The sequence below is a fragment of the Leishmania major genome, chromosome 3, assembly GCF_000002725.2.
Source record: "Leishmania major strain Friedlin complete genome, chromosome 3".
Classification (NCBI taxonomy): Eukaryota; Euglenozoa; class Kinetoplastea; order Trypanosomatida; family Trypanosomatidae; genus Leishmania; species Leishmania major.
This window is the reverse complement of record NC_004916.2, coordinates 1-132,359: the sequence shown is the minus strand read 5'-3', so window position 1 is coordinate 132,359 and position 132,359 is coordinate 1. Positions and strand designations below refer to the sequence as shown.

At 61.6% G+C, this 132,359-nt stretch overlaps 38 protein-coding genes and 1 pseudogene across 38 annotated transcripts in view, besides 1 other annotated feature; 1 reads left to right on the top strand and 38 right to left on the bottom strand.

Annotated features, from left to right (window-relative positions):
• Window positions 1–591, bottom strand: part of LMJF_03_0410 (putative MFS transporter) — a gene marked incomplete at both ends in the record, with an annotated part of 2,052 nt that extends 1,461 nt beyond the window's left edge. Inside the window, one exon of the mRNA XM_003721669.1 lies at window positions 1–591. This exon is cut by the window's left edge and continues 1,461 nt beyond it. Within this exon, the coding sequence (XP_003721717.1) occupies window positions 1–591 (591 nt within the window).
• A 3,707-nt stretch (window positions 592–4,298) lies between these two features.
• Window positions 4,299–5,210, bottom strand: LMJF_03_0400 (conserved hypothetical protein; the record flags this gene model as incomplete). Its single annotated transcript, XM_003721668.1, has 1 exon — window positions 4,299–5,210. The coding sequence occupies one exon, from the start codon at window positions 5,208–5,210 to the stop codon at window positions 4,299–4,301; it is 912 nt and encodes a 303-aa protein (XP_003721716.1).
• Window positions 5,211–5,581: 371 nt separating this feature from the next.
• LMJF_03_0390 (conserved hypothetical protein) lies at window positions 5,582–7,018 on the bottom strand (the record flags this gene model as incomplete). Its single annotated transcript, XM_003721667.1, has 1 exon — window positions 5,582–7,018. One exon carries the CDS (start codon window positions 7,016–7,018, stop codon window positions 5,582–5,584), a length of 1,437 nt encoding a protein of 478 aa, XP_003721715.1.
• A 3,602-nt stretch (window positions 7,019–10,620) lies between these two features.
• On the bottom strand, window positions 10,621–11,733 carry LMJF_03_0380 (conserved hypothetical protein; the record flags this gene model as incomplete). Its single annotated transcript, XM_003721666.1, has 1 exon — window positions 10,621–11,733. The coding sequence occupies one exon, from the start codon at window positions 11,731–11,733 to the stop codon at window positions 10,621–10,623; it is 1,113 nt and encodes a 370-aa protein (XP_003721714.1).
• Window positions 11,734–14,779: 3,046 nt separating this feature from the next.
• LMJF_03_0370 (conserved hypothetical protein) lies at window positions 14,780–15,712 on the bottom strand (the record flags this gene model as incomplete). The annotated part of the gene is made up of 1 exon (XM_003721665.1): window positions 14,780–15,712. One exon carries the CDS (start codon window positions 15,710–15,712, stop codon window positions 14,780–14,782), a length of 933 nt encoding a protein of 310 aa, XP_003721713.1.
• A 3,608-nt stretch (window positions 15,713–19,320) lies between these two features.
• LMJF_03_0360 (hypothetical protein) lies at window positions 19,321–24,303 on the bottom strand (the record flags this gene model as incomplete). Its single annotated transcript, XM_003721664.1, has 1 exon — window positions 19,321–24,303. One exon carries the CDS (start codon window positions 24,301–24,303, stop codon window positions 19,321–19,323), a length of 4,983 nt encoding a protein of 1,660 aa, XP_003721712.1.
• A 3,891-nt stretch (window positions 24,304–28,194) lies between these two features.
• Window positions 28,195–32,778, bottom strand: LMJF_03_0350 (putative protein kinase; the record flags this gene model as incomplete). The annotated part of the gene is made up of 1 exon (XM_003721663.1): window positions 28,195–32,778. The coding sequence occupies one exon, from the start codon at window positions 32,776–32,778 to the stop codon at window positions 28,195–28,197; it is 4,584 nt and encodes a 1,527-aa protein (XP_003721711.1).
• A 1,216-nt stretch (window positions 32,779–33,994) lies between these two features.
• On the bottom strand, window positions 33,995–35,128 carry LMJF_03_0340 (conserved hypothetical protein; the record flags this gene model as incomplete). Its single annotated transcript, XM_003721662.1, has 1 exon — window positions 33,995–35,128. One exon carries the CDS (start codon window positions 35,126–35,128, stop codon window positions 33,995–33,997), a length of 1,134 nt encoding a protein of 377 aa, XP_003721710.1.
• Window positions 35,129–35,907: 779 nt separating this feature from the next.
• On the bottom strand, window positions 35,908–37,800 carry LMJF_03_0330 (conserved hypothetical protein; the record flags this gene model as incomplete). The annotated part of the gene is made up of 1 exon (XM_003721661.1): window positions 35,908–37,800. One exon carries the CDS (start codon window positions 37,798–37,800, stop codon window positions 35,908–35,910), a length of 1,893 nt encoding a protein of 630 aa, XP_003721709.1.
• Window positions 37,801–39,064: 1,264 nt separating this feature from the next.
• Window positions 39,065–42,163, bottom strand: LMJF_03_0320 (conserved hypothetical protein; the record flags this gene model as incomplete). Its single annotated transcript, XM_003721660.1, has 1 exon — window positions 39,065–42,163. One exon carries the CDS (start codon window positions 42,161–42,163, stop codon window positions 39,065–39,067), a length of 3,099 nt encoding a protein of 1,032 aa, XP_003721708.1.
• A 976-nt stretch (window positions 42,164–43,139) lies between these two features.
• LMJF_03_0310 (hypothetical protein) lies at window positions 43,140–49,403 on the bottom strand (the record flags this gene model as incomplete). Its single annotated transcript, XM_003721659.1, has 1 exon — window positions 43,140–49,403. One exon carries the CDS (start codon window positions 49,401–49,403, stop codon window positions 43,140–43,142), a length of 6,264 nt encoding a protein of 2,087 aa, XP_003721707.1.
• A 3,811-nt stretch (window positions 49,404–53,214) lies between these two features.
• Window positions 53,215–54,547, bottom strand: LMJF_03_0290 (annotated as a pseudogene).
• Window positions 53,215–54,547: a sequence feature.
• Window positions 54,548–55,403: 856 nt separating this feature from the next.
• LMJF_03_0280 (hypothetical protein) lies at window positions 55,404–58,331 on the bottom strand (the record flags this gene model as incomplete). The annotated part of the gene is made up of 1 exon (XM_003721658.1): window positions 55,404–58,331. The coding sequence occupies one exon, from the start codon at window positions 58,329–58,331 to the stop codon at window positions 55,404–55,406; it is 2,928 nt and encodes a 975-aa protein (XP_003721706.1).
• A 905-nt stretch (window positions 58,332–59,236) lies between these two features.
• LMJF_03_0270 (hypothetical protein) lies at window positions 59,237–66,301 on the bottom strand (the record flags this gene model as incomplete). Its single annotated transcript, XM_003721657.1, has 1 exon — window positions 59,237–66,301. The coding sequence occupies one exon, from the start codon at window positions 66,299–66,301 to the stop codon at window positions 59,237–59,239; it is 7,065 nt and encodes a 2,354-aa protein (XP_003721705.1).
• Window positions 66,302–67,793: 1,492 nt separating this feature from the next.
• LMJF_03_0260 (conserved hypothetical protein) lies at window positions 67,794–68,702 on the bottom strand (the record flags this gene model as incomplete). The annotated part of the gene is made up of 1 exon (XM_003721656.1): window positions 67,794–68,702. The coding sequence occupies one exon, from the start codon at window positions 68,700–68,702 to the stop codon at window positions 67,794–67,796; it is 909 nt and encodes a 302-aa protein (XP_003721704.1).
• A 1,296-nt stretch (window positions 68,703–69,998) lies between these two features.
• Window positions 69,999–70,250, bottom strand: LMJF_03_0250 (putative ribosomal protein L38; the record flags this gene model as incomplete). Its single annotated transcript, XM_003721655.1, has 1 exon — window positions 69,999–70,250. One exon carries the CDS (start codon window positions 70,248–70,250, stop codon window positions 69,999–70,001), a length of 252 nt encoding a protein of 83 aa, XP_003721703.1.
• Window positions 70,251–70,892: 642 nt separating this feature from the next.
• LMJF_03_0240 (conserved hypothetical protein) lies at window positions 70,893–71,357 on the bottom strand (the record flags this gene model as incomplete). The annotated part of the gene is made up of 1 exon (XM_003721654.1): window positions 70,893–71,357. The coding sequence occupies one exon, from the start codon at window positions 71,355–71,357 to the stop codon at window positions 70,893–70,895; it is 465 nt and encodes a 154-aa protein (XP_003721702.1).
• A 2,873-nt stretch (window positions 71,358–74,230) lies between these two features.
• On the bottom strand, window positions 74,231–76,345 carry LMJF_03_0230 (putative long chain fatty Acyl CoA synthetase; the record flags this gene model as incomplete). Its single annotated transcript, XM_003721653.1, has 1 exon — window positions 74,231–76,345. The coding sequence occupies one exon, from the start codon at window positions 76,343–76,345 to the stop codon at window positions 74,231–74,233; it is 2,115 nt and encodes a 704-aa protein (XP_003721701.1).
• A 930-nt stretch (window positions 76,346–77,275) lies between these two features.
• Window positions 77,276–78,217, bottom strand: LMJF_03_0220 (conserved hypothetical protein; the record flags this gene model as incomplete). Its single annotated transcript, XM_003721652.1, has 1 exon — window positions 77,276–78,217. The coding sequence occupies one exon, from the start codon at window positions 78,215–78,217 to the stop codon at window positions 77,276–77,278; it is 942 nt and encodes a 313-aa protein (XP_003721700.1).
• A 1,017-nt stretch (window positions 78,218–79,234) lies between these two features.
• LMJF_03_0210 (putative protein kinase) lies at window positions 79,235–80,374 on the bottom strand (the record flags this gene model as incomplete). The annotated part of the gene is made up of 1 exon (XM_003721651.1): window positions 79,235–80,374. The coding sequence occupies one exon, from the start codon at window positions 80,372–80,374 to the stop codon at window positions 79,235–79,237; it is 1,140 nt and encodes a 379-aa protein (XP_003721699.1).
• Window positions 80,375–82,271: 1,897 nt separating this feature from the next.
• Window positions 82,272–83,954, bottom strand: LMJF_03_0200 (putative delta-1-pyrroline-5-carboxylate dehydrogenase; the record flags this gene model as incomplete). The annotated part of the gene is made up of 1 exon (XM_003721650.1): window positions 82,272–83,954. One exon carries the CDS (start codon window positions 83,952–83,954, stop codon window positions 82,272–82,274), a length of 1,683 nt encoding a protein of 560 aa, XP_003721698.1.
• A 1,569-nt stretch (window positions 83,955–85,523) lies between these two features.
• LMJF_03_0190 (putative U2 splicing auxiliary factor) lies at window positions 85,524–86,156 on the bottom strand (the record flags this gene model as incomplete). The annotated part of the gene is made up of 1 exon (XM_003721649.1): window positions 85,524–86,156. One exon carries the CDS (start codon window positions 86,154–86,156, stop codon window positions 85,524–85,526), a length of 633 nt encoding a protein of 210 aa, XP_003721697.1.
• Window positions 86,157–87,068: 912 nt separating this feature from the next.
• Window positions 87,069–88,760, bottom strand: LMJF_03_0180 (conserved hypothetical protein; the record flags this gene model as incomplete). Its single annotated transcript, XM_003721648.1, has 1 exon — window positions 87,069–88,760. One exon carries the CDS (start codon window positions 88,758–88,760, stop codon window positions 87,069–87,071), a length of 1,692 nt encoding a protein of 563 aa, XP_003721696.1.
• Window positions 88,761–89,550: 790 nt separating this feature from the next.
• Window positions 89,551–90,129, bottom strand: LMJF_03_0170 (hypothetical protein; the record flags this gene model as incomplete). The annotated part of the gene is made up of 1 exon (XM_003721647.1): window positions 89,551–90,129. One exon carries the CDS (start codon window positions 90,127–90,129, stop codon window positions 89,551–89,553), a length of 579 nt encoding a protein of 192 aa, XP_003721695.1.
• A 974-nt stretch (window positions 90,130–91,103) lies between these two features.
• Window positions 91,104–93,278, bottom strand: ABCF1 (putative ATP-binding cassette protein subfamily F member 1; the record flags this gene model as incomplete). Its single annotated transcript, XM_003721646.1, has 1 exon — window positions 91,104–93,278. One exon carries the CDS (start codon window positions 93,276–93,278, stop codon window positions 91,104–91,106), a length of 2,175 nt encoding a protein of 724 aa, XP_003721694.1.
• A 922-nt stretch (window positions 93,279–94,200) lies between these two features.
• On the bottom strand, window positions 94,201–95,136 carry LMJF_03_0150 (conserved hypothetical protein; the record flags this gene model as incomplete). Its single annotated transcript, XM_003721645.1, has 1 exon — window positions 94,201–95,136. One exon carries the CDS (start codon window positions 95,134–95,136, stop codon window positions 94,201–94,203), a length of 936 nt encoding a protein of 311 aa, XP_003721693.1.
• Window positions 95,137–96,393: 1,257 nt separating this feature from the next.
• Window positions 96,394–96,813, bottom strand: LMJF_03_0140 (conserved hypothetical protein; the record flags this gene model as incomplete). Its single annotated transcript, XM_003721644.1, has 1 exon — window positions 96,394–96,813. One exon carries the CDS (start codon window positions 96,811–96,813, stop codon window positions 96,394–96,396), a length of 420 nt encoding a protein of 139 aa, XP_003721692.1.
• An 883-nt stretch (window positions 96,814–97,696) lies between these two features.
• On the bottom strand, window positions 97,697–98,245 carry LMJF_03_0130 (putative acetyltransferase; the record flags this gene model as incomplete). Its single annotated transcript, XM_003721643.1, has 1 exon — window positions 97,697–98,245. The coding sequence occupies one exon, from the start codon at window positions 98,243–98,245 to the stop codon at window positions 97,697–97,699; it is 549 nt and encodes a 182-aa protein (XP_003721691.1).
• A 1,016-nt stretch (window positions 98,246–99,261) lies between these two features.
• On the bottom strand, window positions 99,262–102,039 carry LMJF_03_0120 (conserved hypothetical protein; the record flags this gene model as incomplete). The annotated part of the gene is made up of 1 exon (XM_003721642.1): window positions 99,262–102,039. The coding sequence occupies one exon, from the start codon at window positions 102,037–102,039 to the stop codon at window positions 99,262–99,264; it is 2,778 nt and encodes a 925-aa protein (XP_003721690.1).
• Window positions 102,040–102,800: 761 nt separating this feature from the next.
• On the bottom strand, window positions 102,801–105,668 carry LMJF_03_0110 (conserved hypothetical protein; the record flags this gene model as incomplete). The annotated part of the gene is made up of 1 exon (XM_003721641.1): window positions 102,801–105,668. The coding sequence occupies one exon, from the start codon at window positions 105,666–105,668 to the stop codon at window positions 102,801–102,803; it is 2,868 nt and encodes a 955-aa protein (XP_003721689.1).
• A 1,057-nt stretch (window positions 105,669–106,725) lies between these two features.
• LMJF_03_0100 (putative cytochrome c oxidase assembly protein) lies at window positions 106,726–107,220 on the bottom strand (the record flags this gene model as incomplete). The annotated part of the gene is made up of 1 exon (XM_003721640.1): window positions 106,726–107,220. The coding sequence occupies one exon, from the start codon at window positions 107,218–107,220 to the stop codon at window positions 106,726–106,728; it is 495 nt and encodes a 164-aa protein (XP_003721688.1).
• Window positions 107,221–108,683: 1,463 nt separating this feature from the next.
• On the bottom strand, window positions 108,684–110,387 carry LMJF_03_0090 (putative DNA primase large subunit; the record flags this gene model as incomplete). The annotated part of the gene is made up of 1 exon (XM_003721639.1): window positions 108,684–110,387. The coding sequence occupies one exon, from the start codon at window positions 110,385–110,387 to the stop codon at window positions 108,684–108,686; it is 1,704 nt and encodes a 567-aa protein (XP_003721687.1).
• Window positions 110,388–111,648: 1,261 nt separating this feature from the next.
• Window positions 111,649–113,535, bottom strand: GAT (glycerol-3-phosphate acyl transferase; the record flags this gene model as incomplete). Its single annotated transcript, XM_003721638.1, has 1 exon — window positions 111,649–113,535. One exon carries the CDS (start codon window positions 113,533–113,535, stop codon window positions 111,649–111,651), a length of 1,887 nt encoding a protein of 628 aa, XP_003721686.1.
• Window positions 113,536–114,308: 773 nt separating this feature from the next.
• On the bottom strand, window positions 114,309–116,810 carry LMJF_03_0070 (conserved hypothetical protein; the record flags this gene model as incomplete). The annotated part of the gene is made up of 1 exon (XM_003721637.1): window positions 114,309–116,810. One exon carries the CDS (start codon window positions 116,808–116,810, stop codon window positions 114,309–114,311), a length of 2,502 nt encoding a protein of 833 aa, XP_003721685.1.
• An 863-nt stretch (window positions 116,811–117,673) lies between these two features.
• Window positions 117,674–118,846, bottom strand: LMJF_03_0060 (conserved hypothetical protein; the record flags this gene model as incomplete). The annotated part of the gene is made up of 1 exon (XM_003721636.1): window positions 117,674–118,846. One exon carries the CDS (start codon window positions 118,844–118,846, stop codon window positions 117,674–117,676), a length of 1,173 nt encoding a protein of 390 aa, XP_003721684.1.
• Window positions 118,847–122,052: 3,206 nt separating this feature from the next.
• On the bottom strand, window positions 122,053–123,360 carry LMJF_03_0040 (2-aminoethylphosphonate:pyruvateaminotransferas e-like protein; the record flags this gene model as incomplete). Its single annotated transcript, XM_003721635.1, has 1 exon — window positions 122,053–123,360. One exon carries the CDS (start codon window positions 123,358–123,360, stop codon window positions 122,053–122,055), a length of 1,308 nt encoding a protein of 435 aa, XP_003721683.1.
• A 764-nt stretch (window positions 123,361–124,124) lies between these two features.
• On the bottom strand, window positions 124,125–125,660 carry LMJF_03_0030 (D-3-phosphoglycerate dehydrogenase-like protein; the record flags this gene model as incomplete). Its single annotated transcript, XM_003721634.1, has 1 exon — window positions 124,125–125,660. The coding sequence occupies one exon, from the start codon at window positions 125,658–125,660 to the stop codon at window positions 124,125–124,127; it is 1,536 nt and encodes a 511-aa protein (XP_003721682.1).
• A 421-nt stretch (window positions 125,661–126,081) lies between these two features.
• On the bottom strand, window positions 126,082–126,888 carry LMJF_03_0020 (conserved hypothetical protein; the record flags this gene model as incomplete). The annotated part of the gene is made up of 1 exon (XM_003721633.1): window positions 126,082–126,888. One exon carries the CDS (start codon window positions 126,886–126,888, stop codon window positions 126,082–126,084), a length of 807 nt encoding a protein of 268 aa, XP_003721681.1.
• A 1,295-nt stretch (window positions 126,889–128,183) lies between these two features.
• LMJF_03_0010 (hypothetical protein) lies at window positions 128,184–131,195 on the top strand (the record flags this gene model as incomplete). The annotated part of the gene is made up of 1 exon (XM_003721632.1): window positions 128,184–131,195. The coding sequence occupies one exon, from the start codon at window positions 128,184–128,186 to the stop codon at window positions 131,193–131,195; it is 3,012 nt and encodes a 1,003-aa protein (XP_003721680.1).
• Window positions 131,196–132,359: the final 1,164 nt, after the last annotated feature.

The window sequence follows — 132,359 nt, the reverse complement described above, 5'->3', positions numbered from 1 at the left end:
CACCTCCGTGAAGCTGTTGGAGACCTGCGCGAGGTACAGCAGGGCCGCGTTGGGCCACGCGTAGAGGGCGATGATCTTCAGCAGCGCACCGAGCGCGTTCGCCGCGGCGGCAATCAAGACGCCAATTTTGATGCCGGTCACCTCGTACAGCTTGCAGCTGAGAAAGACGATGACGACGTAGGCGATCACGTAGGTGGTGGCCAGGAAGTTCACTTGGGTTGCGTTCATGTGGAAGTACGTGCGCACCTCATCCACAATCGGCGAGAAGGCGATCCACTGCATGGCGTTGGAGATGGAGAGCAGGCAGAAGATGGGCGCCACCGCGAAGCGCCACGGATCACCGCGCAAGCGGTTCTCCTCGCGCTGCTCGATGTGGAGGAGCGCGCGGGTCTGGGCCGGGTGCAGCAGCGGGTCGGCGTTTTCGTCATCCATCGCGGCGACGAGCGCAGCATCGTCGATGTGGTTCTCCTCCTCCCGCAACGCGAACGCCAGCACTGTGTTTGATGGCGTCTTGGGTTTCACAGACGCCGACGGCTGCTGCGCAGCATCCACGGCTGCGCGGCGGTGCGGCTCTTTACTGTCGAGTGGCATTCGCCAGAGAGGGAGTACAGGCGGGCGCGGCGGAGATGGCTATGCGAGCGCCGTGCGAGCGCGTGGCCGTGTTATTCGTTCCTGAAGCGAGGGAGAGAGAGAGAGAGAGTTAGCGACGCGGCAGCGTGACGGCGGGAGCTCGGCGACAACGGGTGTGGGTGTCACAGGCGTCGATGATCCACCAATGTCAGGCCCGTTTTCCTCAAACAGCGAAGTGCGTTGCGTCCTTGTGTTGTTTGTGGGCGCTCTTCGTGAGGGAAGGGGGGGAGGAGGATGATGATGATGAGGAGGAGGACTCGGTGACTTGACGACGTGTTCGACAGCGAGGGGGGATGGGGGAGGGAGCGGGGGTGAAATACACAAGCTTGTGGGCACGTGTGTGCGCGTATCACTTATGTCAAGCCAGCAGGAGAGGGAGGCGTATGGGTGTGGAGAAGGGGCGGGGGTTGGTGAGGAAGGAGGTTTGAGGCGCTCGTGAGAAGGATGGGCAGGCCGAGAACACAACCACACGTATAGGCATCTATACATGTAAAGACATTCTCGTCTATGTTCGCTGCGTGCATGCCGAGCACCCCATTACACATGCACGCGCACGCACCATAAGGTCCACGCACCGAGACGCGAGGTGAACTGCAACGCAGCGTGGCGGCTGCGCGCGAGCAAGAAGGAACGAAATGGAGAACCCCTCCTCCCCCCTTCCTTGCTCGCTGCTGTGCAGAGATGTAGGCGTGTCTGCCTGTCGGTGGGGCCGGGTAGGGTGGAATGTGCCTCGCGTCGGCTGCTCGATGCCATGACCGGTTTCGTCTTGACGGCAAACACACACAGAGGAGGAAAGGAGAAGAAACGAGTTTCGCGCGCTTCATTTTTTGTTTTGGTCATGTATGATGTGCACACACACACACACACATCATACACACGCAACGAGGAATGGTGTCGTCATTGTCGTTGTCACGGGCTGCTTGCTCATGTGTCTGGGTGTGGCAGAGGTGCAGCCCCACTCACATGCGCTACTTGCCCTTGTTCGAGGCTCATAAGTAAAAGGAGAGGGCAAGGCAGAACGAGGCTTGCAGCGTGAACCCGCACGCAGAACAACATACGCACACGAGACGCTCGACTGCACGTCCGCGTGCGCAGATAGGTGCGCCTGCAGATGCGCACCATTCCGTGGCGCCCCTTGCTGCACGCGCTCTCCATTTTCGCGGTGTCTGCTCCCTCCTTCCCCTTGATTTACCCATACACCCCCATCCGTTTTATGGGGCGGGTGGGGCCGGATGAGGCGGCATCGGTGATGCACGGAGAGGGCGGAGGCTGACTGACGGATAGAGAGGCACAGATAAGGGCAGGGAGCTGCCGCACACCACGGCACATACGCACCACACAGCACCGTGCGTCTCCCTCTCACTCTCGCGCTCCTCGACCAGCAGGACGCTCGTTATAAGCGACAAGCAACAACACGACACACAGGCACACACGCAGGCACACAGACACACGTGCGCGCACGAAAAAAAAAGTAAACGTAAAGCGAACAGGGGAAGCAGGCTGAAGCATTGGGAAGCAAACACATGCCTACACACATGTGTACACTATATATATATATATATATATATACGTTTACAAGACACGCACCGACGACAACGACGGCGACGAGGCAAGGGCTAAGGGGAAGAGAGGGGAGACACGTCACGATAAGCATACACACACACACACATGCACACGTACGTGTGCGTGTGATAGGTCTTACACACCGTCCTCCTCTGCACACATGCCGTGAGGATGTACGTTTTATTCATTTTCGCTTGGGAAGGGAGGGAAGAGAAGGGAAGGGGTAGAGGAGGGGCTGGTGGGGTTTATGGCCAAGGGAAGAGCCCGCCCCCGCCACCCCCCTGCACACAACACACACACATATATATATATATATACATTATACCTATACCTTATACGCATTCGCAAGGGCAACAACGTCGAAGGAGGAGGGGGTGTTGTGTGTGTGTGGGGGGGGGAGGAGGGGGTGAAGAAAGGAAGAGAAAGACGCTTGCGAGGGATCCAGACAGAACCACAACAAAAAGATTATATACATATATATATATATATATATATAGACGCGCAAGTACGTGCACACGAACGAAAACTAGGAAACATACTGGTGATGAGGCAACGAGGAAGTGCGAAAGCATGAGGGTGTTGCTCGTAGCTCGGCGTCGACGTGCGTGCGCGTACGGGGGGGGGAGAGTAGAGAACGAGAGGCAGCGCTGTGTCGTACCTGTCGCCTTGTTTGCTCCCCAACCGCCACTACCATCTCCACTGCCTATGTTTTCTGTTTTTTTATCTCGATATTCTCCCTGTGCACGGCACCGCTCGCTCCGTCTCTCCCCTCTCGCAGGAGCCCGAGAGCGCGCGTGAGCACACGCAAGAAAACAGAACAGCCATCGGCAATGACAACCCACAAGAAAGCAGAGACCTCAACAACAACAAAAAAGATGGAGCGGGGCAGAGGGACGGCACGCTGTACGGCGCGCGGCGATCCCCCATCTCCCCACCACCTCCTCCTCTTCTTCGGCTCAGGGGTCTCTCGGGCATGCGCGTGCTATATCGCCCGCACCCACCGCTACACCTCGGTGCCTCACTTGCCCACCACGTGGGCGAGACGACCGGCCACTTCTTCGCTCCGCTCTCAGAGCGCTGCCACGCCGCCCTCTTATGGAGGCAAGTGAAAGAAAAGACGCGCACGATGTCTCGTGGATGCGCGGAGGTGGGTCCGTGGCGGTGGTGCAGGGCAGGCGGAGGTGGATGGTTCTCACGACAGCAGCAGATGGCACGCATGCAGAACCCCTTCCCCCTAAAAACAAACCAGAGGAAACGGGCGTAGCACCGCAACATGAGAGAACGACAAGCCGCGAAGGAACACCAATGCCGGTATTACACGCAAGGAGCAAGAGAGAGGGAGGGAGGGAGGGAGGGAGGGAGGGAGGCGTGGTCTCAAGAGAAGAAGGCGGATCTTTACCGTGCCCCGCGTCAGCGCCCGAATTCAGTACCAGGTGAGCCTGTGCCTGTGCGTGGGCGTGCGTGCCACTGACGGTTACGTGAACGAGCCATGCCACGCAGCACCACCAGACGCACCAGGACGCCTCCAGCCACACGCGCGAGGACAACAATGAGCACAAGAGCGTAAGGAAAACGGCAGCAGCCATAAAAGTAAAACCAAACGAAGAAAACGTGAGTGCACGTCCACGCACGCACACATGCACAGGCCCCAATAGATAGATGCGCACATCTACTGTTACATCTCAACGGGTGACAGGGTAGATCTGTGTGCGTGCGAGAGAGAGAGAGAGAGAGCGACAGAGGAAGGTGCACGAGCTCACACAGAGAACGTGGCGTGGCGTGAAGAGATGGTTCGGTTAACCAGTGCCCTGTAGCACGGACACGCCTCACGATGTCGAAGAGCCAGCAAGTGGGCTTCGTTGGCACGGACGACAGAGATGGCGGAAGGGAGGCGGGCTGAGCGAGAAGGGTCCGAAACCGAAGAGGAGGGGTACAGCAGAAAGCAAGCGAGCTGAAGACGGGAGGAGGGCTAGATGTGTACATGCGTGAGTGCACCTGCGTATCTGTGCCTGGGTCTGGGGCAACATCCAGAAAAACTCTCTCTCCCTTCCCTCCTCCGCATCTGGGGCCTTAATCTTCCTAAAGCGCACACTGTCTTCACCGCTTCAGTTGACCTTGGGGGGCTGATCGTGGTACGCCAGCTCGGCACTGTCGCTTGCCTTCTCAGGGCTGGCGCCGAACCAGCCGAGCGCCTGCGTCATCGGGATCACCGGCAGGACTGTGCGGTCCCACATCTCGTTCAGAATCTCGGCAAAGGCGAGGTAGAGGGCGAGGGAGCCGCAGATGATGCCCTCGTAGCCAGCCGCACGCAGCCCTATCGCGCTGTTCGCCATGCTGCTGCAGCCGAGCATCAGGAAGAGCAGCGTCACGGTAAGGAACACGAGAAAGATGGCGAGGTTCATGCGGATAGTGCACAAAAGCATGACGAAGGAGAAGATGCCCCACAAGAAGAGGTACACGCCTACAAAGTACTCGCTCGCTGGAGCCACGAGGTTGGAGGTGCCGGCGGCTGTGTTTGGCAGCATCCAGACGCACACGAGGGACAGCCAGAAGGTACCGTACGAGGTGAAGGCGACGTACGCGAAGGTGTTACCGCGCACCCACTCGAGCATACCCGCGATAAACTGCGCACCTCCGCCGAGGCAGATGCCCATGGCGACGATCACCGTCGACAGCGGAAAGTTCCCGGTGTTGTGCAGGTTCAGCAGGATCGTCGAGAGGCCAAAGCCGAGCAGGCCGACCGGGCCCGGGTTCGCGCAGCGCCGCGGTGCGGTTGCGGCCTGGTATTCCCACTCTTGGAGCTCACACAGCCGCTTCCGCTTCAGCCTCAGCGAGTTTTTACGGAGCGATTTGCCGTTCGTGTTGAGAGCCAGGGGATCCTGGCGGCCGAGCGCTGTCTGGGACACGTTGCCGCACGAATACTTCTCATGGAACGCGCCCAGGTCGGTGTTGATTTGGGCGGCGGAGGTGACGGGCTCATGGGCGGGTTTGCCATTAAGCCCGCTGATAGTGGACATCTCTGGAGATGCGTGAATAAAGGGGAGGGGAGGGGGGGGGGTAGTAGGGATGGGCGGCGGTGGCGGCGGCGCGTCACCGTGTCGGGCTCTGGCGGGTGTGGTGTAGTGGTGGTGGGAAAAGGGCAGAGGGAGGCAGGCGTTGAATCACGTGGATGTGCTCTGAAGCCAAGCGTGTTGCGCACTGCTCATGCACGCACGCAGAAACAATCGAGCTGCAGAAGGGCGACGGGAAGAAACCAAAACAGAAGACAACGTCCGCAAGCTGGTGCAGCACGGCAGGTCGTGTGAGAGAGGATCACTGGAGGAAGAGGGAGGAGGGAAGAGAGAGGGAAAGAAAGAGAGAGAGAGGGAGACGACAGAAAACCAAAGCTTCAGAGGAGAGGCAGGGACGCAGAGAGCTCCGGATGCGCGGCAGCTGAAATGATGCCGACGGAGGGAGGGCAGGCGAGAGGAAACAGGCCAACAACGAAAATGCACGCCGGTATGCCCAAATCAGGGGGTAGAGGTTCAATGTCGTCCAGTCGTGAGCAACGGACACGGGTTTTGGGGCGGTAGAGGGAGGGGGATGGGGGCGGGGCACCAGACACAGACAAGCGAGGGGAGAGAGAGAGAAAGATGAGGGAGGAGGAGGAGGAGGCAAGCAGACCACAGCACACATACGTACCTAAATGCCCGCGCGCGCACACACACACACACATGCCTGCGTTTGGGCGTGTGTAGCCGTATGTGTTGGACATCTCCGCATGGGGTGGGGGATAGCGGCGGCAGAGAAGAGCGAGCGACATCAGTCGGCGGGCTAACGCCAGACTTACCGCCTCTCCTTCCACAGACACACGCCCACCATCAATGACGCGCACACAATGGCCTTGCCGCGCACCACACCAGCGGGCCACCTCTGCGCGTTGCATTGCTCTTTTTTTCACATGTGGGAGGGGGTGGGGTGGGTGAGTGGGGCTGGAAGCGGGTTTTGCACACAACGAAAAACCAAGAAGCGACGTGGTGACGTCGACGACGTTGATGCACGCTTCGTTTGTACTTCGCCACGCTTGACCCTCACCGCGCGGCGAGGACACGCACACGCGCATGCGGACATGCACAGCGGCGTGCAGGCATGAATGCCTGCGTTGCTTTCGGCACGAACACGTGCGCGTGTCTGCGGGGCGCGAAGCAGGGTCGACACGCAGAGAGAGAATGGGCGAAGAGAGACCACTTATTTCGGGTGCGGGTGCGATCTGAGTCGACTCCAGAGTGCAGGAGAGGAGCAGGTGCATCAGTGGGAGTGTGTGTGTGTGTGTGTGTGTGTCTACAGAGAACAACGATAAAGCGGAAGAGAGGAGGGAAGGAAACCTACAGCAGTGGAGGGCTTGCGCACCTCCGCCGAGGCAGATGCCCATGGCGACGATCACCGTCGACAGCGGAAAGTTCCCGGTGTTGTGCAGGTTCAGCAGGATCGTCGAGAGGCCAAAGCCGAGCAGGCCGACCGGGCCCGGGTTCGCGCACTTGCGCGAGCTCGCAGCCGATTTCTTCGCTTCCAGCAGTCGGATCTGGTGATCGAGGAGGCACTCGCCACTATCGCTGTCGGAGTCGAAGCAGTGCGGGTCGTCGTGATGGTCGCCAAGGTTTTGGGCGACATTCGAGATGCGGTTCTGGTCCCCGTCAAGATATTCCAAGCTCCTGCCCCCCGTCGGCTTCCGGTTGGAGTGGTAGACGAAGTTGTTGCTGGTGTTGCCCAGACTCCGGCCGTCGCTGGCTCCGACGAGGTAGTCGTAGCTGGCGCGGCTGCGTCGAGTGCAAAGGTTGCTACGCATGCAGTCGGTGTTGCTCTCGTGCTTGACTACGAGGGTGGTAGTGCCTTCACAGAGCAGGCCGTCTCGCCTCTGCGCCTCGCTGCAGATGCTTGACTTGCGACATGGTTGTGACCCGTGTGCGCGAGAGAAAGACGGTCGCGTGAGTTGGGGAACAGTGTTTGGGGTGTGGGGCGGTGTGTGTGTGGGGGAGGGGAGGGGAGGGGGTGCTCGCAGAGGGCCGGGAGGAAGCGAAAGTGTGAGAGGGAAAGGGCGAGGGCGTGCCACCGTGCACGCGTGTGTAGTGTTGGAAGGAAAGTGCAGCGGCCTTCCACGTGATGGATGTGGCGCGGGTGATGAGGTGTGTGAGGGAGGGAGGGAGGGAGGGAGGGAGGGGGGGCGCCGCCGGCGGAGGCGAAACGAAAAAAGAAGGGGAGAGAAAGGATCCGGGGCAAGTACGTGAGGGAGCGAGAGCATGGGAGACCCGCGCATGCTGAACGGCGCGCGCCGCTTGCTGCGTGCGCGGGTCTTTGGCGGGGCGGTGCAGCGTCCGCGTTCACGCAAGGAAAAAAGGGGGCCCACACGCTTGCCCCGCCGCACCGCTCTCGGGTAGGGTGTGGGAGAGGAGCGTTCAAGGGGGTGCAGCTCGCCGCCGCCTCAAACACAAGGGCATGCGAGAAGAGGTGGAAGGGGGGGGGAGGGGCACCGTTGAGCTCCAGCACGCGTTGCGGCTGTTGCTGTTGCGGGCATCATTGCCGGCTGTACGTCGACGATTGATATGGGTGCCATTGCGGATGCACGAGGACGTAAGAAAGCCGAGCAAAAAATGAAAACGGAGAGAGAGCGAGGGAGTGGGAGTGGGTTGGTGGGTGGGGTGGGGAGGGGAGGGGAGGGGAAGATAATAGACACACAAGCATGGTGAGCAAGGAAAGATCAACCTGTGCTCAAGGGAGCAAGTCCACACGTGCAGTCGCCATGAAGAACAAGAAAAAAAAGGGGGGGGGGGCGGAGGCAGACGCCGCCGCCACCACCACCGTCATTGATAGCAGGCCAACCAAAAGAAGAGAGATGCACCCCCCCCCCAAATCGAAAATTTCGTTTTCCGTTCTTGTCAATCCCTTCGCCTGTGTGACGCGCGTCTCTCTCTCTCTCTCACATGCACATGCACACGCACACACACATGCACACACACATGCACACACACACACATGCACACACACATGCACACACACATGCACATGCACACATGCACACACACATGCACATGCACACATGCACACACACATGCACATGCACACACACACACATGCACACACACATGCACATGCACACACACATGCACATGCACACACACACACATGCACACACACATGCACATGCACACACACACACATGCACACACACACACATGCACACGCATAGAAGAAGGCGCTGATACGAGATGTGGATGAGCCCACACAGCGTGTACGGGGGCTTGGAAGGATGGGGAGGAGGAGGAGGAGGGGGAGGAGGAGGGGGAGGGGGAGGGGGAGGGGGAGGGGGAGGGGGAGGAGCTGGCTAGTTCGGTGTGTGCATGTATGTGTGTATGTATGAATGTGGATGTGTTGGGTTCGCTCTTCCCGATGACGCTGAGACAAGCAGAGTGAGGGGAGTGAGGAAGGCGGAGAAAAGAAAACAACAACGACATCCAACATGCACAGACAAAACGCAGAGGCGAGTCAGAGAACGAGGCGAAGCGAAGAGGGGGGAGGGGGCAGGGGGCGCGGGCGCATCCACACACACATCGGTAGACCCTCCTCCCTCCCCCCCTCTCTCCCCGTCATGCCTCCTCTCCGGGTACAAGCGGCAAAAGAAGTGTCCCCCAGAGGGCGTGTGTGTGTGTGTGTGTGTGTGCGGGTTCTCTATCGCCGTCGTGCGTCGCACATGGGCACATCATGCCTTGCCGGTGCTTGACAGAGAGGAGCAGAGGAAGGGAGAGGAGAGCCGCCGCAGCACCGACAAGACAGAGGCAGACAAGGGGGAAGGGAGGGGGCCAGATATAGATAGACGTGTGTGCGCGTTTATTAGGAAGACAGAGTGCCACAAGGCACACCGTTTTGAATGCAAACAAGCCGTGGCAGGGAGAGAACAACAAAACGCGTACACACCTGTGCGTGTGTGTGGGGGGGGGGAGGAGGAGGAGATACTACATTGAGGAAACGCAGCCACGACGACCTCACACACGAGCATGTGCATGAGCCCACGTCACAGACGCACATGCACACACGGACGGAGAAGGGCGACACTTCCCGAGTACGCGCAACCGTGGTGAAGAAGAAGGGGGGGGGATCAGGGAGAGAGAGAGGGCGTGCGGATAGACGCGTGTTCGAGCGACTTGCGTGTGAGGCACTTTCTCTGCACGCACACGAGCACCACCACATTGGGGACAGAGACAGGCAGAGGAGGAGGAGGAGGGGGGGGGATGTGAGGGCCTCGCAGGAGGGAAAACTGAAAAAAGGAAAAGTAAAGAAGAAGAGCGAACGCACGCACTCACACGAGGGAAGCAACACAAACTAACGACGAAACCGCGCTGCCGCTGCTGCGTTCGTGTGCGTGCGTGTGTGTGTGTGTGTGTGTGTGATCGCTTGCAGAGAGAGAAAAAGAAAAAAATCAAAATACACATACACACACACACGCTCACGTCTGCGTGGAAAGAGAGGGGAGGGGAGATGAGCCAGGACAACAGAAGATGGAGAAGGGTGGCAAGGGTGCCGGTGGTGGGGTGAGTGTGGTGACGGCACAAATCGAGCAACAACGCCGACGATAGCAATGCAGGCAGCGGAAGAAAGGGAATAACCCCAAAGGAACGGCAGTATCGTGCCACGTGGAGCTACAAGACATAAAATGGAGGACCGCCGCAGCAGCACATCAACCCCATCCACCCCCAGCTATCCAGGCCTTCTCCACGTTTGCCGCTAATGTTCTTCTCACAGCGCGTCCCCTCTATCACAGGGTGCATCACTCTTCACGTGTGCAACGGAGGACTACACCAGAGCGAGAGAGAGAGAGAGAGAGCGAGCGACTCCACAGAAAATGGCGACCACTACAAAACCGGAAGCCCGAGAGGAGGAAGAGCAGGCAACACCAAGAGCCTGTCGATAGAGGTGAGAAGGGGGGGGGAAGTGGGTGGCGTATGATGCGTGTGCGTGTGTGTGGTGAGTGGTGATGGTGATGGTGACGATGATGATCGGGAAGGACCCACGTGCGCGAGGGCGAAACACAGCCGAAGAACGGAAAGAAAGGAAGCCGACAGTCGAAAGAGGCCCGTCTGCATCCTCAGTCGCATTAAGCACCACCACAGCACCGCACCACGAACACACACCTGACACTAGGGCGGCGCCGCTGGAGGGGCGGGGCTGACGCCGATATAACGATAACATCACCCCCTCGCCCCGCGCGCGCATGCCCCGAACCCCAACCCAAACCGAGCCCCCTCCGACTCCAGACCGTGCCGCACGCACGAAGACCGGAGAACGGGGGGGTTGGGGGAGGGGGGACGCGGGAGAGAGCGAGAGGGGAAGCGGCAGAGGCACAACACTTCTGCCCGAGCTCACCCCTTCTTCTCCCGTGTGTGCACATGTCCGTTATTACCTCCTCACTCCCCTTTCCGACTGCTGAGAGGCGTTGCGCGTTGACCTATTCCTCTTATCCAGCTGCGTTGCCTTGTAGCCCTTTAAGGTGCCGAACCAGCCGAGCGCCTGCGTCATCGGGATCACCGGCAGGACTGTGCGGTCCCACATCTCGTTCAGAATCTCGGCAAAGGCGAGGTAGAGGGCGAGGGAGCCGCAGATGATGCCCTCGTAGCCAGCCGCACGCAGCCCTATCGCGCTGTTCGCCATGCTGCTGCAGCCGAGCATCAGGAAGAGCAGCGTCACGGTAAGGAACACGAGAAAGATGGCGAGGTTCATGCGGATAGTGCACAAAAGCATGACGAAGGAGAAGATGCCCCACAAGAAGAGGTACACGCCTACAAAGTACTCGCTCGCTGGAGCCACGAGGTTGGAGGTGCCGGCGGCTGTGTTTGGCAGCATCCAGACGCACACGAGGGACAGCCAGAAGGTACCGTACGAGGTGAAGGCGACGTACGCGAAGGTGTTACCGCGCACCCACTCGAGCATACCCGCGATAAACTGCGCACCTCCGCCGAGGCAGATGCCCATGGCGACGATCACCGTCGACAGCGGAAAGTTCCCGGTGTTGTGCAGGTTCAGCAGGATCGTCGAGAGGCCAAAGCCGAGCAGGCCGACCGGGCCCGGGTTCGCGCACTTGCGCGAGCTCGCAGCCGATTTCTTCGCTTCCAGCAGTCGGATCTGGTGATCGAGGAGGCACTCGCCACTATCGCTGTCGGAGTCGAAGCAGTGCGGGTCGTCGTGATGGTCGCCAAGGTTTTGGGCGACATTCGAGATGCGGTTCTGGTCCCCGTCAAGATATTCCAAGCTCCTGCCCCCCGTCGGCTTCCGGTTGGAGTGGTAGACGAAGTTGTTGCTGGTGTTGCCCAGACTCCGGCCGTCGCTGGCTCCGACGAGGTAGTCGTAGCTGGCGCGGCTGCGTCGAGCGCGAAGGTCATCATTCACGTTGGATGCGATGCCATCAGTGCTCTTGAATACGCCATGGGGACGTTCATCGTTGCTCGGAGGCCGCGGGCCCTTCATCAGCGGCTGCAGAGGGCTCCCAGAAGCTTCTACGTGCCCGGTGGACATAACGTGGCTGTGTGGACGTGCTTGGTGACCCTGAAAAAAAAACTGGAAAGGGAGGCGGATGTACGCGTGTGCTTGCAGGCGAGGGAGGGGCGCGAGAGCTGAGAGCGTTGCGGTTGATAAACGGAACTAAACAGAGAGAGAGAGAGCGAGGGAGCGTGAGCGCTGCCGTGGTCGTGGACGTGTGCGTCATACGTTGGTGTGCGTGTGCGGTGGGTGAAACATCACGAGTATAGCGTGACCCACACCCACACACATACAGGAAAATGAAAATTTCGAGGAGATGGGAGAGGGCGGTTGCAAGATGCCCATGGAGAGGAGACAGGGCGCATGCAGCGAGCAGCGCGGGCGCGCGCCCTCTTCTGAGGAAGGAAGGGGGCTAGGTGGTAGCGGCCAACACCGTCTGTGCGCCAGACATGTTTGTGGGTTGTATATCCGCGTAGTACCTCGGCGTAACACAGCGGGGGTTGCTTGAAGTTGGCACAAGAGCACCGAGAGGGAGCGTTGGCAAGATATACATGCATACATATATGTGTTTGTGTATGTATGCTCTTCACGTTGTCGCTGCTCCTCCCGAAAAGATGCAGACGGCAAGAGGGAGAGAGCGAGGGGAAACTCGGCATCACTGCTGAGTACGTCATCGCCATGCACACACATGGCAGCGACGCCAGAGTGTCTGCGCTAAAAACTGAGCACGTGCTCAAAGGAGGAAGAGGAGGTGGTGGTGGTGGTGTGTGAGTGGGGGCTGATGCCTGCATGTGGAGTGCACCACGCGAACTTCATCACCGCGACAGCCATCGAGGGAGGATGCTGCGGAGGTATCAGAGAGAGAGAGAGACCAGAGTGCTGCAGGGCTTGCTGGCTACCGAACAATAACCAAGAAGATGAAGAACACGCGGGATGAGGGCGGATGGAGGGATGCGTCGGCGACGCGGCGAGTCGATCCTTCTCCCCCTCCGCCCCTCCAAAAGGATTGTGCGAACCCACCCAATCTGCTCTCGTTTTCTGTGCTTGTGCGAGTGAGAGAAGGTCAGCGATGGCGTGGGTGTGGGCAGGGAACGAAGCCAAGCTCTTCTTCGTATTGTCGCTACCACAAGGACAGCGCACGGCACACGCGGGGACACTCAGGCGACATGCCGTGCCAACGCAGCCGTGCATAAGATAGGCTCCTGCGTGCCATAGTGCCGCTGCGCGCGCATTCCATGGACCGCGAGAAGGCTTGCCCGCACGCACACACACACACATACACACACACATGCACACACACACACATGCACACACACACACACACACACACATGCACACACACATGCACACACACATGCACAAAGACGAAAAAAAAAATCACAGGGAAAGAGACGGTGATGAGGATGCGTGAGAGAGGGGGTAGAGAGAGCGCTTGCGCGTGAGGCACAAATTCGACGTCGAGAACGAAACCCAAGCGCCCACCACATTCCCACCACATCCACGTACCCACCGCAACAAAACAAGGAGAGCACCATACGACAACACCGAACACGCTGTGCCCGCAGACACACACATCGAGCAAGAGAGAAAGCAAGGGTGTGGATGAGAGGCTGGTGCACGACACCCTGAACACTAACGTGCAACGCCTCCCCTGTTGCCCCTCGCTCTGCCAAAACAAAAACATGCCCATGCGCGCCGAGCGAATGGTTGGGAGAGCGACAGGAGCGGCGGAGACGTCGTCCTTGATGAGGTCGTAGCGCATGGACACCCCCATCCCCACCGCAGACGATCCCCATTGGCAGCCGTCAGCCTCACCACTTAACACAGCCAAGAATCGAGAGAGAGAGAGAGAGAGAGAGAGATGCGCTCGCGGGGCATACACCGAAACCAAGCGGATGGGAGAATCAACAAGGGGGAGGGGAGACACAAACACACACACACATAGGCGTGCATGCGTTAGGCAACACGCTCGCCGAGCCACGGCAGCGTGGACGAGGCTATGTCGAACACACACGCGAAAACAAAAGACAGGGAAGCGAGCCGCACCGCCGTCACAGCGTCACCGGGAGCACACATGAACATCGCCTCTTTTCAGGCTACATATATACATATATATGTATGGCTCGCGTCGTGCCGTGTGCGTGTGTAGAGGGGAAGGGGGAGTCGTAGGTGTGGCGCACACGTCTCCCCCTCCCCCGCCTCATAGGGGAGGCGTCGGAAGAAAAGGCCGGTGTGGGTGGATCAGGGGGAAGCAAGACAGTGGAGCACGGTTACGGTTACGTCGAATCACAGCATCGTGCTCCCTCACGGAAAGAAAGAAAGCAAACATGCCTGTGCTGCCTACGAGAGAGGGCACAGGAGATGGTCGAGGGGGGGGGGCGGGAGGGGCCGCCCATGAGGACATCCACAACAACCGCGAAGATGGAAGCAGGTATATACACACACACACATACACATACACATCTATATCTATCTAGATAGATGTGTATGTGTGTGCGCGTGTTCTCCTTCGCTGCTTTTATTCGTTGGTACTTAATGGGGGGGGGAGGAGAGGGGGGGGGGAAGAGAAGGGGGGGGGGCTCCGCTTTCGTTGTCGTCGTCGCTGCAATGCCGATGCGACGCGCGTCGCTGCCAAAACACTCATCACCGTGAGAACAGCAGCGTCAGCGGGCGCGATCACACGCAAGGGGAGGATCCTCGGAAAGGTGGTCCAATCGCAGGAAGACGAGCGAGTGAAAAACAGAAAGAGAACAACAACAAGCAGGAACACGTGGATAAGATAGACACAGACACAGACAGGGAGAGGGGTGCGGGGAGGAGGCGCAGCAGTCATCCTCCTCTTCCTCCTCACGAATGGCGCAGGCACGCAGTTGCTCACGCGTACAGAGAGGGTGGAGGTAAGAGTGTGTGGTGTCGTCTCGGGGCCATCGCGCGATGGCGTTCACGGCGTCCATCGCTTCGCCTTCGTTCCTCCTCGATGCACCACCATCGCATGTGTGTATGTGTGTGTGGTGTGTGTGTGTCTCTCTCTCTCTCACTCGAACGGCCTCCTTTTTCGTTGCCGAGTGGCCCGGGCCAACGACTACCACTCGACGTAGCGCATCCTTTTCTGAAACAGAATAGGCAGCATCGAGCGGCCGTACACATCACGGAGGGTGAAGGCCATGCCAAGGTACGTCGCCAACGCCCCGATGATGATGCCCAAGTACCCGGCGACGTGCGCGACGGTGTTGCTATTCAAGAAGAAGCCGATGCTCTGCAGCAGGAAGTTCAGCGGCACGAGGAATAGGAGCGCCATGCATGTGAAGGGGGAGCGGAAGGACGAGGCGAACAGCGAGCTGGCGAAGACGAACCACAGGAGAAAGAAGCCGCCCATGTAGTTGTTATCGCCCCTTTCCACGTAGCTGCTCTCCGGCCACAGAAAGAGAACCGCCGTTGCCCCCCAGAACGCACCGTACGTCGTAGAAATGGTGCAGCCGAGCGTGTTCCTGTTGATGAGCTCGAAGAAGCCACACACGAACTGGGTCAGGCCGCCAAAGATCAGGATGAGGCCCATCGTGGCCATGTTCAGCCGGCAGATATTCGCGTTGTGCACGTTGTAGAGAAGCGTTGTCATACCGAAGGCAAAGAAGCCGAGCGGCGTCGGTGAGCCGATGCGCGGGTTCTCGGGGGAAATTCGCTTCTGCGCCGGCGCGCGCCGGTGGCCGCAGTGCGAGCAGCAGCACTCGTGCTCCGGCGAGTTCTGGGGTCCGCAGCGGCGGAGCGACGTTAACTCCTCACCTTGAGAGGTGATGGAGTCGTTCTCGACCGCATCCGCGACCCCTTCATCATTCTCAGCATCAGAGTCAAAGTAGTATACGACCACCTTGCGCGGCCGGCCGCAGCGGCGCCGCACCATCTTGGTGCCCTTGTCCGCGGTTTTTGTGCTGGCAGCCGCGGTGGTGCTCGCGTGCGTTGCCGGCTCGTTCGGGTTAGCCACATCGGCCTCCACGAAGATGCCGACCTTGTCCGGCATGGGCGGCTGTCTTATTCGGCGAGTGCGATGTGTTTCAGGCCAGTGCGCCCTTGTGCGGGTGTGAGCCGCGCCAGATTTCGAAGAGCCGTCCGTCTTCTATGGGTTGATGCGTTACAGCGTTACAGCGCACACACACCGAGAGAGAGAGAGAGAGCGAGAGGGAGAGGGAGAGGCAGGCAGGTACGCGGGTACGCAGAAGCCAACAGAGAACGAGGGAGAACGTGCGGGTCTGCTGGAGAACGGCGGGCGCACGAAGTCAAGAGAGGCGCGGGTATAGTGTTTGCGCTTGTGGTTGTGTTGCTGCTGCTGCTGTTCTTGGCTGAGCCGTGCCCCCAGAGAGCGGGTGGGCCCGCTCAGGCAAAGAGAGAGAGAGAGAGAGAGAGCGAGAGAGAGGGAGAGAGGGAAATGGTAGCGACGTGAGGGCGTGGACGGTGAAGGGAGAGGGGGCCGGAGAGCGGGAGGCGCATCGAAGGCTGCGCTTGTGTGTGTGTGTGTGTGTCTGTGTGTGTACGTAGATGTGTCTGCATGCGTTTCTATATGTGCGCAAACATGGAAAGAGAGGCGCTCTCCGGGCGGGTCTGCGTACACGTTGAGCTGCCCCCTCCCCCTCCCCCTCCCCTTTGGAGCGCTCGCACGAAGGGGCGCGGCGGGTGGGGCGGGGAGTCGTTGAAGCAGAAGCGACGAAGAAGATACCGACGGAAACCCTTGAGGACGAAAACAAAATAATAAAGGAAGAGCGTGAGCACCAGCATCAACGACGGAGGACAGCCGGAGACGCGGACCGGTGGTAGAGGCTGCAGGGTGTTGGCGGTAGTGGTGGTCGGGTGAAGCGCCGACTCCCAACGTGGTTCCCCCAGCAAGAAAGAGAATAATCAGCGCCACCATCACGCACCACTGCCGCCAAGACAACGGCACACGTTCTCCACGCAAAACAACAGGTTAGACAGTTGGGGAGAGAGGAGAAAGCATCTCGTGAAGAGTCCGCCCCTCCACCCCTCCGTTTTCTGAAGAAAAGGGGGCCGGCATCCTGCTGCGGTGTTTGGGTAGGGAGAGAGGGAGGGAGGGAGGGAGGGAGGGAGGGGGGGGGGCGGTTGAGCTGAGTGCTGTGCTGCCTCATGCGCGTGCGGCTCTGCAGTACCGGGTGGTCGCTTCGATTTTATTCCATGCACGAAAAGATGGAGGAGAGAGAGAGAGATGCGTGCGTGTGAGCTTGCCCACGCTGACAGATAGTCAGAACCTCAGCGCAACAGGTGTGTGCCCTCGAAAGAAAAGAGTACACACACACACACACACACAACACCATCTAACGAAAGGAGGCAGTAGGGGCGCACAGCACAAGGCACAAGACGGTGCGCACGACGCCTCAGAGGTGGAAGACGAAGGGAAGACAGAAGGAATACCGATCTCTCGCTCTTTCTCTACATATATATGCAAGAAGGATGCTACTAGCATGCAACGCAAAATCGGAAAGACACGAGACAGGCGCGTGTAAATGGCCGGATCATCCGGGGCGCGAGTGATCGAGGTTTGTGAGGCGGAGGGGGAAGGGGGGTGGGTGGGTCTCCTCGAGGGACGAGGACGGGACGGAGACAGTGCATCCGGGCGGCAACAGCCAGAACACGTAAAACGGTCTTCGGGCTGAAGAGGGAGCACCATACAACGCACAGGCGAGGTGGACGGAGTTGGCGAGGACACGTGCGAAAAAACCCGCCGCACACGTTTCCTCGCCAACGACGCTCACAACCGCGTATGGGCACACGCATATCAACACAGCGAGCAACGTAAGAGCGAAAACGAGAAGGCAGCACCGGCGCTGACGGCCTGCGTCATAGTGGCACGCGAGTGCCAGGCGACAGAGGAGGAGGGGGGGGAAGTGGAGGGGAGGGAACCTCAGGACAGATGAGGGGGTGGAGACGATAAACCAACACACAGCCGTACACAACAACAACACACGCACACACGCACGCACGTGACGGAGTACCAAACGTGAAGGCGGAAAGAAAGGAATTTAGGACAGGGAGAGACATGGCTGGGGGAGCGATAAAGACGCGTGATGATGATGGAAGAAGGGTGGTGAGGCATGATGATGATAATGGGAGGGGTTGGGAGGTGATAAAAGAACAAAGAGTGAAAAACCGAAGGACGAAGCCCAGATAAGAGCGTTGACAGCACACACCCAACCACCCACCCACCCATACACACACCCGCACACACACACACACACACACACACACACACACACACACACACGAAGCCATCGCAAGAGAAACCGGCGCGCACGTGTGTGTGTGGTGTGCGTGTGTGCTGCCGCTGCAGTGATGAGAGTGCAGCGGAAGACAGAACAAGCCAGGAGAGAAAACACCAGCAACAAAAACGAAAACGAAAGGGAAGGTGCGGAGCGTGTAAGAGGCTGGGGAGAAGGAGGCTCAGCACACATGGCTTTGTGGAAGGAGGGAAGAAGATGGGGAGGCCCACACGCGATGGAAGGACTAAGCAGGTCCCCACACCGCCCACACCGCACGCAGAGTGGCCATAAACGGAAAGGCAAGGGAGGAGACGGAAGAAGCAATCCAAACAACAACAACGACAACAACAACAACGACAACAACAACAACAACAACGACAACAACAACGACAACAACAACAACGACAACATACACACGTCATGTCGTAGGATGCTTTTAGAAAATGCTAATCGTAAGAGGGGAGGGAGGGAGGGAGGGAGGGGAGTTGGGTGGGAAGTGTTTGGACAGAGTGCAAGATGAGGGAGAAGGCGAAAGACATGAGTGGGTGGTGGGTGGGGGTAGGGTAAACGCGGTGTTTTCGCTGTTGGAAGAGAGACACACAATACATAAACATACATCGATGCCTATATATCTATCTATCTATCTATATATACATATACATATATGCTATTTATCTGCATAGTGGATGTAATACACATACACGTGCACCTGCATGGATTCCACGAGCAAACCCAAGAGGGCCGGCTGTGAACGCGACGGCGCCGACTTTGACCCGCTGCGGAAGAAAGGGCCACGTCGCACCCGCCCCCTCCCCCTCCCCCACCCACACGCACACAAACTGCACTCTCCATTGACACGGGCAGGTGCAGGCAAGACACAGAGAATACGTAACGAGCAAAACCGTCTTCATGACGCGCACGTGCATACATGCGCGCACCAGCGATCACCAGCGCGGGAAAGAAGAAGCTTCCTCGGCGAGGATACGCAGAGGAGATGTGGGGAAAAAAGGGGGGGGGGATGCATGGCCCTCATTTACAGCAGAGGCATACATGGACACACACACACACACACACACACACACGCGCACACACAAAACTTGCCCAAAGGCCTCCAATTGTGGGGTGAAACGCCTTCTTGACTCCGCTGCGTACGTGGGCGTGGTGGGGCGTACGCGTGAGGGCGAGAGCGGAAGGGGGGGGGAAGGGAGTGTGTGTGTGTGTGCTGATGTGTGGATTGCAGACGCCACGACGGTACGGGTAGAGGAGATCCTTACAGCCCCCCTCCCCCCACTAAGCACGCACGCACACGGTCACATGCACACGCAAGAGAAGCTCGTGCTTCGCCTGATCGGACGCGCCTTCCTCATTTTTCGTTTCTGCTGCTCAGCCAACTCACGCCAGTCACCGCCGTCCCAATCAGTGACGTCGCTAACGGGATGGGCGGGGGCGAGGAGTCCACGCGGTTGTAGCGGCGCCGGCTTGCCGGGGTTGTGGCGGATACCGCCGCCTTGGCCGATGGCGACTGCGGTGCTGCTAAAACGGCCGTGGATGCGGCAGTAAGAGCGACGCCGAAGTTCGGGCTGCTGCTAGGATACTTGAAGCACCCACCTGGCCGCGCTTGTTGTTCCTCGGGAGACGGCGGTTGCTCTCGCTCAGCTCGCTGCTGCCGGAGAACTTCAGGCGTGCCGTCAGCCGCAGCATCATCGACCACCGACACCTCTGTCGACACCACCGATGTGCGCAGTTGCGTGACAGCAGCGGCGCCCGCTTCTGTTGCCTCACCCTCTTGAATGCATTGCGAAGGCTTCGCGCTGGGTTCGCCCGGGTCGGCGACCGTTGCCGGATCCACGGCGGCCGTCCATGACGGACGCGTGGAGCTCACAAGCAGACTGGGTATGCACGGGAACGGGTTGTGGAGAGGCACGCCGCCGCCAGCGGAGTCTTCAGAGAGCCACGGACGGCGCAGCGCCACGGCCACTGCGCGGGCGACGGACGATGGCGTGCGGTGAAGCGAACGACTTGATTCATTGCTCCTACGCTGCGGCAACGGATCGGAGAGCTCTTCCGTCTCCGTGGTGGCGGCCGCCACTGCTGCCTTGATGACGTCGCGTTCCCGCCTCTGCTGTTGCAGGCTGGCTTCCGCTCGCGCTGACGCGTCACGCTCGGCCTCCACAGCGCCTGCATGCAACTGCGTAGCAGCACTCGCTTTCGGTGACGATGCTGGCGCCGTCGAGAGCGGCGGTATGGGGTTAGGACGCTTTCGGTGTAGGCGCTGCACGGCAGCGGCGGCCGCTGCTGCCATGTCCGGGGTGGGCATGTCTCCGTTACAACTAGCGTTCAATCGGTAGTGCGCACCGCTGTCGGTGCCACGTGACAGCGGCGACAGCAGAAGCTCGGCCAGTGGCGAGACCGCCGCGGGAGACGTTGGCGTTGCTTGTACGTGTGCCGAACGCGTACTGACCGAGGCCGCTCTCCGTCGTGCTGCACCCGCCGCTGTGGAGCCCGGTCTCGGTGAGGTGGTGCCGCGTACTGAAATCGGCACGGACTCATCCTCGGCTACCCCGATGATTGTAACGGAGCTCGCGCGCTGACTCCGGGCGCCTCTTCGCATCGGTGCTTCACGACAGCGACCGCCGAGACTGCTGTTGCTTCGACTATTCACCGCCCTCCCGGACGTCTTGCGGTAGCTGGGTGACATTGGAGACGCAAACGACGCGGAGGACACGGAGAGACGGTCGGTGAGCCGGGCAGCGGCACCACTGCCACGCGCCCATCTACAGCCAGGGGCCACGGAAAAGGGAGAGCGGGTCGGCGTGTACGCTGTTGGCGGTGCCCGGCAAGACGGTGCCGCAGCAGCCGCAGCACTTTGCTTTCCGTGACTGAAGGATGCGAGGGAGGAAACCCAAAAGTGGCGCTCGTGGGTGACCGTCGTGGCTGTCGCGCTGCTGCTCGATGCTCGACCGGGGGTACGCGGAGGGGTGGGGGCGAGGATGCTGGAGGTGCTGAAGCCGCGCTCCACAGCCAGCGCCTCCTCTGGCGCCTCTTCGATGTGTTCGAGTGGGTGGGAGCTGTCGCCGCTTCGGCTGTGCAGCGATATGGCTCGCGGCGGGCGAGCTGGTGGTGCTGCGGGTGTTGTGTCGCGTACAGCGACGCTGTTTTTGCCTCGGCGACACCTGTACATCGGCAATGACGCCTCGCGCTCATCCTCGGAGGCAACCACCTCTTCTTCCAGGTTGTCGCCGTCGCCATTGCTGGCATCATTGGTCTCGTTGTCCCAGAGATGCTTAGTCGCCTCGCTGTCGTCGCCTTCGCGACTCATTTCAGGTGACCTCAACGCCTCCGCAACGCCACGTGGCACCTCGCATTCGTGTGGCTGCCGCGCCGTTGCCGAGTTTGCGGGGGACGCGATGCTCAGGCGTTGCTGCCCGTCCCCACTGCACCACTCGGCGGCGCGATCTCTGCTGTTGTCAACGCTGCAGCTGCTGTCGCCAGAGACTTCAAGCACACGCCATGCCTGCGGACACACTACTGGTTGGGCCGCCACCCTTCTCCCTGAAAGGTGGTTCACAGCGTGCAGGCGGTGGTGGGAGTGATGCTGCTGCTGCTGTTGCTGTTGCTGATCTCGCGACTGAGGGCCGTCACGCAACGCTATCGCGCCGCTACCTGCCGCGTTGGCACTCCAGGCATCCCCCCGATCCGCTTCCTTGTGCGCCACCACGGCTGAGGTCGTCGGCGCTGACGTCAGACTCGATGCGGCTTGGCCTGGCGCCAGGCAAGGCGTACTAGGGAAGCCAGGGGTGCTGGACAAGAGCACCAGTGAAGACTGACGCGTCCGCCCCGCCCCGCCGGGCGAAGATGTGCTGCTCCACGGAACAGTGCCGAAGGATGGGGATGTAAAGGATGGCATTGCCGCGGACGGCGGCAGCAGAAGTGGGGAGTGCACGCGAGGGGCGCGGCGCGCAGCTGCCAGCGGCTCACTGGCAGTGTGGTGTGCAGATGCTGGCGACATGGCCGTTGCCACAGCCACGCCGCCGCCTTGCATGAACGTCAACGACGAGGCCGGGAGAGAGCTGCTCCCTGGCGCGGGGCCGGGGTCGCCCAAGGCGAGCAGGGGCGGTAAAGACCCGGAGTAGAGGGACGATGAAGAAGCAATGGACATCATCGACGTGCGCGGCGTGGAGGGGTCGAGAGGCCTCTGCTTCTGCTGTTGCTGATGGAAGCTGGGGGGAGGACTGAATCCATGCTGCAGTGCTGGAGACTGCGGTGGCGGCAGCTGCAGTGGTGTTGTAGGCCGCACAGATGCATGACGGTGGAAGAGGCAGGGGTGAGGGGACACCGCAGTCGAATGGTGGTTGTGGTGGGTCTGCTGGTGGTGCGCTTGCGGCGTGAGCACGGAGGTGAAGGGATAGCGGAACGCCAAGGGTGACCGAAAGCCACCAGCGCCTCCCGCACCAGTGCCGCCGCCGCCGCCGCCGGCTACACCGCCGCTATTGATGTGGCCGCTGCCGCTGAGGAAGCTGCCGGACACGGCAGACGGCGGGAGGAGCAGCGATAAGGGTGAGGAGGAGCTCGCCGCGGCACCGGTGCTGAGAATCGGCGGCAGTGGGACCAGCGGTCGCCCTATCGGCTGTGTCGACGGGGTGCCAGCAGTGAGGAAAGACGATTCGAGCAGCTGCGACCTTGACTGAGGACCTGGGCTGGGCTGCAAGATGGGGGTGTTTGGCCGAGCGGTCAGTCCCGCCGCTTCCAGACTGACGATGGGGCTGAGGCTGCCGTTACCGCCGCAGCATCCGCTAAGCAAGGAGACGCACAACGCCGTGGAGAAGCCGGCGTTGCCCTTCTCGGGGCCGCCGAGTGGTGTATGGAGGTCGCCGTTCGAGGACAGCAAGTCCTTGCCCAGATCCTCACACATCTCCTCACCTTCCGAAACGTGCACCAACGAGGTCATCCTGACAGGCGAAGGCATCTGCTGCTGCTGCTGCTGCTGCTGCTGCTGTGGAGGTGTTGGCGGTGACGGTGACGGTGGGGGTGGCGGTGCTTGCGGACATCGAGGGTGCGTCGGGGACGCAAAGGCGAGCGTGGGCGCCGACGAGGACGGTGATGGCACTGCTGGTGGAGGCGAGGGTGACGGCCTGGATGCGCTTGACAGAGGCAGCGCGCCAAGCGAGCGGGGCGGCTCAGCAGACGTGACTGCGATCGCGGTGCTGGCCAAAGGTAGCGTGGCGGCGAGCAAGGGCACCATCGTCACCGGCGAAGCGGGGCGAGGTTCCTCTCTAAAACGAGCCGAGTCGGAGACTGGAGTGCTGGCGCTGCTGACGGAGGAGGACCAGCCATGCAGGGGTGATCCGCAAGCATTGGGTCGAGGTGCTTGCTCACTCACGCGCAACGGTGTCCATGCCGCCAACGTGAAGTTTTGCTTGGCGGTGGCGGCTTCCGAGGTAGGCATGGCTGCCGAACCGACCGCGGTGGGCGTGGCGACATCGGGGCCGAGGGCTAGCTCGTCGAGGCTGCACGAGTGCATCCCACACGACAGCGACGCCGTGGCATCCACGGGAATGGAGTGTGGTTCTGTACCTTGCGGCGTTGCTGCCGCGGCAGGCGTGTGCTGCGACCCAGAAGCCGGCACCGAATCCGAGGACGCCGTCAGCTGCTGAGCGTCGTACGAGGCCTGCTTACAAAGAAGTTCTGGTCGCCGAGAATTCGACGCGGCGCTGATGGTGCCGCTGTCGATGCTGCCGAGTCTCTCGCCTGCCTCGGCGGTGAATGTGTTCAACGGCGGTGACGAGGTGCGCTCCCTGAAGCTGACTGGCATAGACCCTGCCGCAAAGAGAGATGGCGGAGTGACACCGAAGCTGTGCGCGGCAGCCGGTGAAGCTGCTGCGCCGGTCGGCGACCTTGCACGGACGGCGCACGGAGTGGTGACGCAGCCCTCCCCGAGGGTGTGGTTGGAGGGAACGCCGCTCGTCGTGTCGGCCCGCGGCCGCACTCGCACCACCGATGGCGACAGTGTCGTGGGTGTCGTTGGTGAGGGAGAGCCTTCTCGCTTGTTGCTCTGCACCGCTCCCACTCTGCTCTCTGCCGCTTCAGTACTGCTGCCAGTCCGCTCATTGCAGCACTCGGGGCGGTTGCTGTCTTCATGGCGATTCTCATCCTCGATTATTGTGGGTGGTGACGGCAATGCAGGGAGGTGGTACGGCACACTGGCATCCTCCAAGGCGTCACCACCACCGCTGATGGCCATGCCGCTGTTTCTGCAGCCGCTGCCGCCGACACTGCCGTCGGTGCCGACAGCTGCGCCACAGCTCTCTTGCGTGCTGTTCCGCACGACCGATACGTGAACCAACATGGTGGCAGCAAGGGAGCGACACACACGCACACACACACACACACACACGACACAGCGAAGAAACAATGGGAGGAACGCAGTTCAGCGCGTCACTCACAGACTGCTGCTGCTGCTGCTGTTGCGGTAGTGGTGGTGGTGTGCGCTGCTTCGTCTGGCCACGCCTCTCTCTCTGGTGCTCTTCCCTCCGCGCTTCGCTCCGTACTGCTCCTCGTTGCTCGTCTCGCTGACGTGCAGCCGCTTGTACGCGGGGAGCGAGACGCCGAGGCAGGCCAGGGAGGGCCGGCGCGGGGGTTGCGTAAGTGTGCGAGGGAGTACGATACAACGTCTTCTATGCTGTCCTGTGCGTGCGAGCAACGCAAGAAAGAGAAGCAGGGGAGGGAGGGAGGAGAATGGCAAAGGAGGCCAGACCACCGTGTATGTATACGTGTATGTGTGTGCAACACTGCGGACCAAGCAACAACGCCCAATCCCGATATCACCCAACACGCACGCCGGCAGACGTACACGCTCCAACAAGGATTCCGAAAACAACAACAACAATAATGGAGTGATGAGAGCAGCGAGGAACAAAAGAGAGGCGGAGCGAGCTGATGTCAGTGGCACGCTACTGCTTCGGAGGGGTGGGGGTGCCGTGTTGGTGGAGTGTGGCAGACACGTGTGGGTGGCGGTATTCGCCACAAGCGGCGAGAAACCTGACAAGGCGACGGAAGAGGCGAGGGAGGGAGAGGGGAGGAGGAGGGGGGAGGGGGGGAGGGTACGACGAAAGAACGAAGGCCGGGCGCGCGTTGTCTATGCGTACGCCCTGCACGCATGCCTCTCTCGCTATGTACCAAGGGACGCCGACGCCTCACGGACGCTTCTTCCGCTGCACGCGCAGCGAGGTGTGTGGAGGTGCGGGGGGGGTGTGTGGAGGTGCGGGGGGGGGTGTGTGGAGGTGCGGGGGGGGTGGGGAGAGATGGAAGGGCGAGACGAAGAAGCGAAGAGAAGAGGGAGAGGGAGACAAGGCAAGAAGAGGAGGAGGAAGGGGTACGTATGGGATGAGGGGGGAGGGGTACGTGGTTAAGCGAGAGGGGAAAACAACCCCAGATATATGCACACGTGCACGCGTGCGCCAACCGAAACGAAGACGCGCACAGCAGCGCGAGAGAGCGACACGCACCGGAGAGGACGCCTGCCGTTCGCCTGCTTTTATATAAGAGAAAACACCAGCAACAGAGCAATCAGTACACGCACACACGCACGCGGGCAAGCAGAAAACAAGGGGGGGGGGGAAGAATGTTTAGCACAAGACAGAAGAGAAAATGGAAAGTGGTAGCATCAACGGAAGAAGTGGGCAGCGGGGGGGGAGGGGGGGGGGAGGAGGACAGACGCTGTAGCATAAAGCCCCGTTAACGATATAGACACAACTTCTCTGCCACAGAGGTGTGTGTGTGGGGGGGGGAGAGAGAGAAAGGGGAGGGGAGGGGGGGGAGAAGAGGAGAGATGGTTAGCGGCGTCGCCGCTGTGGTCGTTGGTGTTGGTGCGGGATGCTGTATCGGGAGCGAGACAAGGCGTCACCAATGCAGGAAAGAGGACGAGGCCAACGTGGACAGTTGCCGCACACACGCACGCAGGCACACGAGCCCTCAGGCGTTGAGCTGCGAAGGAGAGGAGGGGCGGATGTCGGCTGTGTAGGTTGTGCTGCACCTCTCGGCCCTCCTTTCTGTTCGTCGTTCTCGTTGCTTGCTTGCTGTCTTCAACGTACTCGTGCTTCTCTCGCCCGTTTGGGCAAGCGCCGTGCTCGTGATGTGTGCGCGCGCTTGCTTGCCTACGCACGTATGTATATGTGCGCGCACGGGTGCTGATGAGATTGTCTCCCGTGGCGCTGCGCTCTCTGCTTTTGCCTCCCGCTTCTCTCTGGGCGCGTCTGCTCAAGAGTGATACGATGGACAGGCAGGGGGGATGCAGAGGAGTGGCTGGCACGGCCGAGTGGAGAGCGTGAAGCGGGTGCAGCGGCTCTGCTGTGTCGTGCCCCCTTCTGCGTGCGTCTGTGATGACTTTGTCTGCGGAGGCACACACACACACACACACACACGATGCCTCGGAGCTCGTGATCGACGTGTTCGTGCTCGCTTCGTTCTTCTGCGTGCTGGTGAAGGTGAAGAAGGCTGTCGAGGTGCTGCTCCTTGTCATGGTCGTTGTCCGCGTGTCCACCCACCTCGCGGCCTGTCGTGCGTGCCTGCGTGGGTCGTCTTCGTATCCGTGCTCAAGCTGTCCCGCTTCTCTTGTGCGTGCGCATGTGTTGCGTCTCGAAGCACTGCTCGTCGAGTGGCTCGGGGCACACAGAGGGAGATAGCCGGCAAATACGCTAAACTGCGATGACCACCGGCAGGCACGGCAATGAGCCCCCGAGATGCGTCACACAACTCTGAGTGCCACCGCTGCTGCTGCTGCTGCTGCTGTGTGTGTGTGTATAGAGAGAGAGAGAGGTGCAGGTGCTATTGGCGTGTAGGCGGCCCCACGTGTGTGAGTCAGAGAGAGAGAGAGAGAGAGATGGGATGTGGTGTGGTGCGTTAAAGACGACGGACTAGGCACGAGAGAGGGAGAGGGGGAGAGAAGGGGACAGGGAAAGATACACCAGCAGCAACGCTCACGGAAGCGAGTACGTCACCAGGGCGGGTCTGCGCTTCTGCCGTGTGCGTGTGTGTGGGTGGGAGACAGTTGTGTGGGAGGGTTGAAACGGCTCATCGACATCGCTCCTCATGCATGTATAGCGCCCGGCCACCCACGCGCGCGTCTCGCTGCCTACACTGCATAGCTGCGTCTGCGTGCAGAAGAATAATGAGCGAGTACGGGAAACAGCGCGCACAGACGGAGACACGCACCCGCACGTATCTAACGACGGCGTCGTTCGCGTGTCGTGCGAGGCCCTGCACTGCCTCGTATCGCTGACAGGGCCATCAACGCGTGCTCTCGCTCTCTCGTTTCATGGATGCGTATGGGCACGCACTCTTCGCTCTTGCGGCCGCCTTCATGCGGCACTTCTTCAGATCCCTTTTACACGTTTCTCGCATCCGTTGCGTGGTCACGTTCGAGTGTGTGTGTGTGTGTGTGTGTACAAGAGGTAGTCTCTTCGATGTACGGCACAGGGGGGGGGTAGCAGTTGTGGGGTGGGCTGTCGGACCAGAGGGGGATGCATGCACATGGCGGCTTCGTGACAGAGCGCGCGCATGACAGCGACAAGGTGGTGGTGGGGAAGAGGGCAAGCGCGTGGCTGTTGTTGCGGCTACCGTGGCTGCACAGTTGACCGTGCCAGGTCACCACAGCGTGCACAGACGAAGAAGACAACCACACGAACGTGAAACGGGGAACGAGTTGGCCTTCCGCCATTCCTCCCCCCTCCCACGCAACCGACTCTTGACCCTTCGGCGTATCGCAGGCATGCAGGCACCCACCAGAGACAACAACAAAAGGGTAACGGCGAGCGCAGAGACACGCACGAGCACATCGAAGAGCGCACCGCGTCTCTGTCCGTGTTGCTGAGGAACGAGGGGGTGGCGAAACCACACAAGAGCGGTGGACGCGACGAAGTGAGCACGAAATATGATGCCGCCCAAGGGCACATGCTGCACGCGAGCCCCCGCCCCCGCGCCCCTCCACCGACACACATACTAGCGGACAGAGATATGAAAGCAGCATGACTACACACATACACACCCGCATGCACAGGCAAAATACATCGTTACACATCCCTATCGCCTGCCACACACACACACACACACACACACACACACACACCAAGCAGCTTCCCATGCCAGCCGCCGCCTTCGTCGTATGCTTTCGCCTAGGGTGGCGCGCGCACGCACTCGGGCACGGTGGCGGTGACACTCATAGAAAGGTCACCCGGCCCCATTACACCAGTCCGCACAGGCACTTAGAGCTCTCCCGCATGGCGACGTTGCCCTCCTCTTCTGACGGGGACTCGCTGGCGTCACGCTGGCCGCGCCTGCGACCTCTGCCGGCCACGCGACGACTGGCACTGCCGCTGCCGCTGCCTCCCCTGCGACCTCTGCCACAGTAGAGGATGGGATCACTTCCAGCATCTGGAGCCCGGTTGCCGGTGCCGCCAACAGCAGTCGACCGCGACGGCGCGGTGGCCCCATGCAGGGATGTGCCGATCAGCGAACGACCCGCTGCGGCGCTTGTTCTGGACATGTTGGCTCCACGGCCTGCAACAGCACCAGCCGAGGAGGCAGCCGCAACCACTTCACGGTGATCATCAACGTGGGTGTGCGGGTTGTGCCGAGGACCGGCGGCCCACACGTCCACAGACCCGCCGCGGCTGTTTGCGCCGTCGGTGCCGCCGTCATCGGAACTATACCCTGCCACCGCTGCTGCTGCCGGCATCGATGACAGCCCTAGGAACGGGCTGCGACGGTAGACACTGCCACTGACGCCTGGCAGGATCATGACCGCTGGCTGTTGGGTACCTCCTTGACTCCCATCGCTGCCACCACCACCGCTCTTATCCTCGATAGGCACGGCTCGCAGACGCATTGCCTGGTAGTTCGGATCTGGCCCCGTCCGATACCCGCACTGCACGAGCACGACGTTGTTGAAGTACTCATCGAGCTGCGCCATAAGCAGCGGCTTGCGGCGCAGTACCCGCACATCAAACTCCGCCTTGCCACTCTTCTGCTCATAGTAGTCCTCCTCCGAGGGTGGAAGGAACAGATCGGTGTCGACGCACCCGGGTGGCATCACGCGTGGTCGCATGCCGTCCCGTAGGGCGACCCCCGTCACGGCTGCGTTGCGGCTGTTGCGTGAGGTGAGAGACCACTCGCTGCCGCCAGGGCCGCCGCGCGGCCCTGGCGTGTTGAAACCGACGGACGGCCGACCAAGACGGGTGTTACGCCCCGACACAGCCGCCGCCGCCGCGGCCAGCGAGTTGGGGCGATACACCTGCAGCGCTGGAGGTGGGGAGGAGCAAACGCTGGCACCGTTGTCATCGTGGTAGGGCGCCTCGGGGTGCACCTTGATGATCTCTGGAGGTATTGCCAGGTTCAGCATGTTGCAGCAGTCCGCGACGAACTGAAGGTGCCGCTGTCGATCCAGGCGCAGCATGTGCTGCACGTGCCGCGACTCCATCACGCGACGTGCCACATCACGCTGAATGGCCTTTTCCATGGCCTGCTTCGACGGCGCCTTGCGCTGCTGCTGCTGATTCTGCGCATCGTCTTGCTGCCCGCCGCTGCTGTTCGGTGCGGTGGTCTGGCTGACCGTGTTGTTGCTACTCGTTTCACTCGTCTTGGAGCGGAAGGTTATGCGCAGCCACGGGTGGCGTAGCGCCTGCTCGGCGGTGAGGCGACGCAGCGGGTCCAGCTCGAGGAGCCCTGCCAGGAGATGTCGCACGCCGTTGGGCGGGTACGACGGCGTGGCCGCATCATTCACAGAGTCACCGTGTGGGGTCTCACCTTTGGTCAACATCGGTGAGCTAGGGAGCAGCACGCCATTGCCCGCGTCCGGTGCTACCATATCGGGCAGGTCACCGAGGTCCACCGGCATTGTCTGCTGCGCAATCTCGCGGTAAAGCTGGTAGCGGGTCACGACGGGGGGGAGGCCAGCTTGGCCGCCGTCGCCGTGCGGTGCGAAGGGCCGAGAGTGCTGGTGCGCCTGCTTGCTGTTCAATGCACGGAAGTATTGCAGCTGCACTGGCAGCGGGCCGGGTTTTCCAGTGATGAGGTAATAGAGCAGCAGCCCGCAGCACCACATGTCGCTGGACTGCGCCGCGTCCCGCCCTACGTGCTGCGCCGACTGCGAGAAGGATGCCGGCGGCGTCGCGGCGCCGTAGAAGTACTTGCACAGCTCCGGTGAAGCACAGAGAGGGGAGCCTTGATCGTTGTACGTGTCGCTGACGCTGCCGAGGTCGGCCAGCTTCACGGTGCCGTCCTCGAAGAGAAGCACGTTCGACGCCTTGATGTCGTTGTGCGCCAGGTGCTGCTGATGCAGGTAGGCAACGCCGGACATGAGCTGGTAGAAGATGCCCTTCAGCAGCGTTGGCGAGCACACGGGAAGCGACATGCGTGGCCGGATGTGCTGCGCGGAGGCTGCCGGTGCCGGTGCCGGTGACGCGGTGGCTGGCGGCCGCCCGTCAGCGCCGTTGGCGCCGCTGCCGACGAGGTCGTCGCACTCCATTGGGAGCTCGGTGGTCGACAGCGCCGGCGGTGTCGCGCTCATGACTGTGATGCCGTTATTCGTCTCTGTCGTGCTCGCGGAGCCGCCGTCGCTGACGTCGTCTCCCCAGCTTCCGGCACCGCCTCTGTGGTGGTGGCCCCCGGCGAAGATCGGGCAGTGCTCCAATGATCGCTGCTGGGGCGACTGGGAAGGGGGCGATCCGTTGGAGTGGTCCGTATAGCGGTCGATGCTGTGCGTTGTGGTGGCGGTGCTGGAGGCACCGTTGAAGGAGACACGTGGCGGAAGGCGAGATTGCGCAGAAGGACCCCTTTCCGCAACTGCAGCCGCCGCGACTGTGACTCGACCTCCTGCTCTTGTCGCAGTGATGCTGCTGGTGTCAGAATGCTGCCGCTGCGACTCTTCCTCATGGTCGACCATGCTCGCTTCACTGTCCCGCTCAGCAGCCACGCCGTCGTCACCATCGCTGCTGCTGTGCGGCTGGCTCGCTGAGATGCCATCGGTATCTTCGTCGTCGTCGCACTCGCCGTCTGTCATCGAGGCAAACGCATCCATATCCAGCTCCTCCACCGCAGATGGCACCATGGGGAGCCCTGGCGACGGCTGCGGCGGCGTCTGTGTCTCATCTCTGCTGACCGAGGGCGCGAAACGTCCTCGCTGGTGCCGCTGCTTCCGCCGCAGCCGACGTTGCGCTCGCCGCCACTCCCGCACCGCCTCGCGCCACCGCGTGCGCAGCATCTGTTGCACGAGTTGCCGCAGGCTACAGATGGCGATAGGCATCACAACGTACTCCTTGCTGTAGCGCGTGAAGGCATCGAGGGCGCGAATGATGTTCGTGCTGTGGAAGCGCTGCAGGTTGCGCATCTCCCGCTGAAAGGTTTCCTGCCGCTTCAAGTCCTCCTCACGGCGGTACTGCATGCCAGACGTGCGCTTCAGTGTGCCTCTGGTGCCTGCCCGAGCACCGCCATCAGTGCCGTCCTCGGTCGCGGCAGCCGACGTCGACGACGCCTTGCCCGGTTTCGCTGCTGGCGTGTCGAACTTGGCGTAGTTCCCATTGATTATCTTGATGGCGCACCGCGAGAAACGCCGGTCGGCGTTGTCCGTGTTAAGGTTGATGCAGTCGCGCACGACGCCGTAGCTGCCCTCTCCGAGCAGCGGGCCGAGGATGTAGTGGCTGACTTTCTTGATGCGCTTGCGGCGGAGGTCGCGGTCGACGCCCCAGAGCGTGACAGCCACCGGGGACGAGTGCATCGAGTCTGCCCCGCTCTCGACGCCGTCTTTGCCAGTTCCGCTGCCATTGTCATCGGCGTCGTACACGGTGCATGGGCGGAGGAGGGTATTGCTCGATGCGTGCCCCGGCAGTGCCAACGTGCTCGGCAGCAGTGACGACACGTCATCGCCGTCGCCAGCGTGCCGCCACGCCCGTGCCGCCTCCGACCCTTGACCATCCCGCTCGTCACCAGAACTGTTTGAGGAGACGATGCTAAAGACGATGCTGTCGCTCGACACGGGGCGCAGGAGTCGCTGGTGAGGCGACAGCATCAGCGGATCCTCCTGCGCCTCCAGCAGGTCCACGTTTGAGCTATGCCGCCTGCCAGCTGCTCGACAGCTTGCTGCATCCGGTTTCATCACGGCTGCGATAGGGGGCCCACGCAGGCGGTTGCGGCGGTGCAGAAAAGGTGAGCCTGGCCGTGCATTATCGACGTCATCGTCCACGTTATCAGCGCAGTCGTCATCTTCGACAGTGTCTACAGCAACGGCGTCGTCTAGACAGCGACGGCTCAGCAGAGAGGTCATTGCCGGCGGGTCCTCCGACTTCGGCCGCGCATTCTGCGGCTGACCGTCACCGCGCGACGGGCGGCCGATCGGGACGTTCGCCTCGCCGCTGCTTTCTTCCATGCCGAGGAATGGGCCCCTTGCGGTGGTGGCGCCACGGCCGCCACCACTGCTGCTGCTGCTGCTGCTGCGGCTACCGCTGTTCATCGAATTCCCGGCATTGTTACGGCTACTGCTTGTGCTGTCGCTGTCAATGCCGCTGCGGCACTGCGGCTGCTTCTGGCGGTGACTGCTGCCTTCGCTAGCCACCGGCTCATCGTCCGCAGGAAGCATCTTGACGGCAGCCGAGTGGCTGAGCAGGTTCACGTCAAGGCTGCCGGTTTTGGGGCTTGCAGCGTTGGCACTGCCACCGTAGATGGGGCTGGAGCGGAGGAAGGGCTGTAGAGTGTCCCGCTCTGGGCTGGGCGGCGCTCGCGATCCGCCCGTCTGGTTCATGGAAAAGGCAGCGACTGCCTCACCAGGGCGCATTCAGATCCGAGCACACGCACGCGCACGCACGTGTGCCTTCGGTTCGTATAGGGCTAAAGGAACAACAACGCGAGAGGAGGCGAGGAGGGGGAGGGGACGAGGGAGAGAGAGAGAGAGAGAGAGAGGGCAAGGGCGGGCTGTGCGATGCGCCGACCCGCGTGTGCGTCGCAAGGGATGCAATGAGGTACACTGCCCGAGTGGCACACGCGAGGCAGGCGGTGTTGTGACGTGATGGTGTGTGTGTGTGTGTGTGTGTAAGTGTGTGTGGTGTGTGGACGGGGCAGTCAGACGGGAGGACAAAGGTGAAGAGGAACGGTGAAAGGGGGGGGCGCTTGGAATGGGCGACACAACACGAGAGAAGCGCGTGCGGGGCAGCAGTGACGACTACCACCGTACGCAGAGGCGGCAGCGACGATGGAGAGGTCCAGGCACAAGGTTTACACACACACACACATACACACACACAGCAGATGCCGAGAGCGAGCGAGTAGGAGGGGGGGGGGCGTGTGCGTGTGCGTGGCATACAGAGACAGAATCAGTGAGGCTCGCAACAGCATGCATACAGCCACGCTTAGACACGCATGCGCAGTGAGCGAAGGCTCGCTGTTCAGCTTCTTGTACCGCCAGCACCCGCCCCCCCCCCTCCTTCCTTCCGTGTGTGTCGGCGCGCGCACTTACCTGTGCTCCATGATTTCCCCTCCGTTCACTTCGTTTTCACGTGAGTGGGCGCATGCGCCTTCCGCAGACGAGTTGGCCGAGTAAAGTGTCAGATAAATGAGAGCGCGCGCGCGCGTCTCCTTCGCTGCCACGCACTGAAAAGGCACACAGCAGCATCCAAAGGCGTAACGGACGCCAGCAACGTGCGGAGAATCACCAACGGCAAGATATTCGCAGCAGGCGGAGCTGACGAGGTTTGTGTGTGTGTGGGGGGGGGGCGGAGGAGAGTGGCGCACAGGCGGGGTGGTGCTGCAGAGAGGGTTCGCCCATGCTGCCGATGATTTCAGACTGCCCGCGCACGGACATGGCGACAGGGGTCGCTGAAGACAATCACGCCAGCAGCGCACATGATCATCGACAAGGGTACACGACTCGGCAGCCAATATTGTTGCGCAAGACACGTGCCCAGTCGTCGAACCCTCCCCTCTCCCCCTTCTCTGTGTCTGCCTCCCCCGCCTGTCCACCCTCTTCCCCGCACCCACGCATCATCAGTCAGCGACTACGACTGCATGACGACTCGGTTACACTCGCGCGTGAACTCCTGCACTGACACGCGCCCGCGCAGCCGAATAAACTGCGCGAGCAGCGGAAACTGCTCCGGTGCGATGAAGACATACTTGCCACGGTCGTCGAACACGCCGTGCACCTTATCCACCTGTGAGAGCTGCTCAATGGTGCTTACGAGCTCCTCCACGGATACCTTCAAGTCGCGCGCCGCCGTCTGTAGTATGAGCACATGGATGCACTCCTCCTCGCTCGGGCTACTCTTCGCTCCGGCGGCGGAGCGTCGCGCACGTGCCTGCACCTGCGCCGCACGGTCTAGCAAGAAGGATTGCATGCGCGTCTGCCGCTCTCGCTCCTCGTCGCCGAGCTCGCCCCGCTCCTCTACGCCAATGTGCGAGACCCACTTAGCGTATTCTTCATCTTCGGCCTTCTTCTTGTCCCTGCGCAGCTGCTGCAGCGCCGCCTCCTCGGCAGCCTTGAGCTCCTCCTCGCGCAGCGCGGCCTCGGCGTCGCGCAGCTCATTGACATCCATGCGCTGCCGTTGTGCCTCGAGGGCAGCCTCTTGCGCCTGCCGGCGCTCCTCACGCTCGCGCTCCTTCGCGAGCTTCTTGCGCTGCAGCCGCGTCAGCTTCACGCCGTTCGCGTCTGTCTCGGGGATGCCACCGGCGTCATCACCGTCGTAGCTGTTCTCATCACCGTCGCTGCCGCCACGGCGGGCATTGCCGCCGCGCTCCTGAGGCCGACGACGACGCAGAACACCGCCTGCGCCTCTGCGACGCCGACCAACCGCGCCGCCATTGTCGTCGTCCACGCCCCCTTGGTCGCTGTCATTCCCGTCATCACTGCCACATCGCCCCGCCGCGGAGCCTGACGCGTTCTGAGACAACCGAAGCCTGCCCTTGTGTGTCAGCGCCTTGTCGCCGACGGCGCTATCATGAGCGTGGCGCTGCGAGATCCACCGCAGCATCACCGCTCCGCAGAGGGCGAGGAGCACCAGGGCGAGCACCAGCGACTCGGCCGACATCGCGCACGGGGTGGTGGTGGCGGGGTGCGGGATAGCTAGATGGAGGGGAGGACGTGCAAAGCCTACTCTGTGTATAGGTGTGCGTGCGCGTTGCAGGTTGACCATCCGCGGATGGCGGTCAGAGGAGACGCGTGCAGCGACGCACGCGATAAAGCAACGTCGACGAGAGAGAGACAGAGAGGGAGGGGGAGGGGGGAGGCGAGAGAGGTGGGGAAGTGGAGCGTGTGTCAGCTGACGACTCGGCGCTTGCATGTTTGCTTGTGCGGCGCCCCCTCCCCCCCCCTCGTGCCGAGCTCCGCCAGAGCAGGCCGACGGAGGCAGTGGCGGTGGGGGTAGCTTGCTCGCGCAGCAGAAAGCGAGATGCACGCGCCGCGCACCATCCAAACAAGGACCCCAAACGAAGACCCCGAGGCGGTCGAACCAAATGCACCTGCTCAAGCGACCGACAGGTGTTCGAGGCACGGCGACGCCGCGCTGCCCGGGCACCCGACCACCACAGCCGAGGGAGGCGCAGAAAGACGAAGAGGGGAGGGGGGGATTGTGAGAGCGGCTTCACGGTGCCGAAGGGCGCACACGTCGGCACGCCGATGCTCGTGCGCGCATGTGTGCGGTTACGCCCATGTGACGATGACGCGAGTGGCGCGCGTACGACCAACTGAGCGAACCACATGGAATCGCAGGCAGGCGTATTAAGGTCGGCGAAAAGAAGCGGCCGGGCAGCGGTTGATGGCGGCGACCCCTTCACACGCGACCGGCACGGCGTGCGAGGCCTCGCAGCGCCCCACACGCACGTTCAGAGGCGCAGGCCCGAAAGCCCACACAGTGCCGTGATAAGGGCGGTGTCGACGAAGGAGTCGACGCTCTGCTCATGGCGGTGGCGCTCATCACGTCCCACGCATGCTCTCGCTGAAAGAAATGGGGTTCCAGCGACCCTCCTTGACCCACGTCGCGTCTGGGGCGGCGGTGGGGTTGTCCTTGCGGTGCGGCCGGCCAAACATACGGCCGCGCTGGGCTGCCGTCGTGGATGCGTAGAACGGGTCCCGCGCAAGCCTCGCCCGCACCTCGGTTGCTCGTGCGTGCAGCCATAAGGAGGGCTGCACCAGCAGTGCGGCCGCCACGCTTACCTCGGGAAGATACGTGATGCGCGGTGACTCCAGCGATCGCAGCACGGCCGCCGTCAGCGCCACACTCGGCAGCACGAGGAACGGGTTAGGGAAAGACTCCGCAAGCAGGACGTCGGTGAGGCCACAGAAGTGGTACTGCGCGTGCACTTCCAGGTGCTCCAAGGAGACGTGCGTCTGCTGCGACACGCGAGCCGCAAGGTTCAGCAGGCCGCCGTTGTGGCTCGTCCCGCACAACACGCCTCCGAGCTGTGCCTTGCGCCGCACCCATGCTGGCAGGGTAGGTTGTATCATGCCCACAAGAAGACCGCGCAGTGCTGCGAACTCGTCGGCGAGAAGCGGGTTCGGGCTGCTCGCGTGCAGACCGTAAGACTCCAGCGGACGACGTTGGATCTGCGTAATGCAGTAGCGGTGCGCACTCGCGACGTCCACGGGGAGGGGGTGCTCGACGAGGCGCATAAGCGACGCTGCTGCTGGCGCCGCATCGCTGCTGGTGCCGTCATCAGCGGAGCCCTGACAGTCTCTCATTGATGACAATGTCGGCAACAAGGACGCCTGTTGCCGTGACTGCGCGTGAGCTGCTACGAAGACTTGCTTTCCGCTGGACGGCGTCCTCTCACCGGCTTCAAGCAAGGACGGTCCCGGCCCGTGCGCGATAGCGTACAGGCTCTGCCGCTCCTCCGGCGTTGTCGCGTCGTCTAGGAGATCAGCGATGTCATCGGCGGCCGATGTTCCCAGTCCTAGCAAGCGCAGGCCGCGCTGCGGATCTTCGTGAAGGACCAGAAGTCGCTGCGGGGCGACGCACTGGCTTACAGCGGCGTGCGCGAGGAAGGCGAGTGTGTCGAGCTGTGTGCGGGCGTCCATCGCACCGCGGCTTGACGCCGACCCGGACGATGGCGGCGCTGTCACTTTTCTTTTATGCCTTGCAAGCCCCGACGTCGTGGGTGCGCGTGCTGCACACAGCAGCGACTTGAGCGTGTTCTCGGCGCCCTTGCGGGTAACACTGTCCCGGGTGCCCTTGTCGACGGTGCTGCGGCTATCATCTGCCGTCTCAGGCGTGCTCGCGCCCTCACCAGCTAGGAACCTTGCCACAGACGGTGGCCATTCAACGTCGAAATCCGCCCCGAGAACGCGAACATCGACCTTGAATTCCTTTGTCAGCCGTTCGGCGAGCTGTCCGGCGTTGCGCGCGAGGCAGAGTGGCCACGACAGCACGGCGGCGCGCTCGCTGAGGCCCTCAAAGGCGTTGCGCCGCATCGCACCCTGCAAGATGTGTACCTTGTTTGTGATGTCTTCCATCGTACGCTCGCTTAGCGTGAAGGACGACGACGACGCTGACAGGGGTGATGAAGGGCTCGACATCGAAGTTGGCAGTGCCTCGAGATGCAGGGGCAGCTGCGTCTGGTACATGAGTTTTTGTATGGCGCCGACCGTGGCGTCCACGCGGGCAACACAGAGCGACACAACACCGCCGGTGCCGATGTCGATGGCTGCGCGGACGGGAAAGGGCTTGATGTGTTGACTCTGGAAGATGCCCGCGTGCTCCTCCGGGTGACGCTGGCACAGCGCAGCATTTTCCGCTTCTTCGGTGTCGCTGCCGAGGCGCCCTGCCGCGCGTGAAGGACGGCGAATGCCGCGACGGGGCCTCTTCGTCATCTTCGGGGTGCTGCGTGTCTGCCCCGCCGCGGTGCTGCACGCTAGAGGCGAGGTGGATCTGATCCACAGGCGTTGACACGACAACGCGGCTGCCACAGCGCAGCGAGGGTAGTCACCACAAAGGCGAAGAAGAGGCGAGCACCGGCGCGGCGATGCCACCGGCATCCATCGCGCGATCCACGCAGCCGCGGTAGGCGCCGCGATGTCGAACGCAATGGAGGACGGGGCCGACGCCATCAAGGGCACCTTTATCCGCCTCTGCAAGCCCCGCGCGGGAGGGCTGCCGTGCATAGCTGTGCGTGTACGTCGGTAGGTGGGCAGTGATGGGCTGCAAGGGAAGGAGAGAGAGGACGGCGTGAGCAACGCAGCCCAAGGAGATGGTGAGGGCTTGGAGAGAGCGAGGGGAGGGGGAGGGGTGGCGGCGTTTTTTTGCGCCGCGTCAGGCATGCGAACGGGGGCGCTGCACAACGTAGCGCGCAGGGATCGGGAAGGGAAGGGCATCTGCGCTCATCTGGCGAGTGCGTGCGCGCGCGCGCGCGTGTGTGTGTGGGTGTGCGTGCCAGCGAGCGAGGGGACTGGAGACCAGTCACGCCGTCCGTTTTCTGTTCCCGCGCGCACACTTGATCGCGACCGATCGCTCTTCGGACTTCTGCCCAAAGCACGGACGTGGCCGACGCAGCACTCTCGACATCATCGTCATCCGCCACTCCTCTCTGTTGCCCCCTCGACGCGCGTGCGCCGCAGAAGGCGGACACTCCGCAGCGTTGCGTGCAGAGGTGTTCCCTAGCTGCCAACACAGGTGCAGCACTGAGGGATGTGCCTCCCACGCACCGACGACATCTCTTTTCATGGACCGAGGCGAAGAGGACACGTTTCCGATGCAAGTGGTTGTGTTTGCGGATAGATACCGCCGTCTCCTCCTCCCCCGCCCCCCAAAACATACACGCGCGCACGTACTTGACCGAGAGAGGGCGGTGGTGGTGGTGATTTTTTTTTTTGGGGGGGGGGGAGCGCTGCAACCTACCCTGAGCAACGTCTGTATTTGGAGGCACATGGGCCATGGAAAAGCACTAAGGTACATCAACGAAGGGCAAAAACAAGACGAGAAATGAGCGAGGCAACGGAGACGGGGGAGCGGCCACAGCACGCACACAGACTGCGGCGGCGCCACACAGGCATGGAGATGCACAGGCAGACTAATGCACACAGAGACACACACGCGGCTCCTCCCCCCCCCCCCCCCCCCCACCCCACCCCCGCGTCATCATCGAGTGAGAGAAAAGCCACCACCGACAAACTGCCGCTGATGAGGTGGCCTCTGCAGCGGGAAGTTCGGCTGTGGCGGCCCTGCCGTCAGCGTGTCCAGTATCGCCTCGGCCAGCGGCGCGCGCCGGCGGCCGTTGCGTGGCGGGACAGAGCCGTTGCCTACTCTGCCGCTGTTAGCTGCGCTCATTCGACCAGTGCCGCTCGCTGCGGCTTGAACGCCGTTGTGGCTGTTACTAACGATGGCGGAGCCGCCTGCATGGGAGTGCGGCTGCTGCGGCTGTGAGGCAGACCTGTGTTCCACATCAGCAGAAGCTGGTCCGCCAGCCGACGGGGACCTGTCATCGGTGTTGGTGCGTCGCTGCTCTGCTGAAGGCGCCGACGCGCCTGCCGCTACTACCGCTCCATCGCCGTCGCCCACAGAAGAGCCCGTGCCGCTGCCCGCTTGCCTGGCAGCACCGGCGCCCCCGGCCCCCCAAGTTCGCGCTACGAGCTTTTCTTCCTGTCTCAAGGCGGCGTGCTTTGTCTTCTCCTGGTAGTAGCGGTGCTTCAGGTCTTGCAGCTCTTCCTGCAGCTGCGCGACATGCACTTCCAGCACTTCCGCCTCCTGCTCCGCCTCTGCCAGAGAGTCCGTCATGCACAGCAGCTGCGCCTTGCGCTGCTGCATGTTTTCGGCGCAAAGGGCGAGCTCCTCCGCGGCCTCCGGCCCCGGCATCCGCGCCAGCTTCTGCCGCAGCTGCTGATAGGCACGTTCCTCTTTCTCAACCAGGTCCGTCTTTTCCTTCAACTCGCCATGTTTGCGCAGCAGCTTCGCCTGCAGGAGCTGCACCTTGGCGAGGGCATCCAGCACCTCTGGCGCGTTGCTTTCCATGCTCCGCCAGCAGTGCACATTGTGCTTGGTGCCGAGCTCGTCCGCCAGCGCCCGCACCCGCGCGCGGGACTGTGACAGCAGCTTCTCTTGATGCACCTCCTTGGTGTGGAGGCGGTCGAGGTAGCGGAGCCGCACCAGGGCAATGCGGCAGCGCAGCCGCTGCTCAACAAGCAAGTCGCGTGATTCCAGCAGCTGCTTCATCGCTCGTTGGTACTTGGTGGTCCCAGATACCCGCGTCGCATCGGCAAGGCGGATCTTCTCGCGGATCAGTTCGAGCTCCTCGGATCGAAGCAGCAGCTGCGTCGCAATGGCGTTGCGCTCGTGCGTCATGTATTTCAGCCGCGTGCCTTGCTGCTGCGCTTCCAGATCGTATTGCGCAATCACCTGCCGAAGTTCCTGCGCCTCGCTGCGTAGTGCCTCGACGCGGCTCTCGGCATGCTGCTGATCTTCCCGCAGAAACCGCAGGCGCTGCTCCGTGTTGGCGACATCCTTGTTCAGCTGCCGACTGAGGCCGTGCAGCTGGCACATATCCGCCTCCTGTTGGATCAGCTCTGTTTTCACCGACTCCAGCTCCTCCTGCTTGCTCGCGTGTCGGTTGCGCAGCAGCAGCAGCTCCGCTTCTGTTTCGCGCAACGCCTTCTCCGTCTTCTGGCGATCCGCCGTCACGGTGCTCAGCAGCGCCTGCTGCGCCTTCAGTTTCTTCTGATGGAGCGCGATATCCTCTTCGACCGCCTTGGCCTCGCTGCGGCGCGTGCGAATAGCGTCGAGGGTCCGGTGGTAGTTCAGCAGTGCCTGCTGCGCCTCCTTCGTGTTCTTCTCGTGGTTCTGCTCGGCATAGTAAATTTCTTTGCGCATCTTCTCATTTTCCGTCCGCAGCAGCTCCAGCTGCTGGTGGAGGCGCCGACTCTTGCCAGCCTCCATGACGCGCTGCCCCTCCACCTTCGAACTCGCCGTGGCCTTGAACGTATTGGTGTGCATCGTGTTGGTCTTGCGCTGCATCTCCTTGGCGACCGCCTCCTCCAGCGCCGCGCGTGCCTTCTCCTCTGTCGCCAGCTCGGTCAGGGCGGCATCGACGGAGTTGGCGCGTGTTTGCACCGCTGCGGCGGCCGTCGCGCGCTTCTCGACGAGTGCGGCCAACTCCGCCTGCTGCGCTCGCGCCGACTTCTCCAGCAAGTGCAGCTGCTTCTCCTCGCGCTTCAGCTCATCCTGCTGTTCGTGCAGGGCCGCTTGCCGCTGCGGCAGCTCGCGCGTGAGGATCGTGTTCTCGCGCTCGGCAGCGGCAAGCCGGGCTGCCTCGACCCCAAAGCGCTCCTGCCGCTCCTGCAGCTGGCGGGCGATGGCTTGGATTTCCTGCGCCGTGCCCTCCGCCTCCTTCGCGGCTTTCTTTTCCTCCCGTATGGCTCGCTCCACCTCGACCCCGCGCTCGTCGAGCCGGCGCATGCACAGCTCTGTCGTGTCGCGGTACTGCCGCACGCTCGCCTCCTTCGCCGCCCGCTCCCGCTGCTCGGCCTCGAGGCTGGTGAGCAAGTGCTGATAGACCTGGCGCTGCTCATCTCGCTCGCGCTGGGCCGCCTCGTGCGCCTGCTTCGCGGCAGCGAGTTGCACGCACACCTGCCGGTGATCAGCCTCTGTCCGATTCAACGCCGCGTGCAGCAGCATCGCCTCCTCCTCGCGGTCCTTCTTGACGGTGAGCAGATCACGCAAGTACGCTTCTTGCCCCATCGACAGCCCCGCTGTCTTCTCGACCATCGCGTCGAGTTCGGTGACCTGCTGCCGTAGCGTGTGCAAGAGCTCGCGACTGCGCTGCTCTTGCTCGTGCGCGGTATCAGCCTTCGCCCACGCTGCCTCGATTTCCCCCCGCAGAGTACGGATGGCCTCCTCGTCCTCCTGCGAAAGCTGCATCGCCGTCGTAATCTGCTGGTGGTGTGTGTCTAGCTCGTCGCGCAGCTCGCGCGCTTGTCGGAGGAGGCGCTGCTCTCCATCGTGGCTGCTGAGGAGCAGGCGGTGTAGCTTTTCGTACTCGTTACGGAACGGCTCCAGCTGTGGCTCAGCGGTGAGGGCGCGGAGTACTTCCACGAAGCGCTGCTCAATGGCCTCCAGCTCCACCGGGGACAGGCTACCTTGTGTGCCGTCCGTGGCTTTGGCCGCGCCACCGGTGTCAGCGGCAGGGGTTCCGTGCGATGACGACGGCGGCGGCCGCGCCGACGCCTCCCCACCACCGCTAGACATACACGAGTAGACGTAAAGCAATGCACGTAGCGGGTGCCTACGTGTGCGTCTCTGCGCACGTCGATGATGGGGAGAAAGGAACGAACGTGGGGTGCCAGAAGAGAGGGTGATGGTGATGGTGGTGGTGAGGCACGCACGCACGCACGCGGGGAGAGATCGAGAGTTTGCTTGCCTGCTTTTCGCCTTTTCCGTTCCACTCAGCAACGCACTTCTACTTTGCACTGCCAAGAAGCCCGCAGCACGTTGGCTTCGGTGTGCATGGCGGGCGAGTGGACGCATAGATGTATGCGTGTTGGTCGGTGGTGAAGGGGGAGGGGGCGCAGGGAAGGTCACAACAAGAAAGGTAGAGGCTGAGCATGTGCGTCCTCGCGCGCACACATGCACGCATGGAGGCGGTGCCGAGGTGTGCCGTGTGGCGTCCCCACACGCCGCCTCGAAAGGAAGGGCATGCTGCTCGCTTGCGTGATGCTTGCGTTGCACAGATATGCAGGTATGCGCTCACGCGTACGCATCCAGCGCCATCGCCCTTGCAGCGTCCGCTGCGTTGGTGTTTTCTTCGTATTTCGCTGTTGGTTTCGCCGTCTGCGCGACGAGCACCGACAAGCGGACGTGTCGTTGCCACCCTCATGATGACCCTTAGCCTCCATCGACGCCACCGTGCAATCACACACACACACACACACACACAAACTTCAACCGCTAAGCACGCGAAGCGAACAAATCCCCGAAAGAGTATACAATGGATCGCTGAGGGTAAGAGATTGGAAGAGAGAGAGAGGGCATGATGCAGCACACAGGGGAGGAGTGCCACTCCAACGTTGGCATGCATGCATGCTTGTTTGTGTGTGTGTGCGGGGTGCACAGCAGCCTTCGCCACACGTGTGTAGGCGCACTAACGTCGCCCGCCGCCGCTGTCTGCTCGTCCGCCTTGAAACGCCTATACACCGCACCGACCGGCACCTTCAACCCTCTCGATTTATGAGGAGCGCATGTCGGAGGGAGACGGCATGGTAGGGGTCGACGTATGCGAAGACGAGGTGGAGGAGTCGTGCGATGCGGCGTTGTCCATGGCAGATGCAGGACCAACGCTGGCAGCGGCCAGTGAGTAATGCTGCTGCTGCTGCTGCTGTTGCAACGGTAATCGTCGGAATGCGTGCTGGACAAAGCTGTCGTCGTCGTCGTTATCCACATGCTCTCCGGCCTCCAGACCGGCTGCTCTGTCCACGTTGGCATCGGAGGCGTTGCTACTGCGGTTGGAGCTGCGCATGACGCCCGTCACGCCTGCGGCCGCCACTGCAGTCGGGGTAGCCGGCAACGATGACACCGCCGCAGCGGCAGGCGATCCTCGTTCTCTACCGCTCTTTTCCTGGCATCTCTCCGCGATCAGCTCCGGCGGGTGCAGCTGCGCCGAGGAGCCCCGGTTTTGACCAGCACCTGCGACAGCAACGAGGGTGACCAGCGTGGCGCAGCTGCCTCCGCCATGATTGTGCAGCGCTAGCGCGCCGCTCACGCCGTCACCGACGTCGCCCTTCGTGATGCCTTTTTCGACGTCCATCGACCCAGCTGTCCCCACGCTGCTCGTGCGCAGCGCGGAGACGGATGCGTCTGAGAGTGTTTCAACGGACAGCGGCGGCGGCAGACCCGCGCGAGCACGTCGACCGCTGCGTCTCTCCTGCGCAGAACACGGCGTCTGCAGCCGCTGCGGCTGTTGGCGGCCGGGATCATCTGCTAGCTGCTGGGGGTTCGAGCACGGGTGGTGGCCCACGAGAGATGACGAGCAGGATGCTTGCTGGTGCGTCGCAGCACCTCTTGCCACCGCAGCACTGCCGCAGCCGGCAAGAGGTGAGCTTGGCGGTGCCTGTTTTGCCTTGCCACGGACCTTAGCCGAGTTGGACGGTCGCTGTGTCTTCCCGGTCGGGGCCATGGCAGCCCTTGCCAGAGTCTTGGCTTCGTAGCCTGATCGCGCCGGCTGCGATGACGCCGGCGCTGCCGCTGCTGGGGCCAGTGGTTTGGTGCGCCTCGAAGCACTCAAGGGTGCCACACGCGGCAGCCGTGACGGCGAGGGTGGGGACGCAACCACTCGTGGTAGCGTATTCGTCGTCTGCATGAGGGCGGTGGCGCTGCGGGAAAGGACGACTGCATGTTGCCACTGCACCGCCGCGTCACGAGACTGCTGCTGCGCCAGGTTCGGCGGGTGGCCGTGCGGTGGTGTGGGAGGCGGCGTGCAGGGCGCCGCGAGGGAGGCGTTCATGTTGTTGCCGCTGGAGCTGGTACTGAAGTGCAGGGCTCTGCTGGAGTGCAGGCGGTGGCACTGGTCGCGGCGGCTCGTCGACGAGAGCGGTGACACGGGCTGCTCGATGCACGTGGGAAGGGGCCCAACGGTGGCGCCGCTGCCACCCGCGCCAGTGCCCGCAGACGGGGAGCTTGCGGGCGCTAGGGGCGACACCGGGGAGGCCGGGTGGGCCATACTTGGTGAGATAAGGATCGGAGTGATGCGTAGGAAGCTGCTGGCCGACTGCACGGACGCCATCATTGGCACATGTGGCAGCGTCCCTGACACCGTGGCCGACGACATCAAGGGGATAGAGGTCCACTTCCTTGCCTGGTGAGAGGTGGCAGTCGTCTGCAGCAGCGGCTGTGGCTGATGCGCGGCAGCGATGGTGACAACGGGCTGCGCCCGCTGAAACTTTGAGCTCGGCGACGAGAAGCTCGCGCCTCGCGCGCCGACTGCGGCGTTGCTGGTCGGAGAGGGGACCGGCTGGGCGTTCAGCCGTCGTGGTGGTGTAGAGGTAATGCTTCCGCTGCTGCTGTGGGACCGAGGCGCGCCAGCGGAGGGTCGGCACCGTCTCTCACCACCAGTGGCGATGGCAGTGGCACCGGCTGGCGTGACGGGGCTCAGTATGGTCTTGTCGTCACCGCCCGCGGCCGTTGCCACCCGGACGGGAGGGCTCTGTAGCCACGACGATAGCAGACTGTGCTGCGGGTGCGAGCTGGGGCTGCGATCACTGCTGCTATGTGTGGGCGATGCACTGGTAGCCGCGTCGCGCCATGTTGGCAGGTTTTCGCAGCCTTGCAGGGAAGTACTACCCGCCGCGTCCGTACCGCAGGCATCGTCCTTCATGTTGCCACGACGATCAGCAGCAGCTGCCTTGCTGCGGGGTGTGGCGGAGCCGGCGGATTGGATGAGATCGCTCCACGGCCGCCTCGCCTCTCGCCGCATGGTTGACAACTTTGTGACGCTGGCTTCGCTCCTCTGCTGCCTTGGTCGAGGCCTGGCTGTCACCGGTGCGCTTGCCAGCTGAGCCAGTGCCGTCGCCGTCGGGGCGTTCGACGTGCGGCACACTAGACTGGCTGCGGAGCCGGTGAGCTTGAGTGCGGCACCGGAGGATGCCAACGACGCCGCAGGGGAGGCGGCGCTGGCAGTGACCGTCGTGTTTACAGCCCCAGTGCCACTGCTGCCACCGTGGCCCTTGGCGCCGACTTCAGCGGCGACGTCCACGACGGTACTCGCCCCGGTGACGGCGCCGCTGCGGTGCTCGCTGTTCAGGGCATCGAAGAGACGCCGCGCCGACACGCTGCTGCCGCCACTGCTGTTTCCACGAGCCGCAGTTGAGCTTGCGCCTGCGAAGGCAGACGCGGGACTCTTGCGCGACGAGATGGTCTGCTGCTGCGGCGGCGGCACAGGTGAGTGCCACACACTCGTGGAAGAGTGCTGGGTCCCGCCAGAGATGGGCATCGGCACCGCCGTCGTGGCGATAGCCACGGGGACTGCGCGCCGCATGTTGTGTTCTCGTTGGCGGCACTGTGAAGAGCTGGACGACAGAGCCGGCGATGGAGCAGACGACTCACCGGATACGTCTTGACGGCGCTGTTGCTGCTGCGGCGGTCGTGCGAGATGCTGCTGGGCCTTCTGCGGCTCCGTGACCTTCGCGCCGTCGGGATGTGCACCATACCTCTCCGACCGCTGACCCGACCGGCCGCCATTACATGCGTCGCTATCAGGGGTCGTGCTGCTACCCGCGCCCTCTGCGCGGGGGCCAGCGCTGCCGCTGCCCGCGGCCGCCGCGGCGTCAGGAGCCGGAGCAGGGAGTTCGTCCTCGGTGGCACTAGCGTGCCGGGAGAGCGCCAGACCAAAGTGCACGTCCGTTATGGACAGCGCCGGCACAACAGATGAGTCGCTGGTGACGGCGCTGCTCTTGCTCTCCGCGGCGCCCACGTTCAGCATCGCGGGCGGCGACAGCAGCAACGAAGGCGGGCGCTCTTGCCGCGGCACGCTCACCAATGATGACACCATCGACTGCGGCACCAACGTCGCACTGGCTGCTCGTGATGCCGTAGTCGTTGTGGTGGTGGTGGTGGTTGCTGCTGTGGTGTTCACATTGGTGGTGATGGCGGCGCTCGCGGTGATCAAGGAATGGAGAGAACTGCTGCTGGAGATGATCTTGGGAAGGGCGGCACTGCCGGCCACAAGCAGTGGTCCCGCAGAGGCAGCGGCCGCTGCTGCCGTTACAGAAGTAGCCCCGGCGAGTCGCTGAAAAGAGACTGTGCCAGATGGGTCAGGCGGCGTTGGCGTGTTGCCCACACCGTCGACGACCGGCGTGCTGGTGGCTGTGCCCGTGGTCACCGCACCACCGCGGCCTGGAATGGCCTCGCCGCGCGCCACGTCCGCTGAGCACTGCGTGGTGAGCGATGAAAGCCACGGCGAGCGGACAGCCGGCACGACGCGCTCACATCCGGCGGAGAGAGACCCGGACGAGAAGAACGGCGCCGCGAGGGCCGCGTACCCGACGTTCCCCGAGCGGTCACTGATACTTTGCCGATGACCGCTTCCACTGACGCTGCCGCTCCTGCGACTGCGAGAGATGGCCACGGAGGCCGTCGAGAAGGACGCGCACAAGTGCTCGCGCCACTCGCTCTCACCGTCGTCGACGTCGCCATCGCAAGTGGCGCCATCTTCGTCCTGGTCGCCGACGCCGGCGCTCCTGCTGCTATCCGCACCACGATCCCGGAGGTGGCTGTGGTTGTTGCTGGGGTGGTGGTGGTGGTGGTGGTGGTGGTGATGCCAGCCTGCAGCGTCAGCGGCGCGACCGCTGCTTGCCTCCAACGCTATCCGTCGCACTGTCCGCTGCAGCCGCAACATCACCGATGACATGTCCAAGACCCGTTGAAAGAGTCTCTGAACGGCTGACCCCTCGCGCCGCTGAAGCCGGCGCCGCTTCTCGCGCTCCTCGTGCACGCTGCGCACGAGAACCGTGAGATTTTCCTTCATACGCGTCGTCTCCATCGTGTTCTGCACTGCCTGGGCGAACAACTCGTTGATAGCGGTGGCGTTGTCCGTGCCGACAGGAAACTGCACCTTCCGAGGCGGCGTCCCGGTCGCCTGAGCCCCGCTGGCCGTTGCGGACTCTGAGGAGGCAGGAACAGATGCGGGAGGATGGGGGGTGCTCAGCTCGTGGTAGAGCGCGTCCAGTTCATCGCCAATGTGCGTGGCGGAGCTGGTGACGGTACTGCCAGCGCTTCGTAAGGCCGTGGCGGCGAGCCTAGAGGAGGAGCCCGACTCGCGGCCCTCGCGCTCCTCGCCTTTGCGATACGTTGGCTGTAGATGGAGCCGTGCTGGCGGATGCTGGGGGTGATCGGCAAGGGGTGCCAGGTGCGTGAGCGACGAGCGTAGGTGCCGTCGGCTGCCACGCTGCTGCTGCTGCTGCTGCGGATGCACCGGAGGAGCAGCGTCTGGCCCGTCATGAGTAATCTCGTCAGCCCGTTCTGCTAGGTGTCCGCTGATACACGATGGCCACTCCTCCGTCGACGGCTGCGTGGGCGGTTGCTGCTGCTGCTGCTGCTCAGATAACGAGCGCGCTGACATGTGGAACTCGACCGGCGTGGAGCAGCGAGAGTTCTCCGACGAAGAGAGCAGCGTCACTGGAACTGCCCATGTGAAGCCGCTCATTGGCACCGCGCTTGCAGGGGCGCTGCTGCCGCCCACGGAGATCAGCTCCGACGCCGCGATGGCGTGTGCCTCCGCCTCCTCCGCCTGTGACGTGTGCGTCGGGCTGACAACCGTGACGAGAGAGCCCTGCCGCTGGCGACCGCCGCCGCCGCCGCCGGAAGAGGAGCCAAAGTGCGATATTATCGGCGGCTCGTTGGTGCTGCCACTTGCTACTGCCGCAGATGCCGTGAGTGTAGTCCGGTAGTTGCCGGCAGCAGTTGCGGAAGGGACAGCATGCGCACATCCGCCTCCGACACCTGCGCCGGCGCCACTGCTCGCCTCCTTCCACTTGGTGTTAGCGAGGTCAGCAGGGGACGGCGAAGGGACCACGCCTGCGGCTGCTACAGCGCCAGGGCTCTGGTGACGGTGATGTTGGCTGCCAGTGCTGTGATTCGTGGGGGCGTCATCCCGCTCGTTTCCCTTCGCTGCTGCTCCTGCAGCAGTAGCAGCAGCTGCGGATGTATCAACGGGCGCCGTGGACTCCAACGAAGAAGAGGCCGGCGCGTCGGCGCCGTGCAGCCTGTGCACGTCGGATCCCTGCGTGTAGCGGAGTGAGCGGTGCCGGCGGCAGCGCTGCTGTGAGTGCAACTCCGATGCCGCTGCTGCTCGATCATAGCCATCGTCGCTGTGGTGGCTGTTGCTGCTGCCGCCGAGAGCCGGTGGTCGATTTACGTGCGACCACGGCGAGGTGCGACAGCTGGTGGTGTGGCGACTGCAGAGATACTGCTCGCTGAGCTCACGATCGTGTGCATCACTGCCGTTGACCTCGCCATCCTCACGGTGCGCTCCTACAGCTGCCTGTCCACATGACGGCTGCTGCGGCTGCCGCCCGTATGCCTGCATGAACAGAGTTTGTAGGGCGGTATCGAAGACGCACTGCCGCGCTTCAAGGCGGCAGATGCGATCGAGGCACATGGCGAGGAACTTCGCGAGCGCCTCCGCTGACGACGCCGGCGCAGCGACGAGAGCCGGCGCGCGCTCATCCACAGCGTGTTCGGCAGTCCTTGTAGTGCCGCTGGTGTTAGCACCGGTTGGGGCAGCGGCGGCGGTGTTGCCGCCGCCGCCGCCCTCCGTCGTGACGCCGGCGCTGAGGGGGCGCGTGGGGCTATTGCTGTCTGCGGATGTCTGCATCGGGTATGCGTCCTCTTCTCTACTTTGAAGTACGCACTGTTCTGGTTCCCGCGACAGGACCCCACTTTTAGAAGAGAGAGGGAGGGGAGGGGGTGGGGCGCGTGTCGGTGGGCGGAGACGCATGCCGTAGCGGAACAACGTGCGCCCCGCAACACCACACACGCACGGGGAAGATGGGGAGATGGAGGATAAAGACGAAGGCGACGTAAAAAGAATAGAGATGCGGTGGTGGCACACCACGCAAGCGCACGCAGGTGACGTTAACGAATAAGTAAAGGAGGAGGCCTCAGTCGTGCCATGACGCAGCCGCCGAGGCCCGCGTCTTCGAGCCTACGGCGGCGGGGGACGCAGAGACGCGGGAGGAGACAGCGCACAGCACACGCGCAGGGAAAACAACCACGACAGCAACGAGAAAACAAGAGAAGAAGAGACGGGTGGAGTCAATGACTGATACAGAAAAAGGTAAGGAGAGACGTGTGTACAAGAATGAAGGAGGAGGATGCCACGGCGCGCGAGACGCGGTGTGGGGGCTGCGCGCTCCAACACCGCGTATGGCGATTGGGGAAGAGGGTGAGGGGTGGGAGGCTTTGGCAGATGCAGGCTGGCGTGCGCGCTGTTGCTGCTCACGCTGTCGTCCCCTCCCCGCTCCCCCCTCCCGCACACCTCGAAGGATAAGAAGCGAACAGCAGCGAGCAAGAGGCGTTCCCGCAGACAGACGCGTGCACGCACACACAGGCAGTGAGAAGCGGGGAGGAAGACGGCGGTCACCGGGAAGACGGAGAGGAACCAACAACGAGAAGCAATAGGGGAGTACGAAAGCCGTCGGAAGAGGAAGGAGGATGTGTGCCTGTGTGTGTGTGGGGGGGGAGGGGGAGGGGGAGGGGGCAGCCGGAAGTGCAATCGGGGGTGTAGAAACAAACAGCAACAACAAAAGAAGTCAAGATCCAAGACGAGTGGATGCACGCCGGGCGGAGAAGAAGAAGCAGGAGGAGAAGAGTGGCCTGTGTTACGTGGACGCAGTACGCCGCAGTAGCGAGCGACGGACCGTGGGCAATGCGTAGGAAAACTCGGACACACCAGTCGCGGAAATGAGCGGATTCTTCGTTGTGATCCAACACCTCTCGTTGATGCCAACAGCGTCCGCAGACACGCGCGCACACACACGGGAAAGAGGGCGGGGCGGATGGAAGACGGTGACGGGAAGATATGGCACCAAAACAGTGCCCAAGATAACGACACAGCAGAGCGGGGTTGCGGAGACGCGGGAGTGTGTGCAGGCGCCCCAAGCCTGGAGGTTTCACGACAGAGACGCAACGCGACCGAAGACAAGCGCTCCGCGACACGAGATGCGGCTCAAGTGCGCACACACACGCACAGGGGGAGAGTGAGGGGGGGAGAGAGCGGGGGAAGAGGACAATGTTGTAGGGAAAACTGAAAGAGAGGGCGAGGCGCGCGTCGTCAGTGGTGAGGATTAGGGTTCGTGGGGTGAAGAAAGAGCAGAGAAAATGAGATTTCGAGCGCGCGCACTGAGACACAGACAGGCGCACACACAAGCAACAGAGGGGCGAACAACAACGACGGCGATGTAAAGACACGCAACATCGAACAGAGAAAGAAAGAAATCGCCACAGCGAAGCCCACACAACGCACGGAAGAGCGACGGCGTTCTCGTGTTTTCTTCGGAGCAGCGTGACGCCGGACGGACGCGTGCGCGAGCGACGGAGAGAGGCAGACAAGGAAGTCAGAGGAAGATATCTGCGGAAGACGCAACACGATGTAGCCAAGAAAGTAAAGGAGTTAGTATGCGAGAAAGAGAGAGAGAGAGAAACGGGAGCAGGAAGATATGTTGATGGCGGCGAGCAAGCACGGCGGAGTACAGTCCAGAGCGCGACACACGTTACCTACGTACGTGTTCTACTTGATCGACAACGCACAACGACAATGATCGTCACGAAACAGGGGGCCGATAGAGAGAGAGAGGGAAGGGAAGGGGAGGGGATGTGTGTGTGTGTGTGGGGGGGGGTGTTGAGTGTTGGGTGCAAGGGCTGATAGACGTGAACCGGGACGGCCGGTGCGTGCGGTTCACGTGTTACACGGCGAATAGGTGGACACAGACACACGCGCTCCGAGAGGGAAGCCAACAGCCACTCCCCACCCCACCCCACCCCAGAAGAAGAGGAAATGAAGGGGAAAACAACAACGACAGACAAGAGAGGGTGCGTACGCCGGGACAGCAGAGTCGCACCACCGCCCTGCAGGCTTGACCCGTGTGGCGAAGCCCTGCCGAAGGACGTGCAGCCAAAGTGGGGGAGGTGGGAGGTGGGGTGGCGCCGATGCTCAGATACGCCAACCCGCAACAGCATCAACTCAGAGAGGTGGAGGGCGACGACAAGAGTAGGGCTGTGAGCACCACAACCGCAAGGATATCAGGGAAGCTACACTGCCGCGACGCGTTGTGGCCGGCGCGGATGCGTGCGGGCGCGTTCTTTCGATTTCAACGTCGTCCGCCCCCGGCTTGCTTGTCGGTGAGCGGCAGTCTGTCCTCTCGCCGCTCACGGCTGATGGCACACTGTTGCGCTGCGTTCACGCGACAGACGGTGCTGCTGACGAGGTGGATTACAGATGCGTTGAGGTCGAGAGGAGGGCTACTGGAGTGTCAAGGCGGAAAAGAAGGGCAAGGGCATTGGCCAGGGGTGTGCACAGGGTGGGTGGGGGTGGGGGTGGGGTGTCTGTGTGTTCCGTGATCGGAGGTGGCACACGGTCCAGTGAGGGAATGAAGAATGACTGCTAGCCAACAGTGGAAGAGGGAGCAGGAGCAGAACGAAAAAATTTCCCGTTGGCCGCCAGCGGCAGCAACAGAACGTGCTCGCGAGGGCTGCTGCCGATTTCAGGAGGAAAGGGAGGAGGATGGAGGTTGGGGAGGGGGTTGGCCGACGTGCCAAGCGGGCACACATGCTTGCATACATACAAACTCACACAGCGCGAAAGAGAGAGAGAGACACCGTTGCACACCGTTATTTGTGCGCTCCATCTCTTCACTTCTCGCGCGCGCGTGTGAGTGTGTTTTGGGTTACATCAGAGGTTTGCGGTCCGACGGCGTGAGCGAGAGCGCACCGGCACACGACGCCGGAGAAGAAGAGCTGGAGGAGAGACGGTGTGGGCGTCGCTCTTTCGCCGAGTCCATTTCACAGGTACGGCAAGACGAGAAGAGGGAGACGATGGGCGAAGGGGGCAGAGTGTGTCGAGTAAAGCGGGGGCGGGGACGAGTGTGGAGGGGCGTGCGGTGCGGAAGTGTCGCGGGCAGCACCGCCTTTCTTTTTCCTTCCACCTGTGCCCACACCATCCCGCTGCCACACAACACACGGAGAGCCCAAACACCACTCGACCCACTGGCCCCCTCGCATGGCGCGATGCCGGACATGGGCACGCGCGTTACAGCAAAACGGGCCCACTCAGCCCCCCCCCCCACTCCTCTCCACACCCAGACACACACACAGTGGGGGTGTGCGTGCGTTGGGCCGTGCGATGTCACGCACGCCTCAGCGCGTGTATGGGTGCGCCCCCTCCCCACTCCCCCCCCCTCTCTGTCCTCCGGGGCACGGAGGAGAGCAGAGAAAAGATCGTTGAACACATGAAAGAGGCAGGGAGACGTATCGCACTCGCATGGACACACGCACGTGAGGATACATGGGCATCGGCGTGCATGCAAGGAGGTGCACGTCTGTTGCACGCCAGACGGCGTCCCTCTCGCCGCCTCCCCCCTCCGCTTTGTACGCACACATGAGGGTGAGTGTAGCCGGTGGCCGGCACACACACGTACGTGACAGCAGCCGCTGGACGAAGAGGAGCGAAGCGTTTCACCGTTGGTGACCACCGCGTCGCGTCGCTCGCTCGCCTCGTGCAATAACGGCACCCCGCCCCGATCCTCGCCCCCCTATTCCCCCCCCCCACTCCCCGGGACGTCTCCCTTCCTCCGTCCATGCAGCACACGGAGAGATCCGGTGTCGTCCGCTTGGTTCTTCTGGCACGCCGTGCCATAGACGATGTCCCAGAACGTGCTGCCGAGGCCGTAGCCGCGGGTGTCGTCGACGTTGTGGTGCGCGTGGTGGTACCGCTTCAGACCCTTGAAGTTGGCGGAGTTGCAGTGGTGGATGATGTAATGAATGTTGCTGTACAGGCCGTAGCCGCACACAACACCGCCGGCCACGATATCGAGGCAGCTGCCCGCCATGGGGTAGCCGTAGCCGTTGTAGGTGAGCGTGTTGGCCATGACGAGCAGCACTGGCGGGAAGACAAGACAGTCGGGGGTCCATCGGAGTGATTTGGTGAATGCCGTGGAGCAAGAGGTGCAGCAGCTTGCAGAGCAGATTGTCGAAGAGCGGCTCGGGAAGTGCGCGCTCGAAGCGGAAGGCGATGCGGTGGATCACGTGCTCCACGAACGGCCACAGCCCAACCCCCAAAGAGGAAGAAGACCAGTACGAAGAGCGGGCTGAGGTCGCTGACTGCGACCGTGTGTTGGTACCGGTCGTCTGCGATGGCCCTCGCATCTGTGGCGCCGGCGGGGGATGCACGATGCCATGGACGGGCTCATGGCGGCAGGGTAGTTCTGGAAGATCCAGTTCATGTTCGGGTAGTAGAGGTAGGCGTCGAAGCGGCTGCCCCACGTCGGGTTCAGCTGCGTGTAGTCGCGCGTGACGCCACGCACAGTCCACAAGAGGCTCAGTGGCAGCCAGAGGATTACGACGATCGAGTACTTGGTGCGAGAGAAGAACTCGATTAGGCTCAAGTCGAGCAGGCCGCAGTGCGGGACGCAGATGGGGGTATCGATCAAGTGCATCTACTACGGGAGATTGAGGAACATCACTTGCCACACCAGCCCGCGATCGCGGCGGATGGTGAAATCTTTCTAGGCCATCTCACGCACCGTCATACACGGGTGCCACGTGAGCTCCTCGCGCTGGTAATTCTCGTGCTCGCCGAGCGGACCGAGCAATGGAGCTCTCGACCTACCGCACAGAGCCAACAAGGCATTGCAGCAACATGTTCAGCGCGCTCTTCGTGTAAGCATGAAGGTTATACTCGTCCTGGAACACTTGCGTGACGTCCTTGCCGTGGTGGTCCCGCCTGATCGGAGCACCGCTCGGGTGAAGGTTGCTGAGCTCGGTAACATCGCACACGTTGCCCTTGTAGGTGTACACGCACGGCGCCGGCGCCGTCGACTTGCCGAGATGCGTCCACCTCAGCCTTGTACCGCTATTCAGGCGCATCGGCACAGGCGTGAAAGACGCCTGCGTTGGCGCACATGAGTCCGTCAGCTATGCCATCAACCTTGTCGCGCTCCATTAGCGCCCACGGCACTGCAGAGGCTGCAGTCGCGGCCTGCATTGTGCCGTGCGAGCTGCCTTGGAGATGGCGAAACCGACGGATATGTGAAGTGTGCGGACGGCTGTGGTAGGGTGCAACGCGCTACCCGGTAAGTGAAGGATAGTGGGGTGGCGGCTTGCCAGACAGCCGGCTGCAGCGGCTCGTGCAGCGATGGCGCGCCACGTATCCGCTACGAATGAGGACACGACATAAAACAAGGAAAACCTCGTCGGATGACTTCGTGGGTGTGCACGCGCGAAGACGGCTTTCGGGCAGAGAGCGAGGAGGCGTGCAGCATGCGAGAGTGCGTGCACACCGCGAGAAAGACTATGGAAAAGGATTACAAGAGAGAGGCGGTCCCTGTGCAGGGATCGGCGTGGCTGGTGGGTGGCGAAATGTGACGAGACGAAAAGAGAGGGGGCAGTGAAGTGTGTGTGTGTGTGTGCCCCGTCATCGGGGGTCTGTGGGAGACAGACAAGCAACAGCCAAAAAAAAAAACGGAGACGCCGAGGATGCCGACCAACACGTGATGCTGCTGCTGCTGCTCGGTGTTGGCGTTGGGCGGCAGCAGCCGTGGCGCGAACAGGCTCACGTGCAGAGAGCTACAGATGGAGCGCAACGACAACGACGCGGCACTTCCACAGCCCCAGCGCCGGCGAGAATCGAGAACAAGCCCAGCTGAGGGGACATGAAGGCGAAGGAAGCCACTCAGGCAGAGCCGTACACGGGGCTACATGTCCTCCATTCTGTCCACTCGCCTCAATCACGACACACCGGTAGTCCGAGGGGTGCCTTCACCATCAACCCGCGGCACTGCGCTGCACAGACACTGCAGTTATTGAGGTGCGCTTGCATAATATCAAACATGCTCTGCAGTTCTGTGAGCAGCAGCGGCGGTGACGAGGCGGTGGCTACAGTAGCGGAGGTCGACGACGACGGCGTTGTCAGTCGGTGAAGGTCTTGGAGAGACCAGCCTTCAGCTCGTTCCACAAGATAGCGACGGCGCGCGTGGAAGCGCGCACCTGTCGGCAGCGTCAGTGGCACTGCCGCCACGCCCACTGCGGACAGGTGCCGGTGAGGCGAGGAGGTTCCATCGACTCGGCCAGAGAGGTTGCTGTGGGCTTGGCTGGACAGAGCAGAGAGGGACGCTGTCTGCGGAGTTGCCACGCTGTGCAAGCGTGATGCTGACGACACCGCCCATGAGGAGTTGGGAGGAGGAGCTACATCTTGAGTCAGCAGATAGAATTCAGCGCTGTCCACCGCACTTTCCACCACTGCTGCCGGAGTTGGAGAGGATTTCAGGGCATGCTTTACCGTGGAGGAAGGCCCTGGTGGCTGCTGCGCCACAGAAAGTGCTGTCGCCCCTTCCAGCGCCTGACCGACCAGCTCGTCTCCACTCCGCAGCCCCCAGACTTCGTGCCTGTACTGTGGGCACCACCAAGCCTGCGCGTGCAGGAGACTCATCCGCTGTCGTAGCCGCAATGCGGAGGCGAGCGCCGGGACGCGCACGTACAGGGAGGGGTTGATGACGGACACGTCGTAGAGCTCAGGAAGCTGCCCCATCGCCGGGGCTGCCGCACCAGCTTCTCCGCTAAGGTAAGGGACGTGCTCCAGGGCCGGCGGAGGAGGAATCGCTAGAGCGTTATGATGCCCTCGCGCACCCTGCTCCTCTCCAGGAAGCAAAATCGGCGAGTCGTCACCGCTCATTTTGCCCCTAACACCGCCACCACCACCACCACCAACGGTGGTGCGCTGCCTACCACGCTCTTGGCCGGAGGCCCCCGGGGAGAGGCAGCTCTCTCGGCCGTGAGCGCTGCCGGGGTAGCATCGCCGCTGCAGCACGGCGGCCGCCACGGCAGACACAGGAAAGCGTGTGAAGTCCCATCGATGCAGCGCATGGGCAGGGAGGATGCACAGATGCAGAGGTGACGCGGTGTGTTGCTGTGGTGGATGATCTAGCCCACTGGCGGCTCTACTCCCCCTGAGAGTGAGGGTGCCAGCGGCGGGCGTGGGGTGGGCCACGTGGCGTGCCAGCCACCACTCATGCAGCTGGTCCGAAGCTCTCGCAAGAGCTGCGCGCGCGGACGACCCGTCAACGCCTTCGCCACCACCGTTGCCGCGCCGGCGCGGCTGAAACCACGCGGGGGGCGAAGACAAAGACGCTGTCGAAGAGGCGTGTGCCTGCCATTCCTCCGGCGCTACGTAGCGCGTCTGGTAGTCTTCCGGGATGCAGGTGCCACCGACGGCGCTTGCTGCCGCTGCGGATGCTGTCGACATCGCTGCGCCGAGGCCGGCCGCCGTAAGCGGGGTATGGAAGCAGCGCAAGCACAAGTAGTGGCCCTCATACGTACAGAAGAGGAAGGATGCATCAGCAGGCGTGCCGCCGCCGCCGTCACCGGTCCTGTCGCTGCGGTGGTGATCACAACCGGCCCGCGTGCGGCTGTGCCTGTTCGACCGCGTGCCTCCACCTAGCAGCCCGTCGCACTCGCTTGCGGTGCCACCGAAGTCTTCGCTCTCCGGTGCGTCCAGCGGAGCCCTTGCGTTGTGCCGTACACCTCCACGGCCACCACCAGCGCCGCCGGTGGTTTCTGGTGTCACGTGGACTGCAGTCACGGCAGTCGACCTCCCGTCCTCCTCGTCTTCGGCCGAAGAGCTGCATCTCGACAAGCACATGCACGCGCGCCAGAATCTGCCTCGACGCAGCGACATTGTGGTCGTCTGACCCCCGCCACAACAGCTGCACTGCAAGTAGCAGCACGAGCTGGTCAGTCTTGTGCAGATGCTCCGAGTGCGCGCAGAGCACCACTCAGGGAAGCGGAGCTGCGGCTGCGGCAAGACGACGCCGCATCGAGCGCAGCAACCACCCTGCGCAGCGAGGACGGCACGCTGCTCTGCCCGGGTGGCGGGCACGTCGAAGGGCTCACCAACTACACGGCACAGCGGTGCGCGATCGCGCGGTGTGATCGGCGGCGGGGGAGAGGACAAGTGCGACACTGCGGCAGCTGCTGTCATGATCGTGTGCGGGAGCAAAAGCAGGTCGCTATGGGTCGTAACCGAGACGGACGCTGCCCTGTCCGCATGTGTGTTGACGTATCCGTCCGGGTAGATCAGTCGCCGTTCCACTGGCACGCTCGCGCAGCGCACCGGCGGCAGGTCTGCTTTGGTTCCTGAGATGGACGCGGCAGCATTGGTCTCCAGCGCGGCGTCCGCCACCGCAGCGGCCGCGTCCTGCGTGACGGCGTCGTGCGAGACGGGGTGCACCGCCAGCAACAATGCAGCGGCCTCCTGCGCAGCAGACGGCATGATCGGCGCATACGCTGCTGCCACTCGCTGCGCCCACTCTGCCAGGAAAAGTAGGCGACGCCTCTCACACTGCTGCTCCGCCGTGTCCGGCGAGGTCGAGCACGCCACATCAGTGCAAGAGGCCGAGGCGCGCGGTACAGGAAACGCAAGATGTGCGGGGGTGCTGTCATCGGCAGAGGCTCGGCCGTCCTCACCCGCAGTACTCGACGACCCCACCTGGTGCTGCCGGTGCTGCGGCTGAAGCTCCGTCACAATATGCTGTAGTGCGCGGCAGACGTTAGCGAACAGCGGTGAGTGCACGGAGGCGGCCTCATCGTTGGCGGGGTGGCCGTCATGGCCTCCGCAGTCCTCACCGCGGTTCTGTCCACCGGCAGCTGCGTGCATGAACGAAATACCAACGCGCTGTAACTACAGGGCCACATATTTCTGGTTGACGACTCGCGACGCGGCGTTCTCTCTCTCGCGCGCGCCGTGGTTAGGCCAGCGCACAGCGGGCGAGGAGAAGGCCCGATGCTGCGGGCGAAGGTCTGAGGGCGGTAGAGGTGCTGTGTCGGGTACGAGAGGATGGTGAGGCAGCGTCCGCCCAGCTGTGCTAGCTCGCCGCCACACACGTGTGTGCTCAGTTGAATGCTCAGGTGGAAGGGGGTGAGGGTGTTAGGAGGCGCAAGCGAGTAAAGAAGGTGCATACAGTGGTTAGAGTGCCGCGTGCCAAGAATGGCAGCGACGCAGGCAGCAGAGGCAAGCCTACAGGCGCACACAGCAGGCGGCACACGCTCCTCAAACAGTGGTCGTGTGCTGTGACTTTCTGTGAAGTTGCGCGGCAAGCACGACGATACGGGCACTCTGCCGCTCCATCTTCTCGCCTGTGACTTTGTTTGCCCTTGTTCTTCAAGCGCGCGCGCTCTCAGCGATTGAGCTTCGCCACATACGCGTGCACGCGGTGGCACGCGCACGGGTTGCGGCAACGCCATTCATCGTCCATCACATCCCGCTGCTCTTCCTCCTTGCATCATACACTCTAGCGGGCGACTCTCGTCGCCGTGCACGGGTGCGCTGCCACTTCGAGTGGAGGCGGGGCCGGGAGTTGCGGCCCCTTGGCGAACAATACGCAGCCAACGGAGGCGTGGCGGCGGCGGCGAGGACGTGCTGCCGGGGTATGGACGTAGGGTGTCGCAGCAGAGCAGGAGAAGCGATGCAGCACAGAGTGCCTTTCATGTCCATAGGGGCACGGAGGCATGGTGGCGGAGAGGCGGCCGCCAGCGCCCCTAACGGACACGTGAACCGCGCCACTACGCATGGCTGCCTCCACAGAGAGCAGACAAGGCGGCCTCGAGCCGCCGGAACGCTTCCAGGCTTCGCTCCTGCACCGCCGGGTCGACTCCACGCCCGACGCCACGGGAAGCACCCAGGCGCTCCTCCAGCGCTCGTAGCATTGCCCGGGTCTTCGATATAATGCCGCTCCCCGGCAGTCGCGGTGTCTTCAGCCCACCGCCGGAGGTGTGGTGGGGCAGGTACTGAGCCAACACATCCACCCCTTGGAGCCCATTCGACTCAAGAATGTGCTCGTACAGTACGTCGCGGTAAGCCTCCGTTGCAGCCGTGAGGCGCACCTGCGTGTCTTCCTCTGTGCCCGTTGCCTCCACAGCGCGGTGCACCATCCGAGCCCGTGGCGGCTCCCTCGGCAGAGGTGATGCGAGACCACTGCTCACTGCGGCCCCTGCAGTTCGGCCGTAGTGCGCCACCTCGCTGTCCAGCGAATATACAGGTTCTCTGAGCGGCGTGCGTGTGCCTTGCTGCTGTTGCTGTGGTGTGTCGGGGTAGGAGGTATCGTCGCCGTCGGCCGTCAGCAGCAACGACGTCACCTGTGGCCTATTCAGCGCCCGTGCGTATAATACTTGAAGGGCGCGCGACTTAGTCTGCAGTTCACGAGCGACGCGCAGCAGCTGCTGCTCCTTTTCCCTCAGCCGTGCCGCGCGCTCGTCCAGCTGCGCCTCACGCGAGTCCAGGTGCCGCGAGTGCGCAGCGTTCCGCCGCACCTGCGTGGGCTCCGTGGCGACCTCTTCCGCGTCGCTCGTGCGACGGTCGCCGATCAGCTTCTCGGCGAGCACCCGTTCCAGCGGCCGCGCGCGCTCGCGCAGTTCGACGCCTTCGGCCAACAGTCGCATGGCCTCCCCCCTTTCGCGAAGGCGTTCGCCCACCTCGGCGATGAGCTCCGCATCCCGGTGTGGCGCCGCTTGTGGCACGGCAGAGCTGCCTCCCACTCTCACACGGGCAGAGACACCACCAGCTCCCGAGGATGATGCAGAGAGTCGCGTCATCAACGAGGAGGCCTTCACTGAGGCCTGCCGCAGTTTAGCCTTGACCGCTTGCAACTCCGAGGCCATAGCAGCATTCTGCTCCTCCAACGCGGCACACCGATGATGGGCCATGTCGCGCTCCTGCACGTTGTCGAGGTGACGCTGCGCCTCGCTGAGGTCAGCCGACTCTTGCTGGCGCCCGTTGTCGCGGTCGCTCGTGAGGCTTGCCACCTGCGCTTCCAGTGTTGTGCACCGATTCTGGGCTGCTTCGTGTTCCTGCAGAGCGAGGTCGCGGTACAGATTCACTTCGTTTGTGCTCGCAGCAGGACGAGAGCGCAGGTCACCGGCCTCGTCGACGAGGCGTGCTTCCAAGTCCGCCCGCTGCTCCTCAGCTGCTTCGAGGCGCATCTGCCGCTCTCTAACACCCGGAATAACACGCTCCATCGCCTTCTGCTTCTCACTGAGCTTCACCTCTTCACGCAGATTAGCAAGTTGCCGCAAGGCGTCGTCTCTCCCGTCAGCCCGCTGCGGCGCATCTCCCTCATGCGCAATGCACCGACGCGCCATCGAATCAAGGCGCTCCTGCACCTCATTCGCCTTCGCCGCCACTTCTTGCCGCTGCTGCTTCGCGGCCGCGGACGCCTCCCTCAGCTGCGCCACCCGTGACTCGAGGCACCATCGTTCCTCCTTTAAACACTCCTCCTCCTCGACCGTTTCCCGGTACAGCTGCACCTGCTCTCCAGCCACTGCTGTCTCTCCGCGAGCTTCCTCCCTCTCACGCAGGAGAACTGCCATCTCCACCTCCAGCTCGGCGCGCTGCTGCGTGGCGGTGTCTAGGCGCTGCTGCAGCTCCTCGGCGTTCGCGGCCAGCTGCTGGCGCGCCTCGTCGCCGTCCGCGGCCAGCCGTGCCAACTGTGCCTCCAGCTCGGCGCGCTGCTGCGTGGCGGTGTCTAGGCGCTGCTGCAGCTCCTCGGCGTTCGCGGCCAGCTGCTGGCGCGCCTCGTCGCGGTCCGCGGCCAGCCGTGCCAACTGTGCCTCCAGCTCGGCGCGCTGCTGCGTGGCGGTGTCTAGGCGCTGCTGCAGCTCCTCGGCGTTCGCGGCCAGCTGCTGGCGCGCCTCGTCGCGGTCCGCGGCCAGCCGTGCCACCCGTGCCTCCAGCTCGGCGCGCTGCTGCGTGGCGGTGTCTAGGCGCTGCTGCAGCTCCTCGGCGTTCGCGGCCAGCTGCTGGCGCGCCTCGTCGCCGTCCGCGGCCAGCCGTGCCACCCGTGCCTCCAGCTCGGCGCGCTGCTGCGTGGCGGTGTCTAGGCGCTGCTGCAGCTCCTCGGCGTTCGCGGCCAGCTGCTGGCGCGCCTCGTCGCGGTCCGCGGCCAGCCGTGCCAACTGTGCCTCCAGCTCGGCGCGCTGCTGCGTGGCGGTGTCTAGGCGCTGCTGCAGCTCCTCGGCGTTCGCGGCCAGCTGCTGGCGGGCCTCGTCGCCGTCCGCGGCCAGCCGTGCCACCCGTGCCTCCAGCTCGGCGCGCTGCTGCGTGGCGGTGTCTAGGCGCTGCTGCAGCTCCTCGGCGTTCGCGGCCAGCTGCTGGCGCGCCTCGTCGCGGTCCGCGGCCAGCCGTGCCACCTGTGCCTCCAGCTCGGCGCGCTGCTGCGTGGCGGTGTCTAGGCGCTGCTGCAGCTCCTCGGCGTTCGCGGCCAGCTGCTGGCGCGCCTCGTCGCGGTCCGCGGCCAGCCGTGCCACCCGTGCCTCCAGCTCGGCGCGCTGCTGCGTGGCGGTGTCTAGGCGCTGCTGCAGCTCCTCGGCGTTCGCGGCCAGCCGTGCCACCTGTGCCTCCAGCTCGGCGCGCTGCTGCGTGGCGGTGTCTAGGCGCTGCTGCAGCTCCTCGGCGTTCGCGGCCAGCTGCTGGCGCGCCTCGTCGCGGTCCGCGGCCAGCCGTGCCACCCGTGCCTCCAGCTCGGCGCGCTGCTGCGTGGCGGTGTCTAGGCGCTGCTGCAGCTCCTCGGCGTTCGCGGCCAGCTGCTGGCGCGCCTCGTCGCGGTCCGCGGCCAGCCGTGCCACCCGTGCCTCCAGCTCGGCGCGCTGCTGCGTGGCGGTGTCTAGGCGCTGCTGCAGCTCCTCGGCGTTCGCGGCCAGCCGTGCCACCTGTGCCTCCAGCTCGGCGCGCTGCTGCGTGGCGGTGTCTAGGCGCTGCTGCAGCTCCTCGGCGTTCGCGGCCAGCTGCTGGCGCGCCTCGTCGCGGTCCGCGGCCAGCCGTGCCAACTGTGCCTCCAGCTCGGCGCGCTGCTGCGTGGCGGTGTCTAGGCGCTGCTGCAGCTCCTCGGCGTTCGCGGCCAGCTGCTGGCGCGCCTCGTCGCCGTCCGCGGCCAGCCGTGCCACCTGTGCCTCCAGCTCGGCGCGCTGCTGCGTGGCGGTGTCTAGGCGCTGCTGCAGCTCCTCGGCGTTCGCGGCCAGCTGCTGGCGCGCCTCGTCGCGGTCCGCGGCCAGCCGTGCCAACTGTGCCTCCAGCTCGGCGCGCTGCTGCGTGGCGGTGTCTAGGCGCTGCTGCAGCTCCTCGGCGTTCGCGGCCAGCTGCTGGCGCGCCTCGTCGCGGTCCGCGGCCAGCCGTGCCACCCGTGCCTCCAGCTCGGCGCGCTGCTGCGTGGCGGTGTCTAGGCGCTGCTGCAGCTCCTCGGCGTTCGCGGCCAGCTGCTGGCGCGCCTCGTCGCCGTCCGCGGCCAGCCGTGCCACCTGTGCCTCCAGCTCGGCGCGCTGCTGCGTGGCGGTGTCTAGGCGCTGCTGCAGCTCCTCGGCGTTCGCGGCCAGCTGCTGGCGCGCCTCGTCGCGGTCCGCGGCCAGCCGTGCCACCCGTGCCTCCAGCTCGGCGCGCTGCTGCGTGGCGGTGTCTAGGCGCTGCTGCAGCTCCTCGGCGTTCGCGGCCAGCTGCTGGCGCGCCTCGTCGCGGTCCGCGGCCAGCCGTGCCACCTGTGCCTCCAGCTCGGCGCGCTGCTGCGTGGCGGTGTCTAGGCGCTGCTGCAGCTCCTCGGCGTTCGCGGCCAGCTGCTGGCGCGCCTCGTCGCGGTCCGCGGCCAGCCGTGCCAACTGTGCCTCCAGCTCGGCGCGCTGCTGCGTGGCGGTGTCTAGGCGCTGCTGCAGCTCCTCGGCGTTCGCGGCCAGCTGCTGGCGCGCCTCGTCGCGGTCCGCGGCCAGCCGTGCCAACTGTGCCTCCAGCTCGGCGCGCTGCTGCGTGGCGGTGTCTAGGCGCTGCTGCAGCTCCTCGGCGTTCGCGGCCAGCTGCTGGCGCGCCTCGTCGCGGTCCGCGGCCAGCCGTGCCACCCGTGCCTCCAGCTCGGCGCGCTGCTGCGTGGCGGTGTCTAGGCGCTGCTGCAGCTCCTCGGCGTTCGCGGCCAGCCGTGCCACCTGTGCCTCCAGCTCGGCGCGCTGCTGCGTGGCGGTGTCTAGGCGCTGCTGCAGCTCCTCGGCGTTCGCGGCCAGCTGCTGGCGGGCCTCGTCGCGGTCCGCGGCCAGCCGTGCCACCTGTGCCTCCAGCTCGGCGCGCTGCTGCGTGGCGGTGTCTAGGCGCTGCTGCAGCTCCTCGGCGTTCGCGGCCAGCTGCTGGCGCGCCTCGTCGCGGTCCGCGGCCAGCCGTGCCACCTGTGCCTCCAGCTCGGCGCGCTGCTGCGTGGCGGTGTCTAGGCGCTGCTGCAGCTCCTCGGCGTTCGCGGCCAGCTGCTGGCGCGCCTCGTCGCGGTCCGCGGCCAGCCGTGCCAACTGTGCCTCCAGCTCGGCGCGCTGCTGCGTGGCGGTGTCTAGGCGCTGCTGCAGCTCCTCGGCGTTCGCGGCCAGCTGCTGGCGCGCCTCGTCGCGGTCCGCGGCCAGCCGTGCCACCTGTGCCTCCAGCTCGGCGCGCTGCTGCGTGGCGGTGTCTAGGCGCTGCTGCAGCTCCTCGGCGTTCGCGGCCAGCTGCTGGCGCGCCTCGTCGCGGTCCGCGGCCAGCCGTGCCAACTGTGCCTCCAGCTCGGCGCGCTGCTGCGTGGCGGTGTCTAGGCGCTGCTGCAGCTCCTCGGCGTTCGCGGCCAGCTGCTGGCGCGCCTCGTCGCGGTCCGCGGCCAGCCGTGCCACCTGTGCCTCCAGCTCGGCGCGCTGCTGCGTGGCGGTGTCTAGGCGCTGCTGCAGCTCCTCGGCGTTCGCGGCCAGCTGCTGGCGCGCCTCGTCGCGGTCCACGGCCAGCCGTGCCACCCGTGCCTCCAGCTCGGCGCGCTGCTGCGTGGCGGTGTCTAGGCGCTGCTGCAGCTCCTCGGCGTTCGCGGCCAGCCGTGCCACCTGTGCCTCCAGCTCGGCGCGCTGCTGCGTGGCGGTGTCTAGGCGCTGCTGCAGCTCCTCGGCGTTCGCGGCCAGCTGCTGGCGCGCCTCGTCGCGGTCCGCGGCCAGCCGTGCCACCCGTGCCTCCAGCTCGGCGCGCTGCTGCGTGGCGGTGTCTAGGCGCTGCTGCAGCTCCTCGGCGTTCGCGGCCAGCCGTGCCACCTGTGCCTCCAGCTCGGCGCGCTGCTGCGTGGCGGTGTCTAGGCGCTGCTGCAGCTCCTCGGCGTTCGCGGCCAGCTGCTGGCGGGCCTCGTCGCCGTCCGCGGCCAGCCGTGCCACCCGTGCCTCCAGCTCGGCGCGCTGCTGCGTGGCGGTGTCTAGGCGCTGCTGCAGCTCCTCGGCGTTCGCGGCCAGCTGCTGGCGCGCCTCGTCGCGGTCCGCGGCCAGCCGTGCCACCCGTGCCTCCAGCTCGGCGCGCTGCTGCGTGGCGGTGTCTAGGCGCTGCTGCAGCTCCTCGGCGTTCGCGGCCAGCCGTGCCACCTGTGCCTCCAGCTCGGCGCGCTGCTGCGTGGCGGTGTCTAGGCGCTGCTGCAGCTCCTCGGCGTTCGCGGCCAGCTGCTGGCGCGCCTCGTCGCGGTCCGCGGCCAGCCGTGCCAACTGTGCCTCCAGCTCGGCGCGCTGCTGCGTGGCGGTGTCTAGGCGCTGCTGCAGCTCCTCGGCGTTCGCGGCCAGCTGCTGGCGCGCCTCGTCGCGGTCCGCGGCCAGCCGTGCCACCCGTGCCTCCAGCTCGGCGCGCTGCTGCGTGGCGGTGTCTAGGCGCTGCTGCAGCTCCTCGGCGTTCGCGGCCAGCTGCTGGCGCGCCTCGTCGCCGTCCGCGGCCAGCCGTGCCACCTGTGCCTCCAGCTCGGCGCGCTGCTGCGTGGCGGTGTCTAGGCGCTGCTGCAGCTCCTCGGCGTTCGCGGCCAGCTGCTGGCGCGCCTCGTCGCGGTCCGCGGCCAGCCGTGCCACCCGTGCCTCCAGCTCGGCGCGCTGCTGCGTGGCGGTGTCTAGGCGCTGCTGCAGCTCCTCGGCGTTCGCGGCCAGCTGCTGGCGCGCCTCGTCGCGGTCCGCGGCCAGCCGTGCCACCCGTGCCTCCAGCTCGGCGCGCTGCTGCGTGGCGGTGTCTAGGCGCTGCTGCAGGAGATGTGCGGTGCTTTTGAGTGCTGTGTTCTCTTCTTTGGCTGTTCGGAGCTGCTCGGCAGCGGACGTGGCGGCTAGGGCGGCGTTGTGTTGTTCATCGTTGAGTGCTTGCTGGAGGGTCTCGATGATGCTTCGCAGGGCGTGCAGGTCGGCCTCGCTGACGGAGGGTTTTGTGGACACTGCGTCTTCTTCTACGGGATGGACGAGTGTTGCCGTGGACACGACGGAAGCGGGCTGCGGCGAGGGTGCATGCGGCCGGAGGGCTGGAGTCGTGTGAAGTGGCGGCACCGGCGAGGATCGAGCCGGCGTGGCGCTGATGGTGGTAGAGTGAACAACATATCCCGGTGTCACTGACCCGCGTTCCTTGTAGCGCTCCACCACCTGGTAGCAGCGCTGGCAGACGGGAACGGTTTCATTGCTGTAGTAGCGGGGAATCACGGTCTTGGTGGCGGCGCACTTGCTGCAGAGGACGATGCCGCAGCGGTGGCAGTTGACCTTGGTGGAGAAGAAGCCGAAGGGGGCGCCGCAGTCCTGGTACTGACAGACCTTCACCCTCTGCTGAGGCTGCCAGCGGTCCTGCGGGACTACTCCACTGACAGGAGTGGACATGACCGCCCCCCTCCCCCCGCCCTGGCAGCGTGGTGGTGTACTCGCGGGGGAGGGGGCAGGGAAGAGAAGGACTTGCCACCCCCCTACTCTGGCGCCGGTGATATGCGCAGACGCCTGTCACTCGGTGTCTCTCGCTGAGGCGCGCAAGAGCGAGCTACACCCTCAAGAGCACGAAGGAGGCAGGCGGGCAGAGGGAGGCGCGCGGGCGAACGCGGCGTGTCCGCGCGGGTGCGTCAGCAGCCACGCTTCGGCACCCGGTCTCCGGTGCAGGCGATATCGACCCCCCTCTCTTGGTGTCGTAGTCAAGGGGGTTGGGAAGAGGAACTGCGCGTGCCCGTCGACGAGACACCCATGCACGTCACCAGAAGGGGATATGACGATAAAGGCAAAAACGTGCGTGCAGGATGAAGCCCGAGAACCGCAGCTGAGGTGGAGGGCCGCAGACAACAACCACAGGTGCGCAGCGCCTCTACAGCAGCGCGAGTCCCGCGTGCTCTTCGAGTGGCAGTTTAACGAGAACACACGAAACGCGTGCAAGCGCTGGTGGCGGTAGTCGCCGTCGTGGGGTGCTTCCTTGATGCTTACGCGGCTGGCGATGCAGCTTGCGAGGGCGAGGGGTAAGGGCGAGCTTGTGCGCGTGTACGTATGCGGGAGAAGACGAGGAGAAACGGCGGCTGCTTGGGCGGTGCGAGGGAAGCGAGGGCACGTGAGCAGTAGGTGCCACAGCTGCCTCCCCTCCAGACACACACACACACACACACACACACACGTAACACATACAGGCAGACAGACAGAGTTGTGGTGAGAGTGGAAAGGAAGGCGAGGGCGGGAGGGCTGTATATGGAAGGAGAGCAGAGCGAGAGATCGAGCGGACACGTGCGGAGCTGATCATGTGCGCGCGTGTGCGTGTGTGTGAGTGGATGGATGGGGACTCACAGGGAGAAGAACGAAGATATGGACGCACAACATGGACGAGACTGCTGCTGAGCCGATGTTGTCTGTGTTGTGTTCTGCACGCGCGGACACATCTGCCGCATGCGAGAGAGGCCAGAAGTGCACGAGTTGGGGTGGTGTCTTCCCCCCTGTCTCCGCTGTCTGCCTCATACCCGCCTACCAGAGGGCAACGAGAACGGTGCCCCCCCCCCTCCCCCCACCTGGGTGGTTAGCTGCCGCGGCTGGTGAGTGAAACGCGGAGTTCATGGTTTGGGCTAGGGAAGAGGGCGGGAGCGCGGCACAGCGATAAGGGAGATGGAGCGAGACAGGCGCCTGATCACTCCGCACGCACGCACGCACCTTTCCATTGTTCGTTCCGTTTTTCGCTTCGTCGGCTTTCCGGCTTGCTGCTTGTGAAGATGAAGTACAACACGTAACCGCCATACACAGGCTCGCGCGGGAGGCTTTCCAGAGTTTTACGAGCGCGGTCGAGGGAGGTGTGTGTGTGCGTGTGTGTGTGTGTGTGCAGGACAAGAGCGGCCCCGCATGCCCACGTCGCTTAGTCGATGCGTATGTTTTTCTTCTTCGCTACGCCGTTGTTGCGCTTGCCGCGGATGAGCTGGCGGTGGTGGCCCTCCGCCTCGGCAAAGTCCCGCAGTGCTTCGTCGTACTTCACAAAGGGCAGTAGCTCCAGTTCCGCCCCGTACGCAGCGGCGTCGATGGCTAGCCACAGGAACAGCAGCCCCAGCAGCGGGCACACCACGAACAGAGTCCAGTACACGGTGCGGTGCAGGTGCTGCCGCAGGGACTTCTGCTGCGCGATCTTGGCTGCATGCGCCTGGGCACGCAGCTGCAGTATTGCCTGGTGCTCCTGCTGGATGTGCGGCTGCAGGGATGCCCACAGCTGGTAGCTGTGCCAGTAGCGCTGCACCGCAGGCGGCGGAGACTGGTGTCCAGACGCTGAAAGCCCTGAGGCTTCATTGGCGACAGGCGGGTACTGCGCAGAGAAGCGGGCAGGCGGTGGCGCCGGCGACGGCGTGTCACCCGTGCTGTTATTGATCCGGGCCGAAGGTAGGCGGCCGCGAAACGTGAAGCACCGCCGAAGACCATCCCACATCGCTGACTGTGTCTTCGCGGCATCGTGAGACGCGGCCACTTGGTGCATCCTCTCCACTGTAGCCTGTGCTGTCAGAGCAGGAAACCGTTCCGTGAAGAGTGCGTCCACGCCTGCGCTTGGCGAGACAAGCGGTGGCGCATCGGTGGCGGAGGTGCCCCGACGGCGGTCAAACGTGGTCGTGCCGAAGCGTCTCACAAAGAGATCCTCCACGGTAGGCTGCTGCGACGCTGTAAAAGATGCGGACAGAGGCACCTCGCCCCTGGCCGCAGCCGTGATGCGGTGACCCACGGCGCCACAGCATCGCTGGCACAGCTCCGCTGAGAGGCAGACACGTCCAGGCTGCGCAGCCATGGCACTCCCAGCGCATGACACCCGGCGGAGGAGTGCCACTTGGCCGCAGCGTTCTCCATCCGCGCAGACACGCGCCACACATCGCGCAACGCCCTTGCGCAGGTGCGCGCACCTCGCCACCCGACCAACAGACATGGCACGGTGAGTGAAAGCGAGGCAATGTGATATGGAGGGCAGGGAGTCGGGGGAGCGCGCACGGTGCGCAAGCGATCGGGCACGGCGGCTGAGGCGTGGTGAGAGACGACAACAAGAGAGGGGAGGGGGCGCGTGTGTGTGTGTGTGTGTGAGCAGTGACTCAACGTCGCGAAAGCTTCGACGGTGACGGCGTAGCACCGGCCAGCGCAGACGCATAGGTGTAATCAGAAAGAGAGAGAGAGAGAGAGTTGCGAGGATGCCGTCTCAGACCGAGCGCACTGGTGTGCCTGTACGTGTACGCGTGTGTGTGTGTGCTTGTGCTTCGAGAGCAGCACATGCACACATCAGCCACGACAACCCACCCTTGAACGTTCCCATTCCTAAGAGAGAGAGAGAGACACGCTGCTGCTTTCGTTGCCGTGTCCGCCCAGGCCACCTACAGCGATGATCGAGCTCACCAGCGCGAGAGGTGGCCGCGTGAGGGAGGCGCGCGCCACTCATGACACGTCCGACTCAACGGATCGGTCGTTATTTTGGTGCTCGTGTTGCGATGCTTGAATTTGCTGTTTTCCTTTACGTAGAACGACGAGGATGCACACTTGAGTGCGCCCACATAGCTGTGTGTATGTGTGTGAGAGGAAAGGGAGGAGGGCGCTGCTGCTCACGCGCACGCGCACGCGCCGCCACATCGTCCCTCCCTTCCGTTTACAAGGGCGCATACAAGCTCATGAGCGCGCACGTTCATGCCCCTCCCCCTACCCCCGCTCGCTCCACCAAGAAAACATACGAAAATGAAAAACGAAAACAACTGTGCGCAAGAGGGACAGGCAGGCAGGCAGGCAGAGAGGCGGGTGTGTGTGCCTCTCCTCCCGTCCCGCCCTTGCCTGCCTCGCCGCCAACTTGCTTCCATAACAGAGCGCTGTTTCCCGAGCCTGGAAAGTGGCCTGGCCGACCAAGCCTGGCTTCCCTCCGCCGCGGCAATCGCCTACGCACACACACACGACAAAAAAATGATGAAGAGGGCGCGGGCAGGCACTGCCGCGGACAACGAGTGCCACAACGCCCCTCTCTCTCCGCGTATGTGTGCTTGTGTCGATCTGCCTGTGAGCGCGTGTGGCGCGACGACGACGGTACCAGCTATGCCATCGTTGCGGCGTCTTCTTACTGCTTGGAGCCGGCGTTCGTTTTGGCGTGCGAGCGCGCCGTCACGGCGATCTTCTTCACGGACGGGTGGATGGAGCGCTCGATCTTGTCGGCCTTCTTCTTGTCGTTCACGACCAGCGTGTAGAGGTAGCGGCTGCAGCGGACCTTGAACTTGGTGGCGCTGGGGTTGTGCTTCACCTTCACGCACCGCGCATCCTTGCGGGAGCAGATGGCGAGAAACTCCTTCAGGGTCTTGATCTCACGCGGCATGGTTGAAGAGAGGATGGCAACAGAAAACGAAAAAGGATGCTCGAGAGGGGAGAACGAAGCGCTCTGCCTGCAGGTGCGTGTGTGAGAGGCAGACAGGCATTCGTGGGTGCGCCGCGTGGGAGCGAGTGGCGGCGAAGCCCGTGAACGGCGGACGGCGGCGGTGGAGAGAGAAAGTGAGAGAAAGAGATGACAGCGAGAAGGAAGAGTATGCGTGGGCGAGCGAGTTGAGGCGTCACCGAACGCGTGCGCCGCTAAAGACGCAGGATGCATGGAAAGAGTATGAGGGCGGGTGCTGCACAGCCTCATCGACCCTCACCTCTTCTTTAGGGGAAGGGGGAAGGGGTGGCGGAGGCAAGCACACAGGCCTCCGCTATCTCGCACGTTGTTTTGTGGTAGTGGTGGTTTGTCTGCCTGCCTCTCCGGTGCCCTGCACTCCAGTGCACATATATGCACACGCAGAGCGAGCGAGCGAGAGAGAGAGAGAGAGAAAGAGCACAGTGCAGTGGGTGATGGCTGTGGCCGTCGTGAAGGTGATGGATGCATGTGTAGAGGGAAGACGGTTGCACGACTGGTGGCCCTTTCCACGTATGCGGGCTACAACTGTTGCCGCCTCCTTCCGTGTTCCGTGTGTGAGACTGCCGCTCAGCTGCGCTTGCGCTCGCTATGCAGCGCCCCGCCGCTCACGCTGTCATCGCTCAAGAGCTTACTAGAGCTGACACCTCTGCCACCAAAGGCGGGGATGTTGAGAAAGTCGGGGTCGTCGATCTGCCTATTCGGCTTGACGAGATATCGATCCGCCTTCAGCTTGCCCGTCTGCCGGGCCACTGCCTCGCTCTTCGCGTCCAGCTGCAAGCCCTCTGCCTCCTCCTCTCGAGACAGGCGCACAACCAGTCGGTTATAGCCGTATAAGAAGGCAACCATACCAAGGCCGATGGCGGCGGGCTTCTTGAAATCGTCGTACATCATGAGCAGGAGGCCGCCAAGCTGAAGATTGCCTGCGGCGTCGTACAGCAGACGGCGGCGACGCTCCTGCTCAATGCGGTCCCGCTCCTTGCTGCCGCTGAAGCGGCTGTTGCCCATGGCGCGTCTTGCAGTGCGGCGCAGCATGAGCTCCGTGCCCCTCTCGTCAAGGACGCGCGTGTGCGTGCTTGTATGTGTGGGTGGAAGGTTCCCCGACAGGGTGTGTTACTGCGTGCGTGTAGACCTCCCCTCCTCTCTTCCCTTCCATGCACAGGCACTCTGTGTGGAGGCGATGGGCGGCGATGATGGAGTGGCACGCATGCGTGCGAAAGTGTAGAGAGGCAGGCAGGCGGGCAGAGGGCACCGAAGATGCTCAGGGGTAGGTTGTTTCCGCAGGAAAAAGAGAAGAGAATGGTGGTGGTGGTGGTGGGGAGTGAGGGTGAGGGTGAGGGGGGTGAGCGATGGCAAGTGGCAGCGGTCATGGCGTCTTCGCTGATGCGCCGTTGTTATGCGTACGCATACCCCGCCCCCCCCCCCCTTCCGCCAACGCGTCTATGCGTGAGGGAGTGGAAGAAGGGGGGGGGGAGGGGAGGGCAGAGAAGGCAGCAAGGATGCACCATGGTGAAGACGCACGCACGCATGCATGCACGCATACACGGACAAGCTGATACGCGCGCCGGCGCGCTCGCACGGGTACGCCGAAGCGGCAGCGGCGGGGTGGGTGGGGTGGGGAGTTGAGGTCGCTAACACGAAAGAGAGAACCGAGAAACGCGAACTCGCATGCAGGCGTTCACACTGGGGTCGGCATGCATCACCGGACAAAGACAGGAAACAACCGAAGAGATATAGAGGGAATCGCGCATGCGGAGGGATGTATAAACGTACATCGACAGCAACCACAAGCAGCAACAGCAACAGCAAGCCACACCGAGAGCCGCGAAGGAAGGCAGTGGAGGAAGCGAGTTATCGGAACGCTGAGGGTGGTGGTGGTGGTGGGCGACAGGAGGCCATGCGGTTCACTGATGGAGCCATCGGCACACCCACGCACGCCACAAAGCCTTGAAACGAGTACGCCCTCTTTCCCTGATCTGCCTTTCCTCGTGGAACATCCTTCGCGGCGCACGTGCGCGCGTGCGTGGCTGTGGCCGTTACCGCCTTTAAAAAGAGGGAGGAGGAGGAGGAGGAGGGCGCGGGGGCGAAGGAGGAAAAAGACGAGATGACAAGAGGAAAGTGAAAAACTCGTGGGCCTGCGAGAGAGCGACACACAGGATGGAGGAGGGGGAGGAGGGGGAGGCAGGCACGTCGCCACCACCGACACATTCGCATACAAACAACCGAGGCCCGGGCAAGGACTGCGCAAGCGACGCGTTCACACATCATGGAACCTCAACCTTGGGCGGGCGGCGCGGGGAAGGGGAGGAGAAGGGTCCGAGGAACGAAGAAAGAGCAAAAGAGGTGCTCCGGGGACGGACACATCCGCCCACACCGATACACACGCATCCTCTCTCCCTCTCTCATCACACCCCCCCTCCTTCTCTGCCCCCTCTTCCCCAAGTCGCACAGACGCGTACGCATGGAAAGAAAGCATAATACAGGTCTGTGAACACGCACACGCACGCAACGCTCCCAGCACGCCTTCCATGCCCCCCCCCCTCTCATTCCTCCAAGCGCCACTACTAGCTTGCGATGCAAGGAAGAGGAGGACGGCTGGTGCAGTGCCATCGCCGCAACACAACGACAGTTTGGTGGATGCGCGTGTACAGGAGACACACGCGCATGCACGTGTGGGGGAGCACGCGAGCGCTGCTCTGCGTAGCGCGGCGAGGAGTTCACGTAAAAGAGAGATACACTTACACGGCAATCGAAAAACACACACACGCACACACACACACACACACACACACCACACACACACACACACACAGACAGAGTGGGGTGTGCGTGCGCTGGGCCGTGAGATGCTACGCACTTCTCAGTGCGTGTATGGGTGTGTCCCGTTCTCCCGGGGCACGGGGAGAGCAGAGAAAAGGAAAAATAAAGTGGGGAACAAAAATTCCAGCCAGTCGTGTCGTGCACAGCCGATGGATTTCTCCGGAGTGCTCACCCATTGCCCTCCGCTGCACGTCTTCTGCCCCGGCTGCCCTGCTCTGCCCTGCTCTGCACGTGCACGTACCGCCACAAGCGCTTTACACTCCCTCTCGGCAAAGTGATACATTGACCGGCGTCCCCACCGCGTTCATCATCTCTTCCATTCTTTCTCTCCTTGTCCGCTCCGCGACAGTGAGCACTGCTCGGGATAAGCGAAGTCACCAGTAGAGATGGACGTACAAGAGAGGAAGAAGGGAGAAGATGTTCAGAAGGCAATACGAGTCACGGGGTTCACGGTCGCGGCTGGGGCGCGCACGCACTTACACACGGTGCTGTGTGCGGGACGGCACGTGGGACAAGCAGAGAAGGAAGGGGAGGGAGGAAGACGATGAGCCAGACAACATGTGTCTGACGGAGTAGATGATGCAGATTTTATGCGTATATAACAGAACCAAAAGGAGCATGGGGGGGGGCGGAGAGCGTCTGAGAGATCAGCGCTTGTGCTCTACGTGTCAATGATAACATCGCTCGGAGAACAGAGGACCACCACCACCACCACCACCACCACCGGAAAACAACGGCATCGCGCGTGCGTGCGTGCGTGTGTGTGTTTGTGAGTGTGTATGTCGGGGGCTGATACAGCAACCGTGTTGCGGCGAAGCAAGGAGGGGGGAAGGATGGAGCGAGAGCCGGTGCGCCCGTCACTTACACATGTACACGGGGGACAACGAAAGAGAAAGCAAGCGCCGGGCCTTCGCACGTGGCTCAGCCTCTACTGGTCTGTCGGCGTTCTCACCCCCCCTCTCTTCTCCATGCCACGTAGCCGCTTGAACCGGCGGGAGAGAGGGGGAGGACATCTCTAACCCCATCTCTCTCTCTCTTTCCATAACCATCGCCGGCACCCAATAAACTACACACGCTTGCTCGTGCACCTATTGTTTCTCGAAGAGCTTGTTGATGAAATCCGCATAGTTTTCGCTGATGACGCGGCGCTTGAGCTTCATGGCGGCCGTCAGCACGCCATTCTCTGGTGTCCACTCCTCGTTCAGCAGCTTCACGCCCTGCACAACTTCGAACGAGCAGCGGTTCGCGTCACGGGCAGTCTTCTGGAGGCTTTGAAGCACCACTCTCAAGAACTCCGCGTCGTCCAGGATTGCAGGAAACCCACCGTTTTCGATTTTATGCTTTTTCATGAACGCCTTCACCAGCTTCTCATTGGTCACGGCAATGATGGCGATGTAGGTGCGGTGCGGGTGGACAAGCACGCAGACACCGTTTGGGACGGTGATCTCGTTAGTGCCGTAGATGCTCTCCAGCATCTCAAGCGCCAAATACTCCCCGTTGGCATTCTTGGCGAGCGCCTTGACGCGGCCAACGATGCGCATGGTGCCGCTCGGAGTTACGGAGGCCACGTCGCCGGTGTGGAGCCATCCATCATTGTCCAGTGCCTCCCTGGTCTGCTCCGGTTGCTTGTAGTAGCCCTTGAAGAGGAAGGGGCCGCGCAGCAGCACCTCACCGCGCGGCTCTGGCTGATCCGTGTGCTTGAACTCATCCGTGTCCAACAGCTGCACCTCCGCTGTCTTGAGGACCTGGCCAACGCAGTTGTATTCAAGGTTGCCCGTGCGCTGGATGCCGCCGCAGGCAACACTCTCTGTCATGCCCCAACCCTGGATCACCATGCCAAAGACAACGTTAATGAACTCCTGCGTGGACTCCGAGAGCGGGCCGCCGCCGCTGAGCATCGCGTACACGCGGCCGCCCATCACCTTACGGGCATTGGCGAAAACCCTCTTGTTAAAGAACGGCGTGTCGCAGCCCTTCTTGAGCGCCTTGAGGCGCGCCTCATAGGCCTTGTCGAAGATCTTGCGCTTGAGCGACCCCGGAGGCGGCAGCTTCTCCTCTACGGCCCTCTTCATGCTATCAAATACACGTGGGACAGCGACAAAGACGAGCGGCCGGTACGTGGTCAGGTCGCCGCACGGCTTGGCGAAGGTGTCCAACAATGTGCGCGGGCTGCCGTAGCCGATGATGACGCCGCGCATCATGAGCACCGATGTGACGGCGAGTTCCATGATGTGGGCGAGGGGGAGGTACGAGCAGTACCACTCCTGCTCCTTCATCTTCCCTAGCAGGTCGTTGATCCGCTGACTGATCGTCATGCAGCCGCAGTAGAGGCTGCCGTGCGTGTGCATGACGCCCTTCGGGTTGCCGGTGGTGCCGCTCGTGTACATGATGAGCGCGAGCTCATCCTTGCTCTCGGCGCCACTCGGGATGCGGCAGCTGGCCTCGCTCTTCTTGCCGCGCGCCACCACGTCGCTCCACGCGTACAGATCGTACTCCTCGGACGTCACCGAGGGCGGCAACTCATCGAGGTAGATGACTTTGGTGCCCTTGGGCGCCTCGATCACCTTGAACATCGCGAGCACGTCCTTCACCTTGGAGCCGTTGCACACAATCGCGTTGCACTGAGCTTCGTCCAAGGCGTACTGGAGAGCGTCTTCACCGAGGTTGGCGTACACAGTGGACACGAGGAGGCCCTGCGACCAGCAGCTGTACATGGTGCACAGCCACTGCCAGCGGGTCTCCTCGTAGATGGAGACGGTGTTGCCCTTCGTGAGGCCGATCTCGTGGAGACCGCGGCCGAAGTCGACGATATTCTGCCAGAAGAGGGTGTAGCTCATCGTCCTCCGCTCCGGCTCAAAGACGTACGTCTCCAGCACTTTCTTGCGGCCGTCACTGGTGGTGGTCTCGTTCTTCTCGATGGTCTTCAGCTTCCGGTAGGCCAGGCATGTGCGCTTGCCGCGCTCCTTGCAGAGTCTTTCGAGAACGGAGAGGCAAGAGCCACCCGCGTACCACTCGTCGCGCAGGCGTTTCAACTCCTCTTCGCTTGTGTTCGACATACGGTAGATCATGGAGCGGCCAGAATCATCGCTGCCTTTCACCGGGACACTCTGCTCGCCATAGCTGGCATACTCCTTGTAGGGCCTGTACTCCACCTCGCTCACCTTGTTGAGCTTCTGGAGGCAGAATGACACAGCGCCTCCCATTGTGGAAGTGTTGACCTGTCGGCCGGTGCGCTGATGGGGTCGGCAACCAAAAATGATCAGGGGGGGAGGGGACGGAGCTGATGCGAGTTTCCGTTCCACCGATCACAATAGCCGCAGCCGCAGCCGCAACGGCAAGGACGGCGCCAGAGGCCAGCCCGGCTTCCCTGGACACACACACACACACACACACACACACACACACAAACTCACAAGCGCCGGTTGACTCCGAGAGAGGGAGAGATGGCGAGCGAGCGTGCAGGGCTGCGTGTGTGTGTCGGCAATGTCTACACGTGTCGGAGGGAGAAGTGAAAGCGAGAGGTGCGCCTGTGTGTGTTTGGGGAGGGGGAGTTCGCTGTACAGTGCGATGGCTGTGGGGCGCAGCTTCAGGTGTTGCTTGTGTAGTGGAGAGAGGATCGGTGACCGTGTAGATGTGCCGCACACGTATAGAGAGCGAGGAAGGTGAGGGAAACAAGGCGATGCGAATGCTGTGAAGTCGGGCCTGTAAATGTGGCTGTGGAGGAGGAGAGAGGGCATGCAGGCAAGCTGTTTCCTGCCTGCCTGCCTCAACCGCCGCCGTGCCGGTCACGGATCCTTCGCATGTGGTGCTCTCTCACTACCACCGAACTTGCAGCAACTCAACACACACACATACACGGATGCAATCCATGTGACAGACGAGCGCGCGCACGACCCGGCTTGGGCCTGTGTCGTTCGCCTCTGCGCTTCGGATGCGGGAAGACTGTTAACACCGCCTCAACGGCTGCGCAGATGGTGCACACACACACACACACACACACACACACAGGAAGAGGGCAAGACGGATGCTTCCGGTACCGTCTCCGTCGAGGCTATCGCTCACCTCCTCCGTCCTCCAGGCGCCGCACGTGCGCACGCACACACAGAACACCTCGGTCGCTTGACACCGTTGGCTTAGTCAGGCGTGAGGCCGGGATAGAGGTTTATATGCGGCCCAATGAAGCGACCAGCACGGTTCCACGTCGGCGGAATCCAGAAGATGCGCCGCCCCTGCAGAATCGTGTGCGGGGAAAAGATAGAGCCGCGGCGGCGTCGCTCCAGCTGCTGCTGCCCCGCACGCGAGAAGAACTTCAGTCGCGGCTCCAGCGCCAGCCGCTCTTCGAACTGGAAGAGGGGCGGGAAGCCCCACGGCGTCATGGCCTCGCTGCGCTCCACGATGCGCTGATACAGCTCAAAGTAGGACGACATGGGACGCCGTGTCAGCCCCATCTCGCGCATCACGTCCGCCGCCGCTGCCAAGCCAGCCAGGCGAGTAGCCGCGCCAGTTTCCAGCTGGCGAGCTGCGATCTCGCGGTAGGCCGGGCTGCGCACGGCGGACTCGAAGAAGCGAAACGCCGTTCGCTGGGTCATCTCGCCACTCGCCACGGCCTCCGCGAGCGCCTTGAGGTGGTTGTGCATGAGCCGCGAGCGCATGTCGCCGGGGTTCAGTACCGCCATGGCAGTGTGGCACAGCCAGACGAACATGTCGTCGTTCTCGGACAGCTTCTCATATATCTTTCTGAAGCGCCGGCCGGAGATGAGCTGGTCGTACGAGGCGCCCTGGATGAACTCGATGAGTGCCGCAAAGTCCTCGTCACCGCGCGACGTGAGCTCGGCACGCGACCGCTGGCCCTCCAGCCGCTTGGGGATGTCCTGTACCTCGCGCATCGCGTCACCGCCGGAGGAGAAGCGGGCCTTCTGCTTCTCCTTGAGCGGGTCTGTCGTGAAGGACGCCTTGATAAAGTGCGCCGGGTAGCCGGGTGTGGGCTGGATCGGCACAATGACACGGCGCTTCGCAGCGAACATCGACTTGTCCAGCAGCACGCTGCTGGTGCGCAGCATCGCTGGGGACGACATCGGTCACCACGTCCCGGGGGCAGCAGAGAACGGCAATACTACTCGTGAAGGAGCGGGACGGGTGGGGGACGAGGGCGCTGCTAACAGGCGATCCGCCCTGAGATACACACACACACACACACACACACAGCCAGCTAGCCAATCAGCACTGCCGCTGCGAGTGGGGCACGGGAGAGAGAACCGCGTGCGCTGGAAGAGCAGGCGGGGCTTGCGAGAGCCGACTGCTCTCCTGACCTTGCGCTCGTCGACAGACAGCTCTGCACCACGGGGGAGAAGAGAGGAGGAAGAAGAAATGTGGATGGAGAAGGGGCGGCATGGAGGCTGAGCACATGGATACACACGCACACACACGCACGTGCGCGTACACCCAGACCACAGATAAAGGAGCAGCTTGAGACTTGAGTGACACGCCCGCGTCAGAGGGAGTGGAAGGTGCCTGGAGGGGAAGGGGGCGGGCGGAGGTCTTCCGGTTTTGGCTGAACATGCCTGAGTAAGAACAAGTTGAGGGCACCACCACACGCACGCACGCAGAAAGCAGAGAAGGACGGAGCCGATGCCAGCAAAGAGAGCTCAGGGGGACAACGGCAACGCGCCATCCGCGGCCGCCATCATCACCATTACCACGCGCGTGATGATGGTGTTTCGTGACGGGTCAAGGGAGGGAAGATGCGTGCGATCGAAGCCTCCCCTCCTCCTCCTCCTCCTCTCCGGCTGTTCCCCTGTCGTTTGGTTCGAAGCACCATCTCTTCGCTCCCTCTCTTGTACTTGGGTTTCGCTCCGCCGGCTACGATCGCCGCCACACTCAGCCACGCCGCGGCTCGTCTTGCACCACTCTTGCTTTCTTTTCCCTCGTGTGCATCGTTGTTCTCTCTCGCATCGCCTGGCTCCCTCGCCTTGTTCGCTTAGGGGCCACACCAACATCACCCCCTGCGACGGCTTGCCTGCTGCAGGCGTCACGTCACCTCTCTTCGGCTCCCCACCCACACGTAGAGGGAGCCGAAAAAACTAGATGCCTGCCTACGCACTGTCCGCGGCACCGCCGCCGTCGTCCTCCACGAGCAGATCCTCAGAGAAGACCGGCACCACTTCCTCGATGCGCTTCACCAGCTCCTCGACGTTCATGTTCTGCGTCTGCGTGAACACCGGGATCTCTTCCTCGTCCTGGTGCTGCACCACCTCATCAATGAAGGCGCGGCACTGGTCAAACCACGGGTGTCGCAGAGCCTCGTCGGCGCTCGGTCGCCTGGCCGGGTCGAACTGCAGGAGCTGCTCGGCAAGCTGCACTACCTGCGGCGGCACTGCGGCGATGGCCGAGTGGTGCAGCGCCGGCGCGGTGGACAAGAGATTCACGAGCGTGGACGGGCACGGGCGGCGTTCGATGTAAGCCAGCGCGTAGTTCCTGGCGTTCTGGCTGGCGCGGCCGAAGGAGCGATCCGCGTCGAAGACATCCTTGGAGGGCGTGCCGACCAGGTGAAAGATGAGCTGCAGCTGATTCGCAGAGTCGTTCGACTTTCCAGGGAATAGGTGGCGGCGCAGCAGCAGCTCACCGAGGATGACGCCAACACTCCACACATCGCTCGCGTAACTGTAGGCCGCGTCGAGGATGATCTCCGGTGCGCGGTACCACTGCGTCACGACCCCGAAGCTGAGCTGCTCATCCGGGTCGAAAAAGCGACTGAGCCCAAAGTCGCACAGGAACACCTGCGAGTTGTAGTGGATCAGAATGTTTCGGGTGCTCACGTCACGGTGCAGCACCTTGCAGCGGTGCAGTGCGCGCAGTGCCAGCAGCAGCTGGCACGTTATGTACCGCACGACGCTCTCGTCAAGCGTGATGGCGCCGTTCTTGATTACAGAAGAAAGGTCGGCCGGGATGTAGTCCATTGCCACGTATACGTCTTTCTCCTCGCTCTTGGGTCGAAAGAAGAGGCGGCAGCCCACTACCTGCTCGCAGAACTGAAGATTTTGCAGTATTTCGATCTCGCGCAGCACCCGGCGCGCCGTGTCCTCGCTGCGCGAGTAGTGCGGAATCTTCTTCACGGCGATCTGGTCATTGCAGAAGACAGCCTTGCAGACCGCACCGTATGCCCCCTGGCCGATGATCGACTCCACCTGAAACGCGTCCGGCACGTCGAAGATGAGTGTGTTCGACTCCTGCATGATTTCTGACGACAATACGAGCAAGCGATGCTGATCCTGCCTGCTCTTGAGTGTGCGTCCGGCTGCTCCTGCCGTGCGTTAAGCGCCCCCGCTTATTCAGAGATGCAGGCTAGCAAAATGTGTGTGTGTGGGGGGGGGGTAGAGGGAGGGCGACCACGGGGCGAAGCAGCAGAACAAGGGGGTCTCCTCACGCGCTGCCTGGGGTAGCCCGCGCAGTCGGAGATGCGAGCACCGACTCAGAGAGTAAAGAAGAAAAGGGACCACAGGGAGGCAGGAAAAGGTGCGTCGCAGGAATGGGGGGATGAATGTGTGTGTGTGTGTGGGGGGGGCGGTGCGGCACCCTCCCGAGAGTCCCTTATTTTTGCCGCTGGTGCAGGTACTCGTTTCAGTGCTCACGAGTGTACGCGTTAACATTTTCCACGCATGCGTGCGCGCGGGCGAGGAGAGAAGGTGGAAATCAGAAGCAGCGAGCAATGAGGGTCCGGTGCAAGCGCAGGCGGACAACAGTATCACTCAAGAGCATGCAAAAACGGTGCGACCCGTTTACGCACGACACAAGTGCGGGCGATCACACCAACGTGCCTCTGTTACGTCTAGTCACTGCGCCTCCACAGCGTCTCTGCTGCTCGCCTCCATTTTCGATTCGGCGTCCTGTTTCGAGCGCGCGCGCGTGTGTGTGTGTGTGTGTGTGTATCTGCCATTGCGCACGTACCCGTGCGCCTCCTTCCTCCCCCCTCTCGCCTTCTTACTCCACTCGACTTAGGGCGCGAGCATTTCAACGGCTTCCACCCTCACGCGACGAACTAAACAACACACAGAACACAGATACGGGGCGGGAGGAAGAGACACTCTGGTTCGCCTCTCGGCACTTCCCCTTCACACGACTGTGCTGTGCCCTTCACCGTCCCTCCTCGTGCCGCGCCACGGCAGCTCCTCAGCGTACCCTCATGACAGCCCGCTCTCCGCCTCCTCGCGAGGGAAAAAGCAACACGCCTCCGCCGGCGGCTCCCCTCTGGGGCCATCGCCATGACCCTCACCCCCGCCGTCCATCACGCAGACACTCCTCCCCCCCCCCCCTTCCCCTACCCCGACACACACACACATACACACACACACATACACACACACACACACAAACGAAAAGAACCTGAAAGCGGAGAGGGCGGAGAGCGAGCGAGACGGGGACGTGGCGGTGCGTGTGTGTGTGGGCGCGCCATCAAGCGCACACGCAGCATCTGAGACAGGAACACACGCTGGGGACTTGCATAGATAGGACGAGGCCCTCAGGATAACGCGTGCGTGCGTGTATGTGGGTGTATGTGTGTGGGTGGAGGAGGGGGAGGAGGAGGAGGAGGGGGGGGGAGGGGGGAGGCAACGGCGCAGGCGCGGACGCACACGAAAACACCTACAAAAAACGGCAGCGACTTGGAGAAGGATGAATGAACGAGGCAGGGACGTGCGCGAGTGCGAGATGGAGAGGATGAGCCGTGACAGCGAGGTTAGGGAAGGTGTCGGATCGCGTGTGTGCATGTGCGTGTGCGTGCGGAATTCAACAACAACAAAATTTAAGTCTGATCGTTTGCCTTTCTATCCTCCATATATTGATCGGTGTGTGGTGCGTCTCTTAAACACCCTCTTCGTCTCGCCGCGTCGTCGAGGCACGCGCGCTCACACGCGCACCTCGTCAGGGCTGCGGGATCGATGACCGGCGTGGGAGGCTACGACAATGTCCGTGACGCACATGGCATGCTAGAAGCCGGTGAAGAGCCTGTGTTCCCTCCCTCCAAAGTACGTCTCTGTCGGTCGCTCCCCTTCGCTTCTCTCGACACCTCGGAATTTGAATGCACATCCAGGCCGTGGCGCCCACTTTTATGGCCAGCCCGGTGTTGCTGCCCCACTACAGTGTGTACACATCCGGCAGCTGGTGCGGGTACGAGATGGTGGGCGTCACGTCGAAGCTCTCCTTGATGGAGCGGGCCGAGACGAAGCGGGTGACGAACTGGCCGGCACCCGGCTTGTCGTTCGAGCCACTCAGGCGCGAGCCGCCGAACGGCTGCTGGCCAACGACGGCACCGGTGCACTTGTCGTTCACGTAGTAGTTGCCCGCCGCGTAGCGCAGGTACTTGTCCGCCTCCCTGATCGGCGCACGCTCGCGAGAGAAGACGGCACCAGTCAGGCCGTACTTCGTGGTCGAGTCGACGAGCTCGCACACTTCCTTCCAGTACCCCGGCTTACTGTCGTCATACACAAACACCGTCAGCACAGGGCCGAAGATCTCCTCGCGCATGAGCTGCGCGCGGGGGTCCTTCGTCTCAATGATGGTCGGCTCAACGAAGTACCCCCTCGTCTTGTCGCACTTGCCTCCCGCAACGATCTCGTAGTTGCTCGAGTCCGCCTTGGCGATTTCGATATACTTCTTATTCTTGTTGAAGGACGTTTCGTCGATGACGGCGCACATGAAGCTCTGGAAGTCGTCCGGCTGGCCCATCTTGACCTGCTTCTGGCCCTTGATGAGCAACGCCTTCAGCTCCTTCCAGCAGCTCTGTGGTGCGTACAGCCGCGAGCACGCACTGCATTTCTGCCCTTGGAATTCGAAAGCACCACGGACGGTGCCGGCCGCAACGTGCCTCACGTCGGCAGAGGGGTGGACGAGGTGGAAGTCCTTGCCGCCCGTCTCGCCGGAGATGCGCGGAAAGTTGTGGTACGTCTCGAGGCGGCTGAAGACATTCTTGTTGATTTCGGTAAAGACGCGGGTCGAGCCGGTGAAGACGACGGCGGCGAGGCGCGGGTCGGCGTTCACGGCGCTATCCATCACCGCTGGCTCGCACGGCACAAAGTTGATGACGCCCGCCGGCAGCCCCGCCTCCTCCATAATCTTGTACATGAGGTAGTTCGAGAGCACCGCCGTCGGGCTCGGCTTCCAGACCACCGTGTTGCCCATCAGCGCCGGCGTGCCAGCGAGGTTCGCGGCGATGGCAGTGAAGTTGAAGGGCGTGATGGCCGACACAAACCCCTCGAGTGGGCGGTAGTCCGTCGTATTCCACACGCCACTGTTCGAGACGGAGCGCGGCTGCTGCGCGTACAGCTCCTCGGCAAAGTGAATGTTCCAGCGGATGAAGTCACAGGCCTCGGCGACGCAGTCGATCTCCGCTTGCCACGGGTTCTTGCTCTGGCCCAGCATCGTCACGGCGCGCATCTCGTGGCGGTATTTGGTTGACAGGAGGTGTGCCGCCTTGTAGAAGATGGCCGCGCGGTCGCGGAAGGGCACCTGACTCCACTCCTTGGAGGCCTCCACAGCCGCCTCCACAGCCTTCTTCGCGAGCTCCGGCGTCGCGTTGTAGGCCTTGGCAATCTGCACCTGGTGATCCGAGGGCATAGTGGCCTTGATGATGTTCGAGGAGGTGTACGGCTTGCCGCCAATCATGATTGGGCACTCCCGCACCTCCCCGCGAGCTTCCTTGCAGGCTTCCAGCGTCCCCTTCGCGGAGACAGAGCCCGGCTCGAAGTTGTCCATGGGCTCATTCAGCACAGGCGGGCACTTGAAGGCCGCAAAGGCACAGGACACGGTGCGGCGTAGCATCCTATCTTTTTACGTGTTGGGAGGGCTGGTGTAAGGGTGAGGGTGGCAGTGCGAGAGAGTTGGGAGGTGTGTGTGTGTGTGTGTGTTCGGTGTGGGCCGAAGGCTGCGCTGAGACGTTTTTCTTGTCGTTGTGCGTTGTGTTCGAATCTCACGTCGTCGCGGTGCTCGTGCGTGGCGGCAAGCACAGAAGAAGGCACAGACAGAGGCGGAGAGTCGGCGCTGAGCGGTGGGGCAACATGTGCGCGGCAAGCTTCTGCATCGGAGCGACAGGCAGAGAGCGAGTGAGTGAGCGGGGGGGGGGAGAGCGGATGACGATCACGCTTCCCTCAGTGTGCCCACTCAGCGCCGTGGAGTGGCGCACAACGAGAGACGGACGGAGATCGTCCGTTTCAGATCCTTACGCGACCAAAAAAGGCAGCCCGTGGTACCATCATCGGTATGCGGCTCGCGTCTCCCTCCATCCCTGCTGCATGGACTCGCGCGAAAGACAAGAGGAACAGGAGTCGCTGCGCGACAACCAAACACCAAGGCAGTCGTCCTCCCTCGACCATGGACACCTCACCCTCAGCCCGTACACGACCTTCACCAGGTTTCTCTGCACGCATGAAGAGACATCTGTTTTGGTGCGGTCTGCCTTTCCTGCATGCACCTCTGCACACGTGTGCGCGCTCCCTCCCCGTCCCCGCATCCCGTTCTCCACGCTGCTAGTTCCATTCCATGAGGGCAAGGAAGAGGAGAAGGGGGTGGGGGCGAAGGCGCTCCGATGATGATGATGTGTGTGTGTGTGTGTGTGTGTGTGTGTGCGTGTGAGCGCGTCTGGAGGAGAGTCGAACCAACGAAAACGAATAGGCACCAAACCCGCCCGCACACACACACACACGTAGAGGTGGAAGAGAACATTGGAGAGCGAGAGAGGGGTGGGGCCGAGTCATCGGCACACCGTCACCTCCACAGCTGCCATCGCATCAGGAGCCAACATCGCAACTAACGATGCCGCGGCAGTTGCTCCCGCACCACTCCGCTCAGATTAGTTAAGTCACTGCTGAGCGACAGAGAGAGGGGCCGACGGCAGAGGCGGGGGCGGCGGCGCGTACGCCACACCTAGACAGGCGCTCAGGCTCCAGCACAGGCTTGGCTTCCGCGGGCAGCACCGCCTTTCTTTTTCCTTCCACCTGTGCCCACACCATCCCGCTGCCACACAACACACGGAGAGCCCAAACACCACTCGACCCACTGGCCCCCTCGCATGGCGCGATGCCGGACATGGGCACGCGCGTTACAGCAAAACGGGCCCACTCAGCCCCCCCCCCCCACTCCTCTCCACACCCAGACACACACACAGTGGGGGTGTGCGTGCGTTGGGCCGTGCGATGTCACGCACGCCTCAGCGCGTGTATGGGTGCGCCCCCTCCCCACTCCCCCCCCTCTCTGTCCTCCGGGGCACGGGGGAGAGGCCATGCGCACCTCAAGAAGAAGCGGTTCACACAGTGAAGCAGCTGCGCGCGCCCACCAATGCGCATCTTCTTCACCCCAAACAGCCACAAGTCAAGTGTCAGGCGCGGCCCGGCTCTACCAGCGCGTGTCAGCAGGCGACCGCGAACGACTACGCTTCCGGTCGCTGCTGCTATGCTCGTGGCGCCTCTCTTTTTTCTTCCAGTACTTCGACTGCTCCTTCTCCAGCTTCTCGAGGAGGCGGCGCGACACCTTCATGATGTGGAGATAGTTGCACTGTTCACCGCGCTGGCAACGGTTCTCGAGATCCTCCTTGCAGCACGCCTCGGCGAAGTTCGTGACTGGCGACAACTCAGGCAGCACAATGATGTCGTTCAGTTTCTTGCCGCGCAGCTCCTTCACGATGCGCGTGGCGACCTGCGGGTCCTCGAAGCGGATGTACACGTTGCCCAGGAGGTGATCGCCGAGGTTGCTCACGACGCGCAGCTCAGCAATGCGGCCGAACTCCATGAAGGTGCGCCACACCTCCTTGTAGAAGTGCTCGAAGTGCTTCTTCAAATACTTCTTGTCCAGCTCGAAATTCCACTCGCGGTCCTTGATGTGCTCAATGGCGTGCGGGTTTGGGTACATCAGAGGGAACAACACCGTTGGCGATGTGTCAGGACGGTAGTGCAACTTCGTGCACTGATCGCCATGCCGGCACGCGCCCATCTTGGAGAAGAAGACGCAGCGATCAACGTGGGCCGTCATGGCGCCGGTCAGACCTGGGTGCGCTCGTGTGCGTGACGGCTGTGAAGTGTCGCACAGTCAATGGAAGTGCGCCAGTCACGTCGGCCAGTGTCCACGTGAGGGCAAGGCAGACGCGGTTCTCGCGAAGTCCGACGTGAAGGGAGAGGGCAAGAACGGCGACTTGGCAGAGAGAGAGAGAGAATCTAGTCGGCGACGCTAATTATGTGTAGCTGTATGTATGTGCGTGCGTGCGTGTGTGTGTGTGTGTGTGGTGTTATGGTACTCAGCACTTCTCTTCCCTCCCGAAATGCCAAGGCGCACGTGCGTATGCGCATCACGGCGTGTGTGCGTGAATGTTCAGTGTCGAGGCGAGAGAAGGGTGAGGGGTGCACCATTCACGCGGGCAAGAGGGGCAATGCAGTAGAGGCCGGAGGGAGAGGTAGAGCGTAGAGGCAGACCCCATCCACACAGGAATGGACCGCCCCCCCCCCACCCCCTGTGCATGGGCGCGTCACAGAACGCACACGTGTGTGCCGCCTCCCCATCTCGTGCACGCGTCCCGCGCCTGCATGTAGATCAATATATATATATATATATATGTATATATAGTTAGATGGATGGATATATATATATATATATACATGCATCTATTTATGCCGATGTCTATGCGTGCGTGCGCGTGCCTGTGACAACGCCGCGGACCGATCGTTCCCAGCACACCCTCACGTTTTATGCAGGGCTGCGAGAAGGGGGTGAGTGGGTGGGCACGCGGATGCGGCGGCTACTACCGCGTGGACACCTCTCCTATGCGCGCTATACCACAGACGCGCACTGGTGCAAAACACCGCTTGCACTGTAGCGGCAGAACCTCCTCCTACGCTCACGCGCCGGCCGCGCTTGAGGACTCATGACGACGCCGCTGCGGCGAACTCGTCATTCACCGATGACCCCCTTGGCATCTTCGTTGGCGTCATCACTGTCGCTGCCGCCATCGTCGCTGTCGCCGTGTATGTACAGCGGCTGCAGCTCTCCCACGTCTTCGCGTGGTGTAGGCGTGGCACCGGCGAGGTAGCAGGAGGAAGCGACTGCCAAGCACTGCTCCATAAAGCCAGCGCCCATGCGCTCCGCCGCTGCGAGGGCGGCCTGTGAATAGGAGAGTTGCCGCGAAGGGCACAGACTGCTGCCGTACACGAGGTATTGGGCCAGCGCATGTAGTGCGACCCCAGCAGCCTGTTGACAGCGCTCGTGGGCCTTCTCAGTGACGTGAGCGGCGTGTGATTGCGCCGAGGATGGAGCACCACCGCCTGCGCGCGTACCAAAAAAAACCTCCAGCGCCTGACGGGTCGATGCAAACGGTGCTGCGGTGCTCTTCTCCCACGCTGTCTGCGCGGCGCTGAGCTCGGCAGGGGAGAGCACCCACAGTCCCGCTACGTCGCCGTGCGTGAAGTTCCGACGTGTGCTGCACACCGTTGCCCCGTCAGCGCGCCGCTCCACGCACAGCTCTGGATCTTGCTCCCGGCTCCGCGGCTCCCCAACCACGGCGCACAGCAGCAGCCGCAGCACGGTGTCTACCACGCACACCACATGAACAGTCGACGCGGCGCTGTCCCTCACCGACGGCACAACAGGGACGTTTCCGCACAAGACGGACGATGATGCCGTCTGCGGGGCAACATCACGCTCGGCGGCGGCGCGCAGTACAACTGGGGTGAAGTCTAGCAGCTCCAATAGCCTGAGCGCCGTGCAGCCTCCTTTGCTGTCCGCCACACCACACGCGTTGAGAGAGATGCGAAACACCGCCAGCGGTGAGGAGAGGTGGGGCGACGAGGACGACGACGAGCGAGGGCGGAGGACACACGTGCACAAAGAGACTGTGGCATCTGCCGCCGTATTCAGCGTGTCGGTCGCCGTATAGGTTGCCTTGGCAACCCCGCGAGCCCCACTCTCGCGACGGCGCGGACCACCTCGTCGTACCGTCGCTGTGGTGTTCGCTACCAAAGGGCTGGGTGAGTGTCCCAAGCCTGCACCATTCAGCTCCTCCAGCATGTGCACTGCCACCGCTGCCGGGCTTGACAGGGACGCCAACGGACTCGCTGCGGTTTCCGTCCGAGCGCGTCGCGAGCGGCAGGCACCCGTGAAGGATGACGGCGCATCGTATGGGCCCCGGTCGCGGCGACGAAGCCGCCCTCCTCGGCAGAAGCGCCGGTGCAGCGCGGCATCCTCGTCGTTCTCGGGACTGTACAACATGCGGCAAAGCAGGCAACGCGTGGCCATCGTCGGCTCCGCGTGGCCGAGATCCAAGGTTGTCTGCGTAAGGTGCGGCGGCGGGCGACTGTAGCGCAGGCGTGGCAGCTCGGCACCAGATCCCGTGGCAGCAGCAGACGCAGGTGCGGCAATGTCCAGTGAGGCAGGTGGCGCCGCAGGAGGAGGGCAACGCGTGGAAGACAGATCAGTACCCCGTCTTCCATCGGCGCCGAAGAGAAGCTCGCCGAGCAGCTCGTCCGTCCCTTCCTTATCCTCGTCGTCGCAGCAGTAGAACGCCCTCGTCTGGCTGTGCGGCTGCATCATACCTGCGGGTGCCTCGACACGGTTGAGCAGGGAGAGGGCGTCCTTGCTGCTGCTCATCGTGGGGGCGGTAGACGACGAAGGGAGGCCTGGTGCTCTGCAGCGGACGCTATTGGCGGTCGGTGAAAGCGAGGTTGTCGAGTTGGGCAATGCAGCCACCTTTCGCGTTGGCGTGGCAGACGCCAATCGATGCAAGAGAGTTGGCTGACGGTGTCCTGCAGGAAATAACGGCGGTATCGTCGGCGATCGTGACCACGCTGCAGCGGCGACTATGTGGAAAGCGAAGGCCTGTGAAGCACACACAGGTCCGCCTGCATGAGCTTCAGCACATGCTGTTGTGTTTCTATCCTTCTGGAGGACTTAAAGAAGGGAACAAGGCGCTGAGGTAACCGCAAGCTCGCGCGCCCAGCCTTGCGAGGAGGGAAAGAGACGAAGAAGTATATCGCGTGCATACCCGACGTGGGCGACATCACAAGATACCACCTTCACGTGTACGCTCCTCACCGCGGCAGGCCCAGCCGCCGTCGTCCGTGGAGGACGGAGAGCGCCATGGGAGGCAGGGGGACCTCTTCACGATTGGTGATCGAGAGAGAGAGAGAGAGAGCAACAGTGGATGCACTGACGTCTTCAACAGACACGACTTTTCTGGCAAGTTAGGGCCCGTGCGTGTGCGTGTTGTCATTACCACGGGAAGAGATGCAGAGAAGAAACAGGCGAAAAACATAAGAAGACCGTCAAGCGCAGCGGCTCTCCGATGCGCAGGAGGTGCGGCGAAGTGCCTCAGAGACGTCGGTAGTGACGGGAGGCCTAAGAGAAAGGGTGGGGCGGACATGCGCGGTGAGCAAGTCCTTCAGCTCTCTTCTCCTTGTGCATCTATCGTTAGACATGGCAGGGGATCCAGCACCGCCAGCGGCTCTGCCATGTCGACCGGTGCGGCCGCATCAGCGCATTTGGTGTTGGCTGCCGAGCAGCTGCCATCATCGGCTGCTGCCTTACAAGGCGTCGTTGCTTCCGCCTCCGCGTCCACCACTCCACCTCCCGTGTGACCTGCCTCTGCAGTGACGCTCTCACGGATGCCGTCGGCTGCCGTTCGTGCATCGAAGGCATGCAGGGCCCGCACCGCATGCACGTAGTCAGCCATGAGGGCGTTTAGAGAGTCGCTGCTGGCATCGCTCTTATCAGAGTTGTGCGGCGATGAGCCTCGTGCTGCGTCACCCACATCCGCGCTGCAGGAGGAAGGCTGGGGCGTAACCGCAGGCGGCACCGTCTCGTACACACGGAATGTCTCCTGCTGCGGCTTTCCAGCCCAGTCATCGCTGTTGTTGAGCCGCAGCGCCGCCATCAGTAGTGCCAGGTCCTTCTCGAGAAAGGCATCGTCTTGCGAGTTGTCCGTGACGGCAGCTGTCGGCGGCGAGTACGGTGACGACATGGCAGGCGTGTCGGATGCGTACTCGTTGACGCCCTTGAGGGTGTGTCGCTGTCACTGTACAACAGTGGGCGCCTATCTATCGGTGTGTTGTGCACGCGTCTGTCAGTGTGAGGAACGGAGTGAGAGGATGGGTCGATCAGTGTGCCGTGCGTCTGGAGTGGGCATGAGACGATGCCATACCACCCCACACTCGCAGATGCTCTGAAGAATGCGTGGAACGGCAGCAGTCGTTGGAACGCAACAAGGAGGTTGGTGGTAGAGCGCGAGAGAGAGAGGGAGAGAGGCATGCACTCTGCAGAGAGGGGCGGGGGCAATGTGTGCTGCTAGAGCGCGCACGTGCGTCTGTCCACAAAACGCAACATCATCAGGCGTTCCCAGCGGCCTCCCACCCGCAGGCAATCTTAGCAGCTGATGCGAAACATGCACAAGATAGGCATGATGTATGGGGCCAGTTACGTGCGCGCTTGCATGGCGAGAGGAAGCGCCTGTCCGCCATCCACACGCTCTTTGCCATAGCCAGACCAGCGGCACTTACAGACAACGGCCACGCTGCACGACTGTCTTCTTCCTCTCCCTCTTCCGCCATGCCTTGTCCACGTCTGTGGGCGCGCTGCCAAAACGTGTGCGCCGTCGGCGACTACGTCCCTCACTCTTATCTGATTTCTCGGCTGTCCACTTAAAACCTGCTTTCGCTCCATATTGCCGCGGCACCATCAGCCGCCAACACCACCCGGCGGGGCAGTTCGACCTACAGTGGCCGTACCGAGAGGCAGCGCGCACGTGGAGCGCATGCGCGCGGGCGTGTGTGTGTGTGTGTGTGTGCGGTCTTCGCTTCGTGTTCAGTCTTGCAGTGGTCATTATCAGCTTGCCAGTCAGCCCGCCCACCCATACCCGTAGAGGGGTGCTTACCGCTTGCTTGAAGCTTCAAGCGTCCGCCTCACCCCCCTCCACACACCCCTCACCGTTGGTTGCCTTCACTTCATCATCTTCACGACGTGCTTGCGGTACTCCGCGAAGTCGCCATCAAACTTCTTCACGGTGTTGTCTTCGCACACAAAGATGTCATCGCACAGGGACGTAATGAAGTACTCGTCGTGTGAGATGACCAGCAGCCCGCCGTTGTACGCTAGAAGCGCCTCGATGAGGGCGTTCACCGTGTCGATATCGAGGTGGTTCGTCGGCTCATCGAGCAGCAGCAGGTGCGGCTTCTGAAACGTGATCCAGGCGAGCACGAGACGCGATTTCTGACCACCGGAGAGGGTGTAGATCGGCTGCAGCGCGCGCTCGCCTGATAGGCCCATACTGCCGAGGTGCGCACGCAGTTGCTGATCCTCCATGTGCGGGAACTTGGAGCGCAGGAACTCGAGGGAGGACAGCTGCGGGGTGAGGCTCTCCATGTTGTGCTGCGCAAAGTGGGCGACACGGATCTTCTTGTTCCGCACCACCGTACCACTGCGCGGCTCAAGAGCGCCGGTGCACACGTTCATGAAGGTCGACTTACCGACGCCGTTCGCGCCGACGAGAACGATGCGCGAGCTCTCGTCGATGCCCATGTTCACGTCCTTGAAGAGGCTAACGCCGGGCTTGTAGCCGAACTCGCAGTCCACCATCTCGATGAAGCTGCCAGACACCGGCTCGGCATCCGGAAAGGTGAAGGCGAACTGCGGGTCGGTGACGACGTCGGCCACCATCTCCATCCGCTCAAGCGCCTTGATCCGCGACTGCGCCATCTTGGCCCGGTTCGCGTTGTAGCGAAACTTGTCGATGAAGGCCTGAATGTGCGCCCGCTGCTTCTCCTGGGCGGCGTGCTGCTTCTTCTGCTGCCGCTCCTGCTCCACGCGCGTGATCTCGAACTGGTCATAGTTGCCGTTGTAGTAGTGCAGATGGTGGCCGATGAGGTGGATGATCTCAGAGCAGACGTTGTTGAGAAAGGTGCGGGAGTGGGAGACGACGATGAGCGTCTTTTGCCAGTCCCGCAGGAACTGCTCCAGCCAGAGCACGGCGAACAGATCGAGGTGGTTCGTCGGCTCATCCAGCAGCAGCACGTCGGGCTCGACGAAGAGAGCGCGTGCTAGCGCCACACGCATGCGCCAACCACCGGAGAGCTGCTTCGTCGGCGAGGTCATCATATCCTGCGTGAAGCTCAAGCCATGCAGGATGGTGGCCGCGCGCGCCTCGGCGCTGTGGGCGTCGATTGCGTCCAGTCGAGCGTACACCTCGTTCAGCCGCGTGTTGGCCTCCGTGTCGTTCTGCTTCAGCAGCTCCTGCTCCTCGTGCAGCAGCTGCGCCCGCTCGACATCGGTGGCCAGCAGAACCTCCAGCGGCGTCTCTGCCCCCGCGACGATTTCCTGCTCTACGTGCAGAATCTGCATGAACGGACTCACACCCTCCAGCTCGCGCTCTGCCAGGGCACGCAGCAGTGTCGTCTTACCCGCGCCGTTGCGACCGATGAGGCCGTACTTGTGCCCCGTCAGCAGCACGAGGTCCGTGTCGTCCAGTAGCACCTGCTTCCCGAGCTGTATATGAATGGCCTCGCAGCGGATGTCGGTGCTGTAGTTTGTGCCCTCGCCCTTGTGATGAATCTTAGTCACGGCTGTCGTGTTGGAGATGCCGCGCTTGCGCAGGAACGCCTCGTATTCCTCAGCGAGTATCGCCTTCTTCTCATCCTCCCTGCGCTTCTTGCGCATGTCCTTGGCTGCGCTGCGCTTCGTCTCCCACGTCCAGTCCTCGTTCGTGTTCGCCGTCGTGACCTTGCCGACACTCTTGATCATTGTGGCCCGCTTCAGACTCTCCTCGTACTGGCGGCCGATGTTGACGGCGCTGGCGAGCCGGCTCGACTCCTCGCTTGGCTTCTTCGTGATCCCTTCCTTGAGCATCTGCTGACAGATGGCCGCGGTGCTCTTGTTTAGCTTTTCCTCGGAGTCGCTGAAAACGTCGAACTCGCGAAAGTACAGCTTCATCGTCTCCTCGATGATCTCCTCTGGCAGGTACGACTCCGACGAGGTCTGCCCCTCCAGCATCTTGAGCATGTACTCGAGGACGCAGTCGTCGATCTTGCGCAGCCCCACTTCCGGGATGTGGTTCACAAAGACTTTCACCACACGCTCATCGTGCGTGCTGAGGATTCGCTGCAGCTGCACCAAGTCCATCGCTGCTGGTGTTGCAGTGCAACCTTGTCTGTTTATGCGTATGAGTCGCGAGGCGAGAGGGGGAGGGGCGCAGACGATACGTGTTTCGTGTGTGCAGGATGACCTCTCTCATGGAAAAACAATGAGGGAGGAGGGAGGGAGGGAGGCGGTTAGGCACACCACAAGGTTGCAGCGGGTTGTCCATGAGAGAGAGAGAGAGAGAGAGAGAGACAGAGACGGAGACAGAGGGGTGGATGGGAGAGTACGTAAAGTCGAGCATGTGAGGACGCATGTATGCGCGTGAACGCACCTGGGGCCGCGCCATCGCCCGCTCAAAATGACGCACGACACGCACCACACCGAGTCGTGCGCATTGGTATGGTCGCAAAAGGACAAGAAGAGGGAGAGAGACGCGAGCTCGCTGCAGCTGCTCTTCCAGCGCCACAGCACCCCGGTAAGAGCGATAGACCTTGATGAAGAAGTTGGTCAGGAGGGTTGGGTTCGGGCCCCAAGTCTGTGTGTACACGTCTGATGGAGAGACGGAGATGGACGAGGCGGAGGGGCGAGCAGGGGGGGGGAAGAAGACCGCGTGAGAGCACTGCTCAAGCATGCCGTCACGCCTCCCCTCCCCCACCTCCGCTGCTCACCTTCCTCTACTGCCGCCTACCCCCCAAGCCTTCGCTATCATAACCCCATCCAAGAAGCCACGTCATGGCCAATGCACCAAACACCATCAACGCCTACACCATCCCTTGCACCCCTCCATACACACACACACACACACAATACACCCATACTCTATGCGAGAGAGAGAGAGAGAGAGTAAGCCGGCGAGCACGCACACGCGCCCAAAGCAGCGCCATCCGCACATCTTTTTTTTTCCTTTCTCCGATGGCGGCGGCGGCGGTGGCGGCAACGCGGGCGCCTCATACACGTGCGCAAGTCACTTCTTCTTCGCGCCGCCCTTTGCCGCCTCCGCACCTTTCGCCCGCTTCTGCTTAAAGGCGATCAGCTGCTCCCACTTATAGTCGTCGATCGCGATCGGGTTCAGCACGCGGCCCTCAGCGCTCATACGGTCCGCTGCCAGCCACGCCTGCTCCATCACCATCTGAATCAAGTCCTGCGCCTTGACGCCCTCGATCAGCGGCGGTACGTAGACGCTGCCGTCCAGCCACGTCACCTCGATCTTCGGGGTTATGTGGTCGATGGAGTAGTAGAGGAACATCTTGTCGCTCGGGAAAGGCGAGCGGGCGCTGAGGCCGCGGCGGTAAAAGTCGAGGGCGGCCTTCTGCAGGGTATGCCCGTAGCCGAAGAGCAGCGGCGACACCGTCACAGTCACCTTCTCCATGTGCATGAGGAAGAGATGCTTGTGACTCGTCTTGGGCGCCACCACGGCAAGCGGCCGCTTAGCACCCGTGTGCGCCGGCGTGTGCTCCGGGTACTGGACCTCCCTTTCCCACATGCTCGGCGCCGAGAGCGGGTTGTGCCACGATTTGAAGACCCACTGCGGCTTTGAGTTCGGGTCGACGTACTGCACCGTCGGCAACGGCTTGCGCTTCAGCTTGCCTCGCTTCACGGAGAGAAACTGAAACTCGCGGCCGCCGCGGCCGTAGTCGGTGGGGCACTTGGCGTGGGCGTAGTGCTGATGGTACATGGTGTTCGTATTCCCCTCACCCCAGCGCGCCGGTGTTGCCTGGTTGTACGTGTACTTGTCATGGTTGCCGCGCCACATGGCGTAGTACGGCAGCGGGTACACCAGGCCATTCAAGTGGCCGACATGCGGGCGGAGCCGGGGCTGGCGGGAAAGGGCCACCTGCGGGGCACAGAGCCCCAGCTTCTTGAGATTCGCAAAGGTATAGTGCGACGCTGGTGCGGTCATCGGCGAGCGACGAGAGCAGCGGGAAGCGGGTACGTGGTTCCTGGAGTGAGGCAAGCCACCGAAACCACGCGCGCGAGCTTGTGTTACTGCGCCAGCGGCCGGAGACAGCTGAGGTGGCGATCGAGCGAGAGAGAACGAGCGAACAGAGAAAAGCAATACAACGGAGGCGTTCGGGAAGGGGCAAACGGGCGTATCCACGACTTTGACCACACACCCCATGGGAGACGACGACGGAGGGGCTGCGTACGACGCCAAGGGAGTCAAGTGGTAGGGGAGAGAGAGAGAGGGAGAGAGAGAGAGAGGAAGAGCTCAGAAGAAGGCGAGGAGGCCCGAAGACCTTCTCTTCTACCCTGCGCTTCTCTCGTTCTCTCTGTTCAGTCCCTTCGACTGTACGCGCCCTAGCAAGCTCCTCGAGGTCGTATACACCCATACATTCCCGCCACGAGAGGGGCGGCACTTCAACGAGTTGATGGGTGGAGAGCAGAGAGATCAGCAAGCGTGCCTCTCTCCATTCACTATGGCTCGTAGCCAAGCACAGAGATTCATGATCGTCCCAGCTGCACGTCATTCTGTGGTGATGGTTGCCGGAGATGAGCAGCACCATTGACCGCTGGTCCTTCGTTTATGCGTGTGTGTTCGATGATGCGAATATGCTACAGCACATGCAGGTTCAGCGCTCCGCTCCTCCACCGCCTTCGTCGCAACGGCTGCCTCACAAAGAACTAATCTACATGGTGGGCAGTAGGGAGGAGGGAGGGAGGGAGGGAGGGGGAGGGGGGCGCGAGGACGGTGGCGCAGCCCGCACGTGGCAGGCTTTGCCGCGCAAGCAAACATGCGGAGGAAAAGCAGTCAGTAAGTAAGGCGACGGCGGCGGGAGACGGTGGCGCACCATTGCTGCCTCCTTCGCGTCGCCCCCCCCCCTCCAGCCGCTCCTCCCTTTCTCTCTCTCTCTCAGCTCCTCTCCTTCCCATCTGTCGGCAACACGCGCAGGCGTGCATGCTCACAGAAGAATCACGGCGGGCCGTGCCCACGGCCACAGGGCTCGAGAGAGCCAAAAGGGCATGGAGAGACTGACTGTGCATGCAGGGAACGCAGCAGCAGGAGCGCACCATTGCGCACGACGACGTGTTGGCGAGTAGCAGCCGACTGCGCGCAACACGACCGAGCGGGCGACGAAGAACTGATAATACACACACCGACAACGGACGGAGGGACAGAGAGGGGGTGATGACATTGCGCCGCATGCTGCCGCTTCCACTACGTGCGATGAGTGGCGAGTCCGCGTGCGCCAAGCTGTATCTCCCACTCCTTGCGCTCGCGCTGGTAGAGTTCCTGCAAGGCGGCACGCCGCTCGCGAGTCAGCGTCTCACACTCCAGCTGCGAAATCGCCACGGACTGCTCAGCACCACCGCTGGCCGCGGCTGCGAGCGTGGCACCACTGCCGCGATGCTGGCCGGGCTTCTTGGCAAACATCTCTAAGCGAATGCGGGCACGCTCCTCTTCTTCGTTGCAGCGCAGCCGCTCCTCACGCTGCACGGCCTCCTTGATGTAGTGGAAGACGTTGTCCGGCAGGTTGTCGCGGCGTTTCTCCACGTCGTGCACAGCGCCGTACCGACCACCAGGGCGGATGCCCGTGATGTACGACTCACGGCCCTCCCCGGAGGGGTAGTACGGCATGTGCGTGAATAAAACCGCGTCGGGGTTGAGGGATGGGTGGAGGCGCAGGGGAGCGCTGCTGTCGAGCTCGCAAACGGTTAGGGTGGCTGAATGGACACGTGAAGACAAGACGGCGGCGGCGGCGGTGCATGAACACGAAGACGCGCGAGGGGGGGGGGGCAGCGCAGCGCACAGGCAGCATCCGTTCGAAATAAAGTGACGGTGCAGAGAAGAGCGACAGAGGGTGCAGCAGGGGAGGGATGGATGGACAACAGAATGGGGGGAGGGGCATGGCAGTGCCGGCGCTTGCGGTACGCTACACACACTAGACCAAGTACATCGGCGTGGGGCTTTCATAGAAAGTGTACCCCAGTCATCCCCGCCCCCTCTCTCTCTCTCGAAGACACACCCCGGAAGGTGCGAAAGGGAGCGAGACAAGCGCTGAGGGGGGAGGGGAGTGCACGCACACGCCAGCGCACCGGCGCACCATCCTTCACTTCGTTCATGCTTTGCTTTCGAAGCGACTGTCGCTGGCGTACGTCAACATGAAAAAAAAAACGCGGGAGGTGCGCGGGTGTGTGCGTGTGCGTGCACACAGGGGCGTGGGTGTGGCTGTGCACTCGCCGCGACACAACTCCTCGGGTGCTCGCAACGGTGAGCCGTCTTCGCAAAGTGTGAGTTGAAGGGGTGAGGGCGGCATTCTCGCCTTTTCGCAATGATCGCCCCATTATCGAGCTGCAGGATGCCGTGACGTCGGGCACCATCGCAGACACACCGACACGCCCACGGCCACACGCGGCGACCCCACTCCCCTGCCATCCTTTGTCCCTCAATCACACAGGCACACGCGCGTAGTGAATGCCACCGGCGGCTGCCACGCACACATGAAGAGTATAATTACTGCTTACTTGAATTTCTTGTGATGCTCGAAGTGCGGCTGCGGCACGACGCGGCGCAGCAGAATGGCGTTGCACTCGTCGAGGTCGGTGTAGTAGTTCTCCACCAGCTGCACCTCCTCAAAGTTGAACTGGCGGTAGAGCTTCAGCGCTGGCGATCCGACCTGGACGTGCAGCGTGACCGCCACGATGCGGTTGCGGGTGTCGTTGTGCACGGCCGACAAAACCGTCTGCAGCAGCCGGGAGCCGATGCGAAGATGGCGGTACGCCTCCAGAACTCCAATGGTCATGATGTAGAGGACGTGCTCGCCATCCGTGGCCGTTTTCTCTAGGCGGCACGTGATGGAGCCGACAAGGATGTCGTGGTAGAAGGCGAGCTGGTTGAACTCGTGAAAGCTGTTGCGGACGTAATCGTTGTAGTAGCTCTCTGTGTACTTCACCGGAAAGCAGTAGTCGTCCAGCACCTTGATACGCTCGCACAGGCGCGAGTCGTTCATGGGACGGATGTGCAGGCCCTTCAGCGGGGGAAACGCCTTCTCCTCGTACGGCACCGACATCAGCGTAGAACGACTACAGCGAGAAGGTGGTGGTGCTCTTGTGCGCGCGGCGTGCGAGAGAGGTAGACGGGGATGTGAGAGAAGAAGAGGGTGAGGGTGCTTGCTGGTGTGGGTTAGGGTCCTGGGGACGTTGTTGGGGCGACGACACAGCGCCCGTAGAGGAAGGCAGCGCGCGAGGGAAGAAGAGAAGTCGCCAGTGCAGCTATTTAGTGCGCGCTGCCACTCATACGCGCGTGTGTACGCCGCGCTTGACACATGCATTGTGCGACCAACATGCTCGCGAGGCAGGCTCGAGCGAGAGGGCAGAGGGGAGTCGGAGCGAAACTCGACTCGACGAGACGACCACATGGAGTCGTCGTGGCGCGTGCAAAAACCACAAAGGTGCATCACACGAGGACTCGAGGAGACCGCACGCTGCACACGGGTGACTCCCCCCCCCAGCACGCATGAGCGACCGGTTGCACACGCATACAGACACGCAGACGCAGCGCTTCCCCCTTCTCCGTCTGCTCCCGTTCAACCGCGGCCGTGAGCGCCGCCAATCGATGCGATCCCGTATCACCGCGCTCTATCTTGAAACCTGTAACACAGCAGCGGTTCCGCAGCGCTAGCTCGCTCTCGCGCTATGCTGCGATTCTCATGTTGCTCCTTTCAACTGCTTTCTATGTGTTCCCACCACCCCTCCCGTCAACCACAACATGGGCCACTCCCCACACGCGCCACTGCCCCAGAAGGGTCACACGCGCGGAGGAGGGACCATAGCGATGCCGGTGGTGCGGGGGAGAGGCGCTCTCTGACCTCGTTCTTTTTTTTCTGCGCGTTGTCGCTGTTGCTCTGCTCACATCGATAACACCCCTCCCCCTCCTACCCCCCGCGCGCGACCCAAACGACCGCCGCCAGACACCGCCAGTGCCCGTGCGCGCACCAGCTTCGGCGTTTCACAACCATATCGACCTCGCAGCGACAACAGGCTGACGTATGCCGCCTGTCCACCGCATCCCGCACGATGACCCACCTTAGCTGTCCAACAGCGACTCCATCCCCTTCAGAAACGCCTTCGCCGCGTTCACGCGCTTGTTGTGTGCCGATGCAGGGAGTCGGGGAGGCGCGGGCAGAGCCGCCACCGCTACACTTTGGTCGATGCCAGCGACAGCGCACGACGCCGGCGGCGAGATCACCACCGTCAACTCTGCGTCGGTATCGGCGTCATCGTCGTCGTCCTTGTCCACCGAGATGTGTGTCGGCACTGCTGAAGAGCACCGAGGAGATGAAGGAAGCCGTGAAGGGAGGAGGCACGCCACAGCTGGCTCGCCAGCCTCGATGTGCTTCACCGCTTCGCGTGCTTGCGACGGAGCACTACCGCCAGCGTCAACTGGCGTTGGTGCATCCACCGCAGCTGCCGCGACGGTTGGCGATTGAACAGGTGCGCTCCTGTCGACAATCTGCTGTGGAGGTCCCGCCAGCTGACCGATGTGTTCGGAAATAAACGTCTCAAGGATACGCCGCACAGCCGTGGCTGTCGTTCCCACGCTGTCCTTGGCAGCATCCGCCGATTCCTGCGGCTGCGACGCCTGATCCGCATGTGCCCGCGCCGTCGATGCAGACGGATCGCGAAGAAGAGATCGGCGCAGCTCGCTCACAACAGCAGTGGCAACCACGCCTTCGTCGCCCTCAGCTGCGTGCCCGTCGCCTGTGAGACTCGCGTACAACCACGAGGTGAGCTGCTGCGCTACAGCGTCTATCGACGGGGCCGCACCGCCGGGTCCATGATCCCTCGTCTTGGGAGGCGACGAAGAAGCAGAGCGAGACGCTGGCGACAGAGAGCGCAAGGGATTCGCAGAGGCAGCTGCAGGGAGTTCGCTCGTCCCATTCTCTGCTGGTGCTACCGCACGCTGTCCCTCGTCAGCCAAGGGCGACCTTTGGCCTCTCTCTGCCACATCAACACGGTCCGTGGCCGCCGCTGCCCGCTCGCCGCAGCTGCCATTGTTGCTGAGCCGCAGAAGACGGGCCCGCTCCGCCGCCAGCTCGCGCCGTGTGTCGGCGAGCTGTGTTTCGTAGAAGGTCTTCATGCGCTCGTACTGTGTCTGTAGCGTTGCCACTTCGTCGCTGTGGTGCGAAGCGCGCGTGCGACCCGATCGCTTCTCTTTCTCAAGACGCTCGAGTATGGTTCCCTCGCTCTCTCGCAGGGCGTCGCGCTCGAGTCGCAGCTGCGACAGCTCCGCCAGCTGCTGCGAGATTACGCGCCGCGCCTCAGCCAGCTGTCCCTCCGCGCGCTTGCACGCCCGCCGAAGCGTCTGACACTCCTTCTCTAGCTGTTCCTTCGCCACGAGGCTGTCATGTAGCTGGGCGGTGGTGGAGTCCAAGTCCTGCTGCGATGCCGCACAGCGCTGCGGCGAGGCAGGCGAGGGGAAGGGACGGACTCGCCCACCGCTGCGGAGGCGTTCGGCTGCACCGCCTGTGGCGGGGGTGGCGTGCAGAGAGGCATACCCGACTTGCCGATGGGCCTGCTCTGGAGTGCGCACAGAGGCGTCCACCACCCGGCAACCACGACAAGAGTCCTCCACTACAGGCGGCACATCACCGTCGGTGTCATTCGCGTCCTCAGTGCGCTCCTCCGCACGGGCAGGTGATCCACGAGGGTGCTGCGGTGGCTCTGCTGCCGCTGAGTGATTGTGGCACGGCTCTGCGCAAGCGCTTCTAGGCCCCGACAGTGCGCCACGCGACACCGCCATCGCGGGTTGATGAGGGTGTGCGGTTGTAGGATTTGCCGTGGCTCGCCTTACCGGCTGCGGCGGCTGTCCGCGAGGACGCTCGTTGGGGGAGTTGTCAAGAGTAATCGATGAGACACCGATAGATGCGTTCGCAGCGACTGACTGTGCGGCGCCGCCGCAGCGACCTCGGCGCGACGGCGAGCCGCTGACGCTGCTGCACACGCTCATTACTCCTGCAGAGAGTGTCGCCGGCGCCTTCACGGTCGCGAGCGGTTCCCTCGCCGAGTCGTGCCGACCTTGAGCGAGTGCGCGCTGCGACCTTGTCGTTGCCATCTTCGGCGTCGCCAACGGCAGAGGTGTGTGTGCTGCAGCCGGGGGGACAGCAGTGCTGCTTACCCGATATGTCTGCGCGGCGTTCTCGTAGTCCGCGGCGCGCGTCAGGGGCGCACCATCCAGCGAAACGAGAGACGGCTGCAGCTCCGCCAGGGTTTGCCGATACCGCCGTGCACGAGTGACCGGGTTGCCCACCAAGTTCAGCAGCTGCAGGGACGGCGTGGTGGAGACAAACAACAACTCATCCACGTCTTCAACGTAGTTGTTGCTCAAGGATGCCATACGCAACGAGCGCAGCTCCTTCAGGCCACTTGTGCGGTCGATGCGGTTGTCGTCGGCGCGCAGCACTTCCAGGGGAACGCGCGAGTGCAGACCGACGAGACTCGTGAGCCGATTGAAGCTCACATCCAACTCCCGTAGGTGCACGAGTTGGCTGACACAGTCGAGGTGTTCGAGTTTGTTGTGCGCGAGGTTCAGCTGCGTCAAGCTCAGCGGCAGCCCGTCGACAAGAGAAATGCGATTGTAGCTCGCGTTGAGGCGAGTGAGGGAGCGGAGCGGCTGCAGGCTTGTCAGCTCCTGCAGTTCATTTCGAGAAAGGTCAAAGGCGGTAATAACAGCGAGCATCTCACACTCTTGGGGAGTAGAAAAGACGGCGGGCAGGTCAATGCATCGAATGCCACGGCCGCGACCGCAGACTTCGACCTCCTCCGACCCACCAGAGCCCCGGCTGCTGCTTGCGGTCACTGACATGCGCCCTTCCGGCCTTTGCTGTGTCCACTAACCGAGACCTTGTTTGTTGTTGTGGTGGTGTGGCCAACGCGAGTGCAGGCGGTTGATCTCTGCGCGTAGCACGGTCGTATTGTGTATCTGCATGCTGGCGTACACGGAGAGAGAGAGACCCTCAGACCCCTGCGTGTCGCTGTCCACTCGAGTCGCCGGCACCACTTGGACTAGTGTCTTAGCGGGTGTGTCCTGTGTAGAAGCCCTAGGGAGAGGCATCGGGGTTGGAGGAGGAGAAGCAGCAATGAAATGAAGCGTTGGAAGAAGCGTGCGCAGGTGCATCGTACACACTTGACTGAGGGGCAGCACACAGCGAGATGGAGAAGAGGGTGGGCAGGCGCGCCACAAACTATTGTAGGGCCTGAGAGAGTAGGAAAGGACAGCTGGACGCCGGAAACGGCCGCCGCTGCCGCCATGGAATAAATGCGCGCAGCGGGAGCTGACGGCACTCGCTGGGGAAAGCAAGAGGCGGCTCAGGTCAGCCTTGTACACACACAACGGGAGGCACTGCCATCTATGAGAACAGCCGCACACGCTTCGCCCCCATCACCCCAAAATACAGAGCGTGAGAGGGGCTGCAATACGTCTATTAGACTGTCTATGCTCATGTGACATCCGAGAACTGTGGTGAGGGGGGGGGGAGGAAGGGGTCGCGGCAGTGTAGGTGTTCGCGTGTCCCCTCCCCCCTTCATCCGCCACGACGAGTACGCAAGTAGCAGCACCTGCCGCGGTCATGCCGAGAATTCTTCTCCCTCCCGGAGCTGCAAGAGCGAGGTGAGCCCGCGGTGTGCACGGACAGGGCCTGACGAATACGTTGCACTCGACGGCTTGCACTCGTAACGGTCAGTGCTCGTGCCCGCTGCACCGCCGTCTGCAACGGCAGCAGACTTTCTCTGGAGATCATCGCTGAAAAATGGCGCGACTGCGGTGCTCGCGTAGGCAGACAAGCTCAGCGACGCCTTCGGCACCTTAACTACATCCGCGCACGCCGTGGGACCCTTCTCCCCTTGCAGGGACGCCAACGCATCGTGCAGACGCGCCACGTCTCTGAGGATTTCCGCGCGCTCTTCCTGCAGATGTGCCACGAGCGTCTGCAGCGACCTGCACGGTGTAGGCGATCCAGTTGTCGCCTCTATTTCCTGATGCTGCGTGCTCGTCGCCACCTTCTGCTGGCCATCCTCCACCAGCTGCTGCGTGAGCGACTCTACGATGCCGTAGTGCTCTTCCCGCTGACGCAGTCGCTCCTCGACTTCCTCAGCTGTGCGGCATTCCGTGATCGCGTAGGAAGCTTGCTCCGCTGCGTAGACGGACGCGCATAGTGATTTCCACAGTCGCTCCCGCCGAACCGCCCGCTGCACCGTTGCGGCGTTGTTTGCCTGCGCTGCCTGCAGTGCTGCCGCCAGCTGGTGCTCCCGCGCATGAAGGGCCTCCAGTTCCGCATGATGAGCGCTACGCAACGCCGTCATCTCTTTGTGGCAGGCGCCTTCGCTGTCAGCAGTGTCCAAGTCGCTACCCGGTGAAGCCGCAGAGAAGGGAGCCGCGACCGTTGACTGACTCCGCTGTGCCGCCGTGCACGCCTCCCTATTGGCGGCGGAAGAATTCGCGACCACGGCCGCACCAGCACCAGCGGCCGGGAGCGTAGCGCTCCACAGACGCAGTAGGCCCACCGCCGCCATCAGCCGCCCCTCCATTGTGTGGTGAGCTGCGACGATCGACCACAGCCATCGCTGCATCTGCTTGCGATTGCGCGGCGCCTCCTGCAGGTGCTCCAGCATAAGGCAATGCAGCAGGTTCGCCTTCTCATGCACATCCACGACGGTAGTTCCCGTCTCGTCGTCGACGATGTCCGCCGTCAGTGCCGCGATCTCCGCCTCCAGCGCAGCCTTGTCCATCGTAGCTCCTGATGGTGGTGGGGGTGCGGGTGCTGCTGGTGCGGGAGAGGGAGACGACGGCGCTTGTCGCTTGTCGCCGGCTTCGCGGTAGGCGCGCAGCTGTGTCTCTAGCTCCTCGATGCTGTCAGCGTAGTGCAGCTGCAGTCGTGCTGTGGACGTACCATCCGCCGTGTCACCTCTTTGCGCCGCTGCTGCACGCGGACGGGGACTGCGCACGTGGCTCCCGCCGTTGGTGGCAGCTGAGGCGGTGTCGGCAGCGCGTGTGTTGGCGAGAAGAGTCAGCAGCTGCGCCACCTGCATCTGAAGTGACTCGCACTCTGCCTCCTTTGACTGCAGTGCAGCTTCGAGCGCCGCATCGCGTGCGCGTAAGGACGACACCGCTGACCCCCGGGACCCGGTTGCGGCGCTCACCGAGGAGGCAGAGTGGTAGGGCACACAAGACGGCTGTGCGACATCCATGTTTGCCGTGCCGGAGGACCGACATGACAGAGCACTCATTGTCGAGGAATGGGAATTCCTAGATGAGCGCGATGACGATGCGCTACGTCGTGATGAGCTGCGCTGATTTGGGGCCGTTGGCTGGGATACACCACACGCCTCAGCGCTGCGCGTCCGCCTTTCAGAGCTGCATTGGTGCTCCAGCCGACAGAGGTCGGCACACGAGTCCACATCGTCGCTGCTCGGCAGTCTCGATGTGGAGGAGCGAGTGGACTGTGTAGCTGCGTTGCGGAGTGGTGGCCGCGGCGGTGGTGAGTCCGCCGTGCCTTTAAAACCCGGCGTAGAAGACGACGCCGCAGAGGGTGGGGAGGAGGATGCAGGTCTCATGCTGCTCGGGCCGCCGATTCCCGAATGCTGCTCCGTCGTGCGTGAATGTGCACGTCGAGTCGCAGGGAGGTGGTGCATACTGTTGGCGCTGCCTGTACGCCGCCGCGCAAACATCGAGCGATAGGTGTGGGCAGCCTCCTCCTCCTGTGCCATCTCCGCCTCCGCAGTTGTGTGGAAAAAAGGGTGCGCGCGCAGCGTCTGCGCCAGCGGCTCCGGCACCGCAGCCCATTGAAGTGCGCCCCCTAGCAACAGGGTGGCGATGCACTCGGTCGACTGCAGGTAGGTGGTCACTTCCTCGGCCACGTCGAGCGCGAACTCGGCCGAAAAGTCCGGCCGCTTCGAGAGGTGATGGAAGAAGTAGAAAAGAACAAGCGTACTGAAGCCGCACTCGACACTGCCGGTTCGGAGGGCGGCGGGATCGAGGAACGCAAGCGGGATGTGCAGCCTTGCGAAGCGGCGAAAGAGTTGCTCCCAGTTAGCGTGTGCCCGCTGCGTGCTGGAGTGTGTCTGCGCGGGTGCTGGGCGGATGCGAAGGTCGGGGAAGACGAGGTTGAAGAGGCAGCAGAGCACCTCGCCGTCTGCCAGGCTGCTGTAGTCGCTGAGGCGCCGTGAGCTGTAGCGGTCTGCGAAGGAGAAGAGCTCCTTGCGCCCAATCACAAGAGTCGGCATGCCTTTCATCGTTCTATGAGCGTGTGTGTGCGTATGCGTGCGCTTGCAAACGCCTGTGCACCTTCCGTGCTTATCCGGCACGCGCGAAAAGAGGGGGGGGGAGGGGAGGGAGGCGGCAGCAACGGAGTTGTGGAATGAAGGGACGGCCCCCTCCGCGAATGAAACAGGGAGGGAGAGGGAGATGACATGCGGGCCCCGATTCGCCGCTTGCATCTTATGTGTGTGTGTGTGTGTGTGCGTGTGCGTGCGTCATCACACACGCTCACCACCACTCAACACACAAAGACGCACGCGAGACTCGAAGACGACGAGACCAACCGACGGCGACGAAGAAGAGAAGAACACCGGTGTTGTTCCTTAGGGAAGGAGGATGAGGCGTTCGATGCTGCCCTACGCGGGCAACGGATACATAGACACTAACCGACACACATGCATGCGACCCCAGAGAGAGAGAGGGTGCGGGGGGGGGTGCTGCGAGAGCGCTTCTCTGCAGCGGAGACGCGTGCACATGCCGTAAGCATTGCGTGTGTGTGTGTGTGCCCAAAAGAGTAGGGTAGGGATGCCAATGGCGGTAAAGAGGAGCAGATAAGGAGTCGCAGGTGGGCGGGCAGAAGAGGGAGGTGATCCGTGAGAGGGGGGAGGGGGGTGGGGGGACCGTCTCCCCGCCACTCCCGCTTTTGCATGTTTTCTTCATTTTGTGACTGCAACCGTGGCAAGAGAGGCGGAGACGACAACCGCTATAACGGAAAAGGCTCAGAGGAAGCGAAGGTCACACAGGCACACGACCACAGCGACAACAAGAGAGCACCCCATCCGAATGCACAGACGGGGACGGTGGGCGAACACACCAACTCAAACACCCACAAACCCACCCACTCACACACACACACACACACGAAGAGGGTGGGAGAGGAAGCGGCGACACGCACGAAAGCGATGCCAGCAAGGCAGGGGGCAAACAGTGTATGGCGGTTGTCAAGGAACTAGAGCGACAGCTGTCAGGAAACTCTACACTTGAGGGCACAGTTACGTGCTGACATGTCTGGCCCCCCCTTTCTTGCTCGGCCGCTTCGCCGCCCCCGCTCCCCAGCCCTCCCTCCCCAGAACGCGCAGCATCGAGCTCGCCCATCCGCCTCTCCTATCACCAGCATCGAGGCGACCGACTACCATCGCAGCAGCAGCCGACGGGGAAGGAGAGCGTGGGGAGGAAACGATGATGGCGCCGAAGGTCGCACGCGTGATAATCCGTTGCCACCGTCACGCGCGCTGTTTACCGCGCATTGGGACGGAAGATGTAGTCCTTCGTCTTTTCGAGGTTGAAGAATGTGTAGTTGACGATCACCTCATCGAGCCAGTTCACCATCGAGTCATTCAGAAAGTCGCGATCGATGTAAAAGAATACGGGCATCTCAACTAACTCGTGCGGCTTGAAGCGCTGCTCTTCGAAGCAGAAACACTGGATCTTGTTGAGGTAGTTCGTCACCTCCGGTGGCGCAATCGTGTAGGATGAGACGCCGAGCAGTGTGCGATTACTGCGGTTGTACGCGGAGTAGAAAGCCAGCGCCGGCTCGCCAACAAGCACCTCCACCTCCCTCTGCAGAGGGACGAAGGCGATGGGCATTGTGTTGCCCACGTCGCTAAGGAAGCGGACCTTCAGCAGCTTCTTGGGAACCGGGTAGCTCTTGTCCTGCTCATCACGCTTGCGGGCCGCGTCAGGGGTATAGAACTTCGGATCCGCGCCACGCCCGGTGGGGGCGCAGTACATGCGATACAGAGGCACGAAGAGAAAGGTGCACCCCAGCGATATGATACCGAGGCTGAGGAAGGCGGAGAAGAACTGGCCACGCTCGTCGTAATTTGTCGCACCGTCATACCCACTCTCGATGCGGTAGCGACGCCTACTGCCACTCCTCGCCTGCGGCTCGGAAACGCTAGAGTTCCCAGCATCCTTGCGAGGCGGCGGCGAAACTCCACCACTGCCCCCGGTCGCTGCGCCTGCGGCGCAGTACCGTAGCCAGCACGCACGAAACATTGATGATCCCTTATTATTATTACTATTATGAGCTGCGGATCGTTCACAGCGACAAAAGGGGAGCACACAAGCGCGTGCGGAGGTGTTAGGGGAAGGGGAGAGGGGAGACGAAGGGAGGGGATGACCGAAGAGCCCTAAGCCACCCCTCCCGTATACTGGCAGGGGGTGGGCGCATGTAGGACTATCACCTCAACAGCCACCCCCATTTGCGCTTGCGTATTCAAGATTTCGGGTTGCTGTGCATATGGCAGCGGGGCTGGGGAAGAGTTGCCTGACGAAACTGCCGTTCATCCTCCTCAGCGATAGAGAAAGGGGGGGGGGTGCATGGGACAGCCGGCAGTGTGTACGAGCTTCCCTTTCTAGAGCCTCGACCGGCACACGCGCTTGCCTTCAGCGTCTTTGCGGCTTTTCGCGAACAGTATAAAATTTCGTATGCGTGTGGATGCTGCGTGTGCTTGATGTCTGCGTCCGTGTCCCTGTGTGTCCCTGTGTGCCCGTTGCCGCGCCTGTAAGGTGGCACACGGGTGCGAACCGTCACACACACGCACACACACACACGCACACAGGGACACAGGACAATACACCCGCATCACTCGCAGAGAGAGGGAGGGAGGGAGGGGGGGGGGGCGACGAAGGCGGGAAGGTAACACCTATTCACTAGCCTTGCGTTTTTGGTCCCACCCACACCCCGCCGTCGAGCCGTTGTACCGCACAGCACGCGAGGCAACCCGAAACAAAGAAGCACACCACGCGGACAACCACGCTGATGGAACCGTGGCGCAAAGCGGGGGGGGGGCTACGCGCCACGACAGACGAGAAAGTGCCACACGCGAGATGATGCGGAAATCACGGGTGAAAGGGGCAAAACATGGGAACAGCTAACTATGCACGCGCCCGCCAATACCGGCCGGCACTGCCGCAGCCCAGCGGCCTTCTCCTCGCCCTTTCCCTTTCCCCCACCTCCCTGGCTAGTCGGCGTAGCTGGGCATTACCAGAATACAGGTTGGATGCGGCCATCAAGGCGCCAAGTTCTCGCGCCGCTCTTTCTCTCTGCCTCGCTGCCGCACTCTATGATGCCGACTCAACAAGAGCCGACGTCTATGTATGTCTGTTTCTGTGTACCTCCTCGCTTCCTTTTCACCTGCGCGCACTCGTGTCTTGTCTTCCGTTACACGTTCACCGCCACCCTATTCGCTTTACGGAGACGTACGGAAGCGCAGAACGTCTTCGTTGAGCACCACGGACGTTCGCTTGCCGGGGACTGCAGAGGGCCGCGCTGACTCTGTGCCGTCGCTCGGCGTCTCGAACTCGAGGCTAACGCTGTAGTATTCGTATGGAGACCGAAAGAGGGTGTCGCGGCGGGCGCCGGGGTGAGTGGCCATGAAGTACTTGTAGCATGCGCGCGTGTAGTGCTGGGCCTTGCTGTCGGAGACGATGTCCTCAATGTCGCCTGGGGTGGGTCGCACGCTGGGATAGTCGCAGCCCTTCGGGTTTTCAGTTTCCTTCCCAAGCATCGTCCGCAGTGCCCCCTCGTCGCGGAAACGAAACGGGCAGCCGTGGCAGTCATGCTGGTCCACCACCGGCGGCAGGCCAAGGATCGTCGCGCAGGAGGCGGAACTGTAGCTCATCTTCTTGCCCTCCATGCCGTAGTTGTGTCGCACGTTGTACCCGTACGCCGTCTTCGCGAAGGCCTCGACAGAACCGCCGCCCTTGACCTTCATGAGCGTGGCGAACAGCTCCAGTGAGTCCTCAAGAGAAAGACCGATGGATTTGAGGAACAGTCCGTACATGAAGCGACCGTGGTGCTTCAAGTGCCCCTCGCGGCGCAGATGCCAGTCGATGGCGCGCATGCAAGGCGGAAAGTGAGCCTGGGCCAGCCGCTGCACATCTCTGGCCCTCACACTGCCAGCGACGCCCTCCTGCAAGGTGTCCACCGGGTCGGAGATGAACTGCTGCAAGAAGGCGTCCAGCATCGCCATAACGGTGGACTTGGCGGTCTCTTCCTCGAGCGCCTGCTGCTTGACACGAGCAAGGTAGGCATTGTGTAGGCCACGATTCAGGCGGGCACAGAAAACCGTCAGGAACACCTCCTGCACCTGGTCGCGGAAGAGAATGGCCTGACCAGCACGGCACAGCACGTACCGCTTCTTGATCAGGCGGGTGGCCAGGGAGAGAGGGACGGCGTAGTAGTTCTCCACCCGCCCCTCCGACTCGCGCGCGCTTTCCGCCTTCACGCGGCGGTACTCGAGGTACTCTTGCAGCATCGGGTCAGCCAGCTGCTTATCCGTCAGCGGCGCGCATGGAAGTCCGTTGCGCTTCATCAAATCGACCAGAAACGTGAAGGGCCTCTTCGCCATCTCCATCTTGATGCGGGCCGTCAGCAGTACCCGCTCCGTCCGTACCAACCAGTCCCGCCACCGCTCACTCATGCAGAAGGCGAAGCGGCAAAGCAGGTGCGATGTGACATCCTCCTCCGGCGCGAACACGATGCTAGCGGCTTGGTTGGCACCAGCGGCGCTTCCAGTGGAGCCACGTGAGGAGGATCGCCTATCCGAGCAACCACCGGCGGCCGTTTCGTCATAGCCTAGCGAAATCATCTTAACCCGCGACCCATCTGTCGCCGCGCTCGAGCGCCGTTCTTCCGGCAGACGCGCAATGATCGCGTCGAGCACGGAATCAAAGTTCTTTGCCTGAGGCGAGTTGATCTGCTGGTCGACCCACGCGAGAAACTCCATGCGCTTGGCAACCATTGCCTCCAGCTCGAAAAGGGTACTGTTTCCATGCGGCTTCCGCTCGTACATGGTCATCCAGTCCGCGGATGTGGTGACCCCGAGTGGCTTTTCTATCCCTGCCCCGACGCTGTACTGCTGCGACGGCGTAGAGGCGGTGATGGCTTGCATGGTTCACCGGTTACTGGTGTGGTGTGGTGTGGTGTGGTGTGGTGTGTGTGTGTGGTGTGTGTTTGTGGGAGAGGTCCAAAAGGAGAACGCGGGGTCAGAGAGCAAGAGGGCGCAAGGGATGCAAGACGGGCTGTACATGCTTGAGGGGGATAGGTGGGTCGGACGCATCTTACGGTGTGAGCGCTGCGTTCTATCTGAAACTGAGCGGCGTGCGGAGACGCGCACAGTTGAAGTTGTAGGACTGTGTGCGTGTGCCTGCCTGCGCAGCTTTACCTCTGTGTGTCAAGGATGAAAAGAGCGAAGTGAATGACGACACCAACGCACACGTGAGGAAAGGCCTTCAAGAACGGAGGCGGGAAGGGGGGGGCAGTGGGCCAAGGCACCGCAGCGTCAGCTCGCGGGAGAATAAACAAGGCTGATAAGGCACCCAGAGCGAGACGGGATGGCCGGTGGAGTCGCCACGGCAGGAGATCAGAAAGCCTCTCGATCTCTTCTCTCACCCCCAGCGCGACCATCTCCACAGCAGGGCTCACGTACACCGAGAAAGAGAGGGAGACGCACACAGCTGCATAGCGGAGCAGCCGCTTGTAACTCTCGAGGCGACACGAGAAGCGTTGCCACCACCTATCCGACTCCCCCTCTCGAAGATGCTTTCTCGCGTTGAAGGAGCGAAGGCTAGACGAGGCAGCAGCACGCAAATAGAGGGTGAGAACAGATCCGTCCACAGGGAAAACAGTCGAGTCCACCGCGTTAAAGGGAGGAGGGAATGAGAAATGACAGGCGGGCAGCCACCTCCCGCCCTCCAAGCGCACATCACATAAAAAGCAACTTCACGTGCGTCAACGACCCACGAGGACAGAGAGAAAGAGAGGGATGACACAAAAGACGTCTGAAGAAGACGGCGTTGCCTGCTGCGTGTGCGTATCCACGTCAGCATGAAACCACGTAAGCAAGTCCCTAAAGCAAATCCGCATCAACGACTGCGTGTAGAGCACGGTAGGTTGGAGGCAGTGGCTGCGTACACCGTACAGCGGGGAAGCAGGGCAAGCCGCTCTCCACAGTGTTGCCTTGCAACGGTCCCAGCAGCGTTCGCCTGCTTTTCGCATTGTACCTGCAGGCGCCGCTCGCACTTCCTGCAGCCATCCGGTGCTGCCAACACACAGGGGGACCGTCCTCATAACTTCTCCAAACCCTTCAACACACGCATTTACCGCAGCCACACCACAGGAATGCTCGCCTCGGCGTGTCCCACACACACGCCTCACGAGTTCGTGGCCTGCCGGCGTCGCACGTTGTAGCGCAGAGAGAAGAGCGATGGCTCGCGGTTTAGGTCGTCGTTGCTGTCGCCGGCGTTGCCATGCACCTTGATCTCCTCCTCCAGCTGTGGGTCGTATTTGTGGACGATGAGGCGTGCTTGCCTGGCGAGGTCCTCGCGGCGCTCGTAAAGCTTCTTGAACTGCATGTGCTGCGAGACCAGCGACATGAGCAGCGGGAGCGCGGCCCGCAGCTCCATGATGGCCTCTTGAAGAATGAGCAGCGAGACGTACATGGCCATGGGAAGCGAGAAGAGGATCACCAGCGCCGTGCGGCTGTCCGAGTAGAGGAAGACGATGAACGTCACCAGCAGGAACACCCCCGGCACCACCGCAAAGGCAAAGAGCACCTTGAAGGACCCCGTGACGTCCGCCCCCACGATCTTGACGGAGCTCTCCGAAAGCGCGCGCTTCGTTTGCTTGAGGGCCAGGTACTTGATAATGCCACCGATCGGCAGGCCTACCACAAAGAAGGGGACGAGGATGACCGCCATCAGGTACAAGGCGAACACGCGACGCAGCAGCAGCCCGACCTGCAGCGCCTCGTTGTCGGCGTTAAGGAGCCGCTTTAGCGTTGCTGCCTGGCTGTCGCGGATCATCAGCGCCTTGCAGAAGTCCGAGTAGTTCTCTACCTTCTCACGGAACTCCGCGAATTCGGCGCTCTTGCGTTGCTCCTCAATGACGTTGCCTAGCCGACGGATGAGTCGCAGGTAGTCGTGCCCGGACAGCATGCAGTTCGGCGGCTGATAAAGCTGCCGGAAGGAGTGCAGGAAGCTCAGCGTTTTGTAGTCCGGCACGTTGATCGTCACAGCCCGCAGGGCCGCGTTCAGCTGCTCGAGAAACAGCCCTGTCGCCTTGCGCTTGTCTGTGTCGAATAGCTTTACCAGGTCGTCCGGGGGCGAGAAGGCCTCACCAAACTCGATGTATGCTCGGCTGCGGAACTTGTGCCCGTAGAGATACGTTAAGCCCACAGGCACGATCTTCACGCTGATGTGCCGCTCCGCCGCGCCGAGGCTGAAAAGAGCCACGCCGGCTTTCAGCGGCAGGAGTGATGTGTGGTCGTGCGAGCCGCCCTCGGGGAAGATACCGATGCAGTGATTCTTCTGCAGCGTGTCGTACACCTGGGCGTACATTTCAGAGTGGTCGATGCGTACCGAGTACTTGAAGCTGGTGGGGGTGTGTACCTCGTGTTCCGCTGGAATCGGCACCGTCACCTCCACTTCCTCGTCGGAGGTGATGCGGCTCACCTGCGCACGGCACTTGGCGTTTCCGGGGACTCCCCAGCTGAGAACGTCGCCCTTGGAGAGTCGCGAGAAGTGTGTTCCGGCACCGACGATGAACTTCCCCTCGGTCCTCACCAGCTTTCCTTCGCCATCCACCAGTGGCACATCCTGCGGTCGCACAACCGGGACGGAGTTGAATATGCGTCCTAAGGTCCCGATAACAGGTCTCTGGAAGGACTTCTCAGCCATGAGGAAGCGAACAGGCCGGCCGCAGTGCGAGTGCATCATGAGCGCGTCGATAAACTGGTTTTGATGGTTGCCGTAGAAGACAACGGCACCGGTGCAAGGGATGTTTTCGCGCCCCACCACCGTCACCTCACGGAAGTACACGCTGCGCAGCACCCACATGAGGAACTCACCCATGAGACGCACGAGCGTGTGGTGGAACCTGCTCACCTCCTCCACGAGACTCACCTTCCGCAGACGATCGCGGTGGTCGGGCCACTCCTCGATGGGCACGTTCTGGTGGCACTCCTCGCACAACACGAACTTGCTTCGGCGAGTGGAGGCCACGATGCGATCCTTGGGCTTGAGTGCGGACGTGGGCGCCATCGGCGATGCCTCAGCGGCAGCTGTGGGTGTGCTGCAAGAAGCAGCAGACGGGGCCTCCTCTGCAGCGGAAGACACGCTTGCGTCCAGCGGCACCGACGTGGCGGGGCTTGTCTCGGCCGCGTTCGCGGGATCCCCTGGTATAGATAGGGATGCTCCGGTGGCGGCCAGCGCTGTCACCCCCGATAGAGTGCTCTCACTCTCGGCCATGTGCGCCACAGGCTCCTCCTCGAGGGAGAACTTGACACAGCGTCCAGCTGGGGCTGCCATGGGTAACGTGTGGGAGGAGGGGGATCGCGTGTGGCCGCACTATCTGGTTGAATAGCTTGCTTCCTGGAAGGAGAAGACGTAAGCTGTTGTCGAGTGTCCTCCGTTTCGTTTCCGACGGATGCATATGAGAGGAAGCGCGTGAGCTTTGGGGCGGGTGGCGCTGCATGTGCGAAGCATGCGAGAAAAGAGAGAGGGAAGGGAGAACACGAGCATCCAGCAAGACGGAAAGAGACCCGTGCGTGAGCAGTTCGCACGGAAGTGGTTGCCATCGGCAGGCGGTGGAGGTGGTGCCTCTGTGCGGAAGCGAATGAGGTAAACTCTATGCTGCTACAGCATAGAAAAGAAACAAGAGCACACACACGCACAGAGCGAGCTACTCAGGAAGCGGCACACACACACACACACACACATACACACACACACACACACACACACACACATACACACATACACACAGGTGGTATAGCTTTCCGCACTCCATCTGGCTCTCAATTCACAGCAGCCAACTAGTAGATGCGCTTCCTCTCCCCCTTTTCCAGGATGCGCATCGCGTCGTGGTACACGTCACGAAAAGCTTCACCGTTGATCTCTACGGCGGTGTTCGGCTTCTCTTCCGCCTTGAAGATGTGTATAATCTTCTCGGCCGCGAGCAGCGCAACGGGCGGGTATGGGTCAGTGAGGACCGTCCTCCACGTGCGCACCTCTACTCCCCGGCGGTCGGTGCTCTGATGGCACAGGAGGAGAACCAGCACATGCCGCGCGCGGCACACCGCGGCGACTTGACTCTGATCGAGGCTACGATACATGCCCCACAGCACGCGAAGCCCAACGAGCTGAACAGCAGCAGAGTTGATGCACATCGCTCGTTCGCGAATGATCATGGCTGATATGTCGCTGACGTCGTTGGCAGTGTTCAAGTGGAAAGATGACCGCGTCGGCACGCATAGATACTCGATAAGGTGATGGTAGAGAGCCATGGCAGTCCGGGTATCCATGGCATCACCGCGGTCGAAGAGAACCACTTCCAGGACGGTGCGGAACGTGACGGCGTCGCACTGCGGAGACGTACGGCACAGCAGATTCAGGGAAAAGAGAAGGGAGGCGCACATTTGGCCCACCCGTGCGCGGTTTCCGATGTGGCCACGGCCATCTTTGTAGAAGACCAGGTTGCGCACGAGCTTATCCGTCAGGGCGCGGTGAGCGTCGTCTGGCAAGTACCGCGCGCTCCAGCGGAGGCTGACAAAGGCGAGCCGCCAGGCGGCAGTGCACATCTTGGTGTCACTCGCCTCTCGTTGCCCTTCCAGCAGCAGCGGCAAGGTCCCAGCCACCTCACTCAGCAGCACCTGAAGGGCTGCCAAAAACGCTGTCTCATCCCTGCGTCGCAGAACTTCAACAGCCTTGAAACGAGCCTGCGTGTAGCTCTCCAGCTCGGCATCCTCAGCGAGCAGCCCGAGCATGTTCTCCACCAGCGGCAGCACAACGTTCCAGCTCTTCTTGGTGCCATCGAAGTCAGACTTAACGAGGCCGTCGGCGATGCGTCGCGGAAGCTCCTGCTGCACCGTTTCGGACATGTAGTACAGTAGCGGGAAAACATACCAGAAAAAGTCCACTGACATCAAATCCCTGAAGGCGCCGGCGCGGGCCTCCGGGGACAGCTGTCCAGACATGCGCACACCGCTGCGGGCACCGTTCACACCTTGCCGGCGGGCCGCGCACGCCACCAGCAGCTGGAAGAGAGCCTTGCGCGCGCCTGGAGTGGTGCAGTGCCGGTAGATGGTAAGAATGTCAGACATCGCGGAGCTGCCCAGCTTGGCAAAGGCAAGCTCGTCGACGACCAGGTTGTCGGCGGCGGCCACATCCACATCTTTGTTGGATAAGAGACTCCGCGCGAACGCCTGCGCCAGGGCGGTGAAGGCCTCGGGGTGCAGCTCCCACAGCCCCGGCAGCTGCAGCACCTGAAAGAGCACCCGGCAATCGGCTAGGTGTCGATAGCACGGCGGCACCACCGCCACCAGGCACTTAGCTGCCGCCGCCCACGTCGTCTCGTCGCAAATCTTCAGCACCGCCTGCCGCTCCGTCACGGTAAGCGCCATCCACACCACCTCCTGCTCCAGCGCCTCCGTGCACCCGGGGTAGACGCCAGCGGGGTCGATGAGCTGCACATGCACACCGAGGTTGAAGATGAAGTCGTAGACGTGGTTGCGCACGCACAGGTAGTCGCTCTCCATCATCTCGAGCAGCATGGGGAGATAGCAGATGGTGACAGACCGGAAGTGCAGTTGCGGCTCAGAGAGAACTAGCTTAGACACGTAGCCATCACAGAGCTGCTTCATAAAAAAGAGGGTAGCCTGCATCACGTTCGGGTTCGTCTTGTAGTTGGCTGAAAAGGTCGACATGATACTGGCCTGCCGTTCCACGGTAGATTCGAGGCACAGCAGCGGGAACTGATCTACGTACGGGGGGCACCACACGCGTTGGTACATGACCTCGCTGTAGCACTTCACCCCCTCGTTCTTCTTCACGGAGACGCCCATCCACTTCATGTAAGGCACAGCGGAAATGGGAACGCTGCCACCGCCGCCACTCCCCGGCGACGGAGCAGAAAAGTCGGCCAGCAGCGCGAACTCCGAGGCATAACCTTGTCGTGAAGACCGCGCAATCGAGCTGGACAGACCCTCCAACGGCGCCTCCCGCAGCAGTGCGCCCACCAGTTTCAGCAAGTCCTGGCTGACGTCGCCGGAAGGGTGAGCCTTACAGAAACCCTTGATGCTCTCGAGGCATTGGCGAGACGGTGGGAAGCTCTGGACGTAGTTTACCAGGAACATCATGATGCGCGGCCGCCGCCCCGGGTCTTGTGCGAGGTCTAGGCAGCACTGATAGACGTGGTTCCGCCCCTTCGCATCACTGAGGAAGCGCGCGACCTGAGCGGTGGTCTCGCTGTCCAGACGGCCCTGCGAGCACCGCGCTGCCTCAGTGATGATGATCTTGCTAAGCTCCTGCTCTTCCATTCACCCGCATACTGACTAAGGCGTGTGAGGAGAAACAGAAAAACAGAGATGAAGAACTCCGTGCCGCGTGTGTGCGTAAGGATGAGTCTAACGCACGGCGCAAAGAGAGAGAGAGAGAGAGCGGGAGGGGGTGGGGAGGTAAGTGCTTTCGGATGTGCCATCTCCCCTGGTGGCGTAGCAGACGTGAAGCCGGCGAGACGTGAGCAGACAAACACGACAGGAGAGAGAAGAAAAGCACGGGGTGGTTGTGATTAGGGGGAAGAGGGGGAGTGAGGGGGAGGGGGATCACCTCGACAGAGAATCACGTCAACACGTTGTTGAAGAGGGGGAGGGGGATAGCGGATGGGAGAGCGTGAAAGTGCGTGCGAGGTTGGGAGAGCATAAGGGCCTGCTTGTGTCTCTCTTCAGGAAAGTCGAAGCGATGATGAAAAAAAATAGGCTAATGTGACGTGGGGAGGAGGAGAAGATGAGGTGAAGGGTCGCTGCACGATTAGCATCTCTTCGAGCCTGCCCCCCCCCTCCTTCGTTTCGTCGCGTCTCAAGCTCAACAAGAGCGCGACGCGTTTTTCTTTGTTTTTCTTCGTCTCACTTGTTACTCGGCTCAGAGGAGCGGAATTACACAGCTGGGAAGGCACGCCATCAGCACGGCTCGAAGTCTTTGACCGCTACGGCTGCCGGTGTCAGCCTAAATCAGCAGAGCACAGCGACAACAAGGCGTCTGTCAGATAGAACGATGAAAACGCATCGGGAGAGAGAGAGAGAGCACACTCCTTCACACCCTCATCCCAATACACACACACACACACACATACACAGACACGCAATTGGTCACCGCGAATATCACTGCCGCCCTCGCCTCCTCGTTACTCGAAAACGAGATCAGCAACAAAGTGGAAGCGTTTCGGAGCGTACGACTTCACACATCGAAGATCAGCAATGCGGACGAACGCGGCGACCTCCTCCCCCAGCTCATCCTGGACGTCCCTCAGCGCCTCCTGCGCAGCGCAGAGCTTGTCGGCGAGGAAGTGGTAGTGCACGACACCGCTGCTCCGCCCTGCCTCGTTCCGCTTGAGGAACGACGCGGCACGCGGGAGGAACGACTTGCACGTAGGGATGTAACCCATCAGAACACGGTCGCACTTGCCCAGCAGCTCCTCTCCCACCTCGCGGTTGTCGCCGCACACGGGGTGAATGAGGTGGTCCACCTTGTTCAGCACGGCATTCAGCTTCACAAAGTCGATGCTGTCTGGGTTCTTCTCAAGAGCGTGAATAGCCGCCACGTTGCCATGCATTGCTAATGGAAGGGTGAAGTAGCCAATGCCGCAAAACATGTCTACCACGACCTCATCAGCAGCAGTGACGGTCCCAAAGTGGATTCGCTCCGTCGTGTTGCCGCTGCTGAACATCACCCGCGACACGTCAAAGCTGTAAATGACACCGTTCTCCACGTGTGCCGTGAAGGTTGGTGACGCCGTCCACCGATTCAGCGTGCTCTCCACCGCATCACTCGTCATACACGACGGTTGGCCTCGCTTCCGCGCACCTCCCCAGCGGCGTTGCACGGTGCGTCGCAGCGACGTCGCGTATTCGGTCAAGGCGGTGTCCGCCTGGAACAGGATCTGCAGAGATGGGCGGCGGAGCTCGCCAACGATGCCGTCCACGTCCAGCAGTACCACATCCACCAAAACCGGAGCAAAGGACTCAGCAAAAAAGCGTGCCAGCGGGCGGAGCTCCTCGACCGAGGTGCCATCATTCAGGCGAATCACCACGACGTGACCGTGAACCTCGAACTTGCGTGGAAAGAGACGCCGGACGGCGTCGACCGACATTTCCGGAAAGGCCGCGCATACGTTGGTGGTGAAAATATCAATCTTCTGCGGTGCAACGCCTTTGAAAGGCTTGCGCCCTGCGGGTTCCTTTCCCCGCTTCAGCTTCTTGGCACCCCCCTTCGGGGTGGAGAAGTGCTTGCGCACGTAGTACAGCACTAGAGCCGCCACAGACACACTGAGCAGCAAGCGAAGCGTTGCGGGCAGCATCGGAGTTTCCAACGAAGCGCTGCCCGATAATACTTGCGGTGCTAACTTGATAGAGTAAAAGGCGTGACCAGCAGCGTGGAAAAATGAGCGGGAGGCACACGAGAGAGAGTGAGAAACTGCCAAGCCAAGGATAGGGTTTTGTTTTGTGCGGCGCACTCCAGAAACACCAACGAAACCACTTCACATTGAAGAGAGTGCCCACAAAGCAAGAGTGTAAAGGGAAAGCAATCCCGAGCAGCAGCCTATCACCTGAAGCACCGCGGCAATAACAGCCGTTGCGTCTCTTCCTCTCCCTCCTCTATTTCCTTTACAGCCAAAGAGAACGGAGTAGTTTCTTACTTCTTTTTTGTTGTTTAGAGAAGCCGTTTCTGCACAGGCCAGGCACATGAAAGGACAGAGAGAACTGCGACATCCAGCCAGGACTGAGGCGGTCGCTCTCCACATTCGACGCATGATCCACAGCGTGAAGTGTGTGTGTGTGTGTGTGTGTGTGCGTGTGTGAGGAGGGGACAGAAAAGCGCGCGTGATGCGCAAATTGCACTTCCACGTACTGCAGAAGTAAGGAATCGAAGAATGTCCGTCCGTTTTCTCCCCTGCTTCGATGTTCACCTGCTCGAGTCAAGGTGGGGTTGTGGGCGGCGACACCAACAAATGACAAAGACAACGCAGTACCATAGCCCCTCCCCCCAAAAAAAAAACAAAATCCACACGCGCCAAGAGAAATATATATGCGCGGAAACACTGGGGGAAAAAGGGGGAGGGGGAAGACAGGCTGGTCATAGAGACGAAACTCGGTGGAAGACAACAACAACAGTGGAGAGATACAGAGATGCCCAAGAGGGAGAAGGTGATGAGGAAGGGGAAGAATGGCACGACAAGCAAAAGAATGATCGCAGAGAGGCCTCGCGTGTGTTGGGCATACACATACACGCATGCGTGGCATCATCACGCGTCTCCCCACAGTAAGCGAAACAAGGCAACACACGGAGAGAATAGCCAAGCACTTTAGTGAGCCGCCGCGACATGGGTGGACGCAAGAGAACGAGAATCAGCCGAGCGACTTCGACTAGAGGGGTTCCTCGACTATGGAACCGAGGAGAAAAACTGTCAGCGTTGCTGTTGTGCCTTTGGCGACGTTGCTCAGTTGAACTCGGTGCAACACTCTTCACTCCACTCCATCGCCAGCTAGTCTAAGGCCTTACCGCTGTACTTTGTCTCTTTGAAGAGCGTGTGCACGGAGAGCACCCCCCCCCCCCCATCAGGCTACCGCCGGAATCGAGAATCTCATACCTTCAGTCTTCGCGCAGGCGGCGAACTCGCGGCTCTGCGTCACAGATCAACATCAGCATCCCCACCTCCACTCCACGCTCCGTTGTCGGGTAGGGCCGATCCAAGGCGATCTGCTGCTTTCCTCTACTGCTGTGCAGGCAAATTGAAAAGATCGATGCCTCCCCACTCTCCACGGAAAGCTTGAGAGTATGCAGAGGTGAATAGCGAGGCGTCGCGATAAGGCAGATACGCGTGAGAGCCGTAGTGGGCTCGTCAGCCGGCACCTCACCACCGAGCTCGCTCCGCAAGACGATCATAGTACCTCATGACCGCCTCAGCAGAGCGTGAGAAAGCAGGCCCCAGCGCCAGAAGCAAACACTAGGTCATCACGCCGATTCGTCCTTTGCTCGCTTTGCGGTGAATTACCATCGTCCCGCTTGGGTGCTTGGGAATGGGGGTCGCCCTAGCATCTTTTACGAGGGACGACATTCACCGCAGCGGCGCAGGGGTATGGTCGACGAAAACAAAACAGCGATCTCTTCCGTGGAACTTGTCAGAGGTGTACTCGTACGCTGACTCGTTGCACATCTTGTAGGCTACTGATGCATTGCCATACTTGTAGTCGATGTAGCGCACAACGCCATAGTACTTGCTTCGGCACAACGCCTCCACTCCTCTCGCAAGGTAGCACATGCAACGAATGTCTGGGAGGATATCCGTCAAGTCGAGATCCGCAGACCACTTCGATACTTCCTTGTCCACTGTCTGCAGCTGTTGTGTGCCGTCCAGCCACGTTCCTCTTGCTCGGGAGATCCCCGTTCCGCGGCGGCGAGGCGGATGATGCCGGGGGTAGCATTGTAGAGCACTGCCGGAGAGGAAAATAGTCACATAGGGGAGACACGGGACAAAACAATGAGAACGATGATGGCGGCGACGTGCATTCGAAGACGTTGCAATGTAGAGGGGGGGGGGCAGAAAAAACAACGGTCACGATTGCGCCTCAGCAACGAAAAACATCAACGTCATTAGAGAACCACCAAAAAATAGAAAAAGAAACGGGGGTTGCACTCATGATGCATGGATGACCATACGCGCCATCACTTACCACGAGGCACCTGCAGCAGCGGCGACCATACACGGTCTGGGGGAGTCATTTGCTTTATTCTATCTCCGTCTATGAGATGATCATGCACGCACCGCTCAAAAACAGTGAGAGCACTCGCCTCGTTGGTAACTTTCCTGCCTAGATACGCGTATCTGTCTACGTGTCCGTCTTTTCCTGGCAGATGCGACTGTGAGAAAAGGTAAAGGAGCTGACGTTTGCCCCCTTTGTTGTTTTGGCGCCGCTGCTGCTTGTTGCATTTTCGCAGCTCCCTCCTGGCGAGCGAGAAAACACCTTTATTAACAAGGCGTAAAAATGAAGCTGATACGGACAAGGGAAAGGGCGACTCCCCTCGTACGCCTGTGCCTGAATTGCCCGCAGCTGCAGCGCGTAGCCCTCCCCTTCTGTTTTCGCTGCTTCTCAATCAGCTGGTCCGCAGCGGCCGCAATAGGGAGGGGGAGGGATAAAGCAAAAATGGCAGTCGAGCAAGAAGAGGAGAGCCATGGAGTAGAATCCGCCTCTTCCGCTGTTCTCATCCGCGGCACGTTACGAACTTGCTCACGAATAGGGCAGCCTTCAGTGCGCCCTGTCATACATGCGGCTTGTAGCTAGCGTATACGAGCAACGGAGTCAGTGCAGAAGGAATATACAACAGGAATAAGGTGAAAAAAGAGAAGACACTGTGGGAGGAAAAACGAGCAAGCGTCCACAAAACACAGGAGGAGCAAAACCAGCAGAGGAGAAAATGTTATGCCATGGTTGCCTCCGGCTACAGTACCTATTTGTGAAGAGTGAAACGGCGTTGTTGTGCAACCACGCGTACATACACATGCGCTTACATGTTGCTCTTTCTCTGGAGGTGGTCAATGCCCATGGATTTGAGCGCTTCCTTGGCGCACTTCATGAGGCGCTCGCAGTTGGCAAGTGAAGTGTGCCCGATGATGCCGAAGCGGAAAGTCTCGGCATGCGACGCCTTGCCAGGGTAGATGATGAGACCGCGCTCATTGAGGTAAGTGTAAAACCTCTTGAAGTTCCAGCGCGGATCCCTTGGCATGTTCACGCACACCACAACGTTGGCACAGCTCGGCTTGCTTTCACCCAAAAAAAGCGTGAAGCCCATCGCTTTCACAGCTTCGCGGACAAGCTGTGCCTTCGCCTGGTACGTCTTCTGCCTCCCTGATAAGCCGCCGTCGCGCTTGTACTCCACAAGTGCCTGCTGCAGCGCCATCACAACGTGGACCGGCGGTGTGACGGCGAACTGACCACTCTTGTCGAACGACATCAGCTGCATGCTAAGGTCAAGCGTTGCACTCCGCGCGCACCCCTTCGCGGCCTCGATGAGTAAGCGGCGGGCCAGGATTATAGAGATTCCGGGCACGCTGTGCAAGCACTTGTTCGGCGCGGCAACGAGCACATCGCAAGCCTTTTCGTAGTCGCACGGGATACCGCCAAAGGCACTGATGCCGTCAATGATAATCTTGGCCTTGGGCAACTCGCGGCGAACCACCTCTGCTATTTGCTCGGCCGGGTAGAGCATTCCGGTGCTAGTTTCGTGGTGGACGAAGCCCACAGTTGTGATGTCAGGGTTGGCGCGGATGATAGATTCCAGAGCACTCATCTTTAGCTCCTCACCTTCACCCATCTTCAGCATCACCATCGGGAACTGCAACCTCTTCACCACACACGCCTGCTTCTCCGAGTACTTGCCAGAGTTGATGAGCAAGAACTTCCCGCCCGTGCGCGGGAAAATGGTGGAGATGGCTGCCTCAATGCCCATCGATCCCGAACCCTGCTGCAGGATGCACGCCCACTTTTGGGGGTCTAATCCAGCAACGGAAATGAGCTCCTCGCGGATGAACTTCACTGCTTGTACAAAGCGAATATCCCGGCTGGCATAGTCAGTTAGCATGGCCTCCTTCACCGTATCAGAGGTCATCAATGGACCCGGGGTGAAGAGAACCGGCTTCTGAGTCGGCAGCATTACTGAGAGTGATTCTAAAAAAAGGGGAAATATGAAGAAGGAGAGCAGATGTTTGTGTGTGTTTTTTTTCGATGTTATTGACAAATCCGCAACGAAAGAAGCTGGCGGACAGCAGGCCGGGGATTCAACATGACGGAAAACGTTGAAAGAGATCATTTTCATCGACGCGAGATAATCGAGCGCCCTTGGCAGCGTGCATCCTTGGCATACTAAAAACACACGGCAGCGAACGATAAAGACAAACTATTTCCCTGCCACAGCGAATGACACTTCACACGGATCACATCAACATGACGTGCACCTATACTCACGGGAATCAACAGCTCAACGCAGTTGGTCTTTCTATTCTTGACAGTTACGCCTTCAGAAGCACTTGCCACAACACTTCGCAAAGCCGAGAATAGCGAATCGAATGGTGGTACTCGAGAATGAAAAGAGAGATGGTTCTACCACCGTTAAGTGGCGAGAGTACCATTATGCACACTACTTGATCGCCTTTTAAAAAACACATCTATCAGAACTGAACAGACAATGCAACTGCAATGCACATGGTATGATTCCCTAAAGGACACGAAAATGAGATGATAAGCTTCTTTTCAACAAGAACATCAGCGAGAGCACTGCAACAGAAAAGGAAAGCGAGAGGATCACATGAAACGATACAACAATGAGGAGAAACGTCGCGCAATCAAGCGGCAGCAGCAAACTTTCGCGCAATTACAATACGCATACAAGACGGTAACGAAGAGAGACACGAATAACCCACCATGATTGTCACTTACGCGAAACAACCACGAGCACATCATCGGCATTCTGTGCACGTTAAGCCATATAGCTAAGAAATAATATATACGGGAGGAAGTAGTGCCGAGTGCCTCTTTCTGTCACCCTGCACACACCATCATTCCCAGAGTGCAGCAAGTGCTCTAACGAATGATCAGAGTACGAATGCTGTACTTGAGCGCTGAAATACGCTTCCGAAGCTCCACAGCAACGTCCTTGTCAACATCCATGATGAGGTAGCCGATCGCTTTGCTAGTTGACAGAAACTGCATACCCATGTTGCAGCCCAAATCCACGGCAACCTTGTTGATTTCGTTCAGCGCACCAGGCACATTCGCATGAACGTTGGTTAGCCGGAACTTCGACCTGTCCACCGGTGGCCGAACAAGCTCCGGGAAATTCACGGCGCCGGCGGTAATGCCGCTGGTCACAAACTTAGCAAGCGCCGTGCCAACCTCCACGCCAATGGCCTCCTGAGCCTCGCATGTCGACCCACCCACGTGTGGCGTCAAAATCACATTTGAAATACCTTGAAGTGGTGTTCTGTGCAGCTCCTTGTTCGACCCAGGCTCCTCCGGGTACACGTCGATAGCAGCACCGGCGAGGTGTCCTTCGCGCAACGCCTTTGCTAAAGCCTCAAGATCGACAACCGTTCCTCGACTAGCGTTGATTAGGTAGGAGCCCTTCTTCATCAGCCGGATCTGCTCTTCGCCGATCATGCCCTTCGTGACATCCGTCTCCGGCACATGAATCGTGACGAAATCCGAAAAAGTGAGCAGATCGTTTATATGGGTGAACTTCGTGGCGTTGCCTATCGCGAGAGTCGGGAGCACATCGTAAAAGACTACGTTCATACCGAGAGCTTCAGCAAGTACACCAACTTGGGAGCCGATGTGACCGTACCCAACAATACCGACAGTTTTACCCCGCACTTCGTAGCAGCCCACATGTGTCTTGTTCCACACACCACGATGCACCTCCTCACTGCGCTGCGTCATCTTCCGCGACAACGAGATAATTTCCCCGATCACAAGCTCTGCAACGCTGCGGGTGTTTGCGAACGGGGAGTTAAACACCGCCACGCCTCGCGTGGTTGCGTAGTCCAAGTCAACTTGATTTGTTCCGATGCAGAAACAGCCGATCCCAAGAAGCTTCGGAGCTGCGTCGAGTATCGCCTGAGTCACCTGCGTCTTGCTGCGAATGCCGAGAAAATGAACATCCCTTATCTTCTCCAACAGAGTGTCACGCGGCAGAGCGTTGGGTATATATTCCACAATGCACCCCTTGGACTCTAGCAGCTCCTTCGCTATTGGGTTGACACCCTCCAGCAGGAGAGCATGGTAGGGTGGGTCTATGAGGCTCGGCATCGTCGTAATTTTTTTGTGAACCCCAGCGAAAGAAATGCGGCAAGCGAGAGCTGATGCAAAGTGCAAATCCGAAGGAAAGTACTCCTTGTTGTCAAGATACGAGATGCAATCGATATAATTACGAGTACAGCATGAAAGGGGTGCTGAAACCTTGTAGACCCACAACTCAAAGATGGACTGAGCCAGAAGTCGCCAAGAGGCAAAAGAGTGGATAGCGACAGGATTGCGAAAGAGAACGTCTCCTCGCGCACGACAGTCAACGAGCCCTTTGTCTGCAGCACATACGGCGATCACACACAGTGCAATGCCCATCGAAGAACGGTATTGGCGTTCTCAGTGGCAAGAGCTACTTCAGCCTTCCAGACAAACAAGTTCACATAATCTCGAGACGCTAACTCTGAGAGCGGTCATAATTTTCCCTTTCTTTAACGAAAAAGGAAGAAAGCTAGATCTAAGGACGTAGACTGCATCCCGTCCACGGTAGAAACAAAAGTTGAAGACTTCCCGAGAAAAGAATAAGATACCCGAACGGAGAAATACGAGCAAGAGCTCACACAAGCAAAAGAGCCTGCAAGAACACATCACAGCATGCTCATACACTAAAAAGCAAGAAACGCAACGCAGAAGCAAAAAATGAGGTCTCCCTTAACAAGGTCATGGTTTACCTTTCCTAGAAAACATCTGCTCAGAGTACAAACTATACCAGAAACATGCAGCAGCAGAAAATTTGCGCCTACGCGTCCTCGTCGCTGTCAGGTGACAGAGATGATGACAGATCCTCTGCGATCTCCGCCAGCTGGACAGGTGAAAACCTTGGTGTCCTCTCCCCTCGCCGCTCTGCCTGGATGATACGTTGAATTCGGAACGCCGCTTCTTCCCGCACGGCCGCTATGTTCTTTGGCACGTGGAAAACGCGCCGAATCGACACCCATTCCAGACCGACTCGTAATCCACGGTCAGGAGAGACGAGAACCGTTTCGGACGCGAGGCTAACATCCACAATGTCACCTGTCACAACCATGGAAGTACCAGGAAGCACGTAGCAGCATCCTTTGCCGTGCATTCGCTTTGCGACACCTTTCGTAAGTACTTCCACGGCTGGTTCGATCATCGGCACCGCACCTAGATCAATCAGTGAAAAGTCAAAGTATTTTGACGTGACGCATCCCTTTCCAGTCGTCATGGAGTCAAGCTCGCAGTCGATAGGCGCACTTGAGCCAACAATCACCTCCGATATCTCATCATCAGAGCGGCTCCGCTTTCGCCACTCTTCAGTTCGTAAGATAGAAACAGCGTTCTCGCGCGACGCCGATGGAGAGCTATCATAGCTGCTGCTGTAGGCAACCTCGCAGTTAAATCCCTGCTTCACTGGAAGCCAGTCTGCCTCTATACCGGAATCGCATGGCTCGCATTTCAGGTCGGTGACGCCGTTGATCCGCTTCGGAAATCTGGCTCTTTGGCTCCTGCCTCGTTCCGATACAAATCGCAAAAACTCCAGAAGTGGAACTAAGTGCTTCTTGTCGGCTGCACCGGTGGTCATCTCCGTATACAGGCCGTGCTTTTTTTATCGCGCTTAAGCGATTGAAACGGATCAAAAAGTCGCCAGAAACAAAAGGACAGAAGGATACACCAGATGCTAAAAGCCGGAGTTTAGCTCTTTTAATATGCAACAGTGCCTGCGCACCACATCTCCACACACTCGTCTGCGAAACCGGAGGAGCCACCTGTGCATGAACTACAGGGATAGTAGTGGCACGACCTTTTGTGTTGCAGACCTTCGCAGTTTATCCTGGTGCAGAACAGATTATAAGTATTGTGGAGTACTGCTTTCAACAATGCAAACCTCAAGTCCAGCACCTGCGACAAAGCACAGTAAGCTGCAAACCCTGGTGCTTCAAGGCACTGGGCGGAGCCGTAGAGAGAGAAAATCGTTTTTTTTTTGCGGATTCTTGAAAAGTATCCGCAGATTCCACAGTCTGCTCTCACCGCTGAAAAAAAATATTTGCGACCACTAGCGCGCCTGCTCCTCCGTTCCTTGATCCCCCCCCTTCAGATGCGACAGATGCTTCACCGCAGCTCCCGTGCTTGTGTGAGGACGTCCGCCGCATAGTTGCCGCCTGCAAGAGCGTCCCCCCTCCTCGTACGTGCAGACGCGGGAACGCTGCCGCAAAACCAGGGGGCAAAATATGAGGTGCTTCACCTTGCTCCTTTCCAACAACGCCGTGTTCCTTGCGACTGTTCCACAGAGACGACACCTGGGAGTCCCTACAGGTGATGATCTCTTCGATGATGTCACTGCCTCGACCTCGCACACAGGACTGTGACAAATTCAATGAACCGCCTACGTTTGACGGGCACAGTGAAAACATGTGACAGCTTCCCTCTCGCTCCCGCGCACAGTATACCACTCCACTACACAAACCACTTCCCTCAACTCGTCCCGGCATAGCTGCTTGGCGTCAGTCACAAGGCCGCACCTCTTGATTATGAACTGACGGCCCCTCCTTCGCTTGCGCTTTCGTTTCCTTCCAGGGACGGCCGCCAATGCCATGAACTCAGTTCCAAGTGCCCCTTGACCGGGGACGATTGCAAGCACAACCAGACACGCACAATACTAATCTTTTTTTTAACCCCTGTAATGCGATGTTTTTTTTTTGTGCTTTGGCCGATGATTGCCTCTAATACTGCCCTTGAAGTAGTTCAGTTGCCTATACATCGAAAAAAAAAACAGCGTTGAGTTTGTGGTCCCCTTGTCTCTTGCAGCTCACTCTCTCACCCCTTTTCCTTTCAATCATTCCTTTTCTGGCGTTCCTCTCTATCATTCGCGGTATACTCATGGCAGCGTCACACTGTAGTGTGGCGCTGGGCTTAACGGTTCTCATTTCACACCTCTTCTCCCCATCACTACTCTCCATGGCGGACCCTTCCTCATCTTTGAGCCCTGTCACTCGCAGCGGCATCAATCTTGACGACCGATACACGTGCTGCGTGTGCACGAGTCCAATGATTCCTGCAGTGCGAAACAATCACTGCGACCACTACATCTGCCTCCGTTGCTCTTTCATGTGTGAATCGAGGTGCCCGCTTTGCCGCGCAGATGCTGAATGGGCCACAGACAGTGACCTCAGCTGCACCATTGCAAATGAATTGCGCGACGCTCTCGTCGCTGAGTCGCTCAACCGGTTACGCTCTATTCTAGGGAGCACAAGCCGGGCGACAGTCCGTGACATCATTGCGGGCCATCTTGATCCCACTCGCTTCACCGTTGATTTGAGCAGCGTTTGCGAGGATCTACAGCGCATTCAGCGCTATGAGGCCACCGTAGGCTCCACCAAAGCTGAGGAAGATGCCGATGAAGATTATGTATTCTACTGCCACTCGCACCTTCAGCTGAACGCACTCCAGAGCAGGAGGCACACACGCATACTTTTTTGCACTGCACCCTCTTTCTCGGACCCGACAAGTATCAGTGCCTTTCATAGACTGCGCGTGCTACACCTACAGGGCTGCCGTCAGCTCAGGTCTCTACCGCCTCTTAGTGATGCTCGTGATCTGCGCGTTTTGGTGGTCTATCGGTGCGGAATTCGCAGCGTCGGTGGCTTGGGCGACTGTCCGCAGGTTGAAACGGTGGTGTTTTGCGAGTGCGCCGAGCTCGCTGATGTGACTGGTTTGACGCGCCTGGCGAATGCCACTTCTCTTTCGTTGATAGACTGCAGCAAGGTGCTCGACGTCTCGCCGCTGTCTTCAGCCACAAAGCTACAGCACGTGTCCTTGAAAGGCACAAGCATCAGCAATATTGCCGGATTCAGCGGCTCCGCTGCCACTCTGCACGTTATCAGCGCCCAGGGGTGCACGCAGCTTACCAGCATCGACCCGCTTTCAGCAATGAGGAAGCTAAGGCAGGTACGTTTGGCTGGGACTGGTGTCGTCGACCTTTCACCTCTCCAAGCCAGCATGGCCACGATTACTCTTCTCGACGTCGAGAGATGCACTGAGCTACAAAGCATCCAGTGTCTTTCTGCAGCAGCATCGTTGCGCGAGCTGTACTGCGGAGGCACAAAGGTGAAGGATGTCACCCCTCTGAAGCTGATCGCACCAATTCTCACGGTGGTCCATTTGGAGAACTGCTATGACCTTGAAAACATCGCCGCGCTTTCTCAAGCTAGTGGCCTGAGGGACATCGACTTGAGTCATACAAAAGTGCACAACATTGATGCACTACAGGCCAGCGCTGACACCCTTGAAGTTCTTCTTGTAGGTCACTGCACGGCGCTCAGGGACCTGTCACCTATTGCAACCGCTTCACGCTTGCGCCGCGTCGACGTGCAGTCGACTGGCGTGCAGAGTCTCGAATTTCTGCGGGCGAGCGCGTGTACTCTTGAAGTGGTGTGCGCGGACAACTGCCCGCTATCTGATATTTCACCTCTCCGTGGAGCAACGAAGCTACGGGAGGTGCGGCTGGCCCGCACCACCGTTGACTCCCTTGACGACCTTCGTGCTAGCGCGCCATCCTTGCAGTGCCTTTTCCTCGGCGGCTGCACCCGCATTGGTGACATCTCACTGCTCATGCACGCTACACAGCTTCGGGAAGTGTACCTCACAAACACTGGCATCAGTAATATTGAGGCCCTGCAGCCGTCGGCGGCGAATCTCGAGGTTCTTGCCATCGGTGGCTGTGGCCGCATCTCGGACATTGCGCCGCTGCTTGTGGCAACAAAGCTGAGGCTTGTATACCTCTGGGGCACCAACATCAGCAACATCCATGGTATTCGTTTCAGCGTACCCTCTCTGGAGGTGCTGGACATTGGAGGATGCAGCCGGGTGTCCGAGATTTCTTCTTTGCTGAACGCCTCGAAGCTGCGGGAGGTGCGTCTCCATAACACGGCAATCCAGAGCATTGAGGCACTGCGGCCAAGCGCCGGTTGCCTCGAGTGGGTCGAGCTGGTTGGCTGTACTCACATTTCTGATATATCCCCTCTCTCTACTGCCAAAAAGTTGAGGGAGGTGTATCTTACGAACACGGCTGTAAGCAGCATCGACCCACTGCGGTGCAGTGCCCCATCCCTCGAGGTGATTGCACTGGGCAACTGCGCGGAAGTGTCTGATCTCTCAGCTCTGGCCGCCGCAACCAAGCTGAGAGAGGCGTACCTATGGGGTACAAAGATAAACAGCATCAAGGCGCTGAAATCTAGCATGGCATCGCTGACGGTACTTGAGGTGACGCGGTGCACGAAAATCTCGGATGTGTCTACCCTATCCGGCGCCTTGAGGCTTCGCCGCGTCGACCTGGCGAACACATCGATAACCTCCATCGATGCGCTGGTGCCAGTCGCATCCTCTCTCGAATTCATCAATGTCAGCGGCTGCATGATGATAAAAGACTTTGGGCCCCTTGGTGCCGCCACAAGTGTCAAGACGGTGTGGATGCGCAAGCTTCGTCTCGACTCCCTGAATGTCCTTCGCCCTGTAACCGGAACCCTGGAGAAGGTGGACGTGAGCGGGTGCCTGAACCTGCGCGACATCTCGGCTCTCGACTCGGCCACGAAACTGAGAGAGGTGTGTCTCCAAAACACATCTATTGACAGCTTGGATGCTTTGAAGGCCAGTGCGTCGGCGTTGACAGTCGTGAACGCCAACAGCTGCGTCAATCTGACTAGTATCGAGGCTCTCGAATCGGCAACACGGCTCACAGAGGTGAGGCTCAGCAACACGCGTATCAGCAGCCTTCAACCGCTCTGTGCGAGCGCGGCATGCGTGCAGATCGTCGACGTCAGCGGATGCGTGAACCTGAGAAACACAGCTGCTCTCGCTAATGCGCCAAGCATGAGGCAGCTCACTCATGACTAAGCCTCGAATCCAGCCACGTTCGGTTGCTTTCTCTCGATCACCACGCAGTGCGCTTCCACTCGACTATGCCTGCGTGTGTGTCTGATTATCTGTTTCTCTCGCCGCGTTTGCATTTCATTTTCGCTATTTTTGTGGCGCTCAGCTGGCCTCCCGCTTCAGACACGCTCGCGCCCTCTATATTTCCCCTCTGCCGCCCCATACATCCTGGTATTCTCAGCAGATCCGCTGTTTACTTCCTTATTGTTGGCACCGCCGTTCCCTGTACTGCGTGTTCTGTGTCTGCCTCAACGTCGAACGCAGCAGTGCCGTCAGGAATAATTCACTGCTGGCGTCCAGTATTATACACATGTGATGTAACAGCGAGAGAGATTGCTTCAGTTTACCCTCCCTTTCAGGCCTCGCCTATTGTTCTGTGCTTCTGTTTACCTCTGCATCTTTTCCGATTCTTTTCCTCATTCTATTCGTTCCTTTATCTCATTCTCAGGTGCTGTGACGCTCTACGTCGGCTTACCGCAGCGTCCCAGAAAGAGTAAGTTGCTCTCTCTGTTTATGCTCCGCATGTCCCGTCATCGGTTTCCGTTCTCTTTCCAGTTGTCTCTTCCTAACGGCTTCCTTTCTGCCGCAACGCGCTCGCGCTTTCCGTTCTTCACTAACAAATCACGTGAGTTAGGGAAGTGGTGTGCAAGCCCACCGACTTGACCGAGCAGCATCCGACAAGCGACGCGGGTGTGCCTCGTTGCACTACGAGAGTCTGTTCGCATCCTTGCCCTACGCCTCCAAAACAGTGGTTTATCCACACTCCGTGTTTCTCATGCAGACTTCCGCTTCCACTCCCTCCACGTACCTCGCCTCTCCACCTTCCCATCGTGTTACTGCTTCCATCCCTCTTCCCTGCGTAGTGTGTGCCTCCACCACTCTGCACAATGCCACTGAATACCCTTTGGCCAGGCAGCGACCCCATCCATTCCTTTTCAGAAGACCCCAGAGCACAATGACCCCTCTTCACCCGGTACTTTTTCTCGCCACGTCGATCGGTGCCACAGCGGCCACCATCTTCTTCGCAGCCTTACTGGATCGAGAGCGTCCTGCCTGCGTTGGAGAAACATCCATTGCATCCAAGATCTGTTAGGGTTAGGGTTAGGGTTAGGGTTAGGGTTAGGGTTA